The following is a 101,493-nucleotide window of genomic DNA, read 5'->3' on the forward strand; positions in this document are numbered from 1 at the left end:
TTCGGTGACACTTCCAGTGCAGTGACACCCCTGTCCCTGTCATCCCCAGCCCTGGTGCTGCAGGGCAGGAGCGCAGGAGATCCTGGAATTCCAGCCTGGTTTGGGTTGGGAGGGACCTCAAAGCCCACCCTCAAAGCCCACTGTGTGCCACCCACGCAGTGACACACACTGAGCCCATGGCACATCCAGAGCCAGTGCCACACACACAGTCCCCACAGTGGCACACACGGTGGCACACCCAGAGTCCCTCCAGTGTCACACACAATCCTTGCAGTGTCACACACAATGGCACACACAGAATCAGTGGCACACACAGAATCAGAGTCACACACAGAGCCAGGGGCACACACGGTGTCACACCCAGAGTCCTTCCAGTGTCACACAGACCCCGCTGCCCGTGCTCCCCTCCCCTCGGAAGGAGCCGGGGCATCCCCCGGCTGCAGTTCCACAGGGGCTGTTTATAGCTCCAGGCACACGGAGCTCTGTAACGCGAGAAGGTCGCGCTGAGGCTGCCAGGGCCACAGCAAACGCTGCCCCCGAGAGCAGCCGAGCACGGAGACACGGCCTTGCCACCACCAGCCACGGTGACACCGGGGACAGGGTGCCAGCAGCCCTGGGGACACAGAGCCATGGCCCCAGGGAAGGACTGGGGCTCCCACTGATGCCTCATCCATGTGCCAGGGAGGGTCAGCCCCATTCATGTGCAGTGTGTCGGAACTCAGTGCATCCCTCCAGCTGTCCAGAGTTACCGAGGACCTCACTGGGGGGCTCGGAGACCCTAACACACTGCCCAGAACACCTGGGGATTTGATTTTGACCCCTGAAGCAAGATGCCAACCTTGTATGAGGATCTGAAAGTCACAGAAGTTTGAATAGTGTAATAACAAAATAATCACAGGGTGAAAGTGTAGATTTTAGGATTTTTGGTATGGGGGTTATGGAGACAAGATGGAGGAATTTGGGCATGTCCAGCCTTTCTTCTTCTTCTTCTCCATTTTCTGCAGTGATGTTGGCACTTTGGGATTGGTTTAGAGTAGAAGCGCACTGTCTAACATAGGTGATAGGTATTGGGAATTAAGTGTTAATATGTTATATGTAGTTTGTAGTATAAAAGGACAACACAGAGTGCCCGTGGCTGCCCTGCTGAGCAGATCTCAGCTGGGCAGAAAGAAAATTTTATAGATAAGAATTAATAAACAACCTCAAGACTGAAAAGGGAAGAGTCCAGACTCGTTCTTCAGTTGTGCGGGCTGAAGCAGAGACACCCTGCACATCTGGGGCAGCAATCATCAACAGCAACCCGAGAGCAGTGAGGGTCAGCCCGTTCATGTGCTGCTCACCAGGAGCCCCGTGCCCAGGTCTGGTGGGCAGCAGTGCAGGGCAGGCCTGGAGTGGCTGCTCCCGAGTGCCAGGCAGGGCTCGGGGCTGCTCCTTCATTTCCACACCACAAAGCTCTTGGAAGAAGCTCTTGGCTCCGTGGCTCTTTACCTTGGATTGCAGAGAGCATATTTGTGCTTGAGTCAATATCAAACTGATTGTTTGGGCAAGGAAAGAATTCAGACCCCAGATTCTGTTCCTCTCGATGCGAGGAAACTTCAGGGGGAAAAAAGCTTGGAAAAAAGATTTATCCAAGTTGGTTGGAATCTGCAAGAAAACTGTGGAGGCTCAAGAGCAAAACCCAAAGTGAGAAAGGAACTGGATGTATCCTCTGAGCAGCTGGGAATGGCAATGCTGAGGGGCTGCAGTGAGGGCTCCAGGGATGTGTGTGCAGCCCACCTGGCCCTCCCACCCTTTCCAGAGTGCTTGTTCCCAAATCCTGCCCAAAGTGCAAAGGGAAACAGGAAAAGCAGTGAGGGCTGAGTGGAGCCTGACTGCAGCAGCACTTCCCACCACCCACTGGTGCTCTGGGATGTGTCTGGAGCCCCAGGGAATCCTGAGCCACCCCCAGCCTCAGTGACCATCAGGACAGCCCTGGTTTGCCCCAAGGGAAAGGAGCAGGTGACGCATCCCCGTGTAAACCCTCAGCCAGGTGATGGGAGAAGCTGCACTCGGTGACCCCAGCCTGTCACCAGCCCCAGGAGCACAGGGACAGCCCCACTGAGGGGATGGCGTGGGGCTGGCAGAGGGTCCCAGAGCCCCCAGGAGACCCCCAGAGCTGTGCCAGAGAGGGAGGGATGGGGAGAGGACAGGAGGGGAGGTGGCACACCTGGAATTCAGGCCCTTGGGACTGGCGAGCTGTGCTGCTCCAGGGAGGGGGGAGGAAGAGTTTTCCAGGGCAAAAGTGATTATTCATTATCAGAACTCTTCTGGAAATTGTCCAAAACATGGCTGTTTGAAGAGGTGAAGCCTCTCTTCAGCACATCCCTCCTGTGACATAACCCTGGGAAAGGTTTCTCCTCCCTGCAGGAGGTGGCAGCAAGGCAGAGGCTCCCCTGGGAATGTCCCCCCAGGCAGGGCTCACTCTTGGCTCTTGATCAGGAAATCTGAACCAGTCCCAGCCTGGGCAGCTGCAGAAAAAGAAGTTGAGTTGTTGGGGAAACTCACTTCCTCCAGTCCCTGTCCTGGGAGCCCAGGGAGCCCAGCACAGCCCAGCCCAGCCCAGCACAGCCCAGCCCAGCACAGCCCAGCCCAGCCCAGCACAGCCCAGCACAGCACAGCACAGCCCAGCCCAGCCCAGCACAGCACAGCACAGCACAGCCCAGCACAGCACAGCACAGCACAGCCCAGCACAGCCCAGCACAGCCCAACACAGCCCAGCACAGCCCAGCACAGCACAGCCCAGCACAGCCCAGCACAGCCCAGCACAGCACAGCCCAGCCAGCACAGCCCAGCACCAGCACAGCCCAGCACAGCACAGCCCAGCACAGCACAGCCCAGCTCAGCACAGCACAGCACAGCCCAGCACAGCACAGCACAGCACAGCCCAGCACAGCCCAGCACAGCCCAGCCCAGCCCAGCCCAGCCCAGCCCAGCACAGCCCAGCCCAGCACAGCACAGCCCAGCACAGCACAGCACAGCCCAGCACAGCCCAGCCCAGCCCAGCACAGCCCAGCCCAGCACAGCCCAGCACAGCACAGCACAGCACAGCCCAGCACAGCCCAGCCCAGCACAGCCCAGCACAGCACAGCCCAGCCCAGCCCAGCACAGCCCAGCACAGCCCAGCCCAGCACAGCCCAGCACAGCCCAGCACAGCCCAGCACAGCACAGCCCAGCCCAGCACAGCCCAGCACAGCACAGCCCAGCACAGCCCAGCACAGCACAGCCCAGCACAGCACACACAGCACAGCCCAGCACAGCACGTGGGTCAGCTTAGAGCTGTCCCAGGCTGCTCCCAGGCTGTCCCCAGCTCCTGCAGCCCCCCAGGAACACAAACAGTACCCTGGGGAGGGCTGGGGGTGGGCTGGAGGGATCTGCATGGAAACCAGCCCTGGGATGCCTCTGCTCCCAGAGGAGTCTCTGCATGGAGCACATCAGCTGGAATGTTTGCCAGCAAACTGAGAGCCTGGAACAACGCCAGGGCAGCCAGGAAAGCCATTTCCACTTTCTGTTTCACCAGAATTGATCTGCCTCATTTGCAGCGCTGGAAGCAAAGGGCCTGGCCAGAATCTGCAGGGAAGTTCAGTTCTGGGGGAAGACTCACTCTGCCTCCTTGGAAATGTCACCTCAGTCTGGAGGAGCAGCAGGAGCCTCTGCTCAGTCCTGGCACAGCCAGGGCACACCTGGGCACAGCCAGGGCTCTGCCAGGGCACAAGCAGGGCATAGCCTGGGCACACCTGGGCACAGCCTGGGCACAACCAGGGCACAGCCAGGGCACAGCTCTGGCACACGTGGGCACAGCCAGGGCACAGTCAGGGCACAGCCTGGGCACAGCCTGGGCACAGCCAAGGGCACCCGGGCTCCCGCAGCTCCTGCCCCACCCAGAGTTACAGCCCAGCCGTCATTCCCCACCCCGGGGCTCCGCAGGGAGGAGAGCCCCGCTGGCAGCGCTGACTCGTGTCTGCCGAGCCCCACGGCCGCCGGGCAGGGCAGAGTAGGGGCAGAGCATCCCCCAGGGGTGAATCACAGCTCTGGCATCCACCCCGGGCACAGAGCAGGGGCAGAGCATCCCCCAGGGGTGAATCACAGCTCTGGGGCCAGCTGGCTGCCATCAGCTCCCGCTACCGAGGACCGGAGCTCCTGGGCTGGACTTTGCCAGTATTGCAGCCCAGGGAGCCTGGCCAGGTGCCAGAGCCGCCCTGGTTCTGGGCCATTGGGAGCTCTTGCTGCCCGGGTTCTGGGCCATTGGGAGCTCCTGCTGCCCGGGTTCTGCCCCAGGTTTGCAGCTCCCCGAGAGCTCCCGCAGCCCGGGCTCTCGGCTCAGCCACTCCCAGCTCCAGCGATCGATGCTGATTGAATCGCTGCAGCATCTTCCAGGAAATGTGCTGGGGCTGCTGCAGCCACGCGTGGGCAGAGGGAAGGCACAGCAGGGACCTGCGGGCACCAGGGCAGGGCAGGCCGTGGCTGCCATCCCGTGTGGAGCCCCCAGAGCCACACACAAATTCCTGGAGGAGAAAAAAAGAGTGGGCGGGAGACTGAGGAGGGGATGGTGCCCCTGTGCCCCTGAGCTCAGGTGAGACCTCACCTGCACAGACCCGACCCCACCTGCAGAGAGAGACCTCACCTGCACTGACCCACCTGCACTGATCCCATCCCATCTTCACTGACCCACCTGTACAGACCCCACTTGCACAGACCCACCTGCACTGACCCCACCCCACCTGCGCAGACCCACCTGCACAGACCCCACCTGCAGAGCTGCCCCAGCACAGGGAGGAGCTGGAGCTGATGCAGAGCCCAGGGAGGCTCCAGGATGATGCCAGGGATGGAGCAGCTCTGCTGGCAGGAGAGGCTGGCACAGCTGGGATTGCCCACCTGGACAGGAGGAGCTTTGGGGTGAGCTCAGTGTGGCCTCAGAGAGGTTGGCACAGCTGGCATTGCTCTCCTGGGCAGGAGGAGCTTTGGGGTGAGCTCAGTGTGATCTTTCAGGACCTGAAGGAGCTGCAGGAAATGTGGAGAGAGAGAATTGTCAGGGGCAGGGGACAGGACCCAGGGAATGGCTTCAGACTGACCCAGGGCAGGGCTGGATGGGACATTGGGAATGAGGTATTGCTCCCTGGCAGGGTGGGCAGGCCCTGGCACAGCTGGGGCTGCCCCTGGATCCCTGGCAGTGCCCAAGGCCAGGCTGGACACTGGGACAGTGGAAGGTGTCCCTGCCATGGCAGGGGCTGGAATTGATGCTCCCAAAGGTCCCTTCCAACCCCAGCCCCTTCTGTGGCTCTCTGGCTCTTTGATCTGCCTTTTCCAGAGGAAGAGTCGCTGCTTTTCAGTGCCATTGCTCCTGGACTCGCCCTTTGTGGCTGCTGCCAGTGCAGGGGAGGACCCAAATGCCAGTGCTGAGGCAGCAGGGGCTGTGGAGCGGGCAGGGGGGCAGCAGGCAGGGCTGGAGCCTGAGCAGCGTGGGGAGCTGAGCTGAGGGCTGGCACAGAGCTGGGCTCTGTGGGGGCATTGTCCTGCTCCAGCAGCCAGGGAACAGGCCAGGGGTCAGCCCAGGGCTCGGGGAAAAGCGCTTTGGGGAGAGATGGAGATTCCTGGGCACGCTGTGGAGACTGCCCCTCAGAGCCAGGCTGTGACCCACTGCTCACCAGGGTTATTCTCCCTGTCTTTAAGGTGCAAGAGTCAAATCCCCCTGGATCCCAGAATAGTGACCCTGCAGGGCCCTGAGCCCACTGCAGAGCCTTGCAGCATTATCAGCCTCACCCTCCTGCCCACAGGACTTTCCCATCACATCCAGCTGGGAGTTCTGCCCCACACGAGTCAGGGCCACCCCTCTGTTAGCTGCTCTCCAAGGTTCCCCAAAACCCCAAACCCAGGTTCCCAAGGCAGCCCCAGCACCACAGGGGCACCAGAGCAGTGCCAGACCCAGGCAGCAGCCCTGGCCAGGGGCAGCAGCACAGCCTCAGTGAGAGAACAGCCCCCAAGGCTCTCCAAAGGCTCTGCAGAGCCACCCTGACCTTTGGAACCCCCTCGCCTGCCTGGGAGCAACTCCCAGGGCATTGCAGAGCCAGCCCCGACCTTTGGAACCTCCTCACCTGCACCCACACCTGAGCTCCCCCTCCTGCTGCAGGGAGAGCAGCACCTGGAGAGCTCCAGCTGGTGAGAGCAGCCCCAGAGCTGCTGGCGAGCAGGATCAGAGCCTGAGGGGTGGCTGGGGTGAAACAATGCCCTGAGAGAGGCTCCCAGCACCTCAGAACTGTGCTGAAGCCTTTACCCAAATCCCACAGTGAAATGCAGTGACTTGGACCTTCCACAGCCAGCAAGGAGTGACCTGAGGAGATCTTCCTCACCACCCTCCTCATCATCAGAGACCTTTCTCACCACCATCCTCATCATCAGAGACCTTCCTCACCAGCACCCTCATCATCAGAGACCTTCCTCACCAGCACCCTCATCATCAGAGACCTTCCTCACCGCCCTCCTCATCATGTTCCAGAGACCCAGAAATGCAGGCTCAGACCCCAGGGTGCTGCAGCCTGCCTGGGGATGAGCAGGGTAGTGGTGCCAGGGGATGCAGATCCCTGTGGGATGATGCCAGGGATGGAGCAGGTCCTGCCTGCCTGGGGACCCTGCTCTGGGGATGAGCAGTGTGTGCCAGGGGATGCAGGTCCCTGTGCAGGTGTCCCTGCCTGCCCTGGGATGAGCAGGGCAGGATGTGCCAGGTCCCTATGGGGTCCCTGCCTGCCCTGGGATGAGCAGGGCACTGTGTGCCAGGTCCCTATAAGATCCCCACCTGCCCGGGGCCCTGCAGCAGACCCTGCACAGGCTCCCCCTCCCTGAGCCAGGGCCCAGAGCTGCCTGCACACACCCCGAGGGTCCAGGGCCATGTGCTGGGTTGCAATTGGAAGCAGATTCACAAAGAGGGCCTGTGTTCAGGAACCGAGCTATAAATATTCATTTTTGAAAAGGCATAACTGGAAAAATGTCTAAATGTCTATTTTTGCCTCCTCTGCTTCACCCACTCAAAACATTGACATCATACCAAGCTCCTACAGGGGCCGAGTCACTGGGAGAGCTGGAGCAGCCCAGCAGCTCCCAGCACGGAGCTGGGACAGGCAGAAAGCACTTTTGTGTGCTGGGGGACGGAGCAGGGCCTGGCGAGGGCAGGAATGGCAGAGTTTAGAGCTCCTGCAGGAATGGCAGCTTCTCCCTGCCCTGTGATGCCACACCAGTGACTCAGCACAGCCCAGCCCGGGCTGGCCCAGCCCTGCCCTGGCTCTGCTGAGGGCCAGGGCTCCTCCAGGAGGCTTCCAGCACCCGGGCTCAGCCCCAGAGCTGAACCCCAGCACTGTGGGTCAGCCTCAGAGCTCAACCCCAGCACCGTGGGTCAGCCCCAGAGCTGAACCCCAGCACCCTGGCTCAGCCCCAGAGCCAGACATGAAGGGGTTTCCTCCAGCAGAATCGTGGCAATGTTTGGGCTGAAGGGACCCTTAAAGCTCCAGCCCCTGCAATGGGCAGGGACTATCTCCCCAATTCTACCCACCCAAAGCTGAGCTCCTCTAGGACAGGACCCCCTTAGCCCCCTGTCTGTGGGACAATCCTCCCTCAATTCCACCTACCCCAAATCCCCCCGAGCTCCTCTAGGGCAGGACTCCCTGTCTGTAGGACAATCTCAATTCCACCCACCCCAAAGCCAGGACCCCCTCTCTGTGGGACAATCCCCCCTCAATTCCACCCACCCCAGAGCCCCCTAAGCTGCCTGAGGACAGGACCCCCTTAACCCCTTGTCTGTGGGACAATTCCCCTCAATTCCCCAAAACCCCAAATCTCCCTGAGCTAGGACAGGATCCCCTGTCTGTGGGACAATCCCCTCCATTCCACCCACCCCAAAGCCCCTGAGCTGCCTGTGAGACAGGACCCCCATCTGTGGGACAATATCCTCAGTTCCACCCACCCCAAAGCCAGGACCCCCTGTCTGTGGGACAATCCCAATTCCACCGGCCCCAAAGCCCCCCAAGCTGGGACAGGACCCCGTCTCTGTGGGGCCAGGGCGTCTGAGCAGCAGGGACCCCCAGCATGGGCACAGCTTTGGGGAGGGCTGCAGGGATGGCAGAGCAGCAGCAGCAGCAGCTCCATCCCAGCCTGTCCCTCCTGGGAGGGGGAGCTGGGGCTGATCCTGCCCTGGCCTGGGCACAGCTCCTCTTCAGCAGCCCTGGCATCTGTCCTGGCACTGCTGGCAGCAGGGCAGGGACGCTCCAGCCTGGAGCTGCTGCTGCCAGGGCTGGGGACAATCCCAGCCCAGCCCCAGGCGGTGCCCCAGCCCCTGCTGCCCCCTGGGTTCTGTGCCCCAATAACCCTCCCTGCCCAGCTGGGCCCCGAGGACACCTCTGGGGTATTTTGGGGCCTCAGCCTGCCTGGAACACAGAGCTCAGCTGTGTGAGGAGCCCCATGGCACCCCCAGAGCCCCCCAGCCCCAGTTCAGGGTTCTGCAATGCCAGGGAATGTTCCAGAGCAGAGCCCCAGAGCACTGCACCGGTGTGCAGGGGCACGAGTGACACAATCACCCCGCTGCCATCTGCACCTCTGGGGAGGCCCCTTTTACCCTCAGCGACAGCAGAACAGACAACATTTCCCATAAAGCGGAGTTACTGAAAAACTCATTTTGGGAACGGCCAAAGCCAGCAAGTCTGGGGTTTGTTGGGGGTTTGGGTTTTTCTCTCTTTTGCCTTCATTGTGGGTTTTCCCCCTTTGTTCCCACAAGTGCTTTCCAGAACACTTGGTTCCGCCTGTTTCCATTTTACTCTGATTTGTCCTGGAGAAACAAACTTCAGCCTCCACTAAGGACATAATGCATTTCCAACTGCTTTTTAATGATAAAATCATTCCCTGATCCTTCAGAGCCCTGGCCTTTTGCAGTGTTCAGCTGCACTTCCAGAACATTGCCAAGGTGGCTGTAAGGCTCCTGAGCTGCACACAACTGACCTCTGCACATAACTGACCCTGCTGCAGGGAAAACGAGACCAAAATCTGCTCCTGGAAGGAAGAGGAGAGCAAGGAGCAGCCCATGGCACCTCCATCACCCTGAAGCTGGCAAGGACAGGACTCCCCAACTGCAGGGAACTGTCACAGGTGCCCTGGGACACCTTCCCCCAGAGCCCAGCATGTGTGCAAACCCTTCCACACGCCCAAGAAAAACGGGAATGTTCTCTCAGCCACCTCAGCTGCCGTTCCTGGCTCTCCAGGGATGATCCCAACCTCTTCCTCCACCGTATCCTGCCACAGAAGTGCCTGTAAATAGCTCTGGCCATCCACCTGAGGCTGAGGAGGAGCAGTGTGGGAATGGTTTAACACCATTAAGACAGATCCTGGAAAAGGCTCTGTGCAGCCAGGCCAGGGCAGGAGAGGGGCTGTTTGCCTTCCCCCATCCCTCAGCAAGCACAAACTGCTCCCAGCTGCTGCAGCAGCCTCTGCACGGGCAGGGAGGGCTGGCAGCACCCTGGGGGCAATGGGGGAATGGGAATTGGGGAATTTGGGAAATGGGTAATTGGGGGAAATTGGAACATTCCTGCTCCCTGGGAACGTGGGATTGAGCAGCAAACCCCAGAGCCCTGGCCAGGGGCTCCATCCCATCACCCTGCACACCCTGGGGCTCAGTGGTGCCTCAGCCCCAGCCCCGTCCCCAGGGGTGACAGTGACCCTGTCACAGGCAGACACAGCCCCTGGGTCCCCGTGGCTCTGTCCCCACCCTCAGCAGGGAGGCAGCATTTGGCCACGTCCCTTTCCAGGACACCCCAGACAAAGCCCCAGGGAAGGGCTGGAAAGGGAGCTCCATTTATTTATTTACGTATTTATTTACTTTTATTTGTCTCCAGCTCTGTGGCTCGTGACCAGCCCTGAGGGCCTCTCCTGAGCACGGGGCTCGTGACGTGCTGCAGGCACAGTGAGAGGAACCAGGCTCAAAATAGGACAGGGAACAAATTTATTTATCCAACCCAGAAAGTGGTAGTTTCTCTCTCTCTCTTTTTTTTTTTTTTTTTTGCCACATTTTCTCATTCTTCACATTCTTTCCCTGCAGAAGCCAAACACCCTTTCCCAAAGCCCTCAGCAGCCAAGTGGCACCAGTCCCACAGCAGCCAAACTCCCAGGAGCTGCACAGCAGGAACCACACGCTGGATGCAGTAGAAAATACTCAGGACTATCAGAGAAGTTGTTTATAACTCCAGCAGAGTTTTCCAGGACAAACGGCTTCCTCAAGCAAATTTAATTTTGACAGCAAGAAAAGGGTCAATTTTTTTTTTCCTCACTATCACAAGTTAAATATTTTATTTCAAATGCAGAGCTGTGGTTTGCTCCAGGCAGGAGCAGAGACCAGGATGCATTTCCACCCCCTTCTGCTTCCATTCCAATCAACCTTTTAGGAAAAGACTCCAAGAGCTCAGTGCTGCTTGCAGGGATGTTTAATGAGTCTGCAGAGCACTCAGGAGCAGAGTCATAAACTCAGGAGCACCTTCCTCCTCTCCTCGGCCTCAGGGTCACTCCCTGTGGCTGGGGCAGGCAGGGCTGCTCGGGGGCAGGATGCTCCAGGGAGGTTTTCTGGCAAAGATGGTCATGTGTTGGTTTTCTGGATAGATGACCCTGTGGAATTTTCCTGGCAGAGATGATCCTGTGGAGGTTTTCTGGCAAAAATAGTCATGTGGCGGTTTTCTAGATAGATGGTGCTGTGGAGGTTTTCTGTCAGAGATTATCCTATGGTGGTTTTCTGGCAAAGAGGATCATGGGAGGTGTCCTGGCAAAGCTGATCCTGTGCAGGTTTTCTGGTGAAGATGATCATGAGGAGGCTTTCTGGAGAGGATGATCACGGGAGATTTCCTGGCAGAGATGATCCTGTGGTGGTTTTCTGGCAGAGATGGTCAGGTGGAGGTTTTCTGGAGAGGATGATCATGGGAGGTGTCCTGGCAAAGCTGATCCTGTGTTGGTTTTCTGGCGAAGATGATCATTGGAGGTTTCCTGGCAAAGCTGATCCTGTGTTGGTTTTCTGGAGAGGATGACCATGGGAGGTGTCCTGGCAAAGCTGATCCTGTGCAGGTCTCCTGGCGAAGATGATCGTGTGGCAGAGCGCGGGCGGTGCCGGGGCGCGCCGGTGCCGGGGCGGTGGCGGGGGAAGCTTCAGGGCCGGAGCGGGGCCGGGAGCAGGGCCGGGAGCGGGTCTGGGCTCGGAGCGGGGCCGGTACCAGTGCGGGGCCGGGTGCGGATGCGGGTGCGGCTCCGGGGCAGCCCGGCCCGGCCCGTCCTGCTGCCGCAGCCACCGCACCAGCGGGCCCGTGTGGGTCACGTAGGCGGGCCCGGGCGGCTCCCGGGGAATCAGAGCGCTGGGCAGCCCCACGTTGGGCGAGGGCAGCACATCCTCTGCGGGAAGAACCCAAAAACACCGCCTGAGAGCGCTGCCCGGGGCTGCCCGCCCTGGCAGGGGCACCGAGGAGCCCTTGGTGGCACCACGGACCTGCAGGGGTGGCTTTGCTGTGGCCAAGGGACAGCACCGAGGGACAGCGATGCCTGTGGCCGCTCTGCATGGAGAGCCAAATGATCCATGGAAGAAAGGGCTGCTGGGCATCACAGATGTCCCAGCTCCAGGTGAGGAGGCTGGCTGGGCTCACACATCCAAGACAGCAGGACATGTCCAGGACAGCAGGACAGGCTGCTGTGCTGTTTAGTCCTGGATAAACACTGCCACTCACTGACATTCCCGAAGTTTCCAGAGGGCCTCAGGCTCAGCTGCAGAGCCCAATTGCCACAGCAGCACCTCACAAGGCAATAAAGGGGTTTAGGAACACTTTCCTAAATGGTTATAAAGCAATGATGGAGAACATCCCCAGGCTGGGTTTTTGATGGTGTGGGAATTTTGGTGTAGGGGAAAGTTTGTATACCAGCAGCTGAATTTTCCTGTGTGGTTGTGGGTGCTAAGAACCCAGACAAGGTCACAAGATCTCCCAAAGTTCCCATGCTGGAGACCTGAGACAGAGGTGAATGCAAATCCCAGACATTTCTCCTGTCCTTCTCCTGTCCACAGACCTTCGCTCTAACCCTTCCCAAAGCAGAAACGCTGAAGGAGCCACAGGGAGAGGACACATAGACATTCCCTGCCTGCAGGGACGGGTCCAGCAGCTCTCCCTGTGTCACATCCTGGGGAAGCCCCACAGAAGTGATTCCTTCACACCCTGAGCGTGACAGGAGAGCCCTGGGAGCGAGGACGGGAATGCAAAGCACTGCAGAGAGGATGCCAGGGGAAAGCCCAGAGCTGACAGCATCCCAGAGCAGAGTGAGCTGGGCTCATCAGCCACACTCGGTTATTTACAGCCTGGGCTTGGCTACTGGCCTGGAAGTGACTCCAGAGGCCGGGGAAAAAGGGCTCCAGGACATCCCTGGGAATGCTCTGAGCACGAGCTGCTCTCCCTGCAGCACCTGCCAGCCAGAGCTGGCCCTGCCCTGCCCGGGGCTCTCCTGGAGCTGCCCACACCAGGGATCAGGGATCGGGAGCTGCCCTGTTGTGAAAGATGAAACAGGAAAGCCTTATCAATATGATTGCCTGGCAAAAGATTTTGAAAATATAGAAACTATAAGCGAGATTGAAATGAAAGCAAGCTTTGAGATACCTCAGTTACTGAACAATTGGAAAACAATGGTGTGGCCAGCCGAAGGTAATCCCCTTTTGATGGAACAATACCCTCTGCTTGCAGACAGCTCCAAGGGTCAGAGCAGACCCTGCCAGCTTGGCAGAGGGACCCAAAGAGGAGTTTTTAGGGTTAAAAATGTAACACAGTATGGTAATGTAATGATTCTTATAGGCTGTAGGGAAATGCTATAGGATTTGTATCTTGTGCTAGATTGATTAGTGAGAATTAGAATACTCAGCACAGAAGAAGATTTATTGTGTTGTAACAGGAACTTCGCTCTTACCCCTTTTACTCTCTTATGCTTTTACTCTCTCACCCTCTCTACCCCTCTCTTCTCTCGGGCCTGCTCTGAGCTGTGGCTGCAGCTCCCAGCAGGGCCCTGCACCCAGGCCCTTTGCAATAAACCCCAAGTTCCAGACCTGGCTGCAGAGATCTCTCGTCTGCGTCTCGACTGTGCTGCCCCTAACGCCCCTACAGAGAGAGTCCCTGCCATGGCAGGAGTGGACAGGGTGAGCTTTAAGGTCCCTTCCAACCCAAACCACTCTGAGATTCTCTGCCCCAGCCCAAACCTGAAGCAAAAAGGCTCCTTTGTGCTGCCCCCTGCATCCAGCTGTGCTCAGAGCAGAGCCAGCACTCCCCAGGCTGCTCCCCCTGCTCTGGCACAGCAGCCCAGGCTCAGCCCAGCCAGGCTGTAAATCAGCCCCAGGCTGGGGGGATCCACTGGAGCCCCCTTTGCAGGGCAAGGTGTGAGGAGCCCCTGCTCAAACAATGGCCCTTTTGTGATGCTGAGAATGGGCAAACCCAGCGTTTTACAGCTCGTGATGGAATTATGGTTTGTGGGAGAGTGGGGACACACGTGGCCACTTCAAATCCAAATTAATGCTGATAAAAGACATTGACAAGCAGAGTCCCCACTATTTTAACACCATCCAAAAAGGCACCACCAAAGACAGGAGCACAGAGAAACACCATCACACAGGGAGCACAGCTCCTCCTTATCAGCTTAAAGCGCACGCTGAGATCTGCTCGGGCTTCCCCCAACTTCCAGACATAATTATCCATTCACTCCATCAGCAGACCGTGCTGCATCCCTGCCATTGTGTGAGGCTTCACCTGGCTCGTTTGCTCTGCCTTTTCACGAGGGTAATTAAAACAAAACCTGAGCCCAAGCCCTGGGCTGAACCTGGCTCAGTAAAGCTGTGCCTGGTGGTGCTGAGCCCAGCAGGGCCAGCCCAGAGCTAAGCAGGGCTCAGAGAGCACAGAGCCTGCCCTGCTGCCATCACCCTGGGCAGGGCAGGGGAAACCTCTGCCCAGGGAAGGAGGGAGGGAGGGAGGCTTTGCTGAGAGCACAGAGCATCCACCAGCCCTGTGCCTCACCCAGCCCTGTGCTCCTGCTGCAGCCCAGGGGCTCAGCCCTCAGAGCTGCTGGCACTGGGACAGGTTTCACACCCTTATATTTAGAGAGCCCTGCCTGACAAACAGCCAGAGCTGTCGCCTGTAAATCAGGGGGCTCTGACAGGGCCAGGGCAAGCAGTGAAAGCAAATGGGGGAAATGAAATTACAGCCTGCAGAGGGACCTCTGCAAAGAATAGGCTTTTATTTTCTGTTCCTAAAGTTCACAACCATTACAAATATTCCTCCCTCAGTGCTTTCATTTGTTTTTAGGGCAGCCCCTGCTGTCAGGCCCTGGGCCCCCTCAGCTTCCCTCATTCCTGGCTGGGGTGGCCTGGCCTGCAGGAGCTGACACATCCAGGGCTGGGCAGGGGATTCCACTGGGGCTCCCCATGGCCAGGGGGGCAGGAGCAGCCTGGGCACTCACAGGTCCCTGCAGCCCCTCCAGGGTGAAGCACAGGGTCCCTGCAGCCCCTCCAGGCCCAAGGTCCTGCCTGGGGTGCAGATCCCAGCACTCAGAGCCCTGGGGTGGAGGTGGCACTGTGGCATCCATGACTGGAGGCAGCCCTAAAGGCCTTTCCAGCACTAATGGCCCTACAATCTCCCACTGACTCAGGGTTTTCATTCACACTGAAACATCTCAAACAAGCAAGCAGAAGCACAGAAATCCTGGAGCACCCTGTGAGGAAGCACGAGCTGAAGTCTCCCTGCCCCAAAGCCTGGGGGCCAGGAAGGCACTTTGGGAGCATCCTCATGCTGTATTTCACCTGCTGAGCCTCAGCACAGACTTCCTGCCCCAAGGCCCCATCCAAGGGTTCTCCAGCCTCTGAGCACAGCAAAATGAGCAGAACCAAGTGCTCCTCTGCCAGAATTCAGAATTCAGCCCTTCCTTGTCCTGTACAACCCCACAGCACCCTGCTCCCATCTCCAGCAGGATTTTAATTTGACCCTCAGCACAAAGATGGAACAGCAATTGCAAAATCAACTTCTGGGAACCAAATCAAGCTGATGAAAGGATAAGAGCAACAAAAATCCCCTTTATTCATTCATCTGGTTGTGCTGTTTGAAGCTGTCCATGAGCAGCTCCGAGCCAAGCTCCTCCCTGTGTGTGAGAGGGAGATGGAAAGAGAGGATGAAGGCTCTGAAAGGGGAGGAGCAGGAACACAGCCACACAAGAGGCAGCAGGGCAGATTTGGGAAGTCAGGATCCTGTGACAGATTCCAGGGAAGGTGAAAAACCTCGTCTAGGTGCTGGGGCTGCAGTGAAAAGCCAACAGAGGAACAAATAGCTCAACAAGTATTCTGCTCCTGCTTATCCCAGGACAGGCTCAATCCACCATCAGGGGGAGTGGACAAGGGCCCATCAGGGCCCTCAGGGGGCTTTGGATGCACTGGGCACCGAGCCAGGGGCTCACTGGGGGGATGATTGACCACAGTCCTACCCCAGGCCAAGGCACCACACTCCCAAACACTTCCCAAGAGGGACTGAGGTGGGAATGAATCCCTGGGGATCACAGCCCCCTCACCTCTCCAGGGCAGCACTGCCCTCACCCAGTCCAGAAGCCACATTCAGATTGTGGGAGCACCCCCAAAAACAGCCCCAAGGCTGGAAAGTGCTGGGGAGGAGGAGGAACGAGCGTGGGGGATCCCCCAGCAGCAGAAAAGGCAGCAGAGCATCCCCAGCTTGCTGGGACACTGCTGGGATGGGCAGCAGCCAGGGCACAGCTGGGAACCTGAACAATACCCACGGCAGTGCTGCTGCTTTCAGTCCCGATCGATACCCACACCAGTGCAATAACCCTGAGCAACAACCCCAGCAGTGCTGCTGCCTCTGCTGTCACAGCCCCCGATCAATACCCATGGCAGTGCTGCTGCTCCTCATTTCAGCCCCAATCAATACCCACAGCAGTGCTGCTGCCTCTGCTGTCAGCTCCTGATCAATACCCACGGCACTGCTGCTGCTCCTCATTTCAGCCCCAATCAATACCCACAGCAGTGCTGCTGCCTCTGCTGTCAGCCCAGCTCTGCTCTCTGCAGACCATCAACCCTGTCTGCTCTTCTGCTCTGTTCCTTTCACAGAGAGCAAGAGATCACACACACCCACACCGGGAAGGTGGGCTCAGGACACAGATCCCTGGTGCTACACCCCAAATGCTCCAGCACCCCACAAACACCCCCAGGAGGGCAAGGGCAGCCCTCAGCTGCTGCTGCTGCTCCTTGGGCAGGCATGCAGGGATGCTCCAGCTGGAGCAGAGGCAGCCCCTGGGCCAGGCTGGTGTGAGCAGGGACATTCACCAGGCTCTGCTTCTTCAGCCAGCCCAGATCTGTGAGCAAGAGCTCGTCCCTGCTGGCAGACAAGCAGCAGAGCCTGGGATTAAACCCTGCTCCCCAAGCCCAGCATTGGTCACCTTCCCTGTACTCCCTGGCAGGGAGATGGGCAGCAGGGAAGTGTCCATCCCCCAGGAGTCACGGGCTGGGGGAGCCACCAGAGCCCAGAAACCCCGCAGAAAGTTCTTGTTTATGTGAAAGCACAAGGAGGCAAATAGTTGACATTAAGCTTTTGGGGAGGCTGTGGGACTGGGCTGTTCCTTTCAGCCCTCACACAAAGGGCCCCTTTTTGTCTGGCTGTAAAACAGAAACCATATTGAAGGGTCTGTGGAATTTCTGGGCATTTTTCCCCCGGGGAGACACAGTGCCCTGCACTCCAATGCAGATGAGGCAGGATGCAAAGGGCAAGATGCTCAGAAGTGGCTCCACATCCGCCTCCTGCCACCCAGAATCCTGCCCCCAAAGCCTCAGTGCTCCAGCAGGCTCAGGGCAGAGCCTGGGGCTGCCCCAGGGCCCCCAGAGCTGGAGATGCTGCAGGGAGCCCGTGATGAGCCCCAGGGACAGGAGCCCTTTGGAAAGGACAGCAGCTCCAGCCTGCACCCGGCCCTGCTGATGCTGCAGAGTGCTGGGGCTGCTCCTCCCGAGGTCCCCAGCTGTCCCCAGGGGTGACACTGTCCTCAGCCCCTGTCCCAGCACGGCCCAGGCTGTGCTGCTGCTCCAGCAGGGCTGGGGACACCTCCCGGTTTCACTGGGGCAATGCCACACCACAGCTCTGCCCCCAGAGCTGTTTCTGGCCTGAGCCCTGTGGGGCAGCAAACTGCCAGGGATCCCCATCCTCAGGGCAGGATTCCCTCCTGAAGGAGCTCAGAGGATCCAGGTCCCACCAACGCCAAGGCTGCTGTGGCTGTGTACAGAGGTTTCCCCTCCTCAGCACCAGGGGACAAACAGCAGCACCTTTCCTTTCCTTAAGTTTCTTTTCCCTTCCTGAAATTTCCTTTCCCTTCTCCTGGAGCCCCGGCCCCACTCCAGGGGCAGGAGGGCAGCTCAGGCCAGCCCTGGTGCCAGGACTGCTGACCCGGGATACAGAGGGGGACACAGAGCCCCGCTGTCCCCCGTGCGCCCCCCGAGCTGTCCCACCACCTGCCCCTCCAGGCAGCGAGGGCAGCACGGGAATGTCCCCCCATGAGAACGGTGGCACTCTGGGGGAGGCCAGGGAGCCCAGAGCACATCCACAGCTCCATCTGATGGAAACATCTGGAAAGCAGCCGGGCCCAGCCCAACGGGGCTGCCTGGGGCAGAGGGAGGAGCCTCAGCCTCCCAGGGCAGGGGCTCTGCTGGGAACCACAGCCAGGGGCCCTCGGGATTACCCAGTGCAGCCCCTGGCCCTGCACAGACCCCAACAATACCCCCATCCATCCCAGAGCGTCCAAAGGCTGGAAACCACAGCCAAGATCACCCAGCCCAGCCCAGCCCCTGGCCCTGCCCAGACCCCCAACAATCCCACCTTGGGTGTCCCTGGGTGTCCAAAGGCTGGCAACCACAGCCAGGGAATGGCCTGAGCTGGAGGGAGCCCCAGGATCACCCAGCCCAGCCCCTGGCCCTGCCCAGACCCCCCAGCAATTCCCTCTGTCCATCCCTGGCTGTCCAAAGGCTGGGAACCACAGCCAGGGACCCCCAGCATTACCCAGTGCAGCCCCTGACCCTGCCCAGACCCCAAAAACCCCATCCTGTCCATCCCTGAGTGTCCAAAGGCCCCTGGAGCTCTGGCAGCCTCGGGGCTGTGCCCATTCCCTGCAGTGCCCAGCAGGTTTTCAATAACAAAATGGAGACTCTTCTGCTTTGTGGTTTTTCCTGCCTTCACTAAAATCCTGCTCTCCAATATGGGAAAAGGATTCCTGTGTGAAGGCACTCATGAGGAGACATCCAACCCCAACAGCTAAAATGAGTGGAGCTGGCTGAAAAGGAGTTGGGAAGAAAGAGCTCCAGCCTGAAAGGATTTTGCTGGAATGAATCTGCTTCTGAGAGCTGCTGACTATTTGACAAGATGAGAAACTGGAAAACATCCACTCTGCATCAAAAACGTGTTCAGGCAAGAGAACAGAAAATCTCACTTTTCAGTGAAAACAATCCCTCCAGATGGAAAACTCGCCCTGTTTGTTTTCACCCTGCCATGAAATCCCCCTCAGCACGGGAAACATGGCCAGGCAGCGCCTGCAGCACGTGGGTGAGAGGAGCAGGGACAGGACAAGTGACACCAGGACATTCCAGGCACAGGGCTGGGCTGTTCCTGCTCATCCCGGCCTCACACGCTCCCAGCCTGGCCCCTGCTGGGCTCAGCCCCTGCAGCTGCAGCCGGGAGATGTCACTGCCCAAACATCTCCTGAGCTCTGGGCCAGCAGCATCGCTCCGGGGCACAATTCCCTGCTCCAGGGCAGAATTCCCTGCTCCAGACGGCTCCAGGACAAAATTCCCTGCCCCAGGCAGCTCCAGGCACTTGGCTTTGCTGCACTTAGTGTTTCAAACCCCAGCCCTAGCCCTCTGAAATCAAAGATCCATGGAATTCAGCTGGAAAAGCCCCAAGATCACCAGGTCCAGCCATTCCCTCAGCACTGCCAAGGCCACCCCCACGCCCTGTCCCCAAGTGTCACATCCAGAGCTTCTAAAGCAGAGGGATGGGGACACAGCAGGCCTGGGCAGGCCGCTCATGGGGCAGAGAGGGGGGACCAGGCCGTGCCCAGCACCCAGCCCTGCCCCACCCCGTGTCCCCAGGAGGGGCCTCTGGACACAAACTGTCCCGAACACCTCGGGCAGGGCAGGGACAGCAGCTGCTCTGAGCAGGGAGATGCTGCAGGGCTGGGACACGTCCCTGCCATGCCAGAAATGTGAGACAGGAACATTCAGTGTCCAACCAGCTCTGGCTCTGTTTGTGCAATTCCCCTTCCCTGGCCAGGAGCCTCCCCCTGCCCAGCCCCTCATTCCTGCACAGCAAACACCAGGGCAGGAAAGGAAACCCTGCCCAGACCCACCACCAAATATAACCTAGGCAGGGCTGGGGCACAGAGCCTGGCCTGCACACGGGTTATCCCTGGGGCTGTCGCATTCATGGTTTCATTAAACGCCCTTCTGCAGGGCTGCAGCTGCGCCAGGCCCTCCTTTCTGTTGTGATTTCCCCCTGCCCCACTGCACAGATCCCCCCAGCCCTGGGCTGTCCAGAGTAGCAGCTGCCATGAGGATAAATATAAAATTTACAAAAATTTTTTTGTAAAAATAAAATTTACAGTGAATTTTTTGTAAAAAATTATTTTTATCCTCCTATGCAGCAGCTGCACAGGAGGATAAAAATAAAACTTACACATCCAGGGAAGAAATTCCCCGCAGGAGTTGTGGTTGCTGAGTTCTGGTGGGGGCTGTGTGTTTTTGGGAGCCTCCCTGAACGACCTGAGTGATCCGAGGTCAGGATGACATCGCTTTCCTACTCCCTGTCCCTGTGGGTGTCACACACCCCAGACACATCCATTTATCTCAGAGAGGGAAGGACAGGCCTGGATTGCTTTGGGAACATCCCAGAGGCAGCAGAGTCCTGTTCCAGACCCATCCATTCATCTCAGAGAGGGCAGGACAGGCCTGGATTGCTTTGGGAACATCCCAGGGCAGCAGAGCCCTATCCTGGCCCAGCCTCTGCCCTGCCATCCCCAGCTGGAGGCTCTGTGAACAGCTCTGTCATCAGACAGCACTCAGAGCACTCTGTCACCACTTGTGTCACCACTCTGTCACCCTTTCTGTATCTGCCACCAGCAGCAGCTTTCTGTCAGCCCCAGCCTCACTGAGCACAGGAAACTCCCCCCATTTCACACCACGGCTCACCAGAAGGGGAACCAGCACTGCCAGGGCCCTGCACAGACCCAGACCCTCCTGAGGAGCTTTGTGGTGATTTCTGTGGAGCTGTTCTCCCTCCTGCCCAGAGGAGAGGCTGTGCACAGGCTGCTCCAGCAGCCCTGGACACACCAGCAGCTGCTGGGGACAGAGGGGCAGCAGGGCATGGATGGCACATGGAGACCTTCAGGTCAGCCACCCACAGTGAAACCCACACTCTGCTCCTCTACAAGAGCTGTGTTTGCCCTTTGCTGCATCCCTCACACGTTCCTGCACGGAAATTGGATGGGATTTCCAGGAGACACCAACTCCAGAGGAGCCTGGGCACAGGAGCACAGGTGTCCCAGAAACAGGAGTGTCCTCCATGGGACAGTCACCACAGCACTGTCCAGTGTCCTCCCCAGGACAATCCCAGCACTGTCCTTCCTTCCTGAGCTGTACTCAAGGAAATGCCTGCCTGGAGAACAGCTCAGCTCTCCTCTGCGCTCCCCAGCTCAGCCTTTTCTCCATTGCACAGGACATGAAGTGGGAATCAGGACGATCTTCCCAGGGGCAAGGAAGGCAAAGTTCAAGCACAGTCACACTGAGTGCCCCCCCTGCCCTTCCCTGAGCTGTAGGAAGGGATGTCTCGGATTAACACTCCATAAAGATTCCATAAAGAATCCCAAAAACAGAGGCACCCTCAAATGAAAGCACAGACCACTACGTCCAAGAGCATTCAGAGATTGTTCCTGCCAACAGTGACACACCCTTGGCAGGAGTTTCCTCAGCAAAAGGTTAATCCCCTCCAAATGCTGGTTTTCTTTTGCAGAGGAAAGTCCTGCCCGAGCCATCAGGCACAGCCAGGCCCTCACCTGTGGGACTGCCCCACACAAGAGCCATTTAACACCCCAAATCACCCATTGGGTCCCAGATGCTCCACAGCCAGGGGAGCCAGATCAGGGCATTTGGATCCAATTAGTTTCCCCAATCTGCCCTGAAAGCCAGCCAGGGCTGGGGCTGCTCCAGCTGCACACATGGCCTGGAGCCGGGAAGGCACAAGTCCCTCAGAACATCCTCTCCAGCCTGGATTTCCCAATAGTGCTGCTCCTCTCTCCAAGAGAAAAATCACCCCACTGAAGTGTTCCTGCTCAGCACAACTGATCCCTCCTCCCTGCAGCAACCTCTGTCTGCTCTCTCAGTCCTGAACCACCAAACCCCTTTGGAAACCCTCAAGCAGAGCCTATGGGCGAGACAGAATAAAATTCCTATAAAATTCCTGATGCTCTTTTTTTTGTGCTGCTGAGAGCAGAGAAAGCCCAAGCTGCAGAAAGCCTTCCAGCTCCCCCAGCCACCTCCTGTGCTGCAGGAACTGCTCCTCTGCCACATCCCAGCTGCAGGAGCCAGGGCTGGCAGGAGCAGGAATGTCTGCAGAGCCTTGAATTGGGATCCCTTTTCATGGGGCAGATACACCAAGCATGAGGTGACACAGAAAGGGCAAAGGAGAAGCAGGAGCATTCCCACTCCCTAGCTGGGGGAATCAGGGAGGTTTGTGAAGCCCATCAGGGTCTTTCTTTGGGAAGGGATGTGAGTCTCTGGCCCAAACCCGTGGGGAAGGGCCCAGATCCCCAATGCTGCCCCAGAGAAGAAGCAGGGCTGCTCTGGGTGGGCAGGGGGGACTCTGGGGGGTCCCACACCCACCTGCCTGCAGTGGCCACCCCGGGGAATCCAGAGCAGCTCCAGGCTGCCCTAGGAGCAGGGAATGGCAGTGGGAGCAGCTCAGCTCCTGATGGTGCCTCAGCTCCTGTGTAAAGGCACTCCTGGCTGTCCCTGTGCTCTGTGAGCGCCATGAGAGCAGAGAGCAGGCATTGCCTTCACCAGGGCTGCACCAAGAGCACAGAGAAGGCATTCCCCTCAGCCAGGGCTGCACTGAACCCATGAGAGCAGAGAGCAGGCATTGCCCTCAGCCTCAAGCCCCTGTATCACAGCACTCCTGGCTGTTCTTGTGCTCTGTGAATGCACAGAGCTGACATTCCCCTTGGCCAGGGCTGCACAGAACCACCAGAGCAGAGAGAAGACATTCCCCTCAATCAGGGCTGCACAGAACCACCAGAGCACACATTCTCCTCTCACCAAGGCTGCACTGAGCCCCCGGCCCCAGCCCTGGCCACAGAGGCACAGGAGGAAGCGAGGGGCCAGAGCTTCTCCAGCAGGTCCCAGCCCAACATCTGCTTTCCATGTTCCCCTGGCCGTGCTCCAGGTGCGCACAGCACGCTGTCTGTCTGCACACAGCAGGGCCCTCTGTCTGCTCCAGCACCTCTGTCTGCCCATGGATCTGCAAACCTGGGAGGGGGCACGGAGCAGTTCCTGAGGGACACACACCCCATCCCCTGGGACACTTGAGGGGGCAAAACAGCTGCTGTGAGCAGGACGGACCCTGCCATGGGGCTGGGAACAGCTCAGCCCCACAGGTACAGCCCAAACCCCACAGACACAGCCCAAACCCCACAGGTACAGACCAGCAGGGCCACCCAGGGCTGGGAACAGCTCAAACCCCACAGGTACACCCCAAACTCCACAGGTACAGCTCAGCCGGGGTACCTGGGACTGGGAACAGCTCAAAACCCACAGGTACAGCCCAGCTGGGTCACACACAGGGCTGGGAACAGCTCAAACCCCACAGGTACACCCCAAACTCCACAGGTACAGCTCAGCCGGGGTACCTGGGACTGGGAACAGCTCAAAACCCACAGGTACAGCCCAGCTGGGTCACACACAGGGCTGGGAACAGCCCAAACCCCACAGGTACAGCCCAAACTCCACAGGTACAGCTCAGCCCCACAGGTACAGCTCAGCAAGGGCATCTGGGACTGGGAACAGCTCAAACCTCACAGGTACAGCTCAAAACCCACAGGTACAGCCCAGCTGGGTCACACACAGGGCTGGGAACAGCCCAAACCCCACAGGGACATCCACGTGCAGGGAAAATCAAACTGCCCAGGATTAAATCACAGATTCCGTGATCGCTTCACTGTGCCACGGAGTCGCTTCCCACGCGAGGGAAGGCACCGCACACCCTGCAGAGGATGTTCCACACGCCAAATTCCATGTTCGCCACTGAAACACCCTGGAAATCATTTCGGGTTCACCCGGTGCGAGCACAGACTCCCTGCCCAAGCAGCCGAGACAAACGAGGCGCTAATGGCTGCAATTAGCCACTAATTAACATCAATTACCCGCAATCAGGGAGGGGAAAGTTACACCTGGGGCAGCGAACTGCCACAGGAAATTAGAAGTGAGGATTACTTTAGTGGTGCGCTGCCTGAAACGAAATCCGAGTGCTTCCCGATATTCCAGGGAATACATCCCACATTCACCAAAACCCTGACTCTCCTGGGAGCTGCCGAATTACCGACCCGAGAGCTTCCCGCGGGGCTGGAGACACGCAGGGCAGCAGAACCGAGGGAAACACCGACCCCTCAGCCTGGCACGGCACAAACCATCTCCACCTGCAGCCAGGAGCGGAGATTCAGCCCGGGGAGATTCGGGATTATCAGTAAAATAATCTCCACCTACGGCCAGGAGTGGAGATTCAGCATTATCAGTAAAACCACCTCCACTGCAGCCAGGAGCGGAGCTTCAGTCAGGAGCTGAGATTCAGGATTATCAGTAAAAACGCCCCAAAGTTTAGCAGGGAAGCAGCGTAAGGACAATGCCCAGGCTGGGGGATGCTCTGCTGTCACCCTGCCCATCGCTGCCCTCACCTGGCTTCAGCCCCTCGAAGATGCTGAGCCGAGGCTTTTCCATCCACGTCAAGTGGTCAAACGCATCCTCCTCGGACGGCTCCAGGATTTTCTTTAAGAAACTCGCCATGTGTCTCACGGAATCTGCGGTGGGGCACAAAACAGACGAGTCAGTGTTGGGCTGTGCGGCCACGAGGTTTTTCCCTTCGGGACAGGTCAGCAGTGTGTGAAAAATCGCCATGAAGGGGTAATGTCCATAGAGGAGATGGAGTCTGCAGCTTTACTGGAATAAAGGGAGAGTCCACTGGGCCCCAACCTGTGAGATTTTGGGGGTGCAGCCTCCTTTTATCCCCAGCTCCCAGCCACGTGTTGCTGTCTTCTGTTCCCCTCGGCTCTGGAAAGGTGCAGCCCTCCTGAACTGCCCACCCCACCCCACATCCCCCCTGGACACCTGTGGACAGCTCCCCCAAATCCGGGGAGCCCAGGCTGCCTGGGCTCTGCAGGGCCTTTGCACGGACCCTTCTGTCCCTTCCCCTGGAGTTCGGAGGGTCAGACTCGCTGGGTCTGTGACCAGCCCTGGCAGTGAGGCCAGCAGGGACACCAGGGATCCGTGTCAGGGACACCTCAGAGACATCAGAGACCTGTCTCAGGGACACGAGGGGCCAATTCTCCCAAAGACCCCTGGAGCAGTACAGAACCAGCACCAGCCGTGTTCTGGCCCTCTCCTGCCTGGCTCGGGAGCGCAGCTGAGCCCCAGGAAAGCCCTGGAGCTTCCCATGGGTATTGAATGCTGCACACCAAGCTCAGGGCTCTGGAAAGCACAGCCAGGTGGCAAAGTCACCTCTCTAAAGAAAAGCCAGGGCGGGAGTTGGTGATGGATATTTCAGCCCCATCCTCCCTCTCTGTGCGCTCCTTAAACCCGGGCTATGAAGGGAAATTCCCAGTCTGTCCAGTCAGGAGCCGTGCTGGGAGCCACAGTCGCACCCAGCCTGGCTGCAGTGGGGTGTGAGATGCTGCTGGACACGGGCACAGCTGGGCTGGGAGCTGGGCAGTGCCACAGGCTGGGCTGCAGGCACTCCCTGGGGCTCCCTTCTCGTGCCCTCTGTGTCTCTGCCCGGTCTCAGCTCCCCCGGCTCGGCTGCCCGCTCCAGTCTGCGGGTGCCAGTCCCACCAGCCCCGTCCCCCCCGGTACCTGGATGCTGCAGCCGAGCACGGGGCAGGGCAGCGGCCGCTGGAACCCAGGCCCGGGACACGCCCAGGAACGCGGCCGGTGCCGGGCGCCGGTGACAGCACAAAGCGCCCCCGGCCCCGTTACAGGGGGAGGGGACGCCCAGCCCAGCCGCTCTTATCCCCCAGAGCCACCCCTCAGTCAGTGCCACCAGCTGAGCCCGGCCCTCACACCCCCGCACGCCCTAAAAGGGTTTTTAAGGTGTTGGTCTCCTTTGCTGGGCTCCAGCTGGGTCAGCCAGGTGCTCTGGGGGCTCCCGGGGCACGGGCACCCGCTGCTCCCCGCTCATTTCCTTAGGAAACCAGCTGAAAGTCAGCCTGACTGTCCCTGCTGTCCTGTGCACGGCCCCGGTACAGCCTCCTCTGTCTGTCCAAGTGTTTCTGTCCCTCTCCACCAGGATGTGCCTTTCCTGGGCAGCTGACACAAACCCTACAGGAACCCCAGTGTTGGTACCGTCTCCTGAGTCCTATAAAAGCTGCTCCCTGGTCCTAACCATGGAATAACAGCCCAGGTGCTGCTGCTGGCCTGGCTCTGAGCCCATGCCCAGGGTTCTGTCCCTGCAGAGGGGGCAGAGCAGCCCTGGCACAGCCGCGGGCACAGCCCTGGTCAATGCTGCTGTGTCACCTCACAGGCCCTTCTGAACATTCTGCTTTTATCTCCACATGCTGAAAAAGCCTCCAGCCCAGCCCCAGGAGCTGCAGCTGGGTTCAGGGCAGATCCCACCCTGCACAGAGGATCCATGGGGGAGAGGTTTTGCAAGGGCAGGAATGGGGTGACCTCATGGAGGCTTTCTACACAAAGCCTTGGGAAGCTTGTGATCCCTCCCAGAGCTTCCAGTTTGCTTTTTACAACAAAAACTGGAGCTTGTGATCCCTCCCAGAGCTCCCAGTTGGCTCCTTAGGAGAAGTGGCAGGAGGAGCCTGGTCACCAGGGAGTTCCGGGGATTCCATCCTGTCCCTGATCCTCCTTCTGCAGGGCTTGGGGTGCTCTGCCCAGGGTGCCGTGCTCGCCCTGCTGGTGCCCGTGTGGGGCACACGGGGGGACAGGAGGGGACAGCAGTGCCCCAGCTCTACCCGCAGCCCTGTCTGTGCCGTCCCTGCAGGCACAGGACAGAGGTTTTCCCACCGAAACCCTCGTGGCAGGAGCAGAATTTCACCTGCAGCAGGTGCCAAGGGCTCCCCGCGGGCCCGGGTGAAATTCCTGCTCCGCTCGGATGGGATTTGGCCGCTGGCGGTGTCTGCATTGAGTAACGTGTCTGGCAGCGAGCAGCGAGCGTGGGCAGTGTGCCATGGAGCCTGTGTGTGCCACGGGAGCCTGGCGAGTGTGCCATGGAGCCTGTGTGTGCCACGGGAGCCTGTGTGTGCCACGGGAGCCTGGGCAGTGTGCCATGGAGCCGGTGTGTGCCATAGGAGCCTGGGCAGTGTGTTATGGAGCCTGTGTGTGCCGCGGGAGCCTGGGCAGTGTGTTATGGAGCCTGTGTGTGCCACGGGAGCCTGGGCAGTGTGTTATGGAGCCGGTGTGTGCCATAGGAGCCCGGGCAGTGTGTTATGGAGCCGGTGTGTGCCATAGGAGCCTCCCTCGGGGAGTGCCTGGGGCAGGGAGGGACGGCCGGACCACCCAGACACTGCCTGCCCTGTTGCGAGCCCGGGGACAGCGCTGGCAGTGCCCGAAGCGGTGTCACAGCCCAGAGCGGTGTCACTGCTCACCCCCGGGGACAGAAGATAACCTCCCAGCCCAGGGCACAGCGCTGGCAGTGCCAAAGCGGTGTCACTGCCCAGCCCCGGTGACCTCCGAGCCCGGATACAGCGCTGGCAGTGCCCAGAGCGTTGTCACCCCGCGGGGACAGGCTGTGACCCAGCCGTGTCCCCAGGAGGGGAGGCGGAGCCGCACACGGAGGAGACACAGCACATCTTTATCGGATTTGGGGGCGGATTTTCACAATCGCAATCCTGAGCGCTGCAGTCAGAGAGCAGGAGGGGCCGGGGCAGAGGGTGGAGCTGCAATGGGCCGAGGTGGGACAGCATGGGAGGATGCTCCCGAAAAGGCAGCGGGAGAAACCGACAGATGCAATCGAGCCGAGGAGCTCCACCCAAAGCAGCGCCGGGAGCGGGGCTGATCCGTGCCCAGGGCAGCCCCGCACGGGTGGGCAGGGCTGGGGGTCACACGAGCTGCCAGCATCTCCATCCCCACCCCTGGCAGCCCCTGGCACCTCCATCCCTCTTCCCAGGGATGCTCCTGCACAGAGCCCCTGCTCGGTGTCAGCCTGCACAGAGCCCCGCGGATAAATCAGCTTTGGCTCCCGGTCCTGCCGGGGCAGCAGCTCGGGCTGAGCTCACTCCTGTCCCGGCCCCAGCGCGTCCCCGCCCGGAGCTGGAGCTGGAGCTGGGAACGAGGGCTGAGGGTGCAGCCAGCTCCCCCACCTCGGGGACAAGGGCAGAAAAGGGATCAGAGCTGAGCAGGAGGTTATCCCCCCTGGAAAACTGCAGGATTCCTGCTCGGGGAATGCTGCTGGGCCGGCCCAGGGGGATGAGAGCAGCAGGGGCTGAGGGGAGCAGCTCCCAAGGTCCCAAAGACCCCCAAGGCTGTGCTGTGAGGGCAGGGGGTGCAGGTTCAGAACAAGCAAAAGGAGAGGTTTGGTTTGTGGTTTCTCTGTGACAGGCTGGGTACAGGTCCTGTGCTTGTCAGGGAGCTCAGGGAAAAGGCTTCCATGGGCAAGAGGTACCCGCACTCATGGAATCAGCCCTGGCTCCAACAGCCCCTATATGAAACACATCCAGCACTGAGGAGGAGTCCAGGAGCTCCGAGTGCATCAAACATTCCTGGAAATGAATAATCCCTTCCTCTGGGAGCCCCCTGCCCTGGGAAGAGCCTTGCAGGACAGGGAGCCAAGGGCACTCCTGGTGTGACAGGAAGCCGGCCGGGCTGGGCCAAGCTCTGTGTCACTTGCACCAAACCCCAGTCCCTGCAGAGCCAGACACTCAGCATGGCCCTCCCCAGCTGGGCTCCTTTCCAGGTGCCTTTGGGATGTGCAGGGAGAGTGGAGCCCCGGGACAGCTCCCACCGCTCCGGGGTGACTCAGATTTCCCGGAGATGCTCTTATCTCTCTTATCTCCTCCTGCCCTCTGCCCGTCCCAGCGTGCTGGGCTGTCCTGTGCATCCCACAGAGCCGGGACAGCCCAGGGAGGGCTGGGGTCAGGGCAGGTCTGTGCCCCAGCTCAGTTCTCCTGCCAGGAAATGTCACTGTAGGACACGAGAGAATACAAGCACACACCGCTGCTCTCAAGGTGAAGAAAAAAAGGAAGCTTAATTTCTGACTCCAACATTTATAGTTCTCCAAAAGTGACAGTGGATTGGAGGGTGACAGTGCCACCTCTCCAATGACATCGGACAAACCAACAGTCCATCAATTTTCTCCTCCTCCATAAAAGAATGCAAAACAATGAGTTATTTACAGAAAGTGTGTGAGAAAGTTCATTACAGGAACATAAACATTAGAAAGCTTAGAAAATCTTAAAAAATCAGGGTGACAAGGAAAGGCCACGTGGAGCTGGGCATGGCTGAGCAATCCCACCCAAGAACCCTGGGAACCCCCCCAGAGCTCAGCCCAGCCCTGAGGGTCCCCTCAACCAGGCACAGGAGGAGGAATGTGTGTGTCATACTGCATGGAAAGGGAATTTTGGGACTCTGGTGAGACTTCTTGGATGTGATCCCAGGCAAGGAATGACTCGGAGGTGGCCCCACAGGCATTTCCCTGTGTGTCCCTCCCAGAACGTCGGTGAGTGACACTGTTCAGCTCCTAGCAAATACCGGTCAGGAATGGCAATGAATTTCCATAAATTGCACATCTCACAGTGTCCCGGCAGTGCTCCCACAGCTTGGATCTCTGTCCATGTTTCCAATTCCCTCCAGACTGTGAGACTGTCACCGTTTCCCCTCGCAGCTGTGACTCCTGCACACTTCCAAGGTCCCAGCCCTGGAGCTGGGCTCGTTTTTTATTCCCTTTCCTTGAAGTCCCCGGCTCATCCCCGGCGGCTCCCGCTGGACGCGTTGGGCGTTGCTCAATCACATTTTAGGAAAACAGCTCTGAGCATCCCCCGTGGGCCCAGCGCCTGCCAGGGCTGTGAGCTGCAGCCAGAGTTTGGCTTGCTACTCGGAATGACACAGGGAAGACGGAATGTCTCCCCTCTGACCCCAGCAAGGGTCACACAGATGGCGTCCAGCCCCGGCACACGGGACAATTCCCGTGCACATGAGCTGCGCTGCTTCCTCTTGTGTAACTGCAGGACTTTTGCAGCTGGAAGTCAGAGGTCCTGCGGCTCAAACCACGAGAGCAGAGCCGAGAGCTCTGCCAAGAGGGGCCAGGGCTGGAATTTCCTCCTGGTACATATTTAGAGCAGGAGAGACCTGAGCTGTGGGTTCACATCTGGGGCTGAGCATGCTCCTGGCCAGAGGAGGATGCTCATGAGGCAGAGCTCGAGTTATTCCCTGAGGGAATTGCAAGGCTCCCGCTGCTTCCACACCCTGGGTGGTGTTGAGCCTAAGTTAGGCAGGCACTGAAGTTCAAAAATGCATGTAATCCATCCCAAATACCATAGATCACAGGACCAGCCATGATCCAGGATCCCTGATCAGCCAGTCAGCCAGGATCAATCGATCAGCCCAGGGATCAGCCAAGTCAGCCAATCAGCAGAGATCAGCCCATGGATCAGCCATGACCAGCCCAGGATAGCCATGGATCAGCCCATGATAGCAGAATCAGCCCATAGATCAGCCCATGGATCAGCCCAGGGATCAGCCCAGGGATCAGCCCATGGACCAGCCCATTCCCACCCACTCCCATTTGTCATTCCTTGCCTGGACTTTCTCTTTTTTTGCAGAAATCCTTACAGGATGACAGCTCTTCCTACAAATGCCTGTATTTGCTTGCAGACTTGGATGCAGATGGCAAATCCTCCTTTGGCCATTTGGACTCTGATTTTTAATTTCCACCTGAGGCCCTGGGCCAAATCCTTTCCCAGGGATCATTTATTAAATCACAGCTTATTCCCCCAAATCAGGGCGGGCCCAAGGGCCGTTTGAGCAGCCAGCCTAGGCAGTCGGTCCCACACACACAGGGCTGGCAGCAAATTCACTTTGTGCTGCCTTTTTCCAGCTGCAGGGCTGCTCCCAGCCCTGTGAGCAGAGCGGTGAATCATGTTCCCGTTATATCCCTCACATTCTGCTCTGGCCCTGCCCGGCCCCGGCCCTGGTGCCCGTTCCCCTCTTTGTCACCCCTCTGCATGGCCGCGGTGGCACCGGGGAGGTGGCACCGTGCCCAGGGCAGTGCCACGCCCGCAGGTGGCTCTGGCGCCGCTCAGGGCTCAGGATTGATCCCGGGACTCATTCCCAACGAGGCCGACCTGGAAACGGTCTCGGCTCGGTTTTAAATGATTATTTATTTAATTGTTCTTTAAAGCACAGCCTAAGGGCTCCCTCTGCTGCCATGCGGATCTGGAGAGGAGAGGGCTGGGGAAATCAGGGTCCGAGCCCAGGGGGCTCCAGATGTTCACTGTGAGGCTCCAGATGTTCGCTGCTGCTGCTGCTGCCCTGACAGCAGGGCCCTGATGTCCCCCAAATGGCCCTGATGTCCCTGTTGTCCCCGATGTCTCTGACGTCCCCCAAATGGTCCTGGATGTCCCTGATTGCCCTGGTGTCCCTGATGTCCCCCAAATGGCCCTGATGTCCCTGATGTCCCCGATGTCCCCTGAGGCTGCCCAGCCGGGTCACTGCCCAGGGGGTGCTGCCCACCCCATCCTGTTGCAAACCAGCGGAAAGTCCCCCAGGCCGTTCCCGGTCCTGCCCTTTCTCACCGTGCTGGGGATCGGGGCTCTCCCGGGTGACGCAGCTGCCCAGGGGCAGGGGGAGGTCGGGCTGAACCCCACAGGTGCCTGGGGGTGCCTGGGGAGGCTCCCCATCCCAGAACTCCACCTGCACCCAGCCCTGCCCTAGCTCCCACCAGGGATGGAGCAGGACCCAGGCAAAGTCCTTGCCCCATCTCCATCCAATCCAGTCCTAACTAAACCACACTCTTGGGCATAACCCTGCAACTTCAAAAATGGGAAATGAAGGGCCCACAAAAGGCCAGGGAATCGTTTTTTCCTCATCCAAGGAGATTTTTAGATGAGGGTTTGGGTTGGGAAACAGAGACCAGAGGGCTCTCAGGTGCTGGGAAGGAGGTGTGGAGTTCCCAAGAGCAGAGGTGACACAAATTCCTTCCACAGCAGGGTCTGGGTGTGAGGGAGGACTCCAACAAAAACAAAACATAATCCAGGTACTGGTGGAAGAAACTGAGGCAAGTTTAACCTTGGAGGAGAGGGCACAGGTGACACACACAGAAGGTCACAAGCCATAGAACATAGACAGAAGTGACACCAGCCATAAAACAGGGCCAGGCCAGCCCTCGGGAGGGATGGGTGAGTCAGAGCTGAGCCCTCCCCTGCCCTGGATCACACAGAACAGCTGAGTGACTCAGGCTCCGGGGTCACCATGGAGCTGTTTACACAGTGCGCCGGACTGAGGAAAAACGGAGGAGAAAACTACAGAGCTCACCCAAAATGAACTAAAGGGAAGCAGCGTGGTGACACAGAGAGGGATAACCCAGAGAAACGACTCCATGAGCTCTGGGGATCTCCAGGAGGAGTCCAGAGGGCTCGGGGATGAACTCAGGGAGCAAATAATCCCCAGACTGATGGTTCCCCAATGTCCCAGATGGGTGGGACAAGGCAAGTGTGGTCCTGGTGGTTTTTAAGGATTCTTGGAGGAATGTGATGAACAACAGAGCAGAAAGTGCAATTTCCATGTGAGCAAACTGCTGGGATTTGTACAGAGCAGGGTTCAGTGAGAGAACAGTCAGCTGAAGAGCCTCAGCATGGCTGTGGCAAATATTCTGGGGAGTATCACAGCTTCCAGCTGTGCTTGCACCATCCCAGCCAGATTTCACTATTTCAGAGCAAAGAGTACTATATTATTATTATTATTATTATTAGTAGTAGTAGTAGTAGTAGTAGTAGTAATAATAATAATAATAATAATAGTAGTAGTAGTAGAGTATTTCTGCTCTCCAAACCCTCCAAACTCAGCCCCACCCAGGCCTGAGGTGGGGCCAGCATTAATCACCCAACTGATGCTGAAGAAGCTGGCTCCTTCCATGTGGAGTCCTGGAGCTTGTGGAAAAAAGCACATTCAGAGAATTTCTCTGCTCCGAGGCAACTCCCACTTCCTGCTCCCCAGGAAACCCCAGCACTCAGCGAGTGAGAATCAAACCAGACTCACACCCAGCTGCAGCAGAGATAAGAAATTTGGTTCTGATCCATGACAGGAATGCAATGAACTGCCAGTTTCTCAGAAGCCAAAAGCCTGAATGTTTGCCAAGAGCTAAAAATAACCCAAAGAAGGCTCTATTTAAAGGCACCTACTAAGAAATGCCTCTGTCCTTGGTTAAATAAACTGCAACTTCCAGAAAAGCCCTGTTTTCCAGGAGTCTGGGGGGAGCTTTGGCAGCAGGTGAATAAACACCGGGTACAAAGCTTTTAACACATTTTAGAAACAGCAGCTCGTGGTTGGAGCTGTGCCAGCAGCAAACGGGCTGGCTGGGCTGGAGCAGGGAGGATTCCCACTCCCCCCTGCAGGACCTGCTGAAGGGTCTTCCCTTGGGGGTTGGATTGAATTTGGCCTCCTCACAGTGATTCCCCAGAAATGCCTGGTCCCTTGGATGGAAATGGGCACTGGAGCTCCTGTGTATGTGTGGGACTGAGCAAGGGGCACCTCTGAGTGCCCTCCAAAGGAGAGGAGCCCTGGGGACACAACGACTTCAGCTCTGTGTGCTGACAGCTCCAGCAGCTGGGGCAGAGTTTGCCCAGGGAAAACTGCAGAGCCCTGGCTGACAGAACTGTGCCAGAGCTGCAGGAACAGTTAAAATGGACAAACTCCTGCTAGAGGTGCCTGACAAGGACATGGGGCAGAAATGAAACTGAGCCATGAACCACAGGAGGGAGGTCTGGGCTGGTTAAACAAAGCAGCATTTTATTTTCAAGATTTTATAAATACATATTTACAAAAGGAAGGTATCAATCAGAATTAAACAAATGTACAGCTGCCAGTACTGCAGAGCACAGGGACAGGAACCAGGGCAATGCAACCCCACAATCCACAGCACACAGGAGTCAGAGAGAAACCATCATGTAAATTCTTCACTCACAGTCCTGACCCAGAATGTTCAGCACCTGCTGCTGTGGAAGCACAGGCTCCAGGGCAGAGCCCAGAGAGGGAGCTGAGCTGGTCCCAGGGCAGGGATGAGCTCAGACACAGCAGTGCCACCCCTGTGAGCACTGCCCCCAGCCAGGGCCCTCCCCAGCTCAGGGGCAGCACACCTTGCCAGTGCCACCCTGTGCCAGGAGCTCCCATCCCCACACCCTGCTGGCCTGAGGAGCAGCCCCATGGCCCCAGGGTCCCCTCCAGGACAGGCCATGGCCTCAGGGTGACAGGCCAGGCACACAAGGCTGCTCTCACAGCCCTGCAGCCTTCTCTGGAAACTGCTTCTTCTCTTCCCCTCTCTCCAGACAGGCCCAGGCCTGCAGGGATCTCCCAGATCCAGGGATCTGGAATGTTCTCCAGGTCTGTGAAGGCTTCAGAAACCACGGCCAGCTCACAGGTCACTTTCTGCAGCTGCCATGGGACCTCAGGGATCTTCCAGCAGCTCCACTTCCTTCAGATGCCCCTCACTGCAGCCCTCAGAGCCATTCCAGTCACACAGTGAGGGATGCAGGGCCAAAAATTCACAACTTAAACTGTAGCAACAACCTCCAAGAGCCAAAGCTGAGAGCCCACAGCTGAAAGCACCCAGGCACCAAGTGCTGAAGGAGCAGGAGAGCTCCCAAGGCTTGGCTTGTACATGGCTTTTCTGAAGAATCTCCAGCAAATTTTTTAAAACTCATCCAGTAGCTCTAAACCTCTACGAAACCCACTCAGGTTATCTTTTGATTTAAAGTTTAAGCAAATTAATTCTTGTTAATCAAACTAAAGAGAAGACCTAAACACAAACTGCTAGTGGAAAAGGGAATATAAGTTGCCAGGAGTGTTAACCTCAAGTCTTGCACAATTTATTTACTTCTTTTGATTCACACCTTGTGTGCAGCTCCCAAATTGGTCAGAGCAACTTCTCTGCTGGTCACTGCTGGGAATGCAGCCTGGCTGGAGGCTCCCACCACACTCAGGATGCTGCCTGGTCCTCTGTAGCCATGGTCTGCAGGAGGCAAGATCAAAGAGGGCTGGAGAACTCTGTGAGCCACTGCTGGGATTTTGGGGCAAAACATTCATTTCTGCCAGAGCCTGAGACTGGCCTGGGTCCTGGGTAAGCCCTGCCAGGGCACAGGAATTCAGGAGAAACCAAGAAGGGGATGGGCCCAGCACAGAGTGCCAAGAGAGGTCATCAGTGTTTGAGCTTCTGACCACACTGATGGCAGCAAATATCTGTGAACCTGTGGCAGCCAAAACACCTCTGCCAGAGTCATCAACACAGCCAGAAAAGGCAGCAGTGGGGTGAACTGGGGTGGCTGTTCCTGCTGGAACATTTGTTCTCTTTCCTGCAAGGAGCAAACCGAGAGCTGGGGGAAACCAGGAGCTGCTGAAGAGCTGGGTGGGGGTGGGAGAGAGCACAGAGGGCAGGGGCAGACCTTTCAGCCTGGTGTTACTCCCAGCACAGCAGTCACACTCCAGTAACTCCCATGGCATGGACCCATGGCACCAGCCAATACCCCAGCACAGGGTGACAGCAATTAGCAGTGCTCTGAGCCTTAATTAACGGGGCTCAGGCTCCCCAGCAGCAGCGTGGGCAGGGTCCCAGTGCACAGCTCAGAACACCAACGAGCCCCTCGTGCTTTCCCCAGGGATCCCAGAGCCCTGGGGGCCTCACCTGCCGCAGGAACTGCTTCCCCAGGTAGCTGGTGGCCATGCTGGTCAGGTTCTTCCTGCTGCCAACTTTACACCTGATGTAGCCGTAGAGGTTGGCTCCCTGCAGCACCACCCCCATCACCACCACTGCCTGTGACAGGAAAAGCATCAGCAGCTGCAGCCCCTGGCTCAGACAGGGCAGAGCCAGCGTGCAGCTCAGGGGCACTCACCAACCACTTCACTTTGAAGGAGAAGAGAGCACTGAAGGCAAAGATCACCCAGATCATGGGGCAGGTGATCAGGCCTAGCCAGAAAATTCGGGACTCTGCTTCAGATGAGGTCTTACCCCCTTGTGCTGGTACCTGAAACAGAAAGGAAATGGCAGTGACCAGGCTGCTCCACCCTACAGATCCCCATGTCCTTAAAATCAGGGCAGAATCCCCACACTCCCTGGGATTTCCCTCCACACAGCAGCACTGGGTGCTTCCAGGACTGATTTCCACATCACACAAAGACATCTCTACAATAGGAAGTGTTTCTACTTAAGGGAATCTTTTCAGTTTTCTCTCAGAATCACTGGAGGCAGCAGCATCAAAACCTCTTGGAATGCTCGGGGCTAGAAGGGTAATTCGGGAAAAATGACATTTCCTGCAAGGTTCAGTTACAAAGCTTAGAAACAGCCAAAGGAGTCATTTCCTACCTCCAAGCCCACAGACTTACAGTACTTATATTAAACCAAATCAGTACATCATGAGAACTTTTTAATAACCCAACAATGAAAAAGCTCATTCCCCCCAAAGCAGCCTGCACAGATCTGTGGCTGCCAGCAGAAGTTCCCTGTGCAATCTCCCCTCTCCAGCAGCACCACCCAATACCAGGGGTTCATAAAGCAGACAGGAGTACACGGTCAGAGCCAAATCACCAACCTTCCTGGCCTCAAACACCCAGTGGCTCCTGCCATCATCATCCACCTGGTTCCACCAGCGAAGGCCAACCATGAGCCGCCCTGTGACGTTCTGGAAGAGAGCAGAACCTGTGAGCTCTGGGTGCTCTGCCAAAGAACCCTCCTGCCACAGCTCAGGGCCGGGCTGCTGCTTTCCACAGTGCCTGTCTGCCTCACACTGGGAGAATGAGAGCCACAGCAAGCCATTCCTCAGAGATCCAGCAGAACTGTGGTGCTCCCGAGCTGGTAACAAAGCCTGTGCTGCCTCAAAAGGGAGCCTAACAAATGCTCACCACTGGACCTTCCAAAGGAGCCAAGTGCACAGAGATGTCAGAGTTTATTTCATAAAGCTCTGCAATCCCCCTAGCACTTAGGAGTATTTTGAGGTATCATTTTGTGGGAGAGGCACAAATAAATGACTTTTCTGAGACATGAGCATCGCTGTCAGTTATTTTTACACAGCAAGCCAAAGACAACAAAAAGCACAAGGAGAACTCACCTTTACAGCCCAGAAGTCACAGGACAGGAGGAGGATGATGGTCACCATGCAGGCAATGAAGCTGCTGGTTAGGAGCTCACAGAGCAGGTAAACAACGATGGCACTGACTCGGAAGAACAGGTGGAAAAATGATGCCACTGGGTGCCTGGAATGAAGGACAGGACAGTCACAGCTCCTGCAGACAAGTGACATTGCCAGGGTACAGGTCAGCATTGTAACATGAACCCAGTGTTCTGGAAATATGGGAAATAACTGCCTGGGAGCTGACACAAGGCAGAGACATTCCAGAAACTCCCTCTGTCACCACCAACCTTATTTTTGACTTTTTGGATCTCCTGGATGCATCATCATCTGCATCAAAGAGAGACACATCTTCAATGTCATCACTGCTGTCCTAAGGTGGGGAGCAGAGGCAAAGGGTTACAGGAGAAAAATGAAACAGTTTTCAACATCAGCCTGGGACAGTGTTCATCACCCAGAAAACCACAGAGGGACCTTGGGATCAGAATTCATTTGGGAAGAAGGTGAAGATTTAACCACAAACAAGCCTACAGTGTGATCTCAGAAATGATCATTGGGGCTCGGGTTGGTGAGCTGCAGCTGGGCTGAGCCCCCGAGCTGATCACACACCCTGCTGTTCCCAGGTGTGCAAGGAGCACCTGGCCCTGGCACACCTGGCCCTGGCACACAGCCTCTGACTCGTGCTCTCCTGGCCCGGTAACACCAGCTGGGAAGTTCCAGCTTCTCCATGTTTTGCTGCTTTGGAATGTAATTTGGAGAATTGTTTACCCAGCATGTGAATTGTTTTTACTTGATGACCAACGACAGCCACCTGTGTCAAGGCTGTGAGCAGTCACAAGGTTTTATTATCATTCCTTTCCTTTCTTTTCCTTGCTAGCCTTCTGATGAAACCCTTTATTCTGTTTTTTTAGTATAGTTTTAATATAAAATTTTCTTTTAATGTCATATATACCATAAAATAATAAATCAGCCTTCTGAAACATGGAGTCAAGATTCTCATCTCTTCCCTCGTCCGGGGACCCCTGTGAACACGAGCACATGTGCCAGCAGCTCAGTCGTGTCACACAGTGCCAGGCACGGCCGTGTCACACACCGTCCGTGTGACACACCGCGGGGCACCATGCGTGTCACACACCGCCCGTGTCACACACCGCCCGTGTCACACACCGCCGGTCACGGCCGTGGAGCCCGCAGGGCCCTTGGTATGGACGGGCGGGCCTGTCAGGGCAGGAAGCGCCTACGAGCCCCGCAGCTCGCCCGGGGCCTGTGGGAAAGGGGGTCCCGCTCCGGGATCCTATGATCCGTGCCCAGGCCCCTGCTCCGGCCCCGGTCCTGAGATACCGGTCCCGTGTTCTATGTCCTATGTCCAAGCCCCCGATTCCGATCCCGCGTCCCATACCCAAGCCTCTGATCCCAGCCCGAATGCCGCTCCCGTGTCCCATGGCCGAGCCCCCTGTCCCGGTCCCGGTCCCGTACCATGGTCGGAGCCGCCACTTCCGCCCCGCCGCCGCGTCACAGCCGCGGACCAATCACGGCGCGTCCAGTGACCCCGCTCGGCCGCTCCGCCCCCTGCGCGTGCGCGCTAGGCGGAGCCGGGCGCGAGACGTGGCTGGGGCGGGTCCCGCTCCCGCCAACGGCCTTGAGGGGAGAGGGGGGGCCCGGGGGGACCCTGAGGGGCCCTCAGGAGAGCGGGGGCGTCTCGGGATCCGGCACCGGCACCACCTGAGGGGGCCGGGGGGACCCTGAGGGACCGGCACCGGCTGAGGGGATCCGGGGGATCCTGAGGGGACCCCGGGGAACCGGCACGGCCTGAAGGGAGTGGGGAGATCCCGGGGAACCGGCAGCGCCGGAAGGTCCCGGGGGGATCCGGGGTGCTAGCGCCTGCGCGCCCACAGCTGCAGGGAGGTGCTGATGTACGGACCCCCAGTTGAACACAGCCCTGTGATCCTCCTCACGTCGGCATGGCCAAAAAGGAACCAGCCCTTCCATGGTGTTTTTCCAGCGGGCTTTATTGAGGGACGCGTTTCCCGCGGGCCGTGGCGCGGTTCCTTGGCCGCGGCAGGGTGGGTTTATCCGCGTTCCCTGGGAGGAACTGCCATCATCCATCGTTCCGTCCTGCCGGCACGGCCGCCCCGTGGCACGGTTCCATAGCCGCGGTAGGGTGGGTTTATCCCCGTTCCCTGGGAGGAACTGCCATCATCCATCTCTCCATCCTGCCCGGCACGGCCGCGCCGCGGCTCGGTCCCTGTGCCGCAGCCGAGAGGGTTTACTCCCGTTCCTTGGGAGGAGCTGCCATCATCCATCGCTCCGTCCTGCCGGCACGGCCGCCCCGTGGCACAGTTCCACGGTCGCGGCAGGGTGGGTTTATCCCCGTTCCTTGGGAGGAGCTGCCATCATCCATCGCTCCGTCCTGCCCGCACGGCCGCCCCCCGGCTCGGTCCCTGTGCCGCGCCAGCTGCAGCCTCCCCGCGGTCACTTTCGCTGGCTTCATCCCAGCGTTTGCGAGTCCAAGGTGGCATTGAATTAAACAAACCAACGCTAATCACAGCCCCACTGTGGGGACAGTTTCAGAGAGTTTAATTTCAAACCAGAACAGCTGCTGAAAGCCCCTTGGCATCACCATGGGCAGAACTGGCCTCTCTCAAATCTTTGATACAACAGATTTTTGGTACGCCAGCCCAGACGCTCAAAGCTAGATAAATAGCGTTTTTAAAATACTAGAAAGGCTTTTGTCATCCTGTTAAGTTCTCAGCGTTATTGGAAACCACAAAATGACAGAGTAGTTGGGCTTGAAAGAAACCCTGAAGACCATCCAGTTCCACCCCCCTGCCATGGACAGGAGACCTTGCACAATCAAGTACATGTAGGCATTTATCCACAGAAATGGGGAGATTGACCCCCTTACCCCATTTTGCATTTCATAGACATGAAGTCTAAGCTGCTTCCCACAGCTCCTGGGGCTGGAGCTGTTCCTCCCCAGAGTAGCACTGGAGCTTCCCTGCTGAACCTCCCCAGGGTTCCCTCAGCTCTGTCCAGCCTGGCCGGGTCCCTCGGTTTGGCAGCACCTCTGGGGTCAGTGACACCTCAGGGCACCCTGCCCGTGGTCCGGGGCATTAATTAATGGTGATGTTAAACAAAATCAGACCCAGATCAACCCCAGTTACTGGCCTCCAAGCAGACTTTGTGCCACTGATCCATCGGATTTCAGTCCACACATCTTCAGCTTCTACACCGTAATCAATCCACAGAAGTTCTGATAAGAAGTTTTTATTATTGTTCTCACAGGATTGAGCCCATCCTGAGCTGTGCTGGTGTCAGACAGTGCCATGTTAGTAACAACAGCAGGCTTAGGGAGTTACATCCAGGAGAGGGCTCAGTCCATTCACTGCCTTGACAAATGGCTGAATATACCAACAATATTTCTTAGGAAAACTTACAGTGGAGCAGTGTTTTATACTGGTTTTTAAAACCACAGGGAGTACACTTAAATAAACTAAATATACTTAAATGTATATAAATGAATATATCTGTATTTTATACTTAAAGCCACATGGCAGACTCAGCTGGACACTAGACCCCAGGTTGTGGCTGTTGGCTAGACCTGGGGATCACCTCAGATAAATGTGTTATGCCCAAGTTCTGGAGCAGGTGTTTTCCTCTCCCCAGTAAAAGAATCCACAGGTAGGCCTTTAATTTTCCTCAGCCAGGCTTTCTTTCTGGCTCTGTCTTTGTGTTCCGTGGGCTTTGCCTGCTGTGCCTGGTGCTGAGCTGCCACAGCTGCCTCACGCAGCTCCTGCTCTGCTGTCAGGAGCCTGAGCCCACTGTCCCTGCAGGAAGTGTAGGCACAGGAGGGCTTTATTCTCCTGGGACCTCCATTCCTCATCTCTGCAGCCGTGCCAGGTGTTGGTTGGATCAGCTCTGAAGAAGCTGCGCAGAGATTGATGAGCTGATGCCTGTCTTTGGGACCAGGAGTGTCTTTCCCACGGCCACTGGGAGTTCTCCTTTTTCCCAGCGAGACACAGAGCTTGGGACGTACAACACGGGGAGCAGGGATGGAGGATTTCACAGCGGGGCTGTGCAGAGAGTTCTCCAGCCTGAGCCGCAGCAGTTTGGTTTCAAAGGGAATTGAGGTTTTTGTCATGGCCAACGAATGGCTGTGCAGCCTGGCACGCCGGATCTGGGCTGCCCGCTCCTCCTGGTGCTGCAGGGCCATCCTGGGCATGGGCAGCTGCCCGGGGCGCTGCTGCTGCTGCCGGGCTGCCCTGGCCCTGGCAGAGAGCAGGCTGGGGCTGCGGCTGCCACCGCCGGCCCTGCAGGAGCTCTGCAGCGTGCCGATGGTCAGCAGGAACTTGTCAGGGGACATGGGACTCCTTGGGTCTCTCTGGGGCAGCTCGCACTCCACAGTGGCCTCTGACTCCTCAGCTGCAGGGGAAGCAGAGCCATGTTCAGCTTCATCACCTGTAGCCAGAAACAAAGCAACACATTTGGGGTTGAGAGGCTTTCCCACACAGTGCAGAGCACAGAGTCAGAGAATCACAGAATAACTGAGTTGGGAGGGACCCACTGTGATCATCCAGAGCAGCCCTTGGCCCTGCCCAGCAATCCCACCCTGGGCATCCCTGGCAGTGCTGTCCAAAGGCCCCTGGAGCTCTGGCAGCCTCAGGGCTGTGCCCATTCCCTGGGCAGCCTGGGCAGTGCCAGCACCCTCTGGGGAAGAACCTTTCCTGATCTCAGCCTGACCCTCCCTGGCCCAGCTCCAGCCATTCCCTGGGTCCTGTCTTTTACCGAGCAGAGCATCAGTTGGCATCTGCTGGCCTGGACAGCAGGAACCTTTTCCCAGCCCATCACTTCATCTGCAATACTCAGTTTGTGGCTGGAGGATTTGTCATCACGCTGCATTGAATAGCTCTGACTAAAAACGAAATAACATCACTGTGTTACAATTGAAAAGGTGCCTGTTTCTGGGCAGTTGCCTTTCCCAGTGATGGCAGACCCTGAATGTAGGTGTTCTCTCACTTTCCCGGGTGTTTGCAATGAATAATTCAAGCCCTGAATCAGCAGCGTGTTTCCAAGCCCACCAGCTGTGCGAATATGAATACTACTACTGATTTCTGTCTTACTCAGTTGGAAAATGACAGTGCCTGTCTTGAAAAATGTGTTGAAGTTACACCAAACCCTTGTAAAGAGGCAGAAAGGTTCCACAGAAGCCTAGAAAATGACAGAACCATTGAAATGGAACAGCACATCTGCTCTTGACAACAGCAGAGGGTCTGAATATTGGCTGGGCTGGAGGCAGTGGCTGCTTGGTTTGTTACTCAGTTTAGAAAAGCCAGAAAAGAAGCTCAGTGTGATACTTTTGGGTCTTCCATGGCTCTTTGGTCTCTGGCGAGATTTTGAGGACTTGTCTGCAGCTCGCTGTGGCTCTGCACTGGTGCCCTGGCGCTTCCCCTTCTGGGACCTCCTGTCCTGCTTCGGCACCTCTCTGTCAGCGGGCAGGGAATAGTCCCATGCCACCTCCTCGAACTGGAGCAGCAGCAGCCTGCTGGGGGAGTTGGTCACCACCCTGCAGGAGGGAGGGGAGAGCCATGAAAGCACAGCAATCACAGACACAGCAGGTCCTGCCTGAGGGGCTCCTGTACAACACAAACCCCAGGGCCTCCAGCAGATCCGAGATCAGCATCTGTCCTGGAAGGAGCAGCAGCAATTGACCCCATCAATCAGACACTGCACAGTTTAACTTGTGCTCTGTGTGAGTCTCTGGTGCTCTTTTCATTCAGCTCCATGGCAAAATTAATTTAAAAATAATTGGGATGAAAATTTCCAGCAGTGGACAGAGCCAGATCAGAGTAGTGCTGAAGGATGGAAGTACCTAACTACAAATACCATATTGCCAGGGACATCTAATTGTGGATTGAAGGGCTGTGCTGGTCTGGTTGGGATGGCGTTAATTTCTTCATAGCTGCCCATTTATTGCTGTGTTTTAGAGTGTGGCCAACCCAGCACTCAAACCACAGCAATGCTTTACCCATTGCTTCCACAGTAACTGGGAGCCACCTTTAGTTAGAGGTGCAAAAGTGAATGAACCTGGAAGGATTTCTCATTATTGGCCTTTACAAAGAGGCTGTAGGTCAGAGAACAGGCAGGGTATTGGCTTGATTCTCCAACCTCCTAAGAATTTCTGAATTCAGCTTTACAGTTGGGTCTGTATCTTCAGCTGTAGAGAAATAGGAAATTGTACATTGCTGAAGAGACTAAGGAAATCTTTTCAGCCACTGTGAACTAAACCAGATTATTGAAGCAGTTAATAAATAGTGGAGCCCTTTAAAAGTTATTTGTAAGAAGGAAAACCACACAGTTCCTTAAATTTCAGTGTAATCCATAAAATCTGGGCCAGAGCCTGCTGGCAGCAGCTGTCACCCACCTGTTTCCTGCGACACAGAGAGCAGACACGGGGTCCCCGCTGCCGCCGGGCTCCAGCACTCGGAGGCAGGTGCCAGTCAGGAAGTTGAATATCCGAATGCATCCATCAGCACAGCCACTGATGACTCGGAGGTACAGGAACTCCAGGGACAGCACTTCCCTGAAAACACACCAGGCCAGTTGGCACTTCCATGGTGCTTGCACAGGGAGAAATGGTCAGCGAGCTCCTTCAGCCTGCAGGGGAAGCAGAGCTCTGGCTGCAGCATCAGCCTGCACTGAGGAGCTGATCAGGGCATTGCAAAGGTCTGACAGAGACCTCCCGGATCATTCCATGTCCAAACCAACAGCCCAGTGCATCCCCCTCTGGAAGGTGTCCCTGCCATGGCAGGGGGTTGGAATGAGGTGATCTTTAAGGTCCCTTCCAACCCAAACCATCCTGGGATTCTGTGATTCCATGCTCCCCATAGCAACCATATGGTCGTGGCCATCTGCTGCATTTGAAATTTCAGTTTTATGTCCAGGAAAATCAATGAAACCATACGATTCTCCAGTTTTCACAGTTCTAGATACAATTCAAGTCTGAGAGGATGGCGTAACACGCAGTTGGCCAGCATGAAACTGAGCCACCTCTATTCCTGCCCAGGTGATGTGACACCCTGTGGCACACAGCGGGGGATCCTTGCAATACTGGACTGTGCTCTGTCTGCCTTTAGTCATGCCTAGTTGTGATAAAGGGTTATGGATTTGCATGTCAGCTGTTCCAGGTCTTAACTGAAAATGCTGCTTCTGACCACAGGGTGCCTGACAGAGCCTTTGAGATAAAGATTGGTGCAAGTGGGGATATTTCAAATCCTCAGAATGGTAATTAAGGCATTTTCTGGTCCTGTAAGGGGCACTTTTTCTTTACAGTTTCAGTCCACTGTTGAATACAACTTGAAACACATCTGATTCCTACTTGGGATGGAAGAAAGCCATCAGGCATCTCCTGAATTTTCCCAGCATGCTCCATCCCAGGGCATATCCATCACTGCCCCCTGTGACGAGGTGCCACTGGTCAAAGGACAAGCAGAGAACTGGGCCTTGGTGCCTCTCTAATGTCTGCAAAGTAAAAACAAAAGGTGCAATACATCAGTAATGGGGATGTAAATCTGTCTGAGGTGTCCCATAGCTTTCAGGACGCCAGGCTGACATGGTTTCACAGTGGTATTGTACCAGTGCCCCCCATGGATAACTGTGATTGTTTTATAGTCACTGAAATGTTGTGGGCTTGGTGCTGCTGCTGAGCTCCTGGCATGGAATTACATCCCTTTCCCATCTTTATTACATGGGATTATTTTCTTGTTTAGAAAGTCTTTGGCAAATGCAAAAACCCGTGATGAACTAGCAGAGAGTTGTGACCATTTAGCACAGAATTATCCACCCCAGAGGAAACTCACCTTGATCAGAGCCCCTGTCTCAGCACTCCAGACCTTCACCAGCCCTCGGTGGCCCCCACTGACCACGTGGGTCCCGTCCATCCTCACTGCCCCCACAGGGCTGCTGTGCATCAGGGTCCTGAGGCATTTCCCACTCTCCAGGCTCCACACTGCTAGGGCAACAAGGAGAACTAAAAATGCATCTGCCCCAGTGATGAGTTTTGGGAGTACAACATGCATTAAAAATACTATTGGATTACAGTCGCACCTTGTACCTGCAGCTCTGTGAGGAGCTGAGTGCTGGCTTAAAAACCATAATTGCATGGCAAACAATTTAAATGTGAAGTCCACAAAAAGCACATCTTTTCCACCTTTATTCTATAAGGAAACATTGGGCAAAGCTGAAAGGTGATGCCACTTGCCCAAGAGTTGGGATGGCATTACAGCCACAAAGCCATTAATTCTGAATAAAAGCAGAAATTATGAGAATTTAGTCCCTGACACAATCAGAGACTGTGTGTGCACATGTCTCCGGTGTGCCACTCTCCCCAGCCCCCTGCCCATGGTTCTGCAGTGATTCCCTGTGGCGGGGGGATCCCAGTGCTCCTGTCCCTCCCCTTTCCCCATGCCATCCCCAGCTCCCAGTGCTCCTGTCCCTCACCTTTCACCACGCCATCCCCAGCTCCCAGTGCTCTCACCTTTCACCATACCATCCCCAGATCCTGACACCAGGTGCTCCTGGTGGGAATGCAGGCAGGTGATGGTCGCATAGTGACCCGTGAAGGTTCTCACACAGGCCCCACTGTGAATATTCCAGCACCTGCAGAGAGGAGAACTTTAGGTTCCTTCCATGTGGTTCCATTATTATTTCCTATTTATCGTGCCCAACTCTGCTCCCCACACCAGGTTAAAATCAGGAGCTGTTCCACTGAGGTGTCAGAGCAGTTGCAGCGGTCAGGTCAGGCTCAGCATTAACGTTTGCCCCTGTCCTTCCCTCTCCCCCCAGTGTGGCAGGCTGGGTGTCCTGGCACAGTCCCAGCTCACCTGATGCTGAGCTCCAGGCTGGCGCTGCTGAGCAGGATCCCTCTGTCCTCGCGCAGGCACAGGGCTCTGATGAGCCCGGCATGGCCGTGCAGCAGCAGCTCCTCCTTCCCTCCCGGCACTCGGAGCAGCCTCAGCCTCCTGCTGCCAGCAGCCACCCAGTGCCCACCACTGTAGTGGGCTCTCCTTGTCCTGTCACACCTGCCAGGGACGGTGCCTGGGTGAGTTTAGCCAGCTGCAGACCTGGCTCAGCACTGCCCTGCCTTCAGCTGGGCATGTGGGCAGAGCTCTGCTGGTGAATCCTTTGCAGGGCACCGCCACAGCCCCTAAATCTGCACATCCCTTTGTATCAGGGTGGGCAGAGGGGCGAGGGCTCCTCCCAGCCCCATATCCCTTGGGATACACCATGGATCACCAACCCTTATTCCTTTAAAAACAGCTTATCTTGACACCTTTATTTAAAAAATGGAGATTTCTTAATACTGATGCTGAGGGACCCTTCAACCATCCAGGAGGAGGATCACAGGGATCACAGCTTTCCTAGAGCTGCTCTTGGCCCTGCAGCTGGGCACTCTACTCACTGCTCCATGAGGACACGGGTCTTGTAGGGGCCACAGAACACATTCCTCTCCTCCAGCTCGATCTTGTCAGTTTTCAGTTCCCGATAGGCTTCCTGCAGACCCAAATCCTCTGTCTGATGGCAAGAGAAATAAAGAAAAGTAACTCAGAGAGGCAGGAATGCAGCATTATTCCATAGTATTGAACCTAGCAGCTCTAGGGATGAGCCCAGAGTAAGGAAAACCAGAGTGCAGCAAGACCCTGCTTAGTCCAGGGTTGTTCCCAGGCTGTGTTCTGTGACATAAATGGAAGCCCTGAGGGCTGCACCCTTTATTCTGAGGGAAGAGAGCCCTGGCCCCAGGATTGTGCCCTGGCTGGAGACACACAGGGATGAGGCAGAAGTTTGGAAATGTGTCCCCAGCTCCCTCCCTTGTGGGAAGTTGCTGAGCGAGCCCTGGTCCCTATGATCTGCTCAGGATGGGGCAATCCAAAGGCAGGAGTGGGAAAGAACAAAGCAATTCCAAATTCACTGTGCTGTCTCCCACGAGCTGTCTCTCTCCTCCCCAAACACTGACATGCAGCATCCAACAAACCTTGGATTTACGCCTCTTCTTCTGCTCCTTGTCCTTCACTTCAGTGACCTCACCCTCATCATTTAGCTGGGGAATTTGCACATCGACTCTTTTAGCATAGTTTGGCATGGTTTTTCTAGGACACAACTCCTGGAATAAACCAACAGAGGCAGGAGTCACTGCAGAGCCCACGCTGGCAGGGTGTGCTGCTCCTCTCCTCAGATGCTGGGGCTCCTGCAAGGCTGAGCTGCACACTCTGCCTTCTCATTGAGACCTGGCTTACATTTAGCACTCTATCCACCTCAGGTTTAACTTCAGGTGAAAAATAATTGCTTTTTATTATTTTTTTTTCCACACTCTAGTCTTAAGCTTTTAATAAGCAGCAAAATTTTGAGCTCATCTCATCTTTGGCAGGCACTCAGTTGATTCAGAATCCAAACCCACTGAGATGGGAGGCTCTCAAAACACCTCAGTCAACACTCGAGATTCGTTTTTAGCCTGTGAAACCTTCCCTGAAGCCTTTTGTGAAGGCCAGCACAGAGCTGAGTCCAGACTGTCTCTTGGGGGAGGCTCCTTCACACCTGACTCTGTGGCAGGTCCTGCTGGCCAGGCCAGGCCAGTCCCAGGAGTTCTGCATTGCTGTGTTCCAGCCATGGCCCCCAGCTCCTCACAGACCCTTTGCATTTCCCTTGCCCTGTGTGGAGCATGTGGAGCTCAATCCTGAGCTGGCCTGGGAGCTGTTGTAGCTCTGCCCAACCTCCCCCACCTCTGGAAATTTTCATTGTGACCAAAGTCTGCTGTTCTGAAGAATGCTTGGACGCATTTTTAGTCTCAGGCTCTCTAAAGGAGACTGAAAGCTGTTCTTGTGACAGTGTGAAATGTCACCTGACTTTGCTCTGGAGGTGGAAGGGCCATGGCAGAGTTGGGTTGCAGCCTCTGGTACAGGAGTTCCCATATAACAGCTTGGGCAGCACCAAACCCCTCTGGTTTTAAAGTGCATAATGATGGCAGGAGCCCAGGTGTCCCACCTGCATCTGCAGGAGGTTCTTCTGGACTGTGTTCTGACACGCCTTGTCCTCCCGGACCCGCCTGACCAGGAACGCCCAGTGACCATTCACAGCAGAGCAGGCATCCAGGGATTTCTGATCCAAAAGCCCTGGGAAGTTCAAGGGACAGGTTGGCTGATCCCCTCTGGAAACCTTTCCTTCCCCTTAGGGAAAAGCCCTGGAAAATCAGAGCAGCTTTACCCAGGATGGCCATGGACAGCTGGAATGGCAGGGCACGGGTGAAGTCCTTGGGCTGGCTGCCATCAGAGCCTGGCGGAAGCGACGCGGGAGCCATGGTGACATCTGCACCAGCTGGGGACAAAGGTGAGCTGGCCCCTGCATCGGGACCTTCCTGGCAGGGCACTCAGTGCCTTGGGGCCAAAGGCACGTTCTGGTGCTCGGCCACCCGGAAAACAGGGAATTTACAGTCTGGAAGAGCTCGAGTTTTGGTGCCACGGACAGCACCGCTGCCAGCAGTGCCCTGGGAGGGCTGCGTGGATTTTAACTCCTCCCTCTGGCTCTGTGCAAGTCACAGGAAAGCGCTGGGGGCGCTCCTGCTCGGCAGGACAGGACAGAGGCAGCCCCCAGGGGAACAGCACGGGAGGTGACAGCCCCAGGGGATGGACACGGGAGGTGACAGCCCCCAGGGGATGGGCACGGGAGGTGACAGCCCCAGGATCAGCACGGGAGGTGACAGCCCCAGGGGATGGACACGGGAGGTGACAGCCCCCAGGGGATGGGCACGGGAGGTGACAGCCCCAGGGGATGGGCACGGGAGGTGACAGCCCCAGGATCAGCACGGGAGGTGACAGCCCCAGGGGATCGGCACGGGAGGTGACAGCCCCAGGGGAACAGCAGGGCCACTCGTGCCAAGGACATGGCCCCGCTTTGCTGAGAGCAGGGGAAAGCCTCTGCCTTCAGCCGCTCCATTTCCAGCAGCACGAGTACGGCCGGAGCCGTGACATTCAGAGAGAAAGGAAGGGATTCTTCACCCTCCTCACCCTCACCTGCCCGGGGCTCGCCTCCACCGCCACCGGCCCCGCCGCGGCAGTTACCGGAACCTCCAACCGCCCCGTGAGGCTGCCGGGAGCCCGCGGGCACAGCCCCGCAGCGGGCACAGCCGGGCACGGGCGGGGACGGGGCATGTCGAGGGATGGTGGGGTGCCAGGGGATGTCGGGGTGATGGGGATGTCGGGGTGATGGGGGATGTCAGGGTGAAGGCAGGTGCCAGGGGATATTGGGGTGCCAGGGAATATGGGGTTCCAGGGGATGTTGGGGGATGTCAGAGTGCCAGGGGATGCCAGCAGCCCCCCCGGGATGGGCACCTGCGCTGAGAGCAGGGCACCGTGCCAGCCCCGAGCACAGCTGGGCTGGGCAATGGCACAAGTGGCTTGGAACACCCCGGGAAGCAGAGCACGAGTGGCCTTTGGACGCCTGTTTGGTTCCAAACCCGTGTTTGGCTTTACACACAGGAGCCCAGAGGTCACCCAGCTCACAGCACAGTGCTGACCCAGGGCTCCAGCAGAGGTTGAGCAAAGGCTTTGGTCACACACGTTTTTGGCAGGCGGCTCTGCCTCACTGAGCTTCCCCAGATTAATAAAAGAGCTGATTTAATCATGTAAAGGTTACAAATGCACTCAGAGTCAGAGTAAAGGCTGGTTTTGTGCATCATTTGGGACAAGGCACTCCAGAATTAACTGGGTCCTGATGCCACCTCCCTGCAGCAGGGCACAGCCACCTCCCCCAGGGCAGGGTCCCTGCTGTCCCCTCTCCATGCTTGCAGGAGCATGCCAGCAAGGCAAATCCCACCAAAACCAGCTCTGAAACCCCTGGGAACCCCAATTTTCCCTATACCCTGAAATCCCAGGCTTTGCAGGGTCCCCAAGCCCCAGTGCTGACACAACACCTCCGCAGCACCCTCACCCCAGGCAGGGGGAATGGAGGGCTGGGAGCACAGCCCACCCTGCCTGCTCCCCTCAGGACCCCCAGGGTGACTCCAGAGCTGCACACGGAGCGGGACTGGCTCCTGAGGGCAATTCCAATATTGGTGTGCAGGAATCAGAGAAGCACAGCCCAGCAATGAGATAGCAAGAGTGTGTTTTTGGAAGGTGAGAGAATTGGAATTGTTCAGCCTAGAGAAGAGACTCCAGGGAGACCTTAGAGCCCTCTCCAGAACCTCCAGGGGCTCCAAGAGAGACTTGGGACAAAGAACTGAAGTGACAGGTCAAAGGGAGTGACTTTCAACTGCTACAGGGCAGGGTTAGATGGGACACTTGGCAGAAATTCCTCTGTGAGGGTGCCCAGAGCAGCTGGGGCTGCCCCTGGATCCCTGCAGTGCCCAAGGCCAGGCTGGACACTGGGGCTGGGAGCACCTGGGGACAGTGGGACGTGTCCCTGCCATGGCAGGGACATTGGATTGATGCCTGGGTGATTTCCTGGCTCGAGCTGTTCTGGGAAAGGTTGAAGGCACCCCAGGTAGAGCCATGGAGCTGAAATCCTGTGTCTGGGATGCTTGTGCTGGGAAGAACCAGATGCAAGAGGCACCACAAGTGTTCTTGTAAACACCTGCATCCTGTTGTGATGGTGATTTTTATTGCTCTGAATCCTTCACCAAACTGAGGGAGCCCTTGCCCAGCCAGGAGCCCCAGACAGCCCTGCCACAAGGAGCTCAAACAGGGGGATGGGATGGGATGGGATGGGATGGGATGGGATGGGATGGGATGGGATGGGATGGGATGGGATGGGATGGGATGGGATGGGATGGGATGGGATGGGATGGGATGGGATGGGATGGGATGGGGAGGAGAAGCAGTGCCACCTTCCTCATGTTCCTGGCATGGGGAGGGAAGGGCTGGGAGCAGGCTGCTCGTGGAGCTGGTGGCACAGGTGCCTGACAGTTCTCACAGGAGAAGCTCTGAGCTCAAAGTGTCCCTGCTGTGGTGGCTGTGCCCTCGTGGCCACAGGGCTCGCTGCGGGGCAGGGGTGGAGGCACCTGGAGAGCCTTTCCCAGTCCTGCTCTCCCAGCTTAGGGGGACACTGGGCGTGGCAGAGCAAAGAACTTGCCCGGGATCGCCCTCCTCTCGATCTCGAGCCACAGAGAGAACAGATCCAGCTCCCTGTGCTCTGTGGCCAGCTGGAAGGTGAAGCTCTGCAGCAGTGTGGTGAGAAACAGGAAGAGCTCGATGCGGGCCAGTGCCTCCCCCGGGCACATCCTCTTCCCTGGGCACGAGAGAGGGGGGGATGAGGGGACAGCAGGGTGGGCAGGCACCCATGGGGGGTGAGGGGACAGCAGGGTGGGCAGGCGCCCATGGGAACTGTGGGGCCACTGGGTGCCCGTGCTGGCACCCCTGGGCACAGAGCTGGCAGGGTGGGGCAGCACTGACCTGCTGAGAATGCCATGAAGGCCTCGCGCTTCCTGAACTCGCCCTTCTCATCCAGGAAGTGTGCGGGGTCCACTTTCTTGGGGTTCTCCCACTGGGTTGGGTCCGAATGCACAGAGGAAAGGACCGGAATGACAGGAGTGCCCTGTGGGAGAGGGATGGGGCAGGGATGGGACATCAGTGCCCTGCCTGGGCTCTGCTGGGGTGGATTAGTCAGGGGGGAGCATCCAGGGAACACGGGGGAGGCTGGGTGTGCGCCCCAGTACCCAAGCAGGTTCCCATTGGTGGCTCTGTGCCACTGGGACAAATGACATGGGGCTCTGTTGTCCCCATGGTCCTCATGGGGCTCTGGTGTCCCCATGGTCCTCGTGGTCCTGCCAGCCTCTCTGCAGCTCATGGGACACAAATTGCTGAGTTATTCCTGTGGATTTCTGTTAAAGCCTCTCTCACTGCCCCAAACCCGAAGGCAGGAGCTGTTCCCTCAGGGTGGGTTTTGTGCACAGTGCTCATGGTCAGACAGGAGGGGTGGCCGTCCCCACCTCTGCCAAGGGCTGGGGGCTCTGGCCTGACCCCACCCCAGGCTGGGCTCCTGCTCCAGCCCCACAGCCCTGCACGGCTCCATGGGGAGAAGAGCTGTGTTCCAGGATGGGCAAGGAAGGGCCCCGGGCTGTGGGCAGGACAGGCAGACACTCACGTACCTCTACTCCCCTCTGAGAGGTCATTGCTACTGGGATTGGGAAACATCCGGGGCCTCCAGACCAGAGCAAACAGTCCAAGGACAAAGGCAAATGGCCCTGAAGCCCCGCTGCCACCTCTCCCCAGGGCCAGCCCGGTACCTTGGGGATGGTGTGGCCCCTGAACAGCACGTCCTGTGTCGCCATGCGCGGGAAGTTCTCAATGCGGGTCTTGTGGAAGCGCTGCAGCTCGTGGATCACAGCGTTGGTGTAGGGCATCCTCAGCTTGTCCTCCGTGCTGGGGGCACGGCCAGAGCCCACCACGGCATCGATCTCCTCCTGGACCTTGGCTGGGGACAGCAGGGGGCTGGGTGTCTGCTCTGCAACCTCCCCAGTTTCTTACTGGCCTCCTCGGGCACTTACCCTAAACCCAGGGCTGGGCTAGAGGGGGAGCAGCCTGCCCTAATCCCTTGTAAAGCCCAGAACAGTCACTGCCCTCATCCCTCCCGGCACCAGGCAAGCTCAGAGCATCTCCCACATGGTCCAAGGCCATCTGCCGGGCAGGGATGGAGCACAGGGAGGATCCCCTGGCCTGTGGGAGTCTGTGTCTAACAGCTCCCACCCTCGGGTGACCCACAGGATGATTTGGGTCTGCCCCCAAACAGGACCCTCCAGGGCTGGGACCCTCTGCCCCACAAGCACCCTGGGCACAGGAGCAGCTGTGTTTGCTGCTGTACCTTGGATGTGGGGGTGCTTTGCCAGCATCAGCAGGAAGAACACCAAGGTGTTGCTGGTTGTCACTGTCCCGGCCCCGAAGAGGTTGAACACTGACATGACCAGGTCTTCGTGGCTGTACATGGTCTCTGGGCTGCCCTTCTCCTGCAAGGTGTGGCAGGGAGGGGCTCAGGGTTGTCTGGGTGATCCTGCAGGCTGCAGCCAGGCTGGAGGGCAGCCCCCCCTCTACCTTCTCTGCTCTGATCAGGAAACAGTCGATGTAGTCCCGGGGGCAGCTGGAGTCCAGAGTCAACTGGTGGAACTGCACCTTCTCCTGAATGTGGTCCTTCAGCTTCTGGCAGTCAGCCAGAACCTTCTTGTGCGGCCCCGGAAGCCGGTCCATGATGCTGGGGAAGGTGTTGTACACCTGTGGCACAGGGAAGGGACACACATTCCGCACCCGTCCCTCACAGCCATGCTGCACCCCAAGGCAGGGATCACCCTCAGCCCCTGGGGCAGCAGGCAGAGGGTGCTGAGCACAGCGGGCTCCCACCTTGGCCACGGGGGACAGGAAGAAGCTGACGTAGTTCCCCACGGCGTTGAGCAGCTCCAGGAACGCCGCGTCGCTGTAGCTGTAGCGGCTCCCGAACACCACGGAGCAGATCACGTTGGACACGGCGTGTCTGAACATGGTCATGGGCTCAAAGGCATTGCCTGCAGCCACCAGGGGTGAGAAAAGCACCAAAAGTCACCAGAAAGGCACCAAAAGTCATCTTCTTCAAGACAGAAAACACCCCTTCCCCCTGCTCCGAGCCCCTGGTTTTGAACCCTGGCTGATCTGTGGGGCTGCCAGGTGCAGCAAAGAGCCCACCTGAGCTGGGGGCTCCTCCATCCATCCATGCATCCATCCACCCATGCATCCATCCATGCATTCATCCATCCATGCATCCATCATCCATCCATCCATCCATCCATCCATCCATCCATCCATCCATCCATCCATCCATCCATCCATCCACCTCCCCTGCCAGAGCTTGGACTGAGGAGGCACAGGCACCTGCAGGAAACCTCAGGAGATGTGTTGGCAGGAGCTGGGTGTTGCTGGAGAGGAGGAAATCACCCTGATATGCCTGAGGGCAATGTCCTAGCTGGGCGTTCCCAGCCCACACAGGTCTGTTCCCTATTCCTGCTCTTCCAGCAGGGAATGCTCCTCGGTTGGGGCCCTCCCTGCACCGGTTCAGAGCAGGATCTCCCTCCTGACCCCTCAGCCATGCCTGTAGCAAGTCCCTGCAGCTCCTGTGTGGGGTGGGGCTGGATCTCAGCCCTTCCCTGCATGGATCACCCACACCAGGCCCTGCAAACAGCTTGGGGCCCCATATGTCCCATGGGGCTCTAGTGTGTCCTCTGCCTGCCACAGGGCCAGCAGGGCCAGGAGCCACGTCACCTTCAAGCTTTGCCAGCAGCTCCACCAGGTGCTGAGCCTCCTGCTGCACCTTCTGGGACATGGAGCTCTTCCCCATGCCAAAGTCCCGCAGGGTGCTGAGCGTGAACCTCCGCAGCTCCCGCCACTTCTTCTCATTGTCAGAGACAAATCCTGGGGGGACAGGGAGGAGATCAGCCCCTGCCCTCCCTGCTGCTCCCCAGGAGTGGGAACCCTGCTCTGAGGAGCAGCAGAGCAATGAGCCAGGGGATGATATGGGTGTGCACAGTGTCCATGTGTCCAAGGATGAGGATCTCTGTAGCAGCTCAGAACAGAGCTGGAACTGCCTAGCTGGAGTTAATATTGTCCTTGCCCTTGTCATAGGAATTTGAGGGTCTTGTGGATCAGGAAATGGGTGTTTGAGCTCTTGGGTGCTGAGCCCTTCCCTGGGCTAGAGGTGTGGCCATCTGCTCACCCAGATGGATCCAGGAGAGGCCCAGGCACTCACCGTAGTTTTTGGAGAGCTGCATCAGGAGGGGGATGGAGGGTCTGCCCCCAAACTCCTCAGAGTGTCCCACCAGGGCGTCCTTCACCACCTCGTACCCGCAGAGCACCACCACCGGCTTCAGCCCCAGCCACACGGTGAAGATGGGGCCGTAGGTGCTGCTGAGCTGGGGATGGGCAGCTCTGTCAGCCAGGGTCCCACACCAGTTCATTGACTTCATTTCAAACTGGGACTGGAGCCCACAGCACTGGTGAATGCCCAGCAGGGAGGGGAAATGCCTCCCTCAAAGCTGTGACTTTATCCCACTCCCAGCCCTGTCCCTGTCCCTGTCCCTGTCCCTGTCCCTGTCCCTGTCCCTGTCCCTGTGGGTTTTATCCCAGTGCCACTTTGGGTGTTCAGAGCATCACCTCCAGGAGCAGCTCTGGACAGCAGCAGCACTGCAGCCCTCGAGGGGCATTGTCACCATGTGGGTGCCTTACAGGAGAAAGATTTCAATAACAGGGCTGATTCTGCCCCCAGCAGAAGGGATTTAGGCAATTCTGGTAGAGCAAGAGATGAGGGAGGGAAGAAGAGACAAGAAAGGTAGGAAGAGTCAATCGTGGGACTCCCCTTTTATTTTGGCATGGGACTTTCCCGCTGTCTGTCCTGCTGTCCTGCAGATGGGTTCAGCACGGCCACTCGTCCCTTGTCCCTTGTCCCTTACCTTCTCGTAGTGCCTGTAGAGGGGCAGCACATCCTTCTGCCACAGGTTGCCCAGGATGGGCCACGGGGCTGGGCCAGGAGGCAGCTGGCTCCTCCTGGGGTCACTCCGCCAGACCAGGAGCCACAGGACGGAGAGGAGGAGGAGGAGGAAGAGCGGAGTGACGAGCAGCTCGGCGTCCATCCTCACCGCGCTGCTGAGCAGGGAAAGAAACGAAGGAATTCCGGGGAGGAAAGTGCACAGAGAGCGGAGCAGAGGCGGCTGTGTGTGCCCTCCCTGCTCTGTGCAGCACGGCCGTGCAGAACTCCGGGGGCTTGGGGCTGCTCGGGACCAGAGGCGCTGCTGTGTCCCGACCACGCCTATCCCCGCCGGGCTGGGACACAGGCTCGGGGCCGTCCTGGGCACCGGGAGCTCGGTGACCCCGCGGAGCCCCGGGGCAGCAGGACTGTCCCTGCCCGAGTCAGCTTTGCCCGGTGCTCCCGTGCTGCGGCACGTGGCAGGACAAGATGTCACTGTCACTGTCCTGGCCCAGCCTTTCATGTCCCGCTGTCGCTGCCCCGTGGGTCACTGCCCTGCTCACCAGGGCAATGACCCAGGAGAGGCTGTTCTGGTAAATCGAGTGGCAGAGGGGACACTGTGCCTGGCCACACGCCTGTGGGCTTACAGTGTTCCATCAAACTCCTTCCTGGTGGAAAATGGATCAGAAAATAGAAAAAACCATTTTTTTTCTGATATGTTTTGGGGCTCCTCTTGGGCTTTGGAGGAACATCAGCCCAAGGTTATGTGGTTATCGGAGGTGTGGGTTAACTCCTCCCTGCACATCTTGCTCTGAGCAGCTGCACATCTGGCTGCACATGAGCACATCTGGCACAGGCGCAGTCACCCCACGGCTGGGCTGAGCGAGCTGGGCACAGAGAAGCTCCCAGGAAGGGATGGCATTCCTCCTGGGGGAGAACAGGGAGGAGGTTCAGGTCCATGCTGGTCCCTGCTGAGGAAGGAGCCCCTCAGCAGAGGGAATTCTGTGGTGCTGGCAGAGAGGAACCTGACCTGGGGCACTCCCCTGGAGCAGCCAGGCCCAGAGGTGACAATGACACCAAGGCAAAGGATGTTGTCCTAGTGCCACTTTCCCAAGGGCATCCCAAACCCTTCAAGGTGCTCTGCTCACCCCTGTGGGATGGAGGATGTGTGAACACCTCCAGCACATTCCAGGCTGTCCCCTCTGCCAGCCCAGGCTGAGGCAGCCCTGGCAGCCACTCACCATGAGGCCCAGACCCCTTAATGTCTGAGCTGGGAGTATTTTTGGTTGCTCTCAATAATGCAGCAGCGCTGGCTGAGCACAGCCTGGCTGTAATTGCAGGCCCAGTGTCATTTGTCATCAGTGTCACCCTGCTGGCTGCCAGGGAGCTGCAGGGCAGCGTGGTGCCAGCACCCCTGTCACAGCCCTGGGACTGTCATCCCACTGATGTCCCAGCTCTGGTGACAGCCCTGGGCACTGAGTGGGGGTCTGAGCTTTGGTACCTTTGGGTCCAGCCCTGCACCCTCTGGGGCTCAGCACAGGAGCGCTGTCCCTTCCTTCCTCCAGCTCCACATCCCAGCTAAACCAGGCAGACACACCAGGCTTTCCAAGGTGTGCTGGGCCCTTCCTTCCTCCTGCTCCACATCCCAGCTAAACCAGGCAGACACACCAGGCTTTCCAAGGTGTGCTGGGCCCTTCCTTCCTCCTGCTCCACATCCCAGCTAAACCAGGCAGACAGGCCAGGCTTTGCAAGGCGTGCTCATCTCATGAGCAGCATGGGGCTTTGCCCAGCACATTTTACCAGCACATTTCTCCTGGTTCATGAAACATCTCAAGGGTCTCTGGGAGCCCTGTGGGACACCAGAGGTGGGACCTGTTGTGGGTGTGAGGCAGCCAGGATGTTCTGTGTCCGCTCTTCCCAAGCAGGAAGACATAATTCAAGAGGAAGATGAAGCAATCCTCACTTTCCCTCAATAAATATCATCAAACACCGGCTGCTGGTTTTAATTGTGATGGAGCAGCAGCAGCAGTGATGTGTACAGGGGTGGCACAGCACAGCAGAGCACAATCCTGGCATTGGGAACAGGCATGGGAAGGCTGATGGTTAATCAGGGACAGGCAGCCGGGATCCCTCCCCAGTTCCCGTGGGATCCCTCCCCTCCAGGGCTGTGTCCACCAAGGCAGGATGCCCGGGGTCACTGACCCGGTGCGAGGCCAGTGGGATGCCAGGGATGTGCTCACATTCGGGAATGCCCTGCTGGAGCGGGTGATGCCCGCGGGCACAGCCCCTCTGCCCCCGGGCAGAAATCCAGCCCGGGCAGGGAGCGATCCATCCCCAGCGCCGCACCCGGGGTGACAAATGATGAAGGGATAATTAAACATCCCGACAGCATTTCAATTTCCAACCCCCCTCCCCTGCTTCCCCTGCTGCCCATCCGAGGGGTCACGGGTGTGAGGAGAGAAGGGTGGCTCTGGGAGCTTTGCAGCTGCACCAGGCACTGCCCACAGAGCAGGCAGTAATTAATTGCTTAATTAGCCAGCATTCATTCATTTATCCCTTCTGTAATTCCCCGGAGAGCAAGGCTGGCTGCAGCAGGGGCTTGTGGTGGGTCTGGATGATGGGTGAAATTCCAGGAAAGGAGCCTGCAGCTCTCCCTGAGCCCTCACAGGACCCGGGCCCTGCTCCCACCTCTCCATAAACACAGCTCTATTCCTAAGCCGTGTTTGGAGAGGGCAAACTTTGCCCTGTGCTCGTGGAACTGAGCCTAGCCTTGCCACGCTCCCGTGTCCCTGGGGGTGAGATGGATCCCAGCCAGATGTCAGGGAGCTGCTGGGAAATCACCCAAGGTTGTGGAATACAGGGGATTCCTTGGAGCAGCTGCCCTGCCCTGAAACCTTCCTGTCTTGCTGCTCACCTTCCTTCTATAATTACAGAGAGCAGAAGAAATCCCCCCTTCTCCTCTGCTGCCTGGCCAACAGCCCAGGCCCTTAGCCGGGACACGGGGCTTCTCAGCTCCCCGTTTGTGTATTTATCGCATCCATAAACCTCATTGAAATGCGTCCATTCAATGGTGGGAAATCAGCACTCCACGCTGGTGGGGGTGATGTTCACACCCTCCCCATCAGCTCCGGGAGAGAGGCAGCACCGGGGAGCCGGGCTGGGCACCGGGCTGGGCACCGGGCTGGGCACCGGGCACGGCCCTGCGTCCCTACCGGTGGCACCGGGAGCTGCTCCAGGGCCGGGAATGGCAGAACCTTCCTCATTTCTGTGCCCAGTGCCAGCTCTGGGGGCTGGGCCGGGAGCCCCGGAGGGCAGGGTCGCTCGATGTGCAACCCTACAAACCTGTAGGACTTCAGGGGGGCTCGGTGTGCCCTGTGCGACCCCACAAACCACTCACAGGACTGCGGGGGGACGAGAGGCTCTGCCGGCTCTGCCGCTCCTCTCATGGGTCGGGTCCGCCCTCCCAGAGGATGGAACTCCTGGGGCAGGCAGGGAGCCCTGGGGCAGGCAGGGAGCAGGCACAGCCCCAGGCCGAGCGGGGCAGCTCCGGTGCCATCTGTCACTGGTGCCATGGGCACGGCTGGGCCAGGTGGCAGATGGCAGCTCCAGCCGGGAGAGGGGAGCAGGGGATGCTGCAGCACGGGCAGAGAGCCGTGCTGCCAGGGAATTCACTCCTGCCTGGTGCGGGGTAATTCACAGTGCACAGGGACTGAAACACGGAGTGCACAGCCTGGTGCCCCCTGGGATGGGATCCATGGGGTGGGATGGGATGGGATGGGATGGGATGGGGTGGGATGGGATGGGATGGGATGGGATGGGATGGGATGGGATGGGATGGGATGGGATGGGGTGGGATGGGATGGGATGGGATGGAATGCTGCAGAGGTTGAAGGCTCGTGCTCCAGCACAGCTCAGCCAGGACAGAGCAGGGGGTTGCTGGTGGTCTCTTGTCCCCCACCAGGGATAAGGGGTGGGAGCAGCTCCCCAGCTGCACCCCCTGCTCTCCTCCTCCCTTTCCCTGTTTTCCTGCTGCAGAGAGTGCACAGACACCGCTTCCATCCCACCCTTCATTATCTCTGTCTCCTGGAGCAGCAAACAGGGAAATGTGATTAAAGCCTCTCTCAGGGAGCTTATCAGCCTGTGGGAAGGCCATGAGCTCCCGTGTGCCAGGAGAGCGCCCTGAGCTGCTGGGGTGGCAGCAGCACGGCCGGGCTGAGGCTCCTGCTGCCTGCACCCTACGGTGCCCAGCCTGAGAGGCCGGGGGGCTGTGACAGCAGCTGGCGGCGTGTCTGGGGAGCAGGAGGGACAGGAGGGAGGGTGCGGGACAGGAGGGATGGTGAGAACAGGAGGGAGGGCGAGGACAAGAGGGAGGGTAAGGGCAGGAGTGAAGGATGGTGCTGGACAGGAGGGGGGAATGCAGGGCAGGAGGGGCAGGAGGGACGGTGCGGGCAGGAGGGAGCAGGAGGAGCAGGAGGGAGGGTGCGGGGCGGGAGGGATGGTGCAGGCAGGAGGAGCCTGCTCTACCCCCGCGGCTGGGCCAGCGCTCTCCCGCCGGCGCTGCTCTGTCACACGCTTTGCGCTGAAATTCGCTGCCCTGACGCTAATTGGCTTTGACCCATCTGGGCCGCCGCGATCGCATCTTGGAGGTTCAGCGGCCCCGAGATGCTGGGATGGACGGGAGGGGACAGCCCTGTCACCGTGCGAGGGAGCCAGAGGCGCTCGGACTGACCTTATTGGCAGCGCGGCGCTGCTGAGGGCGGAGAGGATCCGCCCTGATGGGGATTTGGAGCTGCCTCTGGGCCAGGGGGAGCTGGGTAGCGTTTCTGTGTCCCTGTGTCCTACGGGGATTTGCTCGGTGCTGTCCGTGAGTGTCACCCTTCTTGTGCCCGTGGAAGAAACATCTTGGTGGCACCGTGCTGGGAACCACGGCTCCGAGCCGTGCTGCTCCCCGTCCCTCCTCAAAGCAGCCACAACTCCCTTCCCACCCCCGGACACCATAAAATATCTGCCTTTTCTATCCCGCAGTCATGGTGCAATTTAGAATGGAAAATCGGGGAGAGGAGTGATGAGCCTGCAGCAGCTAGTGCCAGGGGAGATGCCAGGAGTGCCTGGCTCTCAAGCATTCCCAGATCCTGAGAGAGCCGTGTGGGGCAGCAGCAGCATCCCAGGGAGGGAAGGGCCCACACTGGGCATCAGCAGAGACTTCGGGTTCCTGCAGCAGGAGCCCAGCTCCCTCAGCCCCATGCCCCTGCAGAGGGGTGCCCCGGCTGTGACCGGCTCCTGCTGCCCTGCCCGGGGCTCCTGGGCTGCTCTGTCCGGTCTCTCCAAACCCGCCCCAGTGCTGGGGGTGCGAGCCCCAGGGGCTGGGACAGCGGGGATGGGGGTGCGGGGTGGGAGCGGGGGCTGCAAGGGCTGTCCGAGGAGATGCCCGGAGATGCCGGGGGCTGCAAGGGCCGCGGGAGTTCGGGCAGCTGCCCGGGGATGCCAGGACATGCCGGGGGCTGCAAGGGCTGCGGGAGCTCGGGAGCTGCCCCAGGACATGCCGGGGGATGCCGGGGATGCGGGGCCGTGCCGAGGGACACCGAGGTGATGTCGGGCGGATGCGGGGGATGCTGGAGCGGCGCTGGGGCCGCGTCACGGGACCCGGGGGGATGCCAGGTGACGCTGGGCGTGCCAGGGGGATGCCGGGGCCACGCCAGGTGAGGCCGAGGCCATGTCGGGGGAGGCTGAGGGATGCCGGGGGGATGCGGGGCCACGCCCAGGGATGCCGGGGGGAAGTCGGGGGGTGCCGTGGGGGATGCCCGTCTCCGGGCTCGCTCCGAGACCCTCCCCCGGCCCGGAGAGCCCGGCGGGGCGGGCGGCCCCGGACTACATTTCCCATGTCCGCCGCGGCCGGGGGCGGTGCGGGGCGGCGCGGGGGGCGCGGAGCGCAGGCGAAGGCGTGGAGAGGCGCAGGGGCGGCGGGGCCCGCTCGGCCCGGCTCGGCTCGGCTCGGCCCGACCCGGCTCGGCGCCGGGCGGGGATGCGGGAGGGGCGGCCCGCTGCCCCCGGCCCCGCTGCCCGCCCGCACCGCCCGCACCGCCGCCACCATGAAGAAGCAATTCAACCGCATGCGCCAGCTCGCCAACCAGACCGTGGGCAGGTGGGGACGGGACGGGACGGGACGGGACGGGATGGGATGGGATGGGATGGGATGGGATGGGATGGGATGGGATGGGATGGGATGGGATGGGATGGGATGGGATGGGATGGGATGGGATGGGATCCATGGAATGGGATGGGATGGGGTGGGATGGGATGGGGACGGACCCAGCCCTGCCCACAGCCCCATCCCGCGCCCTGGCTGCTCCCGCCCACCCCGCCACACCCGCACCTGCCCGTTCCCAGCTCCCTGCCCGCTCCGTGCCGGCCCCACCGCCCCGATCCCATGTGTCCTGCCTGCCCCAGTGCCCTGATTCTGCCCCCTCCCCGGGTCCTTCCTGCCCCACTAACCCGATTCTGCCCCCTCGCTGCCTGCCCCACTGTTCCTACTCCCTGTCTGCTCTCCGGCAGCCTCACTGCCCTCATCCCACACTCATCCCACTCCCTGCCTGCCCCTCCTCCCTTCCTGCCCCAGTGCCCTGATGCTGTACCTGTGCCACTGCCGCACTGCCTGCCCCACTGCTCCTGCTCTGTGCCTGGGTCCTGCTTGCCCCACTGGCCCCAATCCCACTCCCTGCCTGCTCCCTGCCTGCCCCACAGCCTTCCTGCTCCCGGTGTGCCCCTTGCCCTGCTCCCTGTCTGACACCCTCTGTCCTCACCGTGCCCCACTCCCTGCCCTGGCCCTGCTCCCTGCCCCTCTGCCTGTACCTCTGCCTGTCCCTCTGTCTGTTCTCTGCCTGCCCCACTGCCCCCGTACCCACCCCTTACATCCTTCTTGCCCATTACCTGCCAGTTAACCCCTGCCTGCCCGCCTACACCTGCCCTGCCCCACTCCGTGTCCCCTTTACCCACTGCTCCCTGCCTGTCCCCCTGTCCTGCCATCCCATCTGTCCCAGGGCTGTGGAGACACAGCTCCGATGCTGTGGGGTGCCCCACTGCCCTGCCCCCCAGCACCCCAGGATGGCCCTGCTGGCTGAGGGGCTGGGGGCACTCTGGGGCTCTGGAGCCGGAGCCGTGCCCACGGGAATGCCCACGGGAATGCCCACGTGAATGCCGTGTGTGCCATGCATGGCCAGGCCTGGGTTTGACAGTGGCTGTTGTGTAATTCCTGGAGATTTTGTACCGGAGGGCGGGGAGGCGGGAAGAGGATTTATTTATTTCCCTTCCCGTGGCGGCACTGGGGCACTGGCACAGCTGGACCGGTGGCTCCGCAGCCCCGTGGCATTGCCAGGGCTCCTGCTGGCACCGCCCGTGCCCCCCGTGTGCCCCACGGCATCGCCAGGGCTCCTGCTGGCACCCCCCGTGTCCCCGTGTGCCCCCGACACCGGCGGCGCTGCCCCGCGGCCCTGAGCGGCCACGACCCAGCTGGCAGCGGCTGCGGGAGCGCCGGGAGGCGCGGGAATGTGGGCAGGTACAGCAGTGCCGGGCAGGGAGCACGGGGCAGGTGCGGGAGTGCCGGGCAGGTACAGCAGTGCAGGCAGGTGCGGGAGTGAGGGCAGGGAGCGCAGCTCGGGACCTCCAGGGTCTGAAGGGAGTGCGGGCATGGGAGTGGTGTGGGAGCACCGTGCAGGTGCAGTGTGGGAATGTACAGTGGGAATGTGGAGCAGGAATGTGGCACTGGAAATGTGGCACAGGGATTGTAGCATAGGGAACAGGGCACAGGGAATGTGGCACAAGGAGCATGGCACCGGGAAGGTGGCACAGGGAATGTGGCACAGGGAACATGGCACAGAGAGTGTGGCACAGGGAATGTGGCACAGGGAACGTGGCACTGGGAATGGGGCACAGGGAACATGGCACTGGAGCGTGGCACAGGGAATGTGGCACAGAGAGTGTGGCACAGGGAGCGTGGCACTGGGAAGGTGGCACAGAGAATGTGGCACAGGGAACGTGGCACTGGAGCATGGCACAGGGAGTGTGGCACAGGGAACGTGGCACAGGGAACGTGGCACTGGGAACGTGGCACTGGGAGTTTGGCACTGGGATCGTGCGGTGGGACCGTGGTGCGGGAGCACCGGGAGCCCGGCAGTGCCTCCGGTGGCGAGCGCCAGGGGGAGGCTGTTCCAGGACTCGGCTGCTCCATGTCCCGGCTCCACTTGGATACTGGGAGCCAGCACGGAGCCCTTGTTCCCACTGGGGAGAGCAGCAGCTCCACAGGAGCTGGAGGGGGAAACTGGAGCCTCTGCTGGGCCCTGAGCATGGCGTTTATTTTACTGTATTTTGTTTTGTATTTATTTATTTAATTTACTTTGGGTTTGGGTGGGGTTTTTGTCATTTCACTTGACAGAAAGAACTGGGGATGCTCAGCCCAGCCCAGACCTGGTACCCAGCCTTGGGAAGAATTCCTGTACCAGTCTGAGAGGCAGGGATATTTATCTCCGTGAGGTGGAAAAAGGAGGAGCCAAAGAGTGGCTGTAGATCATTCTGAGGATGTTTCCTGCAAAGTGCTTTTACCTCTATTTGTGTTTGTCCATCCCATCGGGACAGTGGCACCAGGATGTCACCTCAGTCACTCCAGCAGCCCTGGGAATTTCCCAGGATGTGCTCCGTGGGGATTTTTTCCCATGGGGATTAAATCGAGCACCTGCAGGGTGGCACTTTGGGCTCCCCAGCGGCACCGAGGGGATGCAGCTCACCGGGAATGGTGGCGGAAGCTCGGAGGGGTTGGGTTTTTCCTCCTCGACTTTTCTGAGCATTTCACGCTGTGTCCCCCATCCCGGGGGCAGTGGTGGCCTTTGGGGCTGGATGTCACCTCGCTGGCTTGCAGGGAGATGCTCCTCCAAGCCCCAGGACGGCCGCGCCTCCAGACAAAGCCTTTAAACACCGCGGGTTTGTTCCTGGTGCTGCAGGAATGCCCGGCAAGAAGGAAGGACATTTTCTGCTTGCACGGAATAAGGGCAGAGGGAATAAAAGCACCGCCTGGGATTTTCCCAGCGGGGTTTGCGGGAAGGAACAGCACCCTGTAAATAGCCGGGCTCCCCATCTGCATCTCGGGGTGCCCATGACTGCTGCCAGTAGAACCCCCGGGGCTTTCGGCTCCGGAGCCGGCGGATCCCGGCAGCCCCGGGGATATTTTTATCCTCCTCGCAAAGAGACAGCGCTGGCAGCCTGGAATATTCATGGAGCGAGCGGGCTGAGGGTTCTGTCCCTGCTCCAGCTGCCTCGGGGCTCTGCGCCCTGCAGGGGCTCCTCCATGGCTGCTAAATCGGGATGGAAGCGAGCTGGGGATGCGGCCCCGGGGAGGGAAGCGCCGGGAGCAGAGGGCCCCGAGCATCCCGTGCCAAAGCGATGCCAGCACCGAGCCGGCCGCGGGAAGGCAGCGGGAAATGAGGAGCGGAGGCTTTTCTGCCTTCCAGACTCTGTCTCCCATTTTGCTTTGCTTCCCTCTCTTTGCCCAGCTGTGGGCAGGATGGAGGGAAGCAGCTGCAGCCATCCCTGCCTGCTCCTGCTGCTGCTGCAGCCTGGCAGAGGCAGCCCTGGCCCCGGGTGGGCAGCGCTACCCAGGCTGTGCCCCCGGGCTTTGATCGCTGGCTGTGCCCCCGGGCTGTGTCCCCAGGCTGTGTCCCCGGGCTGTGATCACCGGGCTGTGTCCCCGGGCTGTGCCCCCGGGCTGTGATCACCAGGCTGTGATCCCCCCACTGTGTCCCCAGGCTGTCGCACCGTGTCACCCGCGCCCGAGAAGCGCCGGCCGGGCCGTGTCCCCACGTCGCGCTGGGTGTTGCAGTAGGAGCCGTTTCCCGGGGGAGCTGAGCAGCGATTTGAGGATATCAATATTTGATGTTTTGCTTCTTGCCTGCTGAAAAGACACTGGGAAAAACCCGCGGCTCCGCCGGGGCTCGGTGGGTGCTGGGTTGAGCCGGGATCTGTGTCCCCAGGGAAGCAGTGGCCACGCGAGCTCAGGTGGCGGCAGAAGGTGGGGACAGCGCGGCCTTGGGGCAGATCCAGCCTGGATGAGGAGCCCGGTGCTTCCAGGGCTGGGGCTGACACCAAGGGAGGGCTCCCTCCTCGCTCTGGCAAACGCAGAGGATGCCCAGTGCCTTCCCCAGGGGCTGGGGATGAACCTCACCGTCCAGCCTCCCCTCTGGGCTCTGGGGACTCCAGCGCCTGGAATGTTCTTGTATGAGGGGATGGAGCTGGGCCTGTCCCTGTATCCATGTGGGACAGGAGGGGATGGAGCCGGGCCTGTCCCTGTGTTCATGTAGGACAGGAGGGGATGGAGCCAGGTCTGTCCCCGTGTCCCTGTGGGATGTGGTTCAGGAGGGGATGGAGCCGGGCCTGTCCCTGTGTCCGTGTGGGACAGGAGGGGATGGAGCCGGGGCTGTCCCTGTGTCCCTGTGGGACAGGAGGGGATGGAGCCGGGCCTGTCCCTGTGTCCGTGTGGGACAGGAGGGGATGGAGCCGGGCCTGTCCCTGTGTCCGTGTGGGATATGGGACACACCCAGCCCCGGGAACCGGCACGGCACAGCCTCGGCTGGGTGTTTGTGCCTCCTCTCCACCGGTGGAGCTATTTTTAGGCTAGAGCAAGGAGAAATCAGGGAATCAGCACTGGTAATTAAATAGTGATTAAATATTTCTGGGCAGGCTGCAGCAAGGGTCGAAGGGGTGTTTGGGCAGGAGATGGAGGTGAGGAGCTTTGTGGGGCACCATGGACATGCTCTGACAATGGAGATGGTTCATCCCTGCCCCTGCTGCAGATTCATCCCTGCTGTCCCCACACCAGGGGTGATGCTTTCCCTTTCAGGGATTAATTGCCATGAAATCCTTGGAGTTCTTCAGGCTCAGGGTCAAATCCAAGGCCAGCAGCTCCCTGTTGTGGGTGGCTGAGGCACCAGAGGGGGACAGTGGCAGGGGACAGTGCTGGGTGGTCCAGCCAGGAGAGTTGGCTGGCACCAGGAGATGCTCCAGGGAAGCAGCGGCTCTGCTGCACCTCCCCAGGCCAAGGCTTTGGAAACTCATGTATTTATTTGGGAATCAACAGAATTTGCTTGATTGGGGTTGATTTCTGCTGGCAGAAGTGAACTTGTGCAGCAGCAAAGCCCAAGCATGCCATGGCTGTGTCCCCTCTCGCTGGCTTTGGCTCCCCATGGTCACTGTCCCTTTCCCCAGCTGCCTGCAGGGACAGGGCTCAGGGTTGTGCTGGGAAAAACGGCTCGGGTGGAGGGGGAGGAGCAGGATTTTATTTGCCAAAAGGAAAGACGGAAAGTTGGGAGTTGGGGATGCTGGCTGTGTCCCCAAGGGGTGCTCCTTCAGGATGATTGTAACTCATATGGAATGAAGTTTTGGGGAATTAGGGACCAGACAGAAACTGGCGGGTCCCTGCCCTCTCTCTTGGGAGGCAGAGGGACCATCACCCGTCCTTAAATTGGATTGATTGGAGCCTCTTTACTTTTCCCAATCCATAAAACGCTGCAGCCTGCCTGTTCCCCCTCTTCAAAGCCTAGTTCCTCCCTGGCAGGGAGCAGGGTTGTCTGTGCAGGGCTGGCACAGGGGATGCTCTCCACGGGTGTTTCTCACACTGAGGATGTCCTTTAAAACACATCAAGGCCAGGTTTTTGTTATTCTCTTTGAAATGTTGTTTTCTGCTGCCCAAACACCCCTCAGGGCATAGCCTGGGCTGGGATGTGGCTGCTGGGAGAGAGAGTTGCCCGTGGGACCTGGGATGTGCAAATCCCACACACCTCCTGCCTGGGAGAGTAGAAAACAGGAAAAAATCCCTTCTTCTGCTCAAGTGAGGAAGTGATTCCTGGGGAGTGAGCAGCAGGGACATGCCAGCGGTGCCTCACTCCCTGCCACCTCCCACTCCTTCAGGAGGCTAAAAATATCCCAAGCTGGGACGGACGTGTGGCTGTGCCTGTGGATATTTGCTGCTTTTTTCCCTGTTTGTGCTAATTCTGTGTCACTTCCAATCCTGTCTAAATGAGAGTGAAGGTGATTCCCAGAGGAGGAGGAGAAGCTGCTCATCTCTTGCTCCCAGGTGGGCAGTGCTCCTTAGAGAGGATCTAATCTGTTCATTTCAACAATAATCTTTAAAATTAACATAAACAGGATTCAATTTAATTTAATGTATTTTTAAACCACCTTAAATCAGGTGCTGGGTCATCTTTCATGGCCAAGGCAGATTTAATGCAGTTGATTTGGGCAGCCCTGGCACAGGTGCCCAGAGCAGCTGTGGCTGCCCCTGGATCCCTGCAGTGCCCAAGGCCAGGCTGGACACAGGGGCTGGAGCAGCCCGGGACAGTGGAAGGTGTCCCTGGGACAGTGGAAGGTGTTCCTGCCATGGCAGGGGTGGCACTGGATGGGCTTTGAGGTCCCTTCAACCCAAACCACTCTATGATTCTGTGATTTACACTTTTTGCAAGGCTTTGGCTGAGATGGACTTGTGTGTGAGCCTCTCCCATGTTATGCTCACTGTCTGACCCTTTCTCTGTGTTTGCTCCTTATTTCCAGTGCTCCAACACTTCCCTCCCTGTCTCCAAGCTGAGAATCCAGCTCGGAGGGCAGGAAGGGCCCAGGCTCAGGAAATGAAGGTGTTGTTTGCAGGATGGCAGCACCAAACTCTCTCTGTCCCCTGAGGAACCTTTAGGGATCGATTGGCTGAGTGACAGCTCTGCCCCAGCTCAAACTGACAGAGCTCGTTTTTCCAAGTGAAAGGATGCACTGAAGTTGTTAAAAACCCTGGGAAAAAGAACAAATGATCTGGATGTGATGGTTTAACTGAGCCTGAGCAGCCGTGGTGCAGGGCCCCGGGCTCTGGTTGCTGCAGGTGCAGGGGCCAAGGACGGTGGGTTTGTGTCTCCTGCATCCCGGCGCTGCTCCCTCGAGAAGGCAGCAGCTCTGGAGTGGTAAATCCGTCTGCAGTGAGCAGCAAAGGCTCTGGCGGGGCCCGGGCAGCAGCTGCTGCCTCCCATCCCGTGGCTGCCCCCGTGCGAGGAGGCTCAGCCGTGCGGGGAGCGCGGGGAGCCACAGCCACAGTGCCTCTCTGGGAGCACTGCCCGCTTCCTTCTGGGAATCTGCATCCCTGCTTTCCTGGCAATAGCGGGAAAACAAGGCAGAGATGGGCGGCAGGCCCTGGAGTGGTGTGGCGCCTGGCAGTGACTGTGGAGATGCTCCATCAGTTCCTTCCTTAGGGGATGAGGCATGGCTGGTGGGAGCAGAGAGCCTTGAATCCCCCCTGCATCCCAGAGGAAAAGCACATCCGGGGCTCTGTGGTGTGCAGGGGGTGCTGCTGTGTGTCCCACACCCTTCACCAATGGCTCCTGTCCTCTCTTGTCCTGCAGAGCGGAGAAGACCGAGGTGCTGAGCGAGGATCTGCTGCAGGTGAGGCTCCCTCAGAGTCATCCCGGGGTGTCCATGGGAGCCTGGGCACCTCTCGGGGTGCTGCACTCATCAGCAGCTCCCTGGTGGTGCCACACCATCCCAGCCACTCCAGGGGTGGGATCTCAGGTGGTGGAATCTCAGGTGATGGGATCCTGGGGTGATGGGATCCTGGGGTGATTAGATCCTGGGGTTATGGGTTCCCTGGTAATGGGTGATGGGATACTCCAGTGATGGGATCCTGGATGATGGAATCCCTGGAGGATGATGATCCCCGGTGATGGGATCCCTGGTGATGGGATCCCCAGTGATGGGCTCTGTCACTCCCACAGGTGGAGAAGCGGCTGGAGCTGGTGAAGCAGGTGTCCCACAGCACCCACAAGAAGCTGACGGCCTGTCTGCAGGGCCAGCAGGGCCTGGACGCCGACAAGCGCTCGGTGAGGGCAGCAGGATCCAGGGATTTAGGGATCTTGGGGATTTGGGGATCCAGGGGGATCTGGGGATCCAGAGGGACTTAGGGATCTAGTGGGAACACAGCCCGTCTGTCTCTGCAGAAGAAGCTGCCGCTGACGACGCTGGCGCAGTGTCTGATGGAGGGATCGGCCGTGCTGGGGGATGACTCCCTGCTGGGGTAAGGAGAGCTGGGGCTGCAATGGGTCTGCACTGCCCTGGGATGTGCTGGGAATGTCCCCAGCCGTGCCTGTCCCTGCAGGAAGATGCTGCGGCTGTGCGGGGAGGCCGAGGACAAGCTGGCACAGGAGCTGATCCACTTTGAGCTGCAGGTGGAGCGGGATGTCATCGAGCCACTCTTTGTGCTGGCTGAGGTGAGCTGTGGGTTCTGGAGTGCCCTTCGTGCTGACTGAGGTGAGCCTGGGGTGCCCTTTGTGTTGGCTGAGGTGAGTCTGGGCTCCCTGGGGTGTCCTTTGTCCTGGCTGAGGTGAGCTGTGGGTCCACAGGGTGCCCTGCCATGCCCAGAGCCCTTCCTGCCCTCCCCAGCCCCACAGGAGGTTTGAGTGCCCCAGGGCTGCTCCCCTGGGCCTCTGGAGCTGGGGCTGGGCTGGGCCCATTCCAGGTGGCACACACAGAGGAATCAGCTGGCCCTGTCCCTGAGGGTGTCACGTCCTCAGGGATGTCACCCTGGGAGCTGCATCCTCGCCCACCCAGCCCAAAGCCCCGGGGTGTGACCGTCCCTGGACATCTCTCCAGGGCTGTCCCCTCCTCCTGTTCCCTGTGCTGCCACAGGTGGAAATTCCAAATATCCAAAAGCAGAGGAAGCACTTGGCCAAGCTCGTGCTGGACATGGACTCCTCCAGGACGAGGTAAGAAGTGCCTCCAAGGGTTTTATGAGAAATAAACATTGCCAAGGCATGGGTGGCTCCAGGAGAGCAGCTCCTGAGCCCTGGCACCGCAGCTCCCCTGGGACAGGGAGTCCTGGCTGTGCCTGGTACTTGAGCCCAGCTCTGCAAGGAGCCACCATTTCTGCTCCTGCCTGCAGAACACATGGATTCCTTTTCCTTGCCTGTTCTCTGCAGCAGAAGTGTATTTTTTTTTCTGGCAGAAAGGGTTATTTTGTACTTTTTTCCTTGTCTTGGTGAGTTCTGATGCAGAGCTGGGTGCTCCTGTCCCTGCAGTGACACCAAGAGGAGTAGGGATGACTCAGAATTGTCCCATGGCACCCCTGAGTCGTCCAAACCCCCACTCCAGAGTGTCCTGGGAGAGATCTGAGAGCTGTCCACAGTCCCCAGCATCATGCCCAGGCTCTCCCATGCCCTTCCCCTCTCTTCCCACCTGGATGTGGCTCTTTATCCTGCTGAAGGGAATTCCCTCCCTGCTGTGTGCAGTGCTGTGGGGCTGGGATTGGGAGTGGGGCTCAGTCCCAGCTGGACTGGGATTGTCTCCGTGCTGCTCAGCCCTGGGGACCGCGATGACCCTGCAGGGCCGTGGGACGCGGTCACGGCCCCAACTGTCGCTGTCCCTCCCACAGGTGGCAGCAGTCGGTGAAGTCCTCGGGTCTGGCCAGCAACCTGCAGCCCTCGGGGGCCAAAGCCGATGCTCTCAGGGAGGAGATGGAGGAGGCGGCCAACAGAGTGGAGATCTGCAGGGTAGGGGGCTGCCCCTGGCCGAGGGGTCTGTGGGCTCCCAGACCCTGGGGAAGGCTCTCCTCTCACTCTGGTCTGCATCTTCCTTCCCCTGCCTGTTCTGGCCCTTGTCTGGGCTCCAAACACAGCTCAGGGATTGGGGGTGATGCTCCCCAGCCAGGCAGGACATCCCCACTGCTCCATCCCCATCCTCCACATCCCGGAGCTGGAGGGGCTCCCATTCCCTGGCAGAGCTCAGGACTGGGTTCATCCAACCTTGGCAGAGGTGTTTCTCCACCTTCTCTGTGCTGGGTCATTGATTTCTGCCATTTTCAAGCACTAAGAGGGACTTTCACCCCCTTCCCTGGGAAAACAGGGAGTCCAATCTCCCCTCGTTGTGCACTCTGGGGGGAGCTGGGCCCTGCTCAGGCTGCAGTGGGGGAGCTGAGCTCCCCTGAGCTCCCCTGAGCTCCCCTGACACACCAGCCTTAACCCTGTGCCACCCTGGCTCCCACTGGACCGAGCTGCTCCCTGCTGGTGGCTGGGGAAGGGCCCTGCTGGTGGCACCAGGGCAGCAGGGCAGGGACAGTGACAGTGACATAACCTCTGCCCCCGCAGGACCAGCTCTCGGCTGACATGTACAATTTTGTGGCCAAAGAAGTCGACTATGCAAACTATTTTCAAACTGTAAGTGCCACCGCCCCGGGCTGTCCCTGTCCCTGCCCCAGCAGTGCAGTGACCCTGGTGCTGTGTCCCCACAGCTAATCGAGGTGCAGGCCGAGTACCACCGCAAGTCCCTGGCGCTCCTGCAGAACTTCCTGCCACAGATCAAAGCCCAGCAGGGTGAGTGCCCACAGATCTGTCCCTGCCTGTGGCACCGAGGGGCTGTGACTGTACAGGGACAGCTGAACACCCTCCTTTTGCTTGTCCTGCCTGCATCCCACCTGCCCCAGAGCTGGGAGGGGATCCTATCCCCTTCCCCGTCCCCTTCCCCATCCCCATCCCATCCCATCCCACCCCAAGGACCTTTTGGGGAGGGGCTGCTGGATCTGGCACCACCCTCCCTTTCCTCTGCCCCCTCTGCCCGTCACAGAGGCGTGGGTGGAGAAGCCCTCCTTTGGGAAGCCCCTGGAGGAGCACCTGGCTGTCAGCGGGAGGGAGATCGCCTTCCCCGTGGAGGCCTGTGTCACCATGCTGCTGGAATGTGGCATGCAGGAGGAGGTGGGTGCTGCTGGGATGGGGATGCAGGAGGAGGTGGGTGCTGCTGGGATGGGGCATGCAGGAGGAGGTGGGTGCTGCTGGGATGGGGATGCAGGAGGAGGTGGGTGCTGCTGGGATAGGGGATGCAGGAGGAGGTGGGTGTTGCTGGGATGGGCATGCAGGAGGAGGTGGGTGCTGCTGGGATGGGCATGCAGGAGGAGGTGGGTCTTGCTGGGATGGGGATGCAGGAGGAGGTGGGCACTGCTGGGATGGGGATGCAGGAGGGGGTGGGTGCTGCTGGGATGGGCATGCAGGAGGAGGTGGGTGCTGCTGGGATGGGGATGCAGGAGGAGGTGGGTGCTGCTGGGATGGGGCATGCAGGAGGAGGTGGGTCCCTGATGGAATTGGGGGGTGCAGGAGGAGGTGGGTCCCATGTCCAACCCTTGCTGGGCACAATGGACGGGATCACAGGTGTCCCCAACCCTCTCCTCTGGCCAGGGTCTCTTCCGAGTGGCTCCCTCGGCCTCCAAGCTGAAGAAGCTCAAGGCTGCCCTGGACTGCTGCGTGGTGGACGTGCAGGAGTACTCAGCTGACCCCCATGCCATCGCAGGTGGGGCTCTGGGGCTCCTCAGGGTGGGGGGACCCCTCCAGGCACCTCCCAAGGGCACCCAGAGGGGGATCGGTGGCACCAAGTCCAGCTGGAGACCAGGAACCAGTGGTGCCGTCCAGGGGTTGATGCTGGCTCTGATTTTGTTCAATTAATTTTGCCATTAATTAATGGCCTGGCTAATGGGCCAGGGTGTCCCCTCAGTGAGCAGGCAGGTGACACAAACTGGGAGAGTGGCTGCCATGCAGAGGAAAGGTGCTCAGTGTGGCTGCAGGGTGGCAAGGTGGGCACTGGGTTGGGGGTGCCACAGGCTGCTCCAAGTTGGGGACACCAGTGGGTGCTCAGGGGATGCTCAGGAGGTGGTGGAGGGAAGGCTGGGGGGATGTGGGTCCAAATGCCTGGGAGGAAAACCACTTGGTGCCCAACAGCCAGTGCCACCTGCAGTGCCAATGCTGTGTCCCCTGTGTGCCACAGGAGCCCTCAAGTCCTACCTGCGGGAGCTGCCCGAGCCCCTGATGACCTTCGAGCTGTACGAGGAGTGGATCCAGGCCTCCAAGTGAGTCTGGGCTGTCCCTCCATTCCTCAGTGGCATGGGCAGGGACAGTCTGGGTCCCCAGGGATGCTCTGGGCTTTTCCTGGCATGGTCACAGCATTTGAGATCTTTCCTCTGGGCTCTGAGAGCCATGGAGTGCTGAGAGGAAATCCAAAGGGATTCCTTCTCCTTGGGACAGGTTTCGGGACTTTATTTACTTCCATAATGTTGGTGGCAGCCTGGGGGTCTCACAGAGTCGCCAGGGGTGGGGCTGGCAGGGTCCTCAGCCCCAGGGCAGGGTGGGGATGGGGGATAACGCCCTGTCCCCTCCCTGCAGCATCCCAGAGCAGGAGAAACGGCTGCAGGCTCTCTGGAACGCCTGCGAGAAGCTGCCCAAAGCCAACTACAACAACATCAGGTGAGCCTGGGCCGGAAGGACACGGGGAGGGGACACAGGGGGTGGGGCCCATGCACTGACCCCTTTGGGATCTGCTCTCCAGGTACGTGATTAAATTCCTGGCCAAGCTGACCGAATACCAGGATATCAACAAAATGACCCCGAGCAACGTGGCCATCGTGCTGGGACCCAACCTGCTGTGGCCACAGGCCGAGGGGTGAGTGCTGGGGGAGGGATAGGGGCAAGTCCTGCTGAGAATCCTCCTGGGAAAACTGCTGGGGGAGGTCTGAGGGGCAGATCCTGCTGGGAATCCTGCTGAGAACCCTGCTGGGAAATCTGCTGGGAATCCTGCTGGGAATCATGCTGAGAACCCTGCTGGGAAATCTGCTGGGAAAACTACTGGGGGAGGGCTGAGGGGCAGATCCTGCTGGGAATACTGCCGGGAGAACTGCTGGGAAAACTGCTGGGGATCCCACTGGGTGAGGGCTGAGGGGCAGATCCCGCTGGGAATCCTGTTGGGAAAACTGCTGGGGATCCTGCTGGGAGCCTTGCTGGGAATCCCACTGGGAACACTGCTGGGAATCCTGCTGGGAACAGTGCTGGGAACACTGCTGGGCCCCTGCTGGTGCCCTGCTGGCCTGGGGGGTTGCTGAGCTGCCGTCCCCTGCAGGAACATGACGGAGATGATGACGACGCTGTCGCTGCAGATCGTGGGCATCATCGAGCCGCTCATCCAGCACGCAGACTGGTTCTTCCCGGGAGGTAGGGCATGCCCGAGGCCCCAGGCACAGCTGGCCCTCTTGGCACTCCTGGGGAGAGGCTCAGAGCCCCCAGGTTTGGTTTGCCAGCCCCTGCTGCTGCTGGAGCTCAGGAAGGGCTCTGGCCAGGCTCAGCACGGCACCGAGCCCATCCCTGCAGTGGCAACACCCCCAGTCCCTCCCCTCCCTAAGCACTCCCCTCCCACCATCCTCTGTGCCCCCCAGAGATCGAGTTCAACGTGACGGGGAACTACGGCAGCCCCCTGCACGTGAACCACAACGCCAACTACAGCTCCATGCCCTCACCCGACATGGAGCACGGCGAGCGCCGGCAGCACGAGACAGCGCGGCGCCCACTCAGCGTGGCCACCGACAACATGATGCTGGAGTTCTGCAAGAAGGACGGGTAGGACCGACAGCAGGACACTGGAGTTCTGCAAGGATGGGTAGGACAGACAGCAGGACACTGGGGTTGCGTAGCATAGACAGCATGATGCTGGAGTTCTGCAAGAAGGACAGGTAGGAGAGACAGCAGGACACTGCAGTTCTGCAAGGATGGGTAGGACAGACAGCAGGACACTGGGGTTGCGTCGCACAGACAGCATGATGCTGGGGTTCTGCAAGAAGGACAGGTAGGACAGACAGAAGGACACTGGGGTTGGGTAGGATAGACAGAATGATGCTGGAGTTCTGCAAAGACGGATAGGACAGACAGCAGGACACTGGGGTTCTTCAGGGAGGACGGGTAGGACAGACAGCAGGATGCTGGGGTTGTGCAAGGATGGGTAGGGACACTGGGGACAAGATGGGGCAGCTCTGACACCACCCCAGGGGCAGCAGGGGAGGATGCTTGGCGTCACCTTGGGGTAGGTGGCACTGAGCTGGTGGAGGTTGGGTGGTCCTAGGGTGCGGGGACCCCCTGATTTCCATGCCAGGCTCTTGGGGGGGCTCAGGTGAACCCAGGGCTCCATGCCTGCCTCCAGCCCACTGCAGATGGGAGTGGGGTGGCCCATGGGGTGACACTGGGGCTGTGCCATGGCAGAGACAGGTGTCCTGGTGTCCTCAAGGCCTGCAGCATTTGCTCCAGGGGAAAGCTGCCCATTCCCAGCCTGTGCATGTCCCCCCTCCATCACTCCATCACACCTCACAGGGACCTCAAAGAGTCGAGTGGGCTCCAGAAAACACCCCAAGACTCTGCCCATCCCAAAATGTCCCCATTTCCAGAGGGTATCCCAAGCTGTCCCACCACTGGCACAGCCTGGTCCCTGCTCAGCCCCCCTCTCTCACAGCCCCTCGGCCTCACAGACCCTTTGCCCGGCAGTGACCTCAGTCCCTGTGCACTCTGCAGTTTTAGACGGTTTTCACATTAATAATCGTTTGTTTCTGCCCATGCAGCCTTAGGAAAATCCAAAGGTACCGTATCCTCTGCAGGCTGCTGGCAGGGTGCTGGCAGGGAGCTGGGAGGGTGCTGGGTGAGTGCTGGGTGGGTGCTGGGAGGGTGCTGATGGGTGCTGGTTCTCAGGGAAGGGAGAGGTTGCTGGGGGTGACACAAACCCATCCCATGCTGCCCCCCATGCCCCATTGCCCTGTAGCTTCATTCCCAGCAGTTTCCCGGTGGAAGAGGTGTTTTTAGGGACCCCAAAGGAGTGGCGGGGGTGTGTTGACCGTGCCCTCCCACCGGGCGGGTGCTGACCCCCGTGTCTGTGTCCCCAGCATGGGCGTCAGGGTGATGGACACGTCGTGGGTGGCTCGCCGCGGCACCTCCGTGGGGCGCAAGGCGAGCTCGGCGCCCCCGGCCACGCAGCCTCCGGCGCCGCCCGCCGAGCTACCCCCCACGCCCCACTCGCCCATTCCCGAGCAGCCCCCGGAGATTTCAGCAGCGCCCTCCCCGCCTCCCACCAGCTTTGGCTTCCCCCCGGCAGCCGAGCGGACAAGGTAAGGACGCCTAAGGCAGCTCCTCCTGTCCCCGAGCCGGGCACCGTCCCCACGAGTGAGGCCAGCAGGAAACAACCTCAGCAGGGGAGGGTGCTCTGCATCCCCGGAGAGGAACAGAGTCCTGGGAAAGGACAGGATGCTCAGCATCCCTGGAGAGGAGCAGGGTCCCAGGACAGGACAGGATGCTCAGCATCCCCGGGAGAGGAGCAGGGTCCCGTAGGCAGCAGGACAGGATCCTCAGCATCCCTGGAGAGAAGCAGAGTCCCAGGGGCAGCAGGGGAGGATGCTCAGCATCCCCACAGCCAACAACACAACCTCACCCTGCCATTCCCGTGAGAACCACACTGCCTTCAGGGATATTCCTGAGGGCCCCTTGCCCGGGTGTCACTGGGCTCTAGTGGAATTCGGGCTGGAGTTGCTGCAGGAAGATGCAGAGAAAGCCCTCGGGGAGCCCATCACTCTCTGAGACCTTCGTGTGCCCAGGGTCTGAGCCCGAGTTCAATCTGCACAGCCCACGTGGGAGAAAGCTCCTAAATCGCACTTTTCTGCCCCAAAAGGGAAGCCGAGCCGGGTCGGGGTGCTCACACCTGGGCAGGGGCAGCCCCGGGAGGGTCGTGCCGTGGGACGAGCGGGGGTACTCGGCACCACGAGGGCTCCTGCGCCGCTGCCCCGCTCCCACCAAGGCTTCTTTCTGCTCATTTATGAATTTCCCCTCGCTTTGGTGTCACTTCTGCCGGTTTTTATGGTGCTTCTGTACCTTTGCAGCAGGGCTGACCCCCCGAGCCCCCGGGTGCGCTGCCCGCCCTGGGTGCCGCCGCTGGGGCCGGGCTGTGGCCGCAGCCCCCCCGCGCCCGCCCCGCTCTGCTCCCTGCGCTGTCACCCGCTGTCCCCGTGGCCCTATGCCCCTCTGGCCCCGTGTCACTGTCCTCCGCTGTCCCCGTGTCATTGTGCCCCACTGTCCCCCTGGCCCTGTCTCCCCCTGCCCCGGGGCAGCCGCCCGCCCGCCTCCGCCGCCGGACCCGGCCCCCCGAGGTAACCGTGGGGCCTTGGGGGGGCTGGGGGGGCTGGGGGTGTCACCGCCGCCCGGGGGTACCCTGGGTTCTGGTGGGGAGGGGACACAAGCGCCGGGGGCTGAGGAACCCGGGGGGCGGGAGGGGGACAGCGGGTGCGGAGTGCTGGGTGCGGGAAGGAGCTCATGGCTCTCCCTCTTCTTCTTCTTCTTCTTGTTCTTCCACTGTTTGTTTTCAATTTTCTGTTTTATTCGTATGGCTCATCTTTTGCGTTTTCCTTTTATTGATTTTTTGTTTTATTTTTGTTTTATTTTTTAATAAAATTTTCATGATTTTTGAGTTTTCTTTACTTTGTTAATTTTCCCGCTTAACTTTATCATTTAATTCTCTTGTATTTTCTGGTTTTAATTTTATTTTCAATGTTTAATCTTTGTTTTCCATTGTTTTAATTCTACTTTTCATTTATTTTTATTTTATTTAATTTTTTAACTTTACTTTTACTTTTTATTCTTTGCCTTTATATGCTTGAAACCTTTCCTTTCCTTTCCTTTCCTTTCCTTTCCTTTCCTTTCCTTTCCTTTCCTTTCCTTTCCTTTCCTTTCCTTTCCTTTCCTTTCCTTTCCTTTCCTTTCCTTTCCTTTCCTTTCCCTTTCCCTTTCCCTTTCCCTTTCCCTTTCCCTTTCCCTTTTTCCTTATTTTGTGGGGATTTTTTCCTTCTTCCTTTTTCTTCCATTTCTTTCCCCCCCCCCTTTTCTTTCCTTTTTCCCATTTTGCGAGGTTTTTTTCTCTTTTTCTTTTTCCTCCCCTTTTCTGTCCATCTCTCTTTTGGCTGTTCTTTCCCCATTCTCTGTCTCTCCCCCGTGCCCGTTCCGTGCCCCGTGCCCGCCCCAGCACTTTCAGGCCCCCGGAGCTGTCCCCGGGGCCGCCCCCCGAGCAGAGCCCGCACTCGCTGCGCAAAGGTAGGACCGGACCGGACCGGGCCGGGGGGAGAGCCGGGGGTGCCCGCGGTGGCGCGGCCCTGACCCGCCGCTGTCGCTGTGTCTGTCCCGCAGGGGCCAAGAAGCTGGCGCCCATCCCGTCCCCGGCCAGCCTGTCCCCGACGCCCCCCAGCACCCCGTCCCCGTACGGCCCCCCCGGAGCCCCCCCGGGCGCGGGGCCGCCCCCGCTGCTGCCGTCCCCCGCCGCCGCCGCCGCCCCCCGCGCCCGGGCCGCCCCCAAGGCGCGGCCGCGCCCCGCGCTGCCCCCCCCGCCGCAGCCGCCCCCGGCCGCCCCCGCGCTCCCCCAGCCCCCGGAGCCGCCCCGCACGGACAGCGCGGCGCCCGGGGACGGCGCCATCACAGGTAACCCCGGGGGAGGGTCCCGGGAGGGGGGCAGAGACCCCCGGCACGGGGACAGTGGCCCTGAGGAGGCAGCAGTGTGCCCTGGAAGGTGGGCATGTCCCCTGGGAGGTGGCACCCTCCCCGCAGAGGTGGAACTGGAAAGGCAAAAATGTGCCCGGGAAGGTGGCGGTGTTCCCCAGGAAGGTGACAGTGTCTCTGGAAAGGCAGAACCGTCCCCAGGAAGATGCTGATGTCCCCAGAAAGGCAGAACTGTCCCCAGGAAGTTGGTGTTGTCCCCAGGAAGGTGACAATAGCCATGTACTCGGGAGGGTGGTGATGCCCCTGGAAAGGTGGAACTGTCCCCAAGACGGTGGTGATGAGCCCAGGGAGGTGCCAAGGCATTGGGAAGCTGGCAGTGTCCCCTGGGAGGTGGCAGTGTCACCAGGAATGTGGCATCCCCGGAGCTGTGCTGCTGTCCCTACTGCTCTCCCTGGGCCCTGGTGGTGCCGTGTGCCCCCGGGGTCCCTGCGCTGCTGAGGGGACAGCCAGGGGCGTGCTTGGGAAGTGCAGGTGGCATTGGGGACTACAGAGGACAGAGAGGCTGGTGGGGGGGTCCCAGTGTCCTTTCCATGGGACCTGGCAGGAGTCAGGGCTCTGTCCCTGCGTGCCTGCCCTGCCTGTGAGGGGTGGGCAGGCACGAGTGGCAGAGAGGGAGTGGTCACTGTGTCCCCAGGGGCTGTGTCCTGCCTTTGGGTGGCACTGGCACCTGTGTGGCTCTGCCAACGCATTGCTGTGGGCCTGGCAGGGCACTCTGGCATGGATGCAGCCCTGACACACACCTGGCATCACCCCTGGCTCCCCTGTGCAGCTCCCCTGTGCCATTGTGGGACAAGATCCCTGAGCCACATCCCTGAGAAATATCCCTGGGCAACATCCCTGGGCAATATCCCTGAAAAATGTCCCTGGGCAATGTCCTTTGTGTAATGTCCCTGGGCAATGTCCCTGAGCAACATCTCTGAGAAATGTCCCTGAGCAACGTCCTTGAGCTGGGCAGGGGTGGCAGAGGTGCTTCTTCTGTCTGAGGGGGTTGCTCTGCTCTCAGCAAGGGACAGGGTGACACTGCCTGCTGTGGCTATGGTCACCCTGTCACTTCACACGTGCAGCCTCACCCTGCGGGTCCCCTGGGAGAGGGGACAGAGGTGTCACCTGCGCTCGGTGGGACACGGGCAGTGTGTGGGGACAGCTGGTGTCACCTGCCCTCGGTGGGACAGGGCTTCAGGGGACACGGGCAGTGTGTGGGGACAGCAGTGTCACCTGTGCTTGGTGGGACACGGGCAGTGTGTGGGGACAGCTGGTGTCACTGCCCTTACTCGGGTGGCATCCACAGAGCAGAGGGCGGTGGTGCCACCCCCGGTGGTGCCAGTGACACGGTGCCAGCCCGGTGGGTGTCCCCATCTCTGTGCCCTCCCGCAGGTCTGCTCCGTTTTGAGGTCCCCTCCCTCCACGTGTCCCCGGATGCCGCCCTGTGCCGGGACCCGCCCGAGGCAGCTCAGAGACTCTCGGGGCCGAGCCTGACCCCGCGGCAGGAGGAGGAGGAGGAGGAATCGGAGAGCACAGCCCTATGACAGTGTCCCTGTCCCCAAGCTCATCCATGCGGCACCCAGGGGCAGCCCCGGCCACCGGCACCCAGGGCCACGGGGCCATTTTGGGTGGCAAAGCGCCCGGTTTGGGGGCGGCCGCCGTTCTTTAGTTCATTTTTGTTCGCCTTATCCAGACTTTGCCTTGGAACCGGGTGCCTGCCACCCTGCCCCGCAGCACCCACGACCCTGGGGCGGTGCCACCACGTCCCCCATGCCCCGAGGCGGGTGCCACTGGGTGCTGGCCAGGTGACAAGGAGCTCGCCGGCGCTTTGCAGTGGCATTTCCTTTCTTCGGCTTCTTCCCCCTCCGCTTGTTTGGGAGCAGGATGGGACCTGACCAGCAATAACCTGGGGATGCAGGATGTGCCCCCCCGGCTCTCGGGGTGCTGGCGGGGGAGGCGCACGTCCCTCGGCACCCGCTGTCCCCGGGGCTTGGTGGCTTTGGTCGTGCATGCACAGACAAATTAACCTTTATCCTTTCCAGAGAGAGAAGAGCTGTATATATATATCGGCAGATATATATATATATATTCTATATTTGTATAGAGAGAGAGAAACTATAGAGAGATTTGTTTTATGTGGAGCCATTCCCGCCCGGCCGGGGCGAGAGGGAGGATGGAAATGGCAGCGCTTTGCCCCCGCCCCGCTCGCGCCGTGCCCCCCGCCCCAGGTGGGCACCGGGGGGCACCAGCATCCCAAAGCAATCAATAAATCCAATAAATCCGTGTGCCACTCGCTGAGAACCGCCCGGCGGCGCTGGCCCTTCCTTCCTGCCCCCGCCTTGGGAGGAGGACTGGGAGGTGGGAGAGCGTTTGGGGGATAAAATGGTGGTTTGGTGTTTTATAGGGAACTTTACGGGTCTGGTGCCATGGGATGGGGCAGGGTCCCCCTCCCCCAGAAACAGCCACCCCACATGGCAGGATGCAGCCAGGAGTAACCCCTGATCCCGGGCTGATCCCCACTGCAGGACCAGGACCAGCCCCAAGGGACTCGGAGTCCTTTTCCCCTGGGATGGACGCTGGGTTTGTTTCACGTGTCTTTAATAGAAACCGCCGGCGGTGGGGCAGAGCCCCGTACAAAAGCTGGCTGCAGGAATCGGGGATTGCATAGACCGAGGTGTGGGGGACCCCCCACCCTCAAATAGTCGCCTTTTAGAAAACAAAAAGCGTCTCTGAATAAAACTCTCCTGGTACAATAAATACTCTGGTGCTGCAGAGCTGGGGACCATGCACCCGCCTGCCCTGTTTGGGATGGCCCCGAGCTGGGAGATCCCCGGGTTCAGAGTCACCACTTTGGGATGAACCCGGGTCTGAAACCCCCAGCTAGGGATGGTCCTTGTTTGGAATGCTTCCGGATCGGGACCCGGGGTGCCCTGGGTCAGGCAGGACCCCCCATGTCAGGATTCCATTTGGGAGCCTCTGGGTCAGGGTAGCCTGGTTTGGTTTTCCCCCAGCTCAGAAGTCCCTGGGCTGGGAGCCCCCAGGTCGGGATGTCCCTGGTTTGGGATCCCTGCTTCAGACACCCTTGCGGTTTGGGATCCCTGGTTCAGGCACCCTTGTGGTGAGACACTCCTGTTGGGGAGCTCCCCGATCCGTCCAGGACCTGCTGTACAGCTGCTGGGGTGGTGCTCCCATCCATGGCTCAGAAGCTGGACTCGGGCACGGCCGAGGGCCGCAGGGGCCCGGGGGGCTGCCGGCCCCGCTGCAGGGTGGCCCCGGGGGGACCGCGGGACAGTGGCGGCCCCGCCGCGGTCCTGCCCAGCGAGGCGGATCTGCGCAGCGCCCCCTCGGCCCGGGGGGGCAGGCTGGCCGAGCTCCGCGACCGCCCCAGCGCCGAGGGGCCGGGGGGGCAGCGGCCCGGGGGCACACCCGCGTCCCTCCGCGGCCCCGCGGCCCCGGGGCTGCTGCCGGCTCCCGGCGGCGGCCGGCGCGGGGTCCCCTCGGCGCTGGCGGCCCGGCGGAGCCGGCGGGGGGCGCGGGGGGCGCCCGGCTCCCCCTGTCCCACGGGTCCGGCGGGGACGGTCCGGACGCTGAGGCTGCGACCGTGCAGCCCCTGCAGACCCCGCACCGAGGGCCGCGCCTCGAACCCGCCTGCGGGGAAAGCACGGTCAGGGCGGGCGGGGGGCGCGGCGGGCACCGGGACCCGGCATCCTGAGTCTCACCGTTCTCCGGGGCGGCGACGGAGCCCGAGGGGTCGGGGTCGGTGCGGGGGTCGGCGCGGGGCTCGGAGGCGGCCAGGCGGAACACCCAATGCCCCGCGGCGGCGGCGGAGCCTGCGGGGAGCGGGGCGTGGGCCGGGGGCACCGACCGGGGGGACCCAGCGCGGGGAGCGGGGCGTGGGACAGGGTAGGACAGGATGGGCTGGGGGTGAGCTGGGGGATGGGACAGGGTGGGCTGAGGATGCTCACACGCGTAAGGATGGCGCAGCAGGTCTGTGTGCACACGTGTGCAGGGGGCAGAGGCAGGCGTGTGCACACGGGTGTGGGTCACACGTGGGGCTGTGTGTGAGCACGCGGCAGTGCCAGGGTGTGGGAGCAGGGATCTGGGACTCACCCGTGCCGGAGCCGGCGGCGCGGCGGCGCTGGTAGAACAGGATGTAGGCGCTGCGGGTGCTCACCTCGGCCTCGCGCACCCACTCCACCCGGCTGTCGTCGTAGCTGTACCAGCGCCCGTCCAGGGCGTTGCAGCAGAACGCTGGGGGCGAGGGGGCACGGGGTGAGCGGTGACAGGGGCTCTGTCCCTGGATGCCCCCAGCCCCAGGGTGCAGAGCGGACCAGGAGCCCCATGGTGCAGGGATACACCAAGGGAGTGACGGTGCTGGGGGACACATCCCGGTGCCATGGGGTGGCTGGAGTGCCATCCTGAATGTCCCCTGCCCCCCGGTTCCCCTCTGCCCTGCCCCATGGCACCCCCACAGCATCCCCAGGCACCCCCATTATACCTCCTGTCCCAGTGTCCCAGCTCACCGGTGTAGTGGCCGCCCTGCATGCTGCCATGGTGGTTGCAGACGGCGTACAGGTCGTACAGGTGGTCTCGGGGGCAGCCCGGGGGCAGGCACAGGGTGGGCTGCCAGGGCACCCAGCGCCCCAGGAGCTGCCCCCCGGGCTGGCCCCGCTGTGCCACGTGCGGGGCCATGTCCAGGCCCCGCAGCGGGAACCTCACCAGCGTGGTGAGCTTGTGCCGCTGCTCGGCCACCTGCCGGAAGCGCTTCAGGTGGATGATGAGGATGTCGGGCAGTGTCCACAGGCTGAGCTTCACCGTGCCCTGCTGGGGCACCTTGCAGTGCGGGCAGCGCCAGGCATCGTCCGGGGCCAGCTGGGGACACCACGTCATGGCCACCTCCCTCCCTGTCACCCCCGGCAGCTCCACAGCCACCCCCAGCACTGCAGCCCCTGTGCCAGGGTGGGCAGGGCATGGGCTTGCCAGAGGTGCCCGTACCTGCTCCTCCTTGGTGTAGAGCTGGAAGCATTCATCCAGGGTGCAGCTGTGCTGCTGCCCGTGCGCCTGCTGCTGCCGCCTCACGCTCTCTGCATCCTGCACCACCTCCTCCTGGATGCTCCCAAACAGCCTGGGGGGGGCACGTCACCACTGAGGGTGACTCCAATGCCAGGGTGTCCCCTCAGCCCGGGCACAGGGGACTTACCGCTCTTTGGTGCTCATGTCCCACTCCACTGTCAGCCTCACGTGGGGAGGGCCCCCGGCCCCGCACAGCTGCAGGGCCCTGAGGGGAGGACAGGGTGAGATGTCCCCAGAACCCCTGTCCCCATGGGGACACCTCCTTGCCAGCCCGTGGTGGCAGGCAGGGACAGCCAGCACCTTCCACACTGGGAACACTGGGCTGGGGACCCAGTGCTGGGGCAGCAGAGTGACCACACTGTGGCCACCCAAGGTGTCACCACTGGGCACCCATGGTGACAACACAGCCATGCACAGGGACCCTGTGCCCACTCATGGTGATGCCACTAACCACCCCCAGGGGTTGAGGGGACATCCTGGGGACAGTCCTGTCCCTGCAGCCCCTTACCTGTCGATGGCAGGGTGGCAGAGAGGATGGGGATCCTGAGGGGACAGGTAGGTGCAGGGGGCCGAGCCCCCGGCCAGGCGGATCCGGAAAAGGGCTCCTGTGCCCTGTGAGGGGAGAGGGGGCTGTGGGGCCACCAGGGGACAGGGATCCCCTGCCCAGCAGCAGCACCTGGCCAAGCCAGGCCTTGGGACACGGGGCAAACACAGCCCCCGAATTTGGATGGCTTTGAGGGCACAGGGCTGTTCCCTGGGCTCACCTGTGGCCGGACCTCTCCCCGCAGGACCCCCCTCAACTGGGCCAGGATGTTCTGCTGCAGCTGCTCCCAGGAGACGCCGCGCTCCTCCCGCAGCACCAGTGGCGGCCCAAACCTGGGCACAGGCAGCAGGGACATGGGCTGGGTGTCACATGGGTGAGAAGGGGGCGGGACAGGATGGCAGGACAGGGTGGCAGGCAGGTGGCAGGGAGGTGGGAGGCAGGGGGCAGGACAGGGTGGCAGGACAGTGTGGCAGGCAGGGGGCAGGCAGGGAGCAGGATAGGGTGGCAGGACAGGGTAGCAGGCAGGGGGCAGGCAGGGGGCAGGCAGGGGGCAGGTGGGTGGCAGGCAGGGGGCAGGCAGGTGGCAGGACAGGGTGGCAGGCAGGTGGCAGGCAGGGGGCAGGTGGGAGGCAGGCAGGTGGGGTACCTGGCGAGCTGCGGCCCCGTGCCCGCCGTGTTGCAGAGCAGCAGCAGGATGCGGCCGCCGGGCGCGCGGTGCAGGCAGTCGGAGGAGCGGGCAGCGCTGGACAGCAAGCGCGGCCCCTCCGGCCGTGGCACCGCGGGGGATGTGGGGAGGCTGCGTGGACACCCTGCGGAATGAGGGAAACGAGGGGCTCTTGTTAGCAGTGGGTTAATTAGTGCTACAGTGTCGTGGTTTGACCAGGAAGGAGTGGGAATTCTGGAAGCTGTGGTCAAACCAATGGATGTTCTGAGTTTCATACTGACACCTGGTGTAGCCAGTGGGGTTTGGACACACCTCCGAGAATACACAGGGGTTAAAAGCAAGGCACTGCCCTTGGAACTCTCTCTTTTGGACATCGCGGCGAGGAGTTCAGATCTCTCTCCCCCGCCCAGCCTGTTGCTGCTGGGCGGGGGAGGGGCCGGCCATGCGGTAGGCCCGGGGCCTGGACAGAGATGGGGTTGAGGGGGCCTCGGGGGCTTCGAGGATGGAAGGGTGGAAGATCCCAGAGAGTCAGCCCTCGGGCAGCCAGCCCCCCCAGGAGAGCAGCCAGCCAGGAGGAGAAGGAGGGAGAGTGCCCGGCCGGAGCGGCAGCGTGTGGGCGGCGTGCGTGGGAGTCGCTCCGGACCGACAGAGACTGAAAACTTTTAACCCTTTCTTGCATGATTGGGGCCTTGCAAAAATGCTAATCCTCCTCGAAGCTGAATAAGAAGGGAGATAAGAGATGAGATAAGACAAAGACCTGGCCCGAAGAATGTGGAGATGATTGGATGGGGAGAGATGATTTGGAGTGGCCTTTTGGCTGGACTTTTCTCGTGGCTATGGACTCAGTTGTTCCTGTGACACAGACTGCATTTAGGGGGAGGCAGTGCCTCAAAACCAGGAAGGTTCTTCGTGAGGACCCCCCGGCCCCAGGGGGTTGGAAAAATATGGGGGGGACAGATGTCCCAAAGGCAGAGACTGTGCCTTTTTGGAGTGAGACAAGGCATCCTTGAAAGACAACCCTAGAAGCAGCTCTGGCCATGCGCAGTGGTGAGAGCACTGAGCATGGAAGGAACATGTCACAAGCGGCAAAAGGACTTTTTTTTCCGGGCGGTGCCGAAGTGACAGAGAAGCACACGAGGTTTCAGTGTGTTTCCAGGAGAAGCCTATGGAACAAGAAGGACTCCTTTCCTCTTCATGAACTGATGTTTGAGTATACTAAAGTGTGGGGCCAAGGCTGGGTGTTTTGGGAGAATGTATCGGATTGGGAAAGTCAGGGAGTGGGGAGGAGGAAAGTGGCTTTTTTGTAAGGTTTTCAATTTCTTTTTTTTTTTTTTCCTTTTCCTTATAGTCTCTCCCTATTTTCCTGTAGTGTAGGTAATAAAGTGTTCTTTATGTTTAAGTTGGAGCCTGTTTTGCTTATTCCTGGTCACATCTCACAGCAGACACCAGGGTGAGGCATTTTCATGGGGGGCACTGGCTCTGTGCCAGGCTCAAACCATGACATACAGCCCTGCCCAGCACCGCCGTTCCCACCAATCCCAGCAGAGAGGACACAGCTCCCACCAATCCCAGCCAAAGAGGTCCATTTCCCACTAATCCTGACAGAAACTGCCTCCCCTATTCCCGGTGGGGTGCAGCTGCCTCTGACCAATCACAGCAGGGAGAATCCATGCCCCACCAATCCCAATGAGGGGATCCATCACCTCCCACCAATCACAGTGAGGGATCCACTCCCTCCCACCAATCACAGTGAGGGATCCACTCCCTCCCACCAATCACAGTGAGGGATCCACGGCCTCCCGCCAATTACAGGGTCGTTCCCGCCCCCCGCCCAGCGCCAATCCCAGCACAGCCCGGGAGCTCCCAGCCAATCGCCGCGGGGCAGGCCGGTAGCCGCAGCCAATGGCAGCGCGCGGCGGTACCTGCGCGGCGGGCGGGCGGCGGCTGGAAGGCGTAGACGGGCGCGGCCTCGCCGGCCGCCCGCAGCGCCTCGGGGTCCGAGAGCGAGCGCAGGAGGCCCCGCGGGGACACCTCGGCCAGGATCACCTGCGGGACGGGCGCTCAGCAGCACCGCGCGGGCCGGCCCCAAACCCCGCTACCCGCTCCCCGTGCCCCCTCCCCGCTCTGATCCCCGCTCCCCGCGCCCCTCTCCCCGCTCCCTGCGCCGCTCCGCTCCCGGCACCCCGTGCCCCGCTCCCCGCGCCCCTCTCCGCTCCCTGTGCCCCGCTCCTCCCCCGCCCCGCTCCCGCTCCGCTCCCCGTGCCCCGCTCCCCGCGCTCCCCTCCCCGCTCTGCGCTGTGCTCCCCGGGCCCCGCTCCCCGCCCGCCCGTTACCTGCTCGGCGGGGACGCGGCCCTCCCGCGCCACCATCTCCCGCAGGTCGGCCACGGTGCCCAGCAGCGGCACGGCCAGGCCCACCCGCACGAAGCGCCAGCGCTCGCACTGCAGCACCAGCGTGACGTTCAGAGCCCTGGGGACACGGCGAGGACACGGCTCAGCACAGCCGGGGCAGCCCCGCATGGCACACACCCACCGGGCACCGCTGCCGCCTGCCCCGGGGCTGCCGCCGCCTCCGCGTTCGTTATTTACCCCCAAAAATGCAAATTGCTGTGCTCGGAACAGCCGTCATGCGGGCTCACCTGGTCTGGCGCAGCGGGATGGGCAGCGAGATGCACAGGAAGGGGTCGAAGGTGTTGCTCTGCTTCAGGCAGTGAGGGCACGTGAGGGAGGACCTGGCAGATGGATGGGCAGCGTCAGCACAGCGGGCACAGCCCCCGAGAGCCCACCCTGGGGCTGATCCCAGGTACCGCAGCCCAAACCCACCATCCCAGCAACCACACCCCAAATCCACCGTCCCAGCAACCACACCCCAAATCCATCATATCAGGTACCACAGCGCAAATCCACCATCCCAGGTACCACAGCCCAAATCCATTGTCCCAGGTACCACAGCCCAAATCCACCGTCCCAGCAACCACACCCCAAATCCATCATATCAGGTACCACAGCCCAAATCCACCATCCCAGGTACCACAGCCCAAATCCATTGTCCCAGGTACCACAGCCCAAATCCACCATCCCAGACACCACACACCAAATCCATCATCCCAGGTACCAACAACCACCTACTGCTGATTCTTCTTAATTTGTTTGTTTTGTTGTTTTTTGTTTGGTTTGGTTTTATTTTTGGGGGGGCTGTTTTGTTTGTTTGTTTCTAATTTCTTTTTTCCCCCTGCCTTTTTGTTCAACAGAAAGGGGAAAAATGAATTAAAATCCAAAGCAAAATCCCAAGTCCTCTTTATTTGTCACCTTGAAGAGCCACTGAGCTCCCTGGGAAACAGCCACAGGAATTAATAATCCTTTAGCGCACAGACGGCTCTGGCACGTGGAACAGGGATAATTAAAGTGCCTTTTGCATATATAGGACGAGGGATTAACTGAGTGAGGAGGCAGGGCTTGTGATGCCAGATGTGTGCCCTGCTGCCTGTGGTGTCGTGGCTTGGGGACAGGGTGGCCTGAGCATCTCACGAGTGCCAGGCTGGTGAAGGTGCCCATAGCGGGGCACCCTTGTGCTGGGGCTCTGGAATAATCCCGAGTCCTGTGGCAGAGGTGCAGCTGTGGGCAGGAAAACGCCATGGGCAGGGACACCAGCATGGGCACGGACACTGCCATTGGAGCAGGTCACTCCAGCCCTGTCCAACCTGGCCTTGGACACTTTCACCTGCTTGTAGGGGAAGCAGCAGCCATGGCTGGGGTGGGTGGGATGGATGATGGATGGATGGATGGATGGATGGATGGATGGATGGATGGATGGATGGATGATGGATAGATGATGGATGGATGGATGGATGGATGGATGGATGGATGGATGGATGGATGGAGGGATGGATGGATGATGGATGATGGAGGGATGGATGGATGATGGATGGAGGGATGGATGGATGACAGATGGAGGGATGGAGGGATGGATGGATGGAGGGATGGATGGAGGATGGATGGAGGGATGGATGGAGGATGGATGGAGGGATGATGGATGGAGGGATGGATGGATGGATGGATGATAGATGGATGGATGGATGGATGGATGGATGGATGGATGGATGGATGGATGGATGGAGGGATGGATGGATGATGGATGGAGGGATGGAGGGATGGATGGATGGATGGATGGATGGATGGAGGGATGGATGGAGGATGGATGGAGGGATGGATGGAGGATGGATGGAGGGATGATGGATGGAGGGATGGATGGATGGATGGAGGGATGGATGGATGATGGATGGAGGGATGGATGATGGATGATGGAGGGATGGATGGATGATGGAGAGATGGATGATGGAGGGATGGATGGATGGATGGATGGCGGGATGGATGGATGGATGGATGGATGGATGGATGGATGATGGAAAGATGGATGGATGGATGGATGATGGAGGGATGGATGGATGGATGGATGGATGGATGATGGATGGATGGATGATGGATGGATGGATGGATGGATGGATGATGGAAAGATGGATGGATGGATGGATGGATGGATGGATGGATGGATGGATGGATATCCTCCCCATTTCATGCCTTCCCTGGGCTCACAGTGCCCACCCAGGGCTCACAGAAGGCTAAAGGCTCCTGTGGCAGGATCTGTGCCCCACTGACCTGTACTGGGCCTGGAAGTGGCTCTGCACGAAGCTCTGCCCACGGGGGTGCTGTGTGCCAGGGGGGGACCTGCTGGCACTGCTGCTTCCGTCCTTGCCAGGCTGCAGGGGCAAGAGACAAGTGATGAGTGAGGTGACGGGGTGAGGGCATGTCCTTCAGGGGTCAGGGACACGTCCTAGGGAACCAAGCCCAGCTTTGGTGTCCCTATGGCACGAGGATGGGCTGAAGGTGATGCCAAAGAGACTCTGGCACCTCCCTGCCTGGCACTGCTGCACCCTCCAGGCAGTGTCAGTAAAAACCCTGAGCTGTTCTGGGGTAAGACAGTGACTTTCTTGTGTCTCAATGAGTAAGATTGAAAATCACTGAGGATTTTGGCCGAGAGGTGGATTTTCCTCAATGCCATCTGCTGGCACCAGGTCCTGCTGAGGCTGACGTGTCCTGACGGTATGCCTGGCACTAGGGTCCATCTGGTGTGGCTGAGAGGGGACCTGGATGGTGTCTGTGCCCTACAGGGCCCCCAGAATTCCCCAAAAACCCAAGGGGTGCTCCTCCTCCTCCTGCCTTCCTGGCAGCCAAGCCTTGGTGCCCACTTTGGTCCCCCCTCACCTCAGACACTTATTGGGGGTCCCACCCCTGCCAGGCATCCCTCCCCAAGGACAGGGGCATGTGGATGACACTCGGGTGGCATCACCAAAAGGAGCCAAACCTGGGGGATGGCAGGCAAAACCACAGGCGCTGAGGGACATACCAAGGGTCCCCTCCCGAGAGCCAGGTGGCACAGCCTCCAGGTGGCACAGCCAGTGTCACACCACAGCTCATGGCACACGTGGGCACCTGACATTTAACAGGAGCTGCCAGGCTTTCCCAAAAAGCCTGGGGCATCCAGGTGTGCCAGGGAAGGTGGCAGGGTTGAGGGCAGCTCAGGTCAGGGCAGGGATTGGCTGCAGGGCCCTGGCCAGGCAGCAAAGGCTCTCCAGAGACTCTGGAGATGGGCACCACAGCCAGGCTGTCCCTGAGCTACAGAGCTGGGCTGGAGGCTGGGCTGGGGGTCACCCCAAAGCGGGGAGAGCTCAGTGCTGGGCTGGAAGTCACCCCCAGAGCAGGGAGAGCTCAGTGCTGGGCTGGAAGTCACCCCCAGAGCAGGGACAGCTCAGTGCTGGGGTGGGTGTCACCCCCAAAGCAGGGAGAGCTCAGTGCTGGGCTGAGCTCACGGGTCAAACAGCAACAGCTCAAATCCATCTCCTGCAACAGGCGGCGCCCGGCGGGCAGCAGCAGGCGGGGAAGGAGCCGGGAAGGAGCAGGGAAGGAGTGGGAAGGAGGCGGCAGGAGGAGGCAGGGAGGGCCAGGGCCAGGGCAATGCCTGAGCGCAGATGGATTGAGGAAGACTTAATTACTCATTTTGCCAGCAGCAAAGCCGCCGAGCTGTAATTACAGCGAGCTTAGCTGGAGGCAGGGAGAGACGGGGGGGCTGCATCTCCTCCTCATCCAAGGACCAGGATGCTCCCAGAGCCGGGATGCTCAGCTGGATGGCTCCTGCCGACATCCCCCATTCTCCCAGCACTCCAACCCCTGCCAGTCTCGGCTCCCACCTCGAACCACAGCATCCCTGTCCCCTCCGGGGCGGGGCCCAGCTCCATCCACCGCCTGGCACCGCATCCCGGTGTCCCCGGTCCCAGCCCGGGCCCGAACGCCCCTCCCGAGCCGGGGGCACCCACCTGCGCGGGGCCGCGGCTCTGCTGGGCCGGGGAGGCGGCGCCCAGGTCCTCGTGCATTCGGTCCAGCAGCCAGAGCAGGAACTCGAGCGCGTCGTGCTGAGCATTGCCCCGGAACTGCGAGCTGTGCTTGGAGACGATGTTCTGCAGGACACGGGCGGGGCGGTCGCTGATCAACGGGTTCATGCTCAGCACCCACCCCAAAACCACCCCTGCTCCATCCCTGCAACAGCCGCTGCCCTGTCCTGCCTCTGCAGGGATATCTCGGCCACCCCGGGGCCAGCAGAGCAGGGGGGACAGAGACAGAGGCTCTGTGGTGCCCCAGCTTCCAGCGGCCAGGAGGGGACACAGGGAAAACCGCAATGAGGCCCAGGCGGGCAGGTTCAGCCATGGGGACCCTCGGGTCCCACCTGCCCCGAGCGCTCCGGTGGCACCAATCCCGAGTAGCCCATCCCAGGGCGAGGATCGGCTGCCCGGGAGCTCCCCCGGGCACTTTGCAAAGTTCAGTTTCTTGGCAGCACCGAGGAAATGTCACTCGGGCAGGGCACACGTGTCCCGGAGCGCGGGGAGCTGTCATGCCAGGCTGGCCGTGCTGCGGTGCCCGTGGCACCCTGTGCCCTGGATGCCCCTGACACCCTGTGCCCTGGCACACTGGCAGAGGTGTGACACACCCAGGGACAGAGCCCGAGGCCACTGAATTTGGCTCCTGGCACAACATCCTGCCTTCCCCGTGATCCCAGCCGGCTCCAGCTCAGCCTCAGGGCTCTGGGCACGGCCGGGGCTGGCAGCTCACCCACCCCGGGGGCTCCGGAGACTGGGGCCAGGCCAGAGGGAGGTGACAGCAACAGGGCCGGGGGTGTCCGGCAAGGCAGGGTCCACAGGGAGGGTGAGGCAAGGGAGCAGATGATGTGAGTTGGGAAGGGGTGTCAGGGGTTTGGGGGGTCGTTAGGAAGGGTGTCAGTGGGTTCGAAGGACTGGGAAGGGTGTCAGGGGGTTCAGGGAGTTAGAAATGGTGTCAGTGGGTTCGGGGGGCTGGAGGAAGCTGTGAGCGGGGTTCGCCGATGCTGTGAGCGGGTGTGCCGATGCTGTGAGCGGCGGTGCCGGTGCCGCTGGGGATGCCGCTGGGGCCGGGGTGAGCCGGGGCCGCGGGGCGGGGGCCGCTCGGTACCTTGAACTCGGCGGAGAGCTGCGGGGTGTACTCGCGGGTCCAGAGCGCCCGGACCAGGGCCGCCAGCCGGTGCGTGACCTCTCCGCGGGCGCGGTACCGGCCCAGCGCCAGGCGCTCGGCCAGCGGCGCCGTGTTGCTCAGGCACTGCACCACGGCGTTCATGAAGCAGGTGTTGCCGTGGTTCCGCAGCCCCTGCGCGCCCGGCGGCCGCTCCCCGCCGCCCGCTCCTGCCTCGCCCGCTCCCGCCTCGCCCCCCGGGGCCGCCGCCGGTGCCGCCCCGCCGAGCCGCCGCCGCGAGCCCCCCCGGAACCCGCCCTCGTCATCCTCGGGGGCGGCGCGGCGGCCCCCGCGGCCCCCGGCCAGGCGCGCCCAGGTGCGGAGCAGCCGCCCGGCCAGGCAGCCCAGCGAGCGCAGCGCCCGCCGCCGCCGCCCGCCCCCCGCCCGCGGCCGCCCCGCCGGGCTCGCCCCGCCGGCCCCCGCCCGCCGCCGCCGCCCGGAGCCGCCGCCCTGCCCCGGCCCCGGCCCCGGCCCCGCCGCGCTCATGGCCGCGGGCGGCCGCCCTGCCCCTGCCCCGGCCCCGCCGGCCCCGGCCCCGCCGCGGCGCGCATGGCCCCGGGCGGGCTCTGGGCGCTGGGCGCCGCCGGTGCCGGAGCCGCTGCGGGCCCGGAGGGGCCGGGCGGGAGGTTTTGTGCGCGGCCGGCTCCTCCCCCGGCCGGGCTGGCTCGGGAGAGGGAGACGGCAGGAGGAGGAGGAGGAGGAAGAGGGAGCGGAGCGGAGGCGGGGGGAGCGGGAGGTGCCGCCGCCGGCACGGGCGGCCGTGCCCCGCCCGCCCCGGTGTCCCTAGCGTCACCCCGGCACCGCCCGGTGCCAGCCGGGTGAGCCGTCCCTCTGTCCCCTTTCCCGGCAGTCCCGTCCCTGCTGCCCTGAGCATCGCCTCAGGGTGTCACAGCGGCACTCGGGGATGCCCCAGTTCTGCTCCCGCTGGGCACTCTGAGCTGATAGTGGCACCATGGTCACCTCCGCACCCTCCACACTGAGCCTTGGGGACATAGTGACAGTTCCTGTGCACAGAGGAGTCACAAAACGGGCTGGCAGAGTCCAGAGCCTTTGGCCGCCTCCTGTCCCCCTTCACTGTCTGGCACCACACCCTGGTGTCGGTTTGGGGTTCGGGAGGTGTGGCAGGGTGACAGAGGAAGGGTCAGGCGGTGCTGTTGGGTGTCACGGTCCCTCCTCCCGCAGAGCAGGTGTCCCTGGGCCGGGCTGTGAGCTCGGGGTGATGACAGGACGGTGACCTCCCCGGGGGGATAACAGGATGGCAGCAGCAGTGTGGTGCCCACGGATCGGGCACAGGGCCGTGTGCTGCCCCTGGAGCGAGCTCAGGCTAAATGCAGCTGCCGATGCTGAGCAGATGGAGCGGGATCAGCCGCCCGTGGATCCCCAGGGACGGCTCTGCCGCGAGTGGCGCCGGGCTCAGGAGCTGCTGATCCAGACAGGAGAGAGGATTGAGCCCGGCCGGAGTTTCCTCCCGCCCGCAGCCAGCCCTGATGGGCACGGGATGTCCCTGAGAGCCCGGCTGGGGTCACCCCTGCCCCTCACAGCCCCCCGAGGGAGCAGCCGCCTTGTGGGGACTGCAGCTCCCACCCGGGGCCACCCCGGGCCCTCAGCCTTTCCTCCGGGGCAGATGGGAATGGGGATGGATGAGCCCTGCCAGGGGTGGTCTCTGTGCCCGGGGAGCTGCTCTGGGCTGGGGATGCAGGGCAGGGGCTCAGGGCAGCCCCTGGCCCCCAGAGCCCCACCACCACCATGGGGGCTCCCAGCTCCCAGCCTGCCCGAGGAAAGCTGCTGGCACTGCCGGGGCTCTCTCTGGCCCAGGCACTCTGGGCTGAGCTGAAATTCCATCTACAAAAGCCCCAGGCTCAAAGGTTTGACTCCTGGGCTGACTCTTCATCCACTGCTGGAGCTCATTTCTCAACATCCTCCTGGCCAGAGCTGTGAAATCCATCATTACAAAGCCAAAGGATAAAATGTTCCTCCCTGCTCCTATCCAAAGGTGACAATCCATACACAGAGTGTTCCCTGGGACGCCTGGCAGGCTCCTGGCCCTGCTGCAGCACCCCCCAGTGCAAACCCCACTGCAGACCCAGGAGATGGGAACTGGGATCTGCCAGAGCGCTCGTGTGGGGCTGCGGGGCCTTTCCTGGCTGAATTCTCTAACAAGGGCAGGTTGTGCCTCATGCAGCGTGGGAAGAATGGGTTTATCTAGAGCAGCTCCCGGCTCACTGAGGAGAAAAGCACTTGTTGTTTCTCTCTGGCCGCTTTTGGCTGCACACTGGAGCCCCGAGCATCCCACGCGAGCCAGGGAGGGAGAGGCAGAGCTCCTGCCGAGCTCAGGGCAGCCAGAAACACAAAGCAACTCCTCAAGGAAGGCGAGGAAAAGCCTAAAGGAGAGCAAGGGGAGGGGAGAGTCCAGAGGCAGGAGCTGAACTCAGGCTGGGTCAGAACCTGGTGTTTGTTAGGGTGGGATGGATGGGAAGGGAGAGCTGACAAACACAGCCAAGGGAAATGGCTTTAAAATGAGAGAGTGAACTCAGTCATGCACAAAAGCCCAGTCCTGCCAGGATTAGGAGGTTTGGGTAGTGAAAGCATTTATCCCAGGATCCTCTCAGGCCCCCCAGCTGCTCCCCTGATGTCAGTGCAGGAATCCTGACAGCACACATCAGCCAACGACTGGAAACTGAATCGGGGCCTTTAAAAGCATAGGCAGAGGCATCCCCTGGCTGTCAGTGCCTCCCCCCAGCCCGGAGCAGGCAGAGGTGCCTGCCCCACAGGTAACTCCAGTGCATTCCAATCCAAGGCAGTTTGCACAGCGGAGTGAGCCTCAGGAATGCTCACCGTGTGAATCTGCCTTTCAGTGGCACTGTACTTGTCATCTTCCCTCTTTTTCAGGTCATTCTGAACGTGATGCCTTCCTATTCAGGCTGAATCAAATATTTATCAACGCTGCAGCATCCGGCCCTGCTGGGTTGCGTCAGCACTTTCTCCCTAAAATGCCTTTTTTGGGATCTCCTGCCTCTCTCCAGCTCCTGCCTCTCAAGCTGCCATTTCCTGCTTCGGCTTCAGAGCAAATGTGGGGTGGGCAAAATCCAAGTGTCAAACATCAGGAAAGGATGGAAACACTTGGTCCCTGTGCTGGAAAATTCCTTGTTATGGCATGAACTTGCCCGGGACAGCAGACAGCCAGGATGGGTATGAAAACACGGAGGGGTTGGGTTGGATTAGGGAGACACGGGGACAGGACAGCCCTGGGCATGGACAAGAGTCCCTGTGCCAGGGAGGCACTTGAATTTCAGGATAAAATCCCGAATTGATCCAAGCTGGACTGACTCAGGCCCCAGAGAAATCCATTTCCATGCTGCCAAATCATCGTGATAATAATAACAGCAAAAAAAGAGATAAACTTTCCTCCCTGCTCACTGTGCTCTGCCCTGGGACAATGTTTGCTTTCTTTGAGCCTCTCCCGCTCTCTTGGCACGGGCTGGAAACATCTGTGCTGTGGAGTGGAAATGTGCTTTCAACAGCCCTGTCCCCTCCGAGCCTGGGGGCAGCTGGGGGAGCCCGGGAGGGGCTGGGGGAGCGGCCTGGGCTGGCACTGCCCCCTCCCTGCCCATCCCTGCCCATCCCTGCCCATCCCTGCCCCTCCCTGCCCATCCCTGCCCATCCCTGCCCATCCCTGCCCCCTCCCTGCCCATCCCTGCCCATCCCTGCCCATCCCTGCCCATCCCTGCCCTCCCTGCCCATCCCTGCCCCATCCCTGCCCATCCCTGCCATCCTGCCCATCCCTGCCCATCCCTGCCCCATCCCTGCCCCATCCCTGCCCCATCCCTGCACCATCCCTGCCCATCCTGCCCATCCCTGCCCATCCCTGCCCATCCCTGCCCCCTCCCTGCCCATCCCTGCCCATCCCTGCCCATCCCTGCCCATCCCTGCCCATCCCTGCCCTCCCTGCCCCCTCCCTGCCTGCAGCCGTTTTTGGGCCCAAGGCAGAGAAATCTCCCCCCCGGATCCCCTCCCTCCCCAGCCTCTGCAGCTCGGATTGAATTACAGATAGGAGAGTGAGTTATTCCGTGCCCCATGAAAGATGCATGGGGCCTGCCTTTTTTGGGAGTCTCTGAGGAAGGACAGCATCGAGGCAGGGAAATGCTGCTTGTGCAGGGCTCAGGCTGATGAATGGAGCTGGCCATGCTCCGCTGGTTCCCAATGAAAGCAGCAGATAACCCCGGGCTGCAGGAGCTCCTGCACTTTGTTCACAGCAATTCCCCTCGGGTTTAATGCATCTGCTCCATCCCTGGTGCTTCACTGAGCAGGTGTCTCCAGGCTCTTTCCACCCATTATCCTGTGAGCTGGGACTGTGATCCCCCAGCAGGAGCTGAGCTGGGATCCAGCAGCACTGAGCGGGGATTGTGCCTGGACAGTGCCCCGGGCTCAGCGGGGCTCAGCGGGGCTCAGCGGGGCTGGGGGAGCTCAGAAACCTCACCCCGGGGGTGTCCCAGGGGTAAATGAGCACGGTGCAGAGGTGAGAGCGGCGGGGGGGATGTGTAGGGAGGGACAGGGGTGTGCAGGGAGGGACAGGGATGTGCCGGGAGGGACAGGGATGTGCAGGGAGGGACAGGGATGTGCAGGGAGGGACAGGGGTGTGCAGGGAGGGACAGGGATGTGCAGGGAGGGACAGGGGTGTGCAGGGAGGGACAGGGGTGTGCAGGGAGGGATGTGTAGGGAGGGACAGGGGTGTGCAGGGAGGGACAGGGATGTGCCAGGAGGGACAGGGGTGTGCCGGGAGGGACAGGGATGTGCCCACAGGGATGTGCCAGATGGGACAGGGATATGATGGGAGGAACAGAGATATTATGGGAGGGACAGGGGAACAGGTCCTGCCAAGCTGAGCACAAGCCTGAAAGGTGACAGAGGCACCCAGAGCAGCAGCCTGGGAGGGAATGGCCTCTGTTTCCTGTAGGAATGTGGCTCTGGGAGCAGCCACACCAACACAGGACTCTGGCTCTACAGTGGGTTCTCCCCCTCCTGCAGTGACCGGTTTGGGGTGATCCATGGGGACAGCATGGCTCTACTGAGGTAGAACAGAGCCCCGATCTCCAAACCTGACCCTTCTCCACACTCTGCCCCAGGGGAGCTGCAGTGCCAGAGTTCCTGGCACCCCTGGGTGGCTCACAGGTCCCTGCTCTTTCCCCCACACAGGCACAGAGGTTTTCCAGCCTGTCCCACATTCCAGGGCTGGCCCTGGATCCCCAGCACTGCTGCAGAGCCTGTGGAACCTGCTGGAGGGTTTGTGGCTCACAGCACCAGGGGCTCCAGAGGAGGAGGGGATTCTGCCTGGATTCCTGGGCTGAAGGCTCCATTAGTGAGAGCAGGGGTTTCAGGCAGAAGGAAGAGGATTTGCTCAGGGTTTGATGGACAGCAGAGGGGCACAGGCTGAGAGGATCCCCCTGTGCTGTGAGCAGGAAATGCTGTCAGTGGCACGTGAGGAAAACCAAGCAATGACACCTTTAAATGCCAGTCCCCAGTGCCTTCCAGAGCTGTCAGTGCAGGTGTGGAGATAAATCATCTCCATTAACTGAAACATCTGAGATCCTCAGCATTAAGGGCTGCAGCGTTTTGTTCTGCTGCATTCTAATTGATGACAGAATTCTCCCAGGTCTCCAATGCCTGCAAGAGAAATCCTTCCCTTGCATCACTTCCCAGGCACTGATCTTTACACAAACAGCACTCGAGAGCTGCTGCTTTTAATCCTAGATGTGATACTGAGTTAGTAATAAGCACTTCTGCTGTGGAAATTCAGAGCCTGTTTGAGGAATCAGGCCAAGCGTGCCAGGCTGGAAATACCCAGGCATTTCTAGCAGTGGCTGCACTCCTAGAACAAGGTCCCTGAACAGAGCTTTAAACTGGACACTGCAAAGGAACAGCCCCAGCATCCCTGAGTGCCTTTGGGAACGTGGGGTTAAAATCTTGGCTCGAAAAAGCTTCCCAGTGAATGCCAGGAGCTGGAGCTGATTTTTTTCCTTAATCAGGAGCAGACAAATTAAAATAAACACAGAAGACTGAATTTACACAACAAGTCATTCATTAAAGGCAGGGCAGGAGGGGGGAGGGAAAAGAGAGGGAGTGGAAGAGAGAGGGAGTGAAAGCAAGATATCATCCAACAGGAGCAGATCCCTCAAAAGGGAGCAGGTCCTGAAACAGGGAGCAGATCCTGCAAAATAGAACAGATCCTCCAAAAGGGAGCAGATCCCCAAAAGGGAGCAGATCCCCGAAAGGGAGCAGATCCTCAAACAGGGAACAGATCCCCAAAAGGGATCAGAGCCTCCAACAGGGAGCAGATCCCAGCCAGGCTGTTCCAGGAGCCTCTGGGAAAGGTGGCAGTGACAGCAGGGAAGTGTTGAACAACAGCCAAGCTGCGTTCCCTGTGTCCCAAGGTGATTCTCAGAAGCAGGGAACCCTTCACACCAATCTGAAAGGAACACAAGCCCCTGCTCCCCCTGAACTAGTCAGACCCATTTGTTCAGTGCTGTGGGGGCTCTTGGTGGGGATCTGGTAAATGCAGGACAGGAAATACAAAAATGGACTCTCCTCTAATTGTAAAAGTGCCCTAAATTTGCCTCAGCTGTAAGGAAAAGGATCCCCTGAGAGGCTGAGGAAGCAGCAGCCCCACAGCTCCTGCTCCAGCTGCTTGTGCAAACCTGGGGAATTCCAGATCAGGCTGGCGGCATCTGGAATCTGAGAATCCCACAATGGTTTGGGCTGGAAATTACCTTAGAGCTCACCCAGGGCCACCCCTGCCATGGCAGGGATACATTGCAGTGTCCCAGGCTGCTCCCAGCCCTATCCAGCCTGGCCTGGGACATTCACAGGGGTGTCCAGTCCACAGCCTCTCTGTGCCAGGGTCTCCTCAGCCCTGTAGTAAAATAATTCCTCCTAATTTCTCATCTAAACCTTCCCTGCTCTGCCTGAGCCTGTTTCTGCTTTCCCCACAGGCAGGAAGCACTCAGATGTCCCTTTGATTTCGGCAGGTGGGACAATCACTGCAGGAATTGGGACAATTGCTCCTTTTCAGCTGAAGCAGAGTCAGTGCCCAGCGGAGTTCAGGGCCTGCAGCAGCAGCTCCCGGGGAGCTGTGCCCAGAAATTGGGCCAGGGGCACAAAGGGCCTTCAAAGGGCTCTGAACCAGCATCCCTAACCCAGGGTAAGGAAAAGAGACACAGCAAATCCATGGAGTGAGCTGCAGGCAATGCCCACGGTGATGGCACGGCTCCCTGGGGAGCTCCTGAGGAGATGGCACACGAGTGGCACCATGAGAGCCCAGGGCTGGCTGCAGAGGAACCTGCCAGGGTCCTGGGGGAGGCACCTGGACACAGACCTGAGTGCAGGAGAGCAGAGCTAAACCAGGAGGAGGGCTGGGGGAAGACGGTTCCCTGTGTTCCCTCTGTTCCTTCTGTCCCGTGTTACCCCTCTATTTCCTGTGTCTCCTCTGTCCCCGGTGTCCCCGGTGTCCCCTGTGTTCCATGTCCCCTATGTCCCCTCCATTCCCTCTGTCCCCTGTGTCCCCTCCATCCCCTGTGTCCCCTCCATCCCCTGTGTCCCCTCTGCCCCCTGTGTTCCCTGTGTCCCCTGTGTCCCTCTGTTCCCTTTGTTTCCCAAGTGCCTTCTGGAGCCCCTCCAGACCCTCCCAAGGGCCCTGAGCTCTCCCTGAAGGTGAGCACCCCAAGCTCTCCTCCAAGCTCCCCAGGGTTTGATTTCCACTTTAACCCCATCATTGTCCTTCTGTCCTGCCCAGGCTGTACTCTGGGTCCCCCGGAGCAAACGGGGACCTTTGGGCGGCTCTGGTGTTCCCAGCAGCCAGGCAGCCCCACCAGGGCTCTGTCTGCTGCCATCCTCTCGTGGATGAAACCCAGAGGCTGTGTAGGAGGTTAAAAATATCTCCATTCATTATTTACTCCTTGCAGCAAGAACCCGCTGCTTTGAAGTGTGATTATAAATACAAACACCATCAGAAACCCCGCCTGCCCACCCTTCCCCTGCAGGAATATTTGCTCTTTGTCCTGCTCTGCTCTCCTGTGAACCCTTCCAGCTCACCTCCTTTAAATACGTATCTGAATTTTCTTTGAGTGCAAACCAGCCCTTTCTGGAAATGCATTTCAGGGGTGCATCCCCCTTTGCCTTGGCAGCCTGAGAGCTGCTCAGCTGTGATGGGGACCAAAATCAATTCTGCTGTTTATCCCAGCATTTATAGAGCTCACAGAAATGGGGACCAAACCCAATCCTGCTGTTTACCCCAGTGTTTATGGAGCTCCCAGAAATGGGGACCAAAACTAATTCTGCTGTTTATCCCAGCATTTATAGAGCTCACAGAAATGCACGTACAGATAATCCCACGTAGGTGGAAAACAAGGAGCATCATCATCACCCACTGAAGGGTTCTGCCACTCCTTCTCAAAACACAAACAAAGGAATCTTCAGATCAGCCCGAGGGAATAAACACGTTCTCCTCTATCTGAAGGCAGAGTTCCTTTAAGGTTGACCCGACTTTATTTTCAATAAACATCTTTCCCTCCCCCAGCAGATCTAAACCCTTTCTTTAGAGATTAACTCCCTGTGGGGTGGGGGGCTGTGCATTCCAGGTTTGGAGTTTCGTGGGGAGCCAGGGGCCCATAATTCCCACTGGGAGCAAGGTTTTGGGGATAAAGGGTGATGTTTGCTCACTAAAACGCATCATGGAATGCCCCATCCCTGGCAGGGTGGACACTGGGGCAGGGAGCAGCCTGGGACAGGGGAAGGTGTCCCTGCCATGGCAGGGGTGGCACTGGATAAGCTTTGAGGTCCCCTCCAGCTCAAACCATTCTGGGATTGTATTTTTCAGAAAAATTACAACAAAGTGCTGAAAACAATCCCCCAGGGAGGGAGGGAGGGACAGTCCCAGGGTGGGGCTGCAGGGCCAGCTCCCCTCCAGGGAGGGAAATTCCCCCTTGGGAGGGCAGTGTCCATCCCCAGACCCTGCTGAGCCCAGGGCAGCTCTGCTCTGCAGGCACCTCACAGGGATTTTCCATTCCCAGTACCTGCTGCATTTCCAAGGAAAAGTCCAGAGATGCCTTGAGGAATCACCCAGCTCTGCAGGGGGGAGACAAAACCAGCCCTTGGCCC

At 59.7% G+C, this 101,493-nt stretch overlaps 6 protein-coding genes across 9 annotated transcripts; 1 reads left to right on the top strand and 5 right to left on the bottom strand.

Annotated features, from left to right (window-relative positions):
* Positions 1-9,995: 9,995 nt before the first annotated feature.
* Positions 9,996-25,837, bottom strand: LOC135455513 (basic proline-rich protein-like). 2 transcript variants are annotated; one of them, XM_064728787.1, is made up of 3 exons: positions 25,740-25,837; positions 24,040-24,162; positions 9,996-11,439 (listed from the first exon to the last, which is right to left on the bottom strand). In XM_064728787.1, the coding sequence occupies exons 2-3, from the start codon at positions 24,146-24,148 to the stop codon at positions 11,027-11,029; spliced, it is 522 nt and encodes a 173-aa protein (XP_064584857.1). In that variant the 5' UTR covers positions 24,149-24,162; positions 25,740-25,837; the 3' UTR covers positions 9,996-11,026. The 2 variants fall into 2 exon arrangements, with proteins under 2 accessions (XP_064584857.1, XP_064584854.1); XM_064728784.1 differs by lacking the exon at positions 25,740-25,837 and adding an exon at positions 25,211-25,493.
* Positions 25,838-33,275: 7,438 nt separating this feature from the next.
* Positions 33,276-38,238, bottom strand: TVP23C (trans-golgi network vesicle protein 23 homolog C). 2 transcript variants are annotated; one of them, XM_064728664.1, is made up of 7 exons: positions 38,113-38,238; positions 36,927-37,009; positions 36,616-36,760; positions 36,100-36,189; positions 35,404-35,535; positions 35,196-35,324; positions 33,276-34,526 (listed from the first exon to the last, which is right to left on the bottom strand). In XM_064728664.1, the coding sequence occupies exons 1-7, from the start codon at positions 38,113-38,115 to the stop codon at positions 34,494-34,496; spliced, it is 615 nt and encodes a 204-aa protein (XP_064584734.1). In that variant the 5' UTR covers positions 38,116-38,238; the 3' UTR covers positions 33,276-34,493. The 2 variants fall into 2 exon arrangements, with proteins under 2 accessions (XP_064584734.1, XP_064584735.1); XM_064728665.1 differs by having other exon boundaries at positions 38,036-38,116.
* Positions 38,239-40,249: 2,011 nt separating this feature from the next.
* LOC135455549 (F-box/WD repeat-containing protein 10-like) lies at positions 40,250-48,833 on the bottom strand. The gene is made up of 12 exons (XM_064728879.1): positions 48,696-48,833; positions 48,115-48,208; positions 47,671-47,852; positions 46,664-46,792; positions 46,094-46,206; positions 45,516-45,713; positions 45,170-45,291; positions 44,493-44,641; positions 44,012-44,154; positions 43,058-43,216; positions 41,991-42,199; positions 40,250-41,058 (listed from the first exon to the last, which is right to left on the bottom strand). Exons 1-12 carry the CDS (start codon positions 48,831-48,833, stop codon positions 40,250-40,252), a joined length of 2,445 nt encoding a protein of 814 aa, XP_064584949.1.
* A 1,880-nt stretch (positions 48,834-50,713) lies between these two features.
* LOC135455550 (cytochrome P450 2C5-like) lies at positions 50,714-61,189 on the bottom strand. Its single transcript, XM_064728880.1, has 10 exons — positions 60,594-61,189; positions 55,085-55,277; positions 54,385-54,547; positions 53,901-54,050; positions 53,010-53,170; positions 52,707-52,883; positions 52,480-52,621; positions 51,905-52,092; positions 51,072-51,213; positions 50,714-50,907 (listed from the first exon to the last, which is right to left on the bottom strand). The coding sequence occupies exons 1-10, from the start codon at positions 61,187-61,189 to the stop codon at positions 50,714-50,716; spliced, it is 2,106 nt and encodes a 701-aa protein (XP_064584950.1).
* Positions 61,047-80,775, top strand: ARHGAP44 (Rho GTPase activating protein 44). Of its 2 annotated transcripts, XM_064728861.1 has the most exons (21): positions 61,048-61,240; positions 68,517-68,556; positions 68,886-68,990; positions 69,108-69,184; positions 69,266-69,377; positions 69,796-69,872; positions 70,538-70,655; positions 71,250-71,318; positions 71,393-71,474; positions 71,725-71,852; positions 72,330-72,441; positions 72,913-72,994; positions 73,308-73,388; positions 73,471-73,584; positions 74,038-74,129; positions 74,351-74,531; positions 75,521-75,538; positions 75,839-76,060; positions 77,962-78,029; positions 78,123-78,410; positions 79,863-80,775. In XM_064728861.1, exons 1-21 carry the CDS (start codon positions 61,188-61,190, stop codon positions 80,012-80,014), a joined length of 2,271 nt encoding a protein of 756 aa, XP_064584931.1. In that variant the 5' UTR covers positions 61,048-61,187; the 3' UTR covers positions 80,015-80,775. The 2 variants fall into 2 exon arrangements, with proteins under 2 accessions (XP_064584932.1, XP_064584931.1); XM_064728862.1 differs by lacking the exon at positions 75,521-75,538 and having other exon boundaries at positions 61,047-61,240.
* Positions 80,776-81,528: 753 nt separating this feature from the next.
* Positions 81,529-92,829, bottom strand: USP43 (ubiquitin specific peptidase 43). The gene is made up of 15 exons (XM_064728881.1): positions 92,287-92,829; positions 91,122-91,262; positions 89,407-89,507; positions 87,390-87,482; positions 87,085-87,220; positions 86,674-86,797; positions 84,734-84,896; positions 84,308-84,419; positions 84,052-84,155; positions 83,671-83,748; positions 83,466-83,595; positions 82,994-83,342; positions 82,581-82,721; positions 82,190-82,300; positions 81,529-82,118 (listed from the first exon to the last, which is right to left on the bottom strand). Exons 1-15 carry the CDS (start codon positions 92,827-92,829, stop codon positions 81,670-81,672), a joined length of 2,775 nt encoding a protein of 924 aa, XP_064584951.1. The 3' UTR covers positions 81,529-81,669.
* Positions 92,830-101,493: the final 8,664 nt, after the last annotated feature.

This window comes from Zonotrichia leucophrys, chromosome 18 (assembly GCF_028769735.1).
Source record: "Zonotrichia leucophrys gambelii isolate GWCS_2022_RI chromosome 18, RI_Zleu_2.0, whole genome shotgun sequence".
In the NCBI taxonomy this organism is placed as follows: domain Eukaryota; kingdom Metazoa; phylum Chordata; class Aves; order Passeriformes; family Passerellidae; genus Zonotrichia; species Zonotrichia leucophrys.

Excerpts from the sequence above, each read along its gene's own strand:
- LOC135455550 (XM_064728880.1), bottom strand. The coding sequence starts at position 61,189 with ATGGTGGCGGCGGTGCGGGCGGTGCGGGCGGGCAGCGGGGCCGGGGGC. Across the intron at positions 52,093-52,479 it reads AAAGCACCCCCACATCCAAG|CCAAGGTCCAGGAGGAGATC; the intron begins GTACAGCAGCAA and ends TGCTGTCCCCAG. Across the intron at positions 50,908-51,071 it reads CTTCATGGCATTCTCAGCAG|GGAAGAGGATGTGCCCGGGG; the intron begins GTCAGTGCTGCC and ends TCTCGTGCCCAG.
- LOC135455513 (XM_064728787.1), bottom strand. The coding sequence starts at position 24,148 with ATGGCGAGTTTCTTAAAGAAAATCCTGGAGCCGTCCGAGGAGGATGCG. Across the intron at positions 11,440-24,039 it reads CTTCGAGGGGCTGAAGCCAG|AGGATGTGCTGCCCTCGCCC; the intron begins GTGAGGGCAGCG and ends TTCTTCCCGCAG.
- TVP23C (XM_064728664.1), bottom strand. Across the intron at positions 35,536-36,099 it reads GGGTGTTTGAGGCCAGGAAG|GTACCAGCACAAGGGGGTAA; the intron begins GTTGGTGATTTG and ends TTTCTGTTTCAG. Across the intron at positions 35,325-35,403 it reads CCTTCAAAGTGAAGTGGTTG|GCAGTGGTGGTGATGGGGGT; the intron begins GTGAGTGCCCCT and ends TTCCTGTCACAG.
- USP43 (XM_064728881.1), bottom strand. The coding sequence starts at position 92,829 with ATGAGCGCGGCGGGGCCGGGGCCGGGGCCGGGGCAGGGCGGCGGCTCC. Across the intron at positions 87,221-87,389 it reads ATCCCGCTGCGCCAGACCAG|GGCTCTGAACGTCACGCTGG; the intron begins GTGAGCCCGCAT and ends CCGTGTCCCCAG. Across the intron at positions 84,420-84,733 it reads ACGGGGCCGCAGCTCGCCAG|GTTTGGGCCGCCACTGGTGC; the intron begins GTACCCCACCTG and ends GCCTGTGCCCAG.
- ARHGAP44 (XM_064728861.1), top strand. The coding sequence starts at position 61,188 with ATGAAGAAGCAATTCAACCGCATGCGCCAGCTCGCCAACCAGACCGTG. Across the intron at positions 70,656-71,249 it reads ACAGAGTGGAGATCTGCAGG|GACCAGCTCTCGGCTGACAT; the intron begins GTAGGGGGCTGC and ends CTGCCCCCGCAG. Across the intron at positions 71,853-72,329 it reads AATGTGGCATGCAGGAGGAG|GGTCTCTTCCGAGTGGCTCC; the intron begins GTGGGTGCTGCT and ends TCCTCTGGCCAG.
- LOC135455549 (XM_064728879.1), bottom strand. The coding sequence starts at position 48,833 with ATGCCCCGTCCCCGCCCGTGCCCGGCTGTGCCCGCTGCGGGGCTGTGC. Across the intron at positions 45,714-46,093 it reads ACCCGTGTCCTCATGGAGCA|GTGTGACAGGACAAGGAGAG; the intron begins GTGAGTAGAGTG and ends CGTCCCTGGCAG. Across the intron at positions 44,642-45,169 it reads TGGGGATGGTATGGTGAAAG|TGTGGAGCCTGGAGAGTGGG; the intron begins GTGAGAGCACTG and ends TTGCCCTAGCAG.